A 133,650-nucleotide genomic window follows, 5' to 3' on the forward strand; every position below is an offset into this window, starting at 1 on the left:
CACGTGAAAGGCGCCGGCCGGAAGGCAACGGAAGAACTGGGGGAGGCGCGTCCTCAGAGAACGGCTGGAATTCGCAGGGCAGTGACATCATCTGTCAACTGGAGGAGGGTGGGGTCTCGCCTGTCAGTCAGGTCGAAGCTTGATGACCTCATTTGGAGGGGATTAATTGCTCCCCAGAGGCCAGCCCCACCCTCGCTCTGCTGGTCTCCCTGCGAGGCATTCCTGCTGACAAGCCACATGGAACGACGCCGATGGGGACCCACGCCAGCGCTGAGAGGCTTCCACCGCCACTGGATCCACGAGACTTCCCACCCACTGGCCTGTGATCTTCCTGCATTCTGCCTCATTGCCTGTGTTGTGTGAGGCTGATGAGGACTTTTCAGACTAGTATCAGACATATGGGCTAATATCGGACTTATGGACTTGATCTTGGCTGGGATGCTTTCTTAATCTACAATTGCTCTTTATCAAAAGTTCTTTCTTACACACATATGAGTGTCTATGAATTTGTTTCTCTAGTCTACTTGGACTAACACAATAACCAAGATAAAAAATAGTGACACCACCAAGTGTTGGTGAAAATACAGAATACCTTAAACTCTAATCATAAGTCAAAGCAGGAAATAACCCCAAAGTCTATGAGATAGTTAAAGTTTATTGTGCCAACCTGGCCGATAAACACCTGTGGGGTTAATTGAAGGGCGGAGGGATAAATGGCTGTGAACCTCACCTTTCTAGTTCTCGGGTCTCTTGCTTTCTGATGGTCGGACCAGGGTGCAGCTATCTTAGCCAGTTCCCTGCTTCAGCTGGCAAGGCTCACTTCCTGCAAGACATCCCTGAGGAGAAGCCGCATGGACCTACCCCGATGCAGCCCTGGGTGCTGGAGCAGCCCTGTGGAGACCCCTGCCAGTGCTGAGATACTTACACGTTCACTGACTCGGCTTTCCTCCTGCAGTCAGCATCATTGCGTGTGTTCTGTGAGATGGAGGAGGACTTTATGGAGGGCTGTCGGACAGATGGGCTGATGTTGGACTTGTGGGCTTGGGCAGCACTGGGTTGGACTGTTTTCTTGATGCACACTTACCTTTTATATAAAGCTCTCTCATACATATGAGCTTCTGTGGATGTTTCTCTAATGTACCCAGACTGACAGTCTATCCACAGGTCGCCAGACCCAGGATTGGTGGTATATGTGTATGTGGCTCAGTACTAATATTTATATGTGGCCCGGTGCTGTTGAGCTGACTCTGACTCCGAGTGGCATTCCCCGCAACAAAACACAACGCCGACCCAGTCCTGTACCATTCTCACAAGAGTTGCTATATCTGAGCCAGTGGTTGCAGCTACCGTGTCATGTGGATCAATCTCATTAGCAATCTTCCTCTCGTTCACCCTCTCTGCTTTACCAAGCAAGGTGGGCAGTAATGCATCTCTGTTCAACGTTTAAGCGGGATGAAGTCTTACCATCTTCGCATCTAAGAAGCAGTCTTCTTCCGAGACAGATCTATTTGTAGCTCTGGCCGTCTATGGTGTATTCAATATTCTTAGTCAAAACCATAATTCAGATGTGCCCCTTCTTAGTAGACCCACATAACAGACACACAAACCCCAAACTCCCTGCCGCTGAGTAAATGCTGACTTACAGCAATGTGCCTCTGTGGTTTTCCACGGCTGGGAGAACTGAGGGGAGCAGAAAGCCTCGTCTTTCCCCCGGGGAGTGGCGAATGGCTTGGACCGCTGACCTCAGTCATTGGTTAGCAGAGTCCCACACACAGTGCCCTTGACCACCAGGGCTCGCCAAAGGCCTGAAGGGAATAAACGGGATAAACTGCTGATATATAATGCAGATGCTATCTGAGCTTCGTGCCAAATGAAGGAAGGCAGATAGAAAATAGTGTCCGCAGGATGCGTCCATCCATATAAAAGTCCACAGCTGACAAAAGTCATCTGTAGTCAGGTCAGTCACAAATTGACTGGTTAGGGTAAGAGAGGTATTTCACTGGAAACAGCACAAAGGAAGGAAGGATGGGAGGGACGGACAGACAGAAAGGCAGAGGGAGGGACATATTAGGCCTTGTGTTGAGTGTGGTTACCAAGGAACATAGAAGTGTAAAGCCTCATCACACTGGATGGACCGCTTTAGTAAAACAATCAAGAGTTTGCTCGTGGGGCTCTGACAGAGACGCAGACTTGAGTTACAGCACAATGTCTACCTGTCTAGGTGCGTGTCTCTGTGAATGAGTTATGGGGGAGAGGCCGGGGGCACTGGCCCATCTGCCCCCCTCAGGGGCTCCGGCACAGCCAGTCAATCACAGTCCTGCTCTCCCCGCCCGGCTCACTCCGAGTCTTCCACGTGGGCCCTGCTGCGTGCTCAGAGCTGACTGTGGGCCCCACTCTGCCATCCTTGGTTCCGACAAGAACCTCCTGGGGGGATAGGCGATGGGGGGCAGGGGACATCGACAGAGAGGCCTGGAGACACAGAGGTGACAGCAGACCTGGTCATTCCTTTATTGGAAGAGGTATGCGTTGTGTCACTCGGTAAGCCTGAGACCCCAACGAGATTTCCAGTTGCAGATTCAGAAGGTTCGCCTTGAGCTCATAGTGGCCCTGGATGAAGCCGCGCGTGTGGCAGTTGCGCCAGCGCCAGTAGACCTGGATGATGCGGACGGCGTTGAGCAGGCGGCAGTAACGGTTTCGGATGCGCCACATGCGGAACCAGGCCTGCACTCGGACAGCCGCCCATTCTTGCCGGGCGTAGTGCTCCAGCACCATCTGCCGCCTCTTGGTCAGCAACCGCAGCTGCACCTGTCGCCACCAGCACTGGATGGTCCAGACGCAGAGCGCCACGTGCAGCAGGGTCCTGCGTACCAGGGTACCGCGCCACCAGGCCTGGATGGACACGGCTGCGTCCTCTCTGGTCATGGTGTTCTTTTTGGGGTCTTGCAAGGGAAAACAGGACACTCAGGACACACGGACATGCCGGCTCAGCCCTGGGTGAGCTCAGAAGGGCCCGTGACCTGCAGTCAACAATCATGCCTTTCCCAAACTTCAGGGGCCACGGGCATGACCGTGACTGCAGCCCCAAGTCCAAGACCACCTCTCCCATTCGCTAGTTACTTGTCTTGGCCACGCTGCCTTGCTCCTGTGCCTCGATGTCTTCCTCTGTAAAACGGGAAAGCTCTGCCACCTCACCCTGCTCTACGTCCAATGGGTAAGAACCTCAGAATCGACGGCTCAAAGCAGTCACGTTCCACCTGGGATGGGTCACCTACCTGGGGTCCGCATCCGTCTCCTTCACATCCCACCCACCTGTTGGGGAAACAGCAACCCCAGTTCCTCCTGCTCTCTTCCCTCTGACTTCCGCTCAGACCCACAGCCTGCTTCCCGGGTCGCACCAACACTCAAAGATGTGTCACTCCGTGCTTTGTGAATGGGCTTAAACTTCAGCCAGCACGGCACAGACACACAGACAAACGCACTCTGGGCCTTTTGTGGCGTCCCCCAAACATGGTCCCCACCTTACACCCCTCCACCCAGTGGGGCCTGGGGTCGCACTCCCTGCCTCGCTCCGTCCCACCACCCCTCCTCTGTATCCACCCTGCCCGAGCTCTCTCTAAGACGGGGATGGGGGAGAGGACAGCCAAGGAGGGGCCAATTGCTGCTGCGTCAAGCTCTGTGTCCAGGGACCTCCGCTCACACCTGCTGTCCTCAGGGAGAACGGCATGTGGCCCCTGCACACACCGGACAAGAAGCTACCTGGTCACCGACCTCTGGGTGCCAGAGCCATCGCAGGTCAGGACTCTCCCCAACACTGCAGAGCCTGGCCCCAGCCGCCTGCGGAGAGCTACGGAGGGCAGTGGCAGTGCGTGGATGGAGGTATCGGGGATGAAGTCACCCCCGCTCTGCCCCACCACCCAGCCATTGTTCCTTCAAGCTCTTCTCAACCAGTGCAACTCCATCATCGCCTCTGGCACGTTGTCCCCTGTGATCAGAGTGTGGTGTGGGGGAACAGGGGTTCTCCTGGCTGGCGCCACGTCAACCATTAGCTCCTCCTCCTGGGACCACAGACCGAGGGGGAGGGGAGGGGGAGTGTTCCCAAGCTGTCCTAGCTGGGAATATTGGGGTGGGGTGGGGGTGGGGGGTCGAATCCCCTCCTGTCTGCCCGCTATCAGTTACCCATAGTTAGGAGGTAGATAGGTCCATGTCAGGTCTGCGCTCCTTCTGCCGCGGCTGCAGCAGGGAGAGTGGGGGAGAGATCGGGGGTGCTGATGTCATAATAGCATCTGTGACTCAGGCACCAGCCAGGCTCCCAGTGTCCTCCCTCTCCTGCGAGAGTCTGGTGGGGTGGGGGGACAAAATACCCCAATTTCTGACCCATTGACCCTTAAAGATGTGTAAGAATATTCATCAGAGCCTGGAGAGTCCTAGCCAATGAGTCCCAGTTCCTTTCCATGAGGCCGTGTCACCTAGAGGAGGCCTGGGGAGTGGGGGGGGGGGGTTTGCTGGGCGGCACTGACTGACAACCTTAAGGCAGCACCTCGAGAGAAAGACGGGCTCTCTGCTCCCGTCAAGAGTTGTGGAAACACGGGGACCGCAGGTGGCTGTGAGTTTGGTTTGAGTTTCAAACCAAATCATGAGCCTCCCTGTGGGTGAAGGGGGCTGTGAGCAGACTGCTAAGCCTCCAGGTCGGCAGTTTGAAACCACAGCTGCTCCTCATGAGGAAGGTGGGGCGCTCTGCTCCCCTGGTCCAGACACTCAGCCTTAGGAGCCCCGGGGCAGGTCCACCGTGTCCCATAGGGTGGAGTGGAACCAGCTCTGGGGCGGTGAGTTCGTTTGGTTGGTGCAGCAACGGTAGGAAAAGGATGGGGTCTTCTGCCCCTGCAGAGACCCACAGTCTGGAGCCCGAGGGAGCCGTGCCACCCTGTCTGCTAGGGTCACCATGGGTCAGAGCCAACTTGGCAGCAGGAGACGGCAGGTCACGATTTAGAAAAAGGAGTTTGGTCCTGCGTCAGGCTTCCGGCCGCCATGTTGCCCTGTCTGCGGTGATAGCGGTGGGGTGACCTTAGTCCCACTCCACAGGAGAGGAAAGCGAGACTGGGGGACCCCTCATCTTACAGCTCAGCAGCCCCAGGGCCAAGTGTCCCAGGTCTCCCCGCTCAGAGACTCCGTGCGGAGCCGCAATGGATCCCCACCAAGAGGAGGAGGGCCCTCTCCATGCCGGGAGGTTCTAGAGGCGGCTCTCGGAGACTTCTCCAGATGGTCCCCTGCTCCGGACAGCGTCGTATTTGTTCCATTCGTAGATCTGACGAACGGAGCCCTGTAATTCGTATCACTCTCAGACAAGCGACAGACCTGAGGCCCGGAAGAAAAGGCGGCTGCAGTCGCCCACGACCCCGCTGCAGCTCTGCTGGGCTCCACCCTGGTGAGCTCATTGGTCCACGCCCCAACCTGAACCCCCAGACCCTCCACCCATCCCCCCCAGAGGCTCCTCGTGCCTGGTGAAGCGGAGAGGCGCTCTCACCGCACAGCGGCGGCTGCGTCCTCAGGCTCAGGCATGCGAGCCGTGATGAGGACGCATGGAACCTGCGGTGTTTGGTTCTGTGGCACGTGGTTTGCTGTGGTCGGAGCTACCCAATGACATTGACATTTGCTAACTTGAGTCAGAAAGCATTACCGTGAAATAAATGCATGGCCAGCAGCCCAAAGCCAAACCTCCTGCCACCCAGACGCGTAGTGACCCTCCACACCCAGGATGTCCACCCAGACGCGTAGTGACCCTCCACACCCAGGATGTCCACCCAGACGCGTAGTGACCCTCCACATCCAGGATGTCCGGCTGTAAACCTTGAAGGTCACTGCCCCCACTTCCTCCCACAGGGTGACTGGTGGCTTTGAAGCACCAACCTTGCAGTGAAGCCGTCCTATGGGGGGCCTGGCAGAGCCACCAGGACGCCTTCCAGTTGACAGCAGCAGCTACACACACGTGGAGCCCGGAGCGCGTGCTCCAAAGGGGAGGGGGCTGGGGCTGTCCGACCTGGAGAATGTAAGCGGCGTCCCGGAGGTGTGCAGGCGCACGCTGTGACAATAAAGACGTATAAAGAAGTTCACGGACATAGAAGACGAAGGAGCCCTGGCAGCAGGGTGGGGTTAGCGTTCGTCTGTCCACCAAACAGGGGTTCAGCGTTCGACGGTTCCGCTGTTTGAACTCCAGGTCAGACCCACCAGGGAGTGCAGGGGAGGCGGCTGTGGACTCTGCTCCCGTGGGGCCTCGGCACCCTGTGGGCTGGCTCTGCACTAACAGAGCCACGTGAATTTTAAGCCAGACCCACCCCCCACCAAGATAACGGGATCCTCGCTGTGCATCACCACCACGGCTTCTGCCTGCAGCACTGGGGTCCAGCCTCGGCTGTGTATCCCCGGCACCAGGAGCGTTTTAGCATCTCCTGATGAAACTCCCAAGGCCAAGTTTGTACCTTCTAAGCCAGTGGTTCTCAACCTGTGGGTCAAGACCCCGTTGGGGGTCAAACGACCCTTTCACAGCAGTCGCCCGATCCATAACAGTAGCAAAATGACAGTGATGAAGTAGCAACAGAATAATGTTATGATTGGGGGTCAGCACTACATGAGGACCTGTACGAAAGGGTCGCGGCCTGAGGCAGGTTGAGAACCACTGCTCTAAGCAGAACTCAGAACAGAGGGGAGAAAAGTCCCGCCATTTAGGGGAAGCTTTCCTGACGTGTGTGCATGTGGCTGGTCACGCCTGGGACCCCCCCCCCCCCCAGCCCGGAGGGCTCTCCTCCCAGATCTTTGCGTGGCAACTCCTGCCCAGGGGCCAGCTCTCCGACAGGCCTTCCCTTGTGGCCCTCACTAATGTGGCTTCCTCCATTCAGTGCCTGCTCTAGCTTTGAATTCCCTGTCCTTTTCTGTCTGCAAAGACGTACAGCCAGAACGATCCTTAAGGGTGACGGGCTGAGACAAAATCTCACAGACACTGGACATGTTGTCAGGAGAGCCCAGTCCTGGAGCAGGGCGTCATGCTTGGCTGTTATAACTGGTTCTCGGGGCAAACCTGCAGGAGGGGGATGGGTAACCAGATACCCCACAGGGCTCCCAAACCCTGCACTCAGAGAAAGAAGCACCCTGCCCACGGCCAGCCCAGTGCGTGGTAGAGCCGGGATCTGCCCGAAGGTCGGCCTGGTTCCAAAGGGTCCGCTCTTTTCCCTGGGCACTCTTGTAAGATGACCACACACACACACACACAGCTGTCGCAACAGCAGGGCACCGAGCAGCAGAGCCAGGAATCGCACCCTAGAGCCCCAGGAAAGATATCCGGCAGCCTTGCAGAACCAGGGCCCGCCTCCTAGCCCTGGTGGTGGTGTGTCCCAGGACAGGACAGACCACCAGGCCCAGCTCCGTGTGAGCCAGTCTTACTGAGAGTGGGGCTGGCATCTGCCTGGGGCGTGGGGCCAACAACCCAACACCTTTTAACAACATATTATCCGTTTACTTGGGAGCTCTCACAGATGTCTTAACATTCCATAATTCAAGCAGTTGGAGGCAAACACCTCTTTCCCCACCCCAGGGTTGGAAAAGCCACGTAAGCAGGCCAGCTCTGAGGTAGGAGGGCCAGGGGAGTTGAGGCGGGAAGCAGGCCAGGCTCTGTGCTCCCTGACAGCATGGGTTCGGGTCTCTGGCTGACTGGGAGGCCTGGCCAGGAGCATATTTCCAGGGCAGCAGCACAGTACGGCCGGTGGGTGGCACTTCTCAAACGTCGGTGGGGAGTGGGCAGCCAAACTCTGACCGAGATCCCTTGCCTGCCATCACCACGGCCACCAGCCTGAGCTGCTGTCTCACCAGCCACAGGGTGGGCTGAGGGTGGGGCAGCATTCACCCAACCAAGAGCTCGCTGATATGAAGGAGACTTGCACAAGCGATTGTAGAACATTGTTCTTCTTTTGTGCCAAACCCAAAGTCGGCTCTGACGCCTGCTGAGCCCCCAGAACGCAGTGGGGCAGCCCCTGGATTCCCAAGGCCCCAAGCCTAACTCTGTCTGGAGGCCGCAGGCCACATCCTCTGACCACTCAGCCCAGTCGCTCATCCCTGATGGTCCCTGCCAGGCCTGGAGCACGGGGCTCCCAAACCCCCTGCAGATTGCTCTGAAGGGCCACCCCCGCCGCCAAGGGCAGCCCCGCCCTCACAGGGACAGAGGCTGGAGCGACAGCTTCATTCCTTTATTGGGAGCAGAAGGTGCTGGGTGACGATGCGAGGCCCGGGGGCCTGCAGGAACTCCAGCTCCACGTGCACTCCGTGGGCGAGCACCCGGTAGTGGCCCCGGATGAGGCCCCGGGAAGCGCAGGCATGGCCGCGCCAGCGGGCCTGGATGGTGCAGGCGGCGGCCCGCACCTGGGCGTAGCGCCGGCGCGCGAGCCACATGCGGAGCCAGGCCTGCAGCTGGACGGCCGCCCACTCCCGCCGCGAGAAGAGGTCCAGCGCGGCCCGCCGCTCTCCCTCCAGCCGCCGGGCCAGCACCAGCCGCCACCAGCACTGAATGACCCAGGCCCGCAGCGCCGCGTGCAGCAGCGTCCGCCGCACCAGCGTCCCGCGCCACCAGGCCTGGATCTTGATGGCTTTCAGATGTTCCAGGGAGGTGGTCTTCTTCTCGGAGGGCTTGTAAGAGCACACAGGGGTAGGGGGACTCAGGGCCCGCTCCCCACTCACCGCTGCACCAGGGAGCACCCGGAGTGGGAGGATGCCTGGCAGTCAGACCGTCCTGGCACCTTGCCCTCCCCCACCACCATCCTCATGTGTAAAGATGGCAGGACGTCAGCACACCAGCTGCCCAGTTCACACGGATGGGTGTGGCCGGCCTAAGGCAGGACCAACCAACATGACCTGTGGGTCAGTGGGTGACCACAGTCCGTCCTCCTGGGAAAAGCCTTCGAAGTTCCCCTCCCTCAGAACACTTGACCTCCAATCTTTCCTCAGCTTCCTGACTGGACCTTCACCCGTTGGAGTCTTCGATCACAAGCAAACACGCCCTCCAGACAGCTCTGACCGCGCCCAGTGTCGCGTGCCTGGGACATTCCTGTGCAGACCCGCAGCCCCCACCACCCACCCCTAACCCGGGTGCTCTGGGGTGCATACATTTTTGGGGTGCTTCTCCATCCACGTGGACTCCTCCTCTTTCATCTGAAAAGGAAATGGGGGCAGTGATTTCCCTTGATCCATAGCTGAGGGGTGGGAGAAAACGGGTGATACCAGATCAAAATAAGCCTGATCTCAATGGTGAAAGCCTTGTCAGTTGCTCTCCCTTCCTGTCTGTGTGTCCCTTTTGGAGTTTATCTCAGATGTGTGATGTCATTGGGATCACCCTCCTGAATTTTGGTTGTAATGTTTTTCAGGATTGATGAACCTATAGGGACAGCAAGTAGGATAAGGGGCTCCAGGGGGTACGGCGGGGGTAAAAGGGAGCTGATGTCAAGGAGTTCTGGAAGGGAAAGGGTGCTTTGAAATGGATGGCGGTAAGCAATTGTGCACTCCTGCTTGGTGTGGCTGAGTGGTGGAATGCTAGATCTTTCTCCCAAGAAAATGGTTTGGGGGTTGGGGGGGATAGGAAATGGAGAAGAGGCTAGCTAGACAAGAGAGAGTGGAGCCTCACTGTTAACTCTGGACCCTGCAAAAGGTGCTGGACACAGGTGCATCCAAGTTGGAGCTCAGCCTACCTTCGGCGATCTCTTGGTAGTCTCTGGTGGTGACAACAGAAGAGATGCCGCCGTCTCGGCCTGCTGAGATACAGTGCCGTTGCTGGGTTGATCCATTTTCCAGACCCTGCAGTCATCATGAGAGAGACACCCGCCCACCGCACCCCCACCCTACTTTGCTTAGCTTCCGGGTTTCTCCTGTCTCCGGATGTTAACGGGGGTCCCCTCATCCTGAGCAACATGGCTACACCCTGCACACACCTGCTGTGTGCAGCTGGCTCACACTCACCGCTGGTCACACATGGGTCGTGTGCAGATGGTTCCGGTCCCCTGAGGTCTGTGTCCGCCTCGGCATGGCCCAGGCAGGCTGAGCAGAGAGGGAAGCTGGTGATGTCACAAGGGCGGCTATGACTCGGGCGTCAGGTGGACGGCCCAACACAGTGGGTCTCCCACCAGGGAAAGATGAAAGCACTCCCACTCTTTTCTGCTGGAAATGGACAAAGCCCTGGCCACAGAGGTAAAACCCCAGAAGTACTGACCTCCTCAACGCAAAGGTGTAGCAAGAGAGACAGTCTCTGGAAAAAGCACAGCATGACCCAGACATAAGCGTCCAGCCATGCAGAGTGAGTGAGATGGTTCCAGTCAATTCCTGCCCCAGGACACTGCCTGTGCGAGGCCGGTAGACTAGAGAAACATCCAGAGAGACTCACATGTGTGGAAGAGAGAGCTTTATATCCAAGAGTAATTGTAAATTGTGGTAGGTAGGTTTACTGTGCCAGCCTGGCCAATAGGAGCATGTGGGATTAATAACGTTGCAGTTTGATGGGAGGGCAAAGAGATAAATGGCTCAGCAAGCCCCGCCTGTTTCTCTCTTAATCTCTGGCGATCAGACCAGCCTGGGGCTGCTTTAGCTAGTTCTCTGCCTCAATTTGTGAACTACACTACCTCTGGGACTGCCAACCTGTGGATCGTGTCGCTTTGAGCAAAGTTCCTTCAAGACCCAATTCACCACGCTGCTGGTGTGTACATCGCTGAGCTGGGGACTGCCGGACCCTGTCATCTGGCTGACTGTTGGTGACCTGCCCTGCTGTTTGCTGCCTGTGGCCAGACTGCGTGCATTGCTCTACAGAAGACTCAACTGTCTGCTTCCTTGACCTTGGACCCAGCAGCCCTTGTAAGGTGAAGGACTGCCAGTGTATTAACTGTTTCATGGATGTGAGTTGAACTGAGCCCTCTGTCCTGCTGTGAAGACTAATTAGTTGTTATATTCCTTCATTATATATATACTTATGAATATATATATATATACATACACTTATTAGTGTCCTGGTTTTGTTTCAAACCCTGTCTAACACATGGATTAAGAAAAAATCCCATCCCAGTCCAGATCAACTCCCTTAGTTCGATATTAGCCCATAGGTCCAATATGAGCCCGTATGTCCAATACTAGTCCATGAATTCTTCTCCAGACTCATGCAGCACCTGCAACGATGCAGAACGCTGGAAGATCACAGGCCGTGGGTGGGAAGCCCTGGCACAGCTCAGTATTGGCACGGCTCTCCACGTGGCCCCTCCAGCTCCTCTGGCTGCCATCAGCATGGTTTCATGTGGCTTGTCAACAGGAATGTAGAAGGTCTGGGCTCCAGTGAGCTATTTATCTCCATTGCGCCTCCAAATGAGGTCATCTAGCTTCGACCTGATTGGCAGGCAGGCAAAACTCCACGCCTTCACTTTTTACCCTCAAGTTGGCAGGTGATGTAACTACCACACTGCCTAACTGTCCAAAAGAATGAGTGATCTACAGGTATTGATAAGGACTCATCGCCAAGATGTCTTTACAGGTTATAAATGTGAAGATAACTGAGTTATGTAAACAAATTGATCTAGGTATAGGATTCTTATAAATGCATATAAAAATAGAGCAGAAAAGAGTTTCCACCTAAACAATTGACAATGATTACCTTTGGAAAGAAGGTTTCAACTGCTGGCCTACTCCTGGCCCAGGGAGCCCCATAAGACCTCCAAAACTGGCCTGGGCCCCTCTCGCCTGCATTCTTCTGCCTAGAGGGCTGCAAGGCCAGAGTCGGGATGGGAGGGGAGTGGCCGTAGCAGAGCAGGGTCCTACCTGGATGTGGGCTGGCCTCAGAGACTCTCCTGGAGCCACAGGGTCCAAGGGTCATCGCAAGGCTCAGGCCCCTCTGAGTCACAGCCCCAAGGGGGTCACTGAGAAGTGCATTGGGAATATCTATGAGGGGGTACCCCCCCAATAAAACAGAAAAGCTCTGCTGGGCGGAGCTTTCATGGCACGCATTTTTCCCACTAGGCGAGCATCCAGCAACTTGCCGCTCTGAGTCAATACATCCAGAGGTGTCACCTGGCAAGGTTCTCTGGTCACAGCGAATATTTTCATCAAAGCAGTTTCACTCGAACCTCGTTTTTTGTGATGGCCGATTTCAGAGAACCACATGCGGCTGTGACATTTTGTTGTCTGCTGGGGAAAATGCCGCAGAAACTGTTAAAATGTTGCACACAGCTTACAAGGACAGCACTATGGGCAGAATTCTCATTTCCAAAAAGGTGAAATGTCGATTGATGACACACCTCCTTCTGGATGTCCATCAACTTCCCAAACAGACGAAATTGTGGACAAAATCCGAGCACGTGTGCTGGAAGACCGACGAGGGGCCATTGAGGAGACGGGAAGTTATCTGGACTCGGCTCAGCGAATGTTTACGGAAGATGTGGGGATGAGAGAAAGGTTGCTGCGAAATGTGTGCCTTGGGGGGAAATGCCTGACTGGAAGCATGGCGTGTTTTGAAAGCACAGCTCCAAAGTGACCGGGACTTTTCCCCCAAGGTCATTACTGGTGGAGGGACCCGGTGCTAATCCTCCAACCCCAAAAGCAAACAGCATACAAGCCACTGGAAGACGCCATCATCATCTCGCCCAAAAAAGGCTCGGCAAGTGATATCAAAGATCAAGATGATGCTCATTTGTTTTGCTATGAAAGGGATACTGTATTTGGAGCTCGGTCCACCAGGTCAAACTGTTCATCAAGCTTTCTATTTAGAGGTTCTGAAAAGATTTTATAACAGTGTATGACAAAAAAGGCCTGATTTGTGGCAGATGGGAGACTGGATTTGCCACCAGGACAACGCACCTGCTCCCACAGCCATCTCAGTGCAACAGTTTTTGGCCAAAAAAAACAGCGTGCCTCTCATTCCACGCATCTGACTCACCTGACCTCACTCCATGCAACTTCCTTTTGCTTCTGTGAATGAAGGGGGACATGAAAGGACAGGGATTTGATGACGTGGAAGAGGTGAAGAAAAAAACAAGGGAGGTGCTGCCAGCCATCCAAACAGATGATTTTGAAAAACGTTTCCAAGAATGGAATCACAGGGTTGACAAAGGTATTGAGTGTAATGGAGAGTACCTTGAAGGCAATAAGGTTGTTTTGTAAAATTAAATGCATATCTTTGAAAAAACTGGGGGGAAATACACTTGTGTGACAGTTACATCACCTGTCAACTTGTGAAGAGGTGGAGTCTAGCCTGTCAACCAGGTCACAGTCAATGAGGCCTCTGTGTGGGCATGTCCTTCACCTGAGGATTCTGGGAACTCCAGTCTTCCTCCCTGGAGGCGGGACAGACACTGTCTCTGATACACATTCCTGCTGACAAGTCACATGGAGCTACGCTGATGGCAGTCAGGGCCCTGGAGCGGGAGGAGCCTTATGGAGACCCCTGTCTGCACGGAGATGGTTCCACCGCCACTGGATCCACCAGACTTTCCACCCACTGGCCTGTGATCTTCATGCATTTGGCATCATTGCATGTGTTTTGGGAGTCTGAAGAGGAATGTATAGCCTGGTATCAGACATATGAGCTAATATTGGACTGATGGACTTGAACTGGACTGGGCTGGGATGTTTTCTTAATATACAAGTACTCTGACATGAAGTTATTTCTTATGCACATACAATAGTCAACCCGAACTCACACACCTCATGTATGGTGAGTGTAAGGAGCCCTCATGGAGCAGCAGTTCAGTGCTCAGCTGCTGATCCCACGGTTGGCTGTGTGAGCCGACTCTGGAGGAGGAAGACCTAGGGGGATGATGGCCCAGGAAACACGGGATGGCTATAAGTTAGAATCAGCCAGAAAGCGCCCGATAATATGGTACAAATGGGGACGGTGCGGGGATGGCTGGTTGGGACTCGGGAGCATCTGAGGCTGGACAATGTCGGTGGGAAGCTGCTGAGTGAAGGGACTGAGAAAGTCCGGGAGATCCTTCAGTCATAGGGAGAGGGAGAGGCTGTGATAAAACTGTCAGACTGGTCTGTCCTTCTGACGTCCAGGGGACTTCCCATACTTCGCGCCCCCACCACAGTTGGGGTACATGTGCAGCCCTAGACAAGGCCCTGGCTGGTGTCCCGGGGCACCCTAGTCCTCGAAGTGGCATCCTTGCCCCCCAGCAGGTTAGAGGGGTCTGTACAGTAGATCGGCCCCAGGCCAAACCGCATGTGCGTAGTTAACAGGGAAGGTACTCCGTTGGCCAGGCTGAGAGTGACGGTGCTGTACAAGACTGCTGGGATCCCCTCCGTCGTTTGCCCCACACCCACGGTCCTAGACGGCTTGTTCTTGCCTTCTTCCCAGCCTCCTGGTCGACATCTCTTTATGGAGGTCAAAGGAAACAGAACCAAATCTGAAATTACTGATCAGAATGTGTGGGAGTTGGTCCCATTTGTGAGAAGTCCTGATAATGGAAGGAGGAAACAGCTAATATGACAGGCAGCTCAAGGTCAGGAAGGCAGTGCTTCCCTGGGGGAGCGGGGGCGGAGTGTGTGGGGGACACAAGAGAGAAGAAAGAGATGCAGTTTGATGAGAAGCAGAGGCCGCAAAGGTGGATGATCCCCACACGCACAGTTATCCTTCCCTAACAATAGTAAAAGGCTACTGGGGTCCCCAAGTCCTGTTTTTCTTTAAATTTACCAAAGAACTGTGGCTATAAAGAAGTCTGAATAAGCCAAATGTCCAGGCTGGGCCTGTCCTTTTCTGGCTGTGCAGAAATGAGCAGCTTCCTGGGGCTGTTGTGTCCGCAGATGTTGATAAATCTCTGGATGTGGGACCACAAGGAGGGCCCCACATGCAGAGGGCTGCTTTGGGGAGGAGGAGCCAGCTGAACTCTCAGTGGTGACCGGCACGTGAGCGGCTGGGCTGGCTGGAGCCTAGAAACCCACACGGTGCACCCCGAGTGAGGCCCCGCTGACAGGCTGCCTGCCGGCCAGGAGCAAGACAGAAAGCCAGTGCTGAGCTGGGCAGCAGACAGGGGACGGTGCTGAGAATCCACAGAGCTGGTCAGGCAGGACTCTGATCCTGCCCTCACGCCATTTAGAACCAAGGTGAACGAGACCAGTGACAGCAGAATCTCCTGAGCGTCACCTGCCTCCGTCCTTCCTCTCCTCCCCACAGGCTTGGCTGGCAAGTTTTAAGAAAGAATGATGAGCCCACAGAGACATCAAGTAGAAGGAGGGCCCCTGGGGGTGGGCAGTAAAGGGGGGCTGGTAGCAAGGAGCCCAAGAAGGACGAGAATGGAAACTGATAGTGGCAGCAATTGTACCACACTGCTTGATGTGACTGGACTGTGGAATGACGTGGTGCCTGGATCAGCTTGCAAGAACATGGAAAAAGAGGGGGAGAAAGAAGAGGCAAGAAACAGTGACGTAAGAGAAACGGATCGCGATGAGTGACACATCACCACAAACACCCCCTTGCCGGGGGGACAACAGAAACCGGAGGGAAGGGAGGCAGCAGCCCGTGTGAGAGATGAAAATAATAATGTACAATCTATCAACTTGTCACAAGAGTTTGGAGGGAGGGAAAAAAGAGCTGATACCAAGGGCTCAAGTAGAAAGAAAATGTTTTGAGAATGATGAGGGCAACAAATGTACAAGTGTGCTTGACACGATGGATGGATGGATGGACTGTGATAAGAGCTGTGAGAGCCGCCAATAAAATGATTTTCAAAAAGGATGTTTGAAGCTAATGCCAGGCCAGAAATTACACAACAAAAGCAAAGAAAATCAAATGCATACATGACGCAGTAGGACTGCTGCCACCCAGAGACCGAGAGAAGATCTTTTAAAAGTAAGCCAGAGACAGCAGTGGTGCGACATGTCGCGAAGGAAAATGTGCAAACCGACTTCTCATCAGAAAGTGAAACGGTGCCTGTGAAGTTCTGAAAGGGGAAAACAGGTCCATGGAGAATCCCACTTCCAAACATAACCAGGCTCTGCAGACCCAGAGTAAAAACAAAGAGGGGACCTGAACGCAAAGAAGCAACTAGTCCAAGGACTAACAACCTTCACGAGCCCCAGCCTCTCGACCCGGAAGCCCAACGCACTAGGAGTCCTGCTTCATACCACTCCGGGTCCGTGGGTTGGGTTTGGGTCTAAGGCAGAGTAGCATTGCCCGTGATGGGTGCTGCTACCTTCACAGATGCAGACTGCTGTCTCTTTGTCCCCGAGGGGCTGCTGTGGGCTTGAACCGCCAACCTTGCAGTTAGCAGCCTGATGTTTAACCCCAGCACCAGCAAGGCTCTGCTCTGCCTGTAGGATCCTCGCCCTAAGGGATAAGCAGCCCGGCATTCCTCGGGGACCGCTCTGACAAAGCGTCACCCAATGAGGAGCTGGCCAGCACAGGCCCTGCTGCACCCAGAGGCACAGACAACACTGGTCTGGCTCAACACGACGGCCCTTCCCTTGGGTTGACTCTACTCCGACGGAGCGACTGTCAGCAATCCCCACTCTGAGAAACTTCTCTCTCCACTAGTTCCAAACGAGGGGGACGCCAGGGACGATGGGCACAGCACAGGCCACACAGTTTGGCACACTGCTTTGGGGAGCCCTGACTGGGGCCTTCAGCTGCAGGACACCTGCTGGACTCTCCCTGCCCAGAGGAAAGAGGAGGGACGGAAGTCAAGACAGAGAGAAGGCGCTGAGTCCGGAGGACACCAGTCCCCGCGACCCTGGGCTCAGAAGGACTAGAGGGTGCCCGCTTCCTCTTCGGACGGCTCTGGAAGGGAGCCCATCAGAAGGTCCTGACAGAGTGGCAGAGTTTGTGGAACAAACTCGAGACGGGCTTTGGGTCAAATGAGACTGGTGCGGCCTCAGTACCCCTCAGGTCTGGACTTAGAACCACCAACCGCTTCGGATCCTAAGGGCAGCACTGACCCACGCACAAAGGGCAGAGGCTCAGGGAGGGAGGGAAGGACGGGGACGGGAGACCGTGAGGTCCACACTGGGACGTGAGGGGTTGCAGCTGCCGGGATGAGTCAGAATAACGTCCGGAGCGAAGAATGTGGAAATATGATCCCCTCTGTCCACCTTCACCTAATCCACAATAAAAAGTTGTCGCTCTTTAAGGAGAGAGACAGGACAGACCAGGTTTACTGCTGGTTGGAGAGAGACTAACGGAGCCATCGAGAGCCGAGTCAACCCTCAGATGGGGATCTGAACTCTCCCGGTGTTAGAAGAACCAGCCAGTGCAGATCAAAGGGGCAGCATTGACCCAAGGACCGGTCCAGAGGGTGGAAGGGATGAAGCGGGGAGCACAGGGGGCGGGGGGGCCCTGAGAAGATGGCAGAGGGTGAGCGGGAAGGGAGGATGTGTGGATTGTTGGAAGTGAAACTGCTGGTCCCACCGGTAAACTCTCACGAAATCCATACTATTTTGGTTTTAAGTAGTTCCAAAGAAAAGCCCCCCAAATGGGAGTCCACTACGATGAACTGGGTGCTCGTGTGTCCACCTTCAGGCAGTCACCGAGGCTGTGCACGATTGGCATGCCCTAACCAGCCAGGACAGGGTCCCATACCCACCCCTGGGGGTTAGTCACCCCCTGGAGCTGCATGGCCACAGACGAGCTAAACATCACATAGAAAGCCCCGAGCTGTGGGCTCACTACACCCCCGGAAAGAGTTACTGTCTCAGAAACCCCCGGGGGCTGGGGGGCAGCTCGCAATGAACTCAGGATGACAGGACTACTCTGGAAATGAGCAACATTAACTTGTTCCTGAGAGCTACCGGCGTGGACTTCCGCGCAGCCAGCTCTGAGCAGCGAAGACAAGAACTTTAAAGTGATGGAGGAGGTGAGAGGGATGGGTGACGGAGGGATAGATGGGACGTGAGAGTTTTCCTGGGGAAATGGGAGTTCTTCCTAGGAAGAGAAGCGGGTGGGGTGGGCAAGAGTGCGGAACCAGGAGAGGTTATTTCTCATCTTCCCCCAGGAGGTGGACCCCCACCCCCACCCCACCCCCCTGCCACCAAAGGAAAGATGGCGTCCAGAGCACAGCCTCCATGCTGGAGACGGGCTGTGGACCCCACTGCGTCCCTGCACACCTGTCCCTTTTGGAGTTAGGTCACTGGGGACGTCCACCAGAGTGATTCGTGAGCAAGTGACCGCGGACACAAGGGGTTCAGCCCTTGCTCCCAGGCCCCTTCCCAAGCGCAAGCGCACATGCATATGTGTGTGTGAGAGAGAGACAGACAGACAGATGCCCACCTGATGTGCCACCTTCCTAAGAGTGTCCAGCAAGCTGTTCTCTGACCACTCCATCCCTGCCTTCTCCTGGGTCTCCGGTTGGCTCCTGCCCTCCAGCAAAGGCCTCTGACCGCTCAGGCGGGTGCTCCGGCAGGAGGGAGGCATGATGTCATGGGTCGGGTAGCTGCTGCCAATGCCCCAGTTTTTTCCCCCTTTGCAGTTCCTCCCCTCAAGCTGGAGTCTCTTCCCCTGGGACCTCGGCCTGCCTGGGCCAATAATTCGAGTTCTGCCCATTTCCCTTGCTCCCCCGATGTCTGTCCACACACGTGTCAGCACGTTGAGGCTAGAAACACACAGGAATCTGGGAAAACACAAGGAGAACCCAGCTGCCCCAGCCGCTATGCAGGCCGGGCCAATCAAGACAGCTGACTGCGGAGGCGGAGTGAGCTTGGCTGGGCGCAGAGTAAGTGCTCAGTGGGCCTGGTGGGGTCAGGAGCACTCCTGGGTTTCAGCCTGCATTTGGGTGGTGCCACGGCCACAGCCCACCCTGCAGAGGCTTGGAGACCACAACACTCCCTGCAACCGGAGCAGGCTCCGTTCCTCCTGGGACAGGGCTGCTACGGGCACGTCCTGCATCCTGGGAGCCTGGGTGCTTGTTGGTGTGTCATCCTTGAGCTCAGTGGGCACTCTCTAGGGACCCGCAGAACACCGTGGTGGGGCACAGGGTGGATTCTAGCACATATGATCCAAGTCAAGGTTTTCAGGGACTTGGCTCTCAGGACGAATGCTGGGGTTTGTCTGGGGGAGGCGTTCAGAGCAGGGGCTTCTCCCCCTGAGCACAAGTTCTACTGAAGATCCAATGGGTGGGGCACACACACTGAGGACTGAGGAGGTGGGGCAGATCCACACCTCCTCCTTCCTCTGCTCCCACTTCAGGGTGCCTCCCTAAAGCCAGAAACACCTGGACACCCCCACCCGGCCCCCCAGGGTCACTGGGACAAATCTAGGCTCTCAACTGTGGCCCTTGCCCCCAAGCAGTACCATCAGGTGTCTGACCTTCACCACCAGCCCCTGAGGGAGTTTGCAGGGACCAGACCAAAGACCAGGTGAGAGCCTGACCGGGCATGAGCCCTCAAGCCAGAGCTGAGGTGGGTCCAGTCCTGTCCCCCACGGGGATTTCCCACCCTAAGCCCCAAAGCTACAGGAGGGGGTCTCCCAGCCTGAATATGCTCAAATATTCCTCCACTGTGCCAAGGAATTTCTTCTCTAGCTTTTAAAATCTTTTTTCCCTCACTTTTATTTTTATAGTTTTCTTGTTGTTATTCTGTTGAGTTTCCCAGTTCAGGACACACAGGCGTGTACGCAGAGAGGTAACATGGCTGATGTGAGGGAGGTCAGAGGGGAAGGGGGCTGGGGAGCATCAGGGGGTACAGGATGGGGCATCAGAGGTGAGTGTGGTGATGTCGTGTAACTCTTCAGAAGCGGTGTCACGGTGGAAGTGTACGATACGTGAGTACACTATCAAGAAAACGACTGAAAAAGAAAGGAACCAAACTGGAGGAAGGGAGAGCTGGTGCTCAGGGCACGCAGGCCATTTTCACGGCGGGCAGTTTCCAGAGAGACCAGCAGTGGTGCAGTATCGTCGACAGCACCGAGCTATGCACGTACAAGTTGTTCAACTGGTAAACCTCTTGTTGTATTTTTGCCAACATGTTAAAAAAAAAACCCTACATGAGTCACAGTGAGTCCTAAAGTTGATGGTGGTAAAGGTGGTACAACGCTTCTTGATCCGGTTGAACTTCTGACTTGTGTGGTGTGTGTACGAAGTACCGAGCCTATTTTTAAGAACACACACACACACGCACGCACACCCCAGGTCCCAAAGGGGTAGGTTTTTAATAGGAAGTGGGTTGGGTGGGGCCTGGGGGAATTAAATAACAGGGAGTCAGGAGCCGGCGGCGGGGGATGTGGGCACTCTGCGCAGAGGGATGATGCAGACGGAGTTCCGAGCCTCTTTGACCCGCCACCACCGGCCGAGTCTGCGGGAAGAGAGGTACCGCTAAGGTAAGGTGACCAGACGTCCCGCTTTTGGCAGTACAGTCCCGAGTTTTAACAATTTGTCCCGCATCCTGCAGCGTTTTTAAAAAGTCCGGATTTTTTTAAAGAATGCACGACAAGCTAGGGTGTACGGTTTTCGGCTGCCATGTGGCTATTTCGCCAGGATATGAGTCTTATCAATGGTGTCCCGCTTTACCAATGTTAAAATCTGGTCACCTTACACTAAGGCCAAGCCAGGCCCCCTGCCCGCTCAGCGGGGCCACCCACTCTCTCCCCTCAAGGGATCACCCACCTGTGCTCCTGCCCAACCCCAGCCACCAGGAAGTCCCCAGTGCTGGAGAACTTGAGGCTGTTAATGAAGCCCACCTGAGGGAGGAACACAAGGAGAAGGGTGAGAGGGAGCCCACCCTGCTTGTCTCCCACCCCCGGGATGAAGGTGAGACAGTGAGTCTGCGAGGAGCACTGGGCTAAAGGGTGCCCACTGTGCCCGGGACCTCTGACCCACACCCTGCACTCTGAGCAAGGCCCTCCCGCAGGGTGCAGCCAGCCCAGCCCAGCCTGCTCTGATCTGGTCGTGTTGAACTGATTACAGGCCACCCCAGACCCCTGGGCCTTTGCTCCGGCAGTGCCTGGCACCTGGGCGCTTAGCACAGGAGTGAGCGTGTGCCAGGAGTTGGGCACACAGAGGTCACAGCCGGCTCTGCGCTGGCGGCACAAACAGTACAGTAAACCCAGAGTCCAGAGCCAGGGCGGCCATGGGAGTGTGGCAGGAGGACTGAGCACTTGGCCCACTCACCAGGGGGATGTCGCAGAGCGGGGTCAGGCGCCGGAAGCCCTCCCCACACTGCCAGAGCCGCACACAGGAACTGTGGGAGCCTGAGAACAGGGGACAGTGAGGACAGCACAGGCCCGCCCGGCCCCCAGCTGCCCACCACCCACTGTGCCGGGCACCCACCTGTGGCCACGAGGTCTGTGTTGGGCAGCGCTGCCACCGCAGACACCCAGAAGGGCTGCTCCAGGCCCGGCTCCCCGCGCAGCCCGTGGGCCTCGCGCTGCAGGGCGAGCGGCCGCTTCTTAGAGAGGCCCCACACGGCCACGGAGCTGTAGGCAGAGCACAGGGTGAGGGCCCAAAGCTGGGCTGAAAGGCCAGCCATAGGCTGCACACAAGGTGCCCAGCTCCCAGGGCCTCTTCTTTTCGCAAAGTGCCGGGCCCCAGGCGGGTCAGGGCTGGACGGCAGCAGCAGCTCTTACCCATCGTCTGCGCCTGACACCATGTGCTCCTCGTTGATGAGCTGGAGACAGTCGATGGAGCCCCTGGAGGCAAGCGAGTGAGGGTCTGCCCTGCCCCAGACCCTGCCCGAGCCCCGCCTCCCCACACGCAGGCCCCGCCCCTGCCCGAGCCCCGCCTCCCCACACGCAGGCCCCGCCCCTGCCCGAGCCCCGCCTCCCCACACGCAGGCCCCGCCCCTGCCCGAGCCCCACCTCCCCACATGCAGGCCCCGCCCCAGCCTGAGCCCCACCTCCCCACACAGGCCCCGCCCCAGACCCTGCTCAAGCCCCGCCTCCACACACAGGCCCCGCCCCACCCCTGCCCAAGTCCCGCCTCCCCACATCCAGGCCCCGCCCCAGACCCTGTCGGAGCCCTGCCCTCCCCACGCGCAGGGGGCATACTGGTGGCCGTAGAAGACCAGCTGGGACTCCTCAGGGATCTTCCACACGCGCACGGTCCCGTCCCTGCCGCCAGCCGTCACGCAGCACTCCCGGCTCAGGGCATCCAGCGCAGCCACCGCATCCTGGTGGCCGAAGCTGAGGACCAGACAGGGCAGGACAAGACAAGGAGGTGGGCTGTGTCCCCCTTACACAGCCCCCACTGGGGCATGGCCTCTCCCTGCACATGCAAACACTCACAGTGTCTCCACGTAAGCATTCTCAGCCACGTTCCACACCTTCACGGAGCGGTCGTGGGAGGTGCTGAAGAGCTGGTGGGTGCCCCTGCGGAACGCCAGCCCCTGGGGTGCATAGAGAGAGGGATCAGGGCAAAGGGGGAGGCGGAAGTCAGACCTACAGGGGCTTCCTGCCCAGCGAGTCGAGTGCACCCCTGTCCCCGAGCTCTGTGGGCCACGTCTGTGCAGCCAAGTCTGTTCACCTGCCCTCAGCAGGCAGTCCCTCCAGCTGCAGCTTCCCCAACAGGCCCCCTGACAGACCCCTGCAGGCTGGGTTCTACCCTTCCCCTCCACTGACCCCCTCCACAGCGTCCCCCTGCTCCTGACTCCAGCCCCACCATGGCCCCCTGTGGTGCTGGCTCACCGACACGGAGTCCCGGTGTCCCGTGAAGGTATACAGGTGTTGACAGCTCTCAGGCTCCCAAATGAGGATGAGCTTGCTGCGGTCGCCTGAAGCCTGTGAACACAGAGGGGGTGACCCAGGCACCCTGCACCCCGCCGTGCCGCCCACACACCCCCACCCCGGCTGACCCTGCCTTACGAGGTACTTGCCGTCAGAGGAGATGGCCATGCAGAGGACGTGGCTGCTGTGGCTGCAGGGCTTCCCCTCTGTGCCCTTCTTGGCTCGCGGGATTACATGCAGCTTCCGTCCACTCTCGATGCTCCCTGACACCATGGGAGGGGAAAGGGGGAGAAAGCTGGCTGACAGCCCCCTTCAAGGGCTGCGGGGGGCCACAGGAAAGCCCTTGCAGAGAGTGCCCCGAGGAGCCTCCCGTGGGCCCCAGCAGGTGAGCGTTCTGGGGCGACAGTGGAGTTCTTCCCCATGACCATTGCAGTGGGTGAGGGGGCTATCGGCGGCCAGGGTTGTCAGCAGCCAGAGGCTGCCAGGAAGAGGGCCAGGGTCTCAGCTCACAACTGCACTCAAGAAAACCACACTCACGGCCCCCGAGTGGACGCCGGCTCATGGGGGCCCTACAGGGCAAGGTGTAACCGCCCTGTGGGTTTCGGAGTCTGTGGCTCTTTACGGGAGTGAAAAGCCTCATCTTGCTCCCCAGGCCTCATCTTGCTCCCAAGGAGCAGCTGGTAGATTCGAACTGCTGACCTTGCAGTTAGCACTATACCACCAGGGCTCCTCCTTCAGAACTGTAGAGCCCCAATTGGCCTCAGTTCACCTGCAACGTCAACGCCCACCAAGCCATCCCTGCCGAGAACCCCCGCTGCCTCCCTGGGAGCATCCCTTCTCTGGGCTCTCTGCCTCCTCTGAAAGCCCTTGGGGGCACACCCCCCCAAGGCACTGACTCACACTTCATGATGGTGCAGTCCTTAGCAGCGGAGAAGATGGCCGAGTCATCGGGGGTGATGACCAAACAAGTGATGGAGAGCTGGTGGCCCCGCAGGATGCGGATATCGGCCTGGGCTGGGGCCTGGATCTGGGCGGGGCGGGGGCATGAGGGCACCATCCACCCCACCCAACCCAGTCAGGAGGAAAACAGGACCCCCAGTTGGCCCTGACTGCCCATGTGCCACGGTGTACCAGAGCCCAGACCCCCTGAGCCTCCAACCAGCCCTCCGACCGGGGCTGAGCCCCCACCTCCCTCAGGCTAACCCCAGTCTCCTACCCGCTCACCTCCTTTGCCACCGACTTCTGCAGCCGCCCTCTCTGCTCGAGCTGCCGGGAGGAGAGAGGCATAAGACCTGGGAAACAGAAGCAGCCTCCCAAGATCTCCTGGCGTACATGTGCACGCACGCACACTCACCACATCCTCCTTCAGACGCCCAGCCACCTGGTCCTCTTCAAAGTCTCGGGCCTCAGCCTTTTCCTCCTCTGTCCGGGACACAGCAGACCAAGTAAGAAGCCGAGGCCCAACCCCCGGGTTCCCCTTCCGTCCCCGAGCCACAAACCCCTGGCCTGAGCTCCACAGTCTTGCTGCTTCCGGCAGAGGGGAAGGAAGGTGGAATGGTCTCCCTGCTCTCCCACCTTGGCTATCAGACCAATCTGAAACACTTACCCATCCCTCCCCGGCCCCACCTGCCAAGAGGCCCCTTGCTGCTCCCACAGCTCTACCAGCCCTGACAGCCCACTGATACCTTCACCCAGCACCCAGCAGTGACTGAGGCTGTAGCAGCAGGCCCCGCCCCTCACCTGCCCCTGTGGGCTCACCTTGCTGCTTGAGCTGCTCAAGGTAGAGCTTGGCCAGGCGGAGCTTCTTCTCTTGCACAGTCTCTTCCAGCTCCTCCTCTTCCTCCTCCCCCTCCGCCTTCCGTGGACGCAGGCTGTCAACAGGAGGCAGCTAGGTGTGTGTGGGGGAGGGCTCAACCCACCCCTCCGGCAGTGTCTCCTTGAGGTTTTCCCAGCCACTTGGGGTCCTCCAGGCCCGTGATCACATATGCAAAAGCAAAAGCCTGAGGGGTGCGGGTGACCAAAGCAAACAGACCCGGTTCCCCAAGAGTTCACAGGGGAAAGTCGCTCTGGAAACGTAGGTCCTGGACCAAAGATAAGAAGCAACGTGCCTCCAGACATCGCAACAACGTGCGTGACAGGGGAGCCACACTGGGAGGAAAAGTGCCAGAAGGCTGTGCCCAATTACACACCAAGGGCCAAAGATACTGTCAGATGGACCAAGAACCAGAGAATTAATTGGCCCCTACCCCCTCCTTTCAAGAGACACGCTCGCCACATGAGAGAGTAAATAAGGAGGGCAGGCTCAGGGCACAGGAGATCCAACATGCAGAACAGATCAGGCAGATCTCAGGACTACAGGGCGCCAGGCGAGGGTGGCCGGCAGATGCACGGGGGTGCAGTCACCTCCATCCCAGTGCCCTGGAATTCAAGGTGAGTCTGTGCTGGCCGGGGCTCGGCCTGACCCTGTGGCTCCTGCTTTCCCTGCCATGCCCGCTCCCTGGGCCAGCTGAGGGCACTCCCCCACTCCAGCCTAACCCCGCTGGAACCTGCACCCAGGAGCTAGAGGAGGGTCAGAGGAGCTCAGCAACGTCCAACTGCCTAAGAGACACAGCGAGCACCGGTTTGCTCATGCACACTCACGGATCTACAGAGAACAATGACACCTTTCCACACATCAAAGACTGTGCTTCACGACCCGACTGGCATCTCTCTCTCCTGACCCCAGAGCACCTTCCTTCGGAAGCAAAGCCTCTCTTCAAAGAGACAGTCCTCACAGGGAAGGAGATCCCAGCTGGCCAGGTAAGCACAGGGTTACCTGTGCCTAATCCGTAATGAACAGTTTTATGTTTTTCACATGCTTGTTGCAGACCATTTAGTAAGCACAATTAGGCTCGTACTTACCCTGCTTACTGGGTCGCGCAACCCTGGAGCTCAGAAGCAAAAAATGCAGGCCACCTGTCCCTCTGCCCACATCACTTCGGTGTACCTAGTCCCAATCAGGTGCACAGGTCGGCCTGCCAGGGTTCCCTCACAATCTTGCCAAGGACCTCCTCACAGGGGCCTTGAAAATTCAAGGACCGAGGCCAAATGAGGCCCCAGGGACCACTGGGCAGCATGTCCAGCAAGCTTTCCACTCTGTCCTGAAGCTGCCAGTGTGGGGACTTCTCTGTGCAGCCAAACCCATCAATCTCTTGTTTAGAGATTCTTACGCTAAGGAAAAGCAACAAAGTATACTGTGGGATTCCCAAAGGTGGCTGCCATTGTACAAAAGGCAAAACTGGAAGGCCAGTGGCTGACCAGGATTTCTGGAAGTGAAAGATCCACTTGCTATCTTCACCGTGCTGATGATATTCACCTGTGCACCTGCCAAGACTTGCCAAGCAAACGCTGAAACAGGTGACTATGACTGTATGGACATCAGACCTTAAAGAGGAAGAAACTTTCCTAGTGACCAGCTCTGGTCCCAGTGGGCTGTCGGGGTTTCCCAGGGGTTTGAAGAGTGCTCAGCACGGGGTCTGTCACGCACCCATGTTCACTAAGACACTCTTAAGTCTTTCTCATGAGCAGGGTGCAACACACACACACACACACACACACACACACACACCACCCCCCACCAGCTACAGACCAGAGCTCTCCATAGCTCTCTGCCCGGGGGGCCTTCATCCCACAGCATCCAACAGCTGGCCCATTCCCAGAGCAAGCCTGCACCATGCAGCACCCCCCTCGGCCTGCAGAATGAAGGGCCCTTCCAAGACCTCCACATGGCGATGCACGCTGGGTCTTCTCCCACCCTCCATTCTTGGACCCTGGACTTTTCTCGGACCCCTGTAGCGTTCTTTCTCCACCCCTCCCAGTTTTATGTGAACACCCTCACTGTGTTAGCTGCCGGCCCCAGGGATCTCCAGCAGTGGCCATGGGGCCAGCCCCCGGCACACTTCACATTCCGTGGGGGCAGCCAGATCACTGTGAACAAGTGAGGAAATTAAGTGACACCTCTTTCTCTTCTCCCCAGTTCAGCCCTGAGCTCAGCTCCCTACTGCCAAGTCTGGGAGGTCTCAGGGCCCTGCCACCCTTGGGCTCAGGGGTTCTCCTCAGAGACCCCAGAGAGGCAGGAAACGAGACTGTTTGGGGCAAGGCATTGAAGGGACGCCCCAAGCTGAGCCATGAACCGGACTCCAGGGTCCTAGACCCAGCTTCTGTTCCACGTGAGTATGTCCATCCACCATGGGCCTCAGTTTCCCTTCCATGAGAGGAAAGAAAACGGCTCACCTCTCGCTCTCAGAATCGCTGGAGATCTCCTCATTCATCTTGCCTCCACCTTTGGCTTTGCCCTTGGCCCCGGCAGAATCGGTCTGGAAATGAAATTATAGTGGTTTCGTGGGGGGGGAGGGGGAGGTGTCGAGAGTCCCAAGCACCCTGACACTAATCAAGGGCCCATTGCGATCCTTGGAATGCCCCAGGACCGGGAGAGGCCGTAACTCCAAGCTCAAGCGTAAGGGTTTTCTGGCCTTCGTCCGTGGGGTGATGAGGGGTGATGAGCAAGGCGGATTCCAGCAGGTCCTGGGAGAGAGCTAGCTGGAGGGCCCAGGCCCCGGTCCCCCACAAGGGGAAGGGGTGGCCCCAGCAGCAGATCTGACACCAACCGCGGAAATGCCAGGCTCACCTTCCGTCGCCGCTTGCTGGCCACTGCTCCAGCCCCGGCCCCCGAGGTGGGCTTTCCCCGCTTGCGAGCCACTGCGGTGGACGACATGCTGCCTACAGTATCCCTAGCAGTCGCAGAAGCTGAACTCACGTGGCGACGAAACCCCGGCGGTCTCGCAAGATTCCGCACCCGGACTGGTTCCCACAGCCCGCAAGGCCCCGCCTCCCACAGCTTCATTGGGCTCTTCGTCGACTCTGGCACGCCCCCAAGCACCCATAGGGCAGACGCCTGTGGCTCCGCCTTCCAGGCTTCCGATAGGCTCCCGCGGCATTTCGAGTCGGAAACCAGCCTGTAGCTTCCGGCCCAGGGCGGTGGCGCGTGCGCCCTGTGCCGATTGACGACTTGGCGGGGTGGGTGGTACGCCTGGCAGGATCAGACCCGAGAGGCTGCGTTTGCGCCCTCTGGCCGCTGGGGGCGACATTGCTGCGAGGTGGCGGGTTTCCGAGCACGACTCCTCCCAGTCCAGGGTGCGGCCCGCCCGCGACGGTATACCAGCCTGGCACTGAATGGAGGGTGAACCTAGGCACCCCAGGGAGAGAAGGGCAATGCCCAGACCCAAGGTCACTGGCAACCAGCAGGCACGTGCCGCTTGCCCCAGGCCAGATGAGCAGCGCGCTGGGCAATCTCGGCCCTGGGGCCTTGTGCTTGTCCGGATCCGGTGCCTACTTACCCGTGGGGCAGGTCAGACCGCCCCGCCCCTACCAGTCACGGCCTCTCTGACTCAGCCCCACTGGTGGCCAAGTAACTGGAATCCAGTCCTCTGCTCAACTCTTGCTGGCCTCGGCCGGAATGTCCCTCCCTGAGTCCCGCCTGAGGCTCACATAGGGGAGCTAGAGACTCAGCCCCAGACCCGAGAAGGCGCCTGACGTTCCCCTGACGTCCTGGTACCAGGCTTGGTGACGGCCACCTCTCCCTGGTCTCTGCTCCTCTTAGGTGAGTGCCCTCTGACCCTGCCCCACCGCCTTACTCCAGGGCAAGGTGGGTGGGGCTGGAGCCTGACTCCTGACAGACAGGGCTGGCACCCCAGAACTATTGGGTTTGGGTTAGGCTTCTACATCACTTTGTCCCAGGTTCAGGGGTGGGGCGGGTGGGGTGAGGGGGAGAAACATAGCCTAAAGAGCACGACCCTCCTGACCCTGCCCCCTTCCAACCTCACCTCCCACACCCCACACACCAGCTTTGGTGACTCAGTAAGCAACATGGATGGGAGGAGTCAGAAGTGGTGGAGGGCCTCTCCTTTCACTTTCTCCAGGAGCCAGCACTCCTGGGAGGGGCGGAGGCAGCAGGCTTCCTCAACCTAAGTGGGTACAGGGAGTGTCCAGGCATGGAATATGACCGGGAGGGGGCGGTTTTTGGGGGGGTGTGAATGGATGTCTGGGGTGCAGAGAGCAGCTGGGAAATGCAGGGCGGGGGTATAGGGGTGTGGGGAGTAGGGAAAGGTGATCTAAGAGGCCCGCCATAAGCAAGCCAAGCCAGGCAAGCAGAGGCTCTGCTGTGGGCAGGGCTGTGCAGGCCCCGAAGTCTGAGTGCCCTCTCTTGACCCCTGGAAAGCATGGCTCCTAAGCGCAAGGCCTCGGTGCAGAGCGAGGGTCCCCAGAAGAAGGGGAAGCAGGGGACAAAGGAGGACAGCTACCGCTCCGCTGCCGAGGCCCTGAGGGCTGCACCTGCAGAGGCGCGCAGAGTCCGCGTGGACCCTCTGTGCCCACTCAGCCACCAGCAGGAGACCAAGGTGAGCCTGCAGCCTCCGAGCAGACCTGCGGGGAGAGCCCACGACCTGCCCTGCCCGCTCACAGAGTACCACGCCACGCCTGCCCCCTTACTCCTTGGGACCCTGCTCTCTCTAGCCAAAGTAGCTCAAGGCTTGAAAGCAAACTGCGAGAAGACTCCAAACAGACCTTTGGCGTGAAGGCTGTCCCTCTTGGATCCCAGAGCAGGCCCCTGAGTGTCCCAGGTCTCCCCACCACCACTCTAAAACTGGGGCTCTGCCTCTCAGTCTCTCAGCCCTGGCTCACCCAGGTCCCTTCAAGCCGACTCCCTCTCAGATTCCTCCAAAGGCAGGTTCACATACCCCTAGTCAGAGCGAGGCCCTCTGATAGCCTCCTGCAACGAGGACGTGGCCCTGAGTTTTCCAAGTCCCCTCAAAACCCTGACCCACTCAAGTCCTATCAGAGAGCCTCTTTCAACCCCTCCCATGCAGTCCAACATCTGTCCCCACCAGCCCCCTCTCGGGGTGTCTGGGAGGCCTGCCATCCGGCATGCACACACACCCCAGCCTCACCCCAGGTGCACGAGGACTATGACTGCACCCTGAACCAGACCAACATCGGGAGCAACAACAACAAGTTCTACATCATCCAGCTGCTGCAAGAGGGCAGCCGCTTCGCCTGCTGGAACCGCTGGGGCCGCGTGGTGAGTGCCACCGGCCCTGTACCCTTGGGGTCCGCAGCTGCAGTTTGCCCCCCTGTCCCCCTACCCCCCCACCACCATCTCCCAGACACAAGGCCTGGCCTATCCAGGCTAGCAGATTCGTGGGTGTGGGGGCAGGGCTCTGCAGGAGCGCGTCCTGAAGGCTCTCCCTTGCAGGGAGAGGTGGGTCAGTCGAAGCTCAGCCAGTTCCCGTCCCTGGAGGCAGCCAAGAAGGACTTCGAGAAGAAGTTCCGGGACAAGACCAAGAACAGCTGGGCAGAGCGAGACCACTTCGTGGCCCATCCCGGCAAGTACACCCTGATCGAAGTGCAGGGAGAGGACGAGGCCCAGGAGGCTGTGGTGAAGGTAGAGCGGCCACGGAAGGTGGGCGGCCTGGGCCAAGGGAGGGGGGCTGTGGGAGACCCCGCCTGTTGTGCAGCCCGCTCTGGCTGCGGGCCCTGCCTGGCTCTCCCAGACTCGCACCTTCTGCCCTAGGTGGATGGAGGCCCTGTGGCGACGAAGGTGGTCCAGCGCGTGCGGCCCTGCTCCCTGGACCCGGCCACACAGAAGCTCATCAACAACATCTTCAGCAAGGACATGTTCAAGGACGCGATGGCCCACATGAACTTGGGTGAGTGGCCTGCAGAGTGGCAGGGGCTTGCAAGGGCAGGGCTGACCGGCATCGAGCAGCTGGGCTGAGGCGCCCACCCCCCCCTCTCCTGGCACCCTCCCCAGACGTGAAGAAGATGCCCCTGGGGAAGCTGAGTAAGCAGCAGATTGCTCGGGGTTTTGAGGCCCTGGAGGCCCTGGAGGAGGCCCTGAAGGGCCCTGCGCGGGGCGGCCCCAGCCTGGAGGAGCTGTCCTCCAACTTCTACACTGTCATCCCCCACAACTTCGGCCGTGCCCGGCCGCCACCCATTAACTCGCCCGAGCTGCTGCAGGCCAAGAAGGACATGCTGCTGGTAAGGGCGGCAGGCAATGGGCAGCGGGCAATGGGTGGTGAGCAGTAGGCTGGGTCTAGAGCTGGGGGGGCCAAAGCCCAGCAGGCTCGGGTGGGTGGACGACAGTGGGCAGGACAAAGGGAGGTGGTTGACAGGCAGACAGAGGTAGGGTGGCAGAGCGCCAGCCAGGGGATGGATGGGACAAGCGCCTACCCAACCCCCACTCCCCATGCCCACCCTCTCAGGTGCTAGCAGACATCGAGCTGGCCCAGACCCTGCAGGCCATGCCCGAGGAGGAGCAAGAGGTGAAGGAGGTGCCACACCCGCTGGACCGAAACTACCAGCTGCTCAAATGCCAACTGCAGCTACTGGATGGCGGGGCCCCTGAGTACAAGGTGGGCAGGGCTCGCTGCTGCTGGGGTGCCCAGAGGAGCCCTGTCCTTGGCCTTCTCCGCTCATGGCCCTGGGGGAGTGGGGGGACCGGCCAGAGACAGTCCACAGGCCCCGGCCCTGGGTGCCCAGCCGCTACTGTCCCCACAGGTGATCCAGACCTACTTAGACCAGACCTGCTGCAGGTACCAGCCCCCGGTTCTCCAGCACGTGTGGAAAGTGAACCGAGAAGGCGAAGTAAGCACAGCCCCTAGCCCCCTCCACCCTGGCCTTGGGGGGTGGGGGGGCTCCTCGCTGCTGTGGGCCTTACCCAGCCACTGGGCGGGCAGGTGGGCAGGCAGCTCTGCACAGGAGATGTGGATCGATCCCTCACGTGCATGTGAGAGTGTGTGTGCACGTGTGTCTGTGAGTAGGAGTGTGTGTGTGTGTGTGTGTGTGTGTGTGTGAGAGAGAGAGAGAGAGAGAGAGAGAGAGAGACAGAGACAGAGACAGAGACAGAGACAGAGAGAGCACAGAGGTACTCCGAGCAGCAGAGGAGGCAGTGAGAAGCCCAGTCCCTTATATGGGGTGACTCCCCACCCCCCACTCCCCAGGGAGACAGGTTCCAGGCCCACTCCGAGCTGGAGAACCGGCGTCTGCTGTGGCATGGCACCAACGTGGCCGTGGTAGCCGCCATCCTGACCAGCGGGCTCCGCATCATGCCACACTCCGGGGGCCGTGTTGGCAAGGGCATCTACTTTGCTTCAGAGAACAGCAAGTCGGCTGGCTATGGTAAGCCACCCTCTGGGCCGGCCCAGACAGGCACCGGGCATCGGGCCCTCTGGCCAGTGTCCATCATGTCTGTCTGGGCTCCTGGTGCCCATGTGCAGGCTGGACCTGCCCCCAGGACCTAGTTCTAGGCTGGACCTTTGGAGGAGATCTCCGGGCCTGGGTTTGAACAGCCAAACTTGTGATTCAGAGTCGAGTTAGGCTGTTTGCCCCACCCTGGGACACCTGTCTCTCAGAGAGAGCCCCTTAAACAAGCGTACTGCTCAGTGGGCATCCTGGAGTTCGGGGTGGGGGGCAGAGGGGAGGGCTCTGATGAGGTGCCTGGCAGTTCAGGGATGGCTTCCTGGAGGCGGTGGTGTGGAGGGTGAGCTCCAAGCAGGCCTAGGAAGGGGACACAGCCGGGCACACCCCAACCAGGCTGGAGGTCAGGGCCCAGCATACTGCCTGATGCTGCAGTCTGGAGGGAATGCCTGGCACGTCCGGGAGTGCAGCTGGGTACGTGGGCAGCAGGCTCCTGGTGGCTGACAGCGGTTGTGGGGCGGTGGGTAGAGGGCACCAGAGAGCCCAGAAGGCCTGGAGGCCCAGGTGGGAGGCCAAGACCCTGACAGCAGGACTCGGGAGCCCTGAGAGGGCATGTGGAAAATCAGCTGCCCACAGATGTCTGTAGTGAGCCGCCAGTTTCAGATATCCTGGCTGAGGTGACTCCCCTAGACCGCCTTCTCAGCCCAAGCCAACCCCATCTCTGGAAATCCCTGCTGCCCGCCCACCCCAGGGACAGGGACTCGGCCAAGCTCAGAGGTGTCCACAGTTGCCCACAGCCAGGGAGGTCCACCCTCAGGTGGAAGAGGAAGAGTGGCGAGTGGCAGGGAGTCTCAGGAGAGTGAATGTGGGGGCGGGGGCAGGGGGTGGGGAGCGAGGCTCCCTGCGAGGCTCCCTGCCTGGTGACACCATGACAGCAGCCCTAGGGGCTGGGAGCTGGCTGCAGAGAGTGGCAGAGAGAGAGAGAGAGAGAGAGAGAGAGAGAGAGAGAGAGAGAGAGAGAGAGAGATGGGAACACGGCCCCTTAAGGGGGTGGGCTGGAGGCCAAGGCAGTGCTTTCTGGGAGACTCCGCAGGGTCCGTCGGGGGTGCCCCATGCCCACCTCTGGGCTGTTCTCTTTCCCCCAGTGACTGGCATGTCCTGTGGGACCCAACGCATTGGCTACATGTTCCTGGGCGAGGTAGCACTGGGCCAAGAGTACCACATCACCTGCGACGACCCCAGCCTGAAGCAGCCTCCCTCGGGCTTCCACAGCGTCATTGCCCGGGGCTACACGGAGCCTGGTGAGGGGGCGGGGAGCTGAGGCCAGGGACCCGTGGTCCTCAGAGGGCAGGGAGCAGGCTTTCCTGAGGGGTTCTGGGGCTATCCAGGAGGGTTTCATGGAGGAGGTGTCTTGCCTGGGCGTCGAAGGGCGAGGTGGAGTGTCCCAGGCTGCACAAAGGCCAGCAGGTGGAGGGGTTGGAGCGGGCGGGCAAGTGTCCCCTGTGGTGGGCCTGGAGAAGAGAGTGGGTGGCCCTGCCCCAGGGCCGCCCCCTCCTCCCTCCGCCCCACCCCACCTCCCTGCCCCTGATAAGGCCAAGGACCAGTGACTGGAGGCTGCTCAGGGGCCCTGCTGTGTCCTGCAGATCCAAGCCAGGATACAGAGCTGGAGCTGGATGGGCAGCGAGTGATGGTGCCACAGGGCCAGCCAGTGCCCTGCCCCAAGTTCAGCAACTCCAGATTCTCCCAGAGCGAGTACCTGGTCTACCAGGAGAGCCAGTGCCGCCTGCGCTACCTGCTGGAGATCCGCCTCTGAGCCCCGGGCACCCCCCTCCTCTCCTGCCTCCCTGCCCACCCCTTCCTGCAGGACCTGCCCGCCTCCCAGCTGGGAACCACCCACCCTCCCTCCCATCCCTCTCGCTCTAGGCATGGCAGCCCCCCCACGAACCCCCTCCTCCACCAATGGGAGTGGCGGGGGGTGGCTGGAGGCCTAAGAGGTGGCCCACGGCCATTGGCCATCCAGTGACACGTTGGACCCCCAGTTGCTCCTTGGGAGAACGCAGAGGCAGTCTGCTCCGGGGAAGATGGGCGACCCAAAAAGCCGGGGGGCTGGGGGCAGTTCTGTCGGGTCCTGCAGGGTGGCTAGGAGTCAGGTGCCACTGGGCACCAGCGGGCTGGGTGCAGCTGCCTAGGAGGGAGGTGACCGAAAATTTGAGAGTGAGGACTTGGGCCCAATGGACGCCGCCTGATCAAGGCTGCACGTGTACGTGGTAGAGGAGCCCCCAGCCCAAGGGGAGGCCAGCCCCCAATCCACACCCTGCACCTGAGAATGAGGCTGAGCGTTGGCGTGCATGGCCAGGTGTATTAAACTCCATGTTCACACCCTCTGGCCTCTGTCTACCTGTCGCTCTGCAGGGGGCACCTCACACACAGGGGCTGCCACCCCACCACAGGAAGCAGGACCTACCCTGGTGGTCTGTGCCCATCATCAAAGCAGCCCCCAGGAAGTGAGCTTGTCGAGGGACCCTCACCATCCACTCCAAACTGTCATTTGGGAACTGCCCGTCCCCCGCCCCGTGATGACTCTGAGGGACCAGGCAGCCCTCATGTCGGTCCACACCTCTGTTTTCTTGCGTCCGAATGCCTAAGCAGAAGCGTGCACTCTGAGCCACATGAACTGCAAGCAGAGGCAGCCAGGCCCAGGCCCCGCATCTGCAGCCGTGGGAGGAGGCCATGCACAGTGGGTGGGCGTCGGAGGCCAGCAGGGCGGCCAGTTATCCGTCCAGGCTCCTGTGCACAGAAACAGTTGGGGGCTGATATGTGGGTGTCATTGCCATGGCTCCCAGTCTTCTGCAAGGCCAAGTGGCCAAAAGCCTTTCCCCTTTCTCTTCCCTCGCTCGTCACTGAGTGTTGACCCCTGAAGGCCACAGGCCAGGCGCTCTGTAGGACAGCTCTCCGCATGGCGTGGTCCACTGTCTGCCCATCATGGCATTGCCACGGGGCAAGAACACCACCTCAGGGATGTGTCTGGGAGGACGGTGCCGTTCCTGGTGATAAGGATGAGCTCCCACCGTGCCGTCAGGGCGATGTTCACCAGGTCCCTCCCGTTGCGATTCAGCCGTAACCAATAGGGAGATACTTAAAGAGTGTCAGCGCCCCCTCACTCCTCCTCCTCCACCCATCGATGGTCGCGGTGAGTCGGATCGGCTTTACCTGAAATCAATGACTGTAGTCCATTTTCGGGACTGCAGCTGTAACTCGTGGGGACTGCAGCTGTAACTCGTGGTTCTCGAACTTCATCAGTCCCTTTAGGCATTTCCCTTCTGGGTGGATGGTCAGCCTGGCTGCCTGGGTTCTTGTCCATCATTGTCATCATTTACCTTGCTCTTCAAATCGCCCTGGCTTGTGCCAGCGGGAGCTCCTTCGAGCCGGCTCCTGGGTCCCCATCACCTCTGGCACAAGATGCCCAGGCTCAGTGAGCATAAACTTGCAACCAGCCGTTTCTCCGAAGGGTGCGGCCCCTGGAAGCAGGAAACAGCACCAGAATCCAAGATCCACGATCCAAGACTGGGTGTGCGCTGTGCTCCTGGACAGTACTCTGGCTTTGAAGTCCTTTTAGCAAAGAGAGCTCAGAACGCGGATGTGACAACACACACACACACACACACACACACACACACTCCTGTCTCTCTCCATTTCTAGGCCTGCAGCAGTGCTCTTCCAGCCCCACCCCACCCCCCACCCTCGCCCGAAGCTGTACTTCTTCCTTGCTTGTCCAGCATAAGAACTTTCCTTTCCACCAGCACCCACCCAGTGAGCATTTGCCTGCCCTGCACAAAGACAGCTTCCTAAGCGTGACACCCACGCCTTGTAAGCTGGGTCCTGGCCTCCCTGGACTCTGTCTCCAGTCCCTGCTGGGCGGCAGTAGTGGTGGGTGGACGGCTTATTTTCACTTCTAAGGAACGTTGCCCACCTCCATCGATTTCCTGGTTTCCTTTGACGCGTACCATGTTCCAAGCCTGGCAGAACGTCCAAACTCTACAGACGGGCACGCTCACGCTCAGCAGTCAACCCTCCACCCCACACCCCGGTCTGGTCACACTCTTCCCTGTTGCACATTAGAACAGAGGATGCTGGGGAACGTTCTCATGTTGGACTTATCTGTGGTTGACCAGCAATTGGTGATTCCTAAATTACCAAGCCATCCCTCCCGATTCCGTTCACCAGCCTAGCTTCCTCATGGGTCAGCTCGTGTGTGTGTGTGCACGCGCGTATGTGTGTGCGCCAGAAAGACAGGCTTGCTGCTCCCATGAGGACTGACAGCCCCCGAGACCCATGGGGCATTCCTGCCCTGTCCTGCAGGGTCACGGTGAGTCGGATCCCACTTGATGGCAGTGAGTGTGGGTAGGAAGTTCTTCGCTCTCTTTGCTAAAAGAGACCCTGAGCAAGGAGCCCACCACTCGATTGATCGATCAATCTTGGATCCTAATCTCAAAGTCATTTCTTGCTGCAAGGCCTGGCTGGGCAGTGGGAGAGGAAGGCCAGAGGGTCAGCCCTCCTCTCTCCTCTGACCCAAATTTCACAAAATCCAGCTCCTCCTCCGAGAGACAATTGCCCACCTGCAAGCTGTGGCTCCACCCACAGGGGGCGGGGCTCTGTCGCTGGGCGGAGCTCCAGGAAGCAGAGATTCAAGTCCCTGGTGGTGCAGTGGTTAAAATGCTTGGCAAAAGATGACCCGCAAGGTCAGAGGGCTGCGCCCACCAGCCACTCCCAGGACAGAGAGCTGGCCGACCCCGTCCTGGAGGGCCACTGTGTGTAGGAACTGGCCCGACAGCAATGGGTTTGGTTTGGTATGAGTCTCGGAAGCAGACTCCCTGTGTAATCTGCTCAACATGCCTTCTCTAGACCCATTCTCCTCGTCTGAATGATGGAGATTTGGACCAAGTCCATTCTGACCCCAACTCCAGACGAGTCAAGCCTGAAGGTCTGTCCAGATACGTCTGTGTGCCCGAGGGGATGTGGGGCACAGGCAGAAGCAAGAGACCAAGGCCCTGATGGGGTAGGGCTCACCTTCCAGTAACAGGGGCTTTGAACATAGCACACAAACATGAAGGGTCATGTCAGGCACGGAGAGCGCAGACACACCCTCCCGGGCAGAAGTGATAGACGGTAGAATAGCTCTAGAAGAGAAGCTTCTGGAAGGCCCCTCTTGAGTAGAGGCCCGTGTTTAATGACCTGAGGGGGAGGGGTGTCGCTGTGGCAAGAGGAACCACCAGTGCAGAGAGCCCCAAGGGGCAGCTGGGTTTGGCATATGGGCAGCACTGTGACTGCTGAGTCTGGAAGGGAAGGGGGAGGAGCTGAGGTCAGAGGGTGGGGCAAGGACAGGTGGTGGCAGAGGCCCCCACACAGCCCAGAAGAGCCCAGATTGGGCTCCCAGACTGGGGAATGCTCTTGGAGGGTTGAGAGCAACATCATGATCTGATTTCAGAGGGATGCACTTCAAGGGCTGCTGCATGGAGGGTGGGCAGTAGCGTGTGCTGTCCGTCAGTCAGGGTCCAGCCAGTCCTCTAGAGGGGAGGAGTTTGAAGGAGGGGATGGTGTCAGGCCATCCCGAGGCCTGGGTGCAGAAGTCAGAACCACGTGGAGAGAGGCTGTTTCCACCAACCCCAGGCCCTCGCCGCTCCCTCTGTCCCACCCTCCAGTCTTCTGCTGGTAAGCGCCCCTGGTTGCACACCACACTGGCTGAGGAGCTTGGGGCGCACAGCCTCCTGTAAGACCTCATGGCACTGGGGGAGAGTGCTGCCAGCAGGCTGAGGTGCGGCAACAGGGAGGGGTCTGGCGGAGGCGAGGAGGGTGTGGACGGGGTCAGGCTGGGTTCTGAACCCACTGGTGGGTTTGATGAGGACTTGGAGGAAGGAAGGAACCACGAAATGCTCCTGAGAGGAAGTGTATTCTTAGAAGCCAGCAGGTGCGCCCCAAAGTCTCTGTGTACTATCCTGAAACCCCTACTCTGCACCTCCTGTGTGTCTTCTCTCACCTGTCCCCGCCTCCCCTCTCTCGGGATCAGCCCTGCTAGGGGCCAGGGTGTACTGAGGGGTCTTCTCCCTCCAGCTTGGTGTCACCAGCACTTCCATTTGGGCTCCGGACAGAGGCTGACTGATCTAGCGGCCTGGGCTGACTGGGATGCAGGAGACAGCCAGCAGGGACCCCTTTCTGCCACCAGGACAGGCAGCACAGGCTCAGGCTGGCACCACTCCCACACCCACTCTAACTCCCCCCCCCCCAGTGGAGCCTCCAGGCTATGTCTGCTCCAGGGCCCTCCCAGGGCACTTCCACATAGGAGTCTCTGGCCTCCAGCTGGCAGCTGCTAGGACCCAGGGGGTCAGTGCCGGCCCTGCCCCTCCCTCCAACTGGCTCTGGGTGCATCCGAGTGACAGCCAGTACCATCGTCAAGGGGGCCCTGTGGCGCATGCTGGTTCGGCTGCGCAGGGAGAGAGCCGGCAGGTCCAGTCCTGCATCTCTCCATGGGTCCAGCCAGGCGCAGCGGAGGTCAGCGACCTGGGCAACGGAGCTAGTGCCTGGGAAGCCTGTGAGGTGAGGAGCCAGGAAAGCCAGGGAGATGACTGGGATCTCGGACAGGGTGAGGTCGAGTGTGGTGGGGTGTGGAGTGTGTTGGGGGGTAGGGGGGCAGGGGAGGAGTCTCCGTTTCACCCTTTCACCCTGTGCATCCCAGCCTGGGCGGAAGCCTGAACGCGTGAATGGCCAACACTACGAGGCTGGGCAGCCCCGAAGTCGTCGAAGCCTCTGTTGGGCTGGTCCTGGCGGGCTTTGTGGAGGCGGCCACCTTGCTGGGCAACAGCGCCCTGCTGGTCGCCGTGCTCCGCACGCCAGACCTGTGCGACGCGCCCTACCTGGCGCACCTGTGCGTCGTGGACCTGCTGGCGGCCGCCTCTATCATGCCGCTGGGCCTGCTGGCCGCGCCGCCGCCGGGGCTGGGCCGCGCGCGCCTGGACCCCGCGTCGTGCCGCGCCGCGCGCTTCCTCTCGGCGGCGCTGCTGCCCGCGGGCACGCTCGGCGTGGCCGCGCTCGGCCTGGCGCGCTACCGCCACATCGCGCACCCGCTCCGGCCCTGCGCGCGCCCGCCGCCCGCGCTCGTGCTCGTGGCGCTGTGGGCCGCGGCCGCGCTGCTAGGCGCGCTTGGCTTGCTCGGGCCGCCGCCCGCGCCGCCCCCCGCGCCCGCGCGCTGCTCCGTGCTGGCCGGGGGCCTCGGGCCCTTTCGGCCCCTCTGGGCTCTGCTGGCCTTCGTGCTGCCCGCCCTCCTGCTGCTCGGCGCCCACGGCGGCATCTTCCTGGTGGCCCGCCGCGCTGCCCTGCGCCCCCCGCGGCCCGCGCGGGGGCCCCGACTGCGCTCCGACTCCCTGGACAGCCGCCTCTCCATCCTGCCGCCCCTCCGGCCGCGTCTGCCAGGGGGCAAGGCGGCCCTGGCCCCAGCGCTGGCCGTGGGCCAGTTCGCAGCTTGCTGGCTGCCCTACGGCTGCGCGTGCCTGGCGCCTGCCGCGCGAGCCGCAACGGCGGAGGCGGCCGTCACCTGGGTGGCCTATTCGGCCTTCGCGGCGCACCCCTTCCTTTACGGGCTGCTGCAGCGCCCCTTGCGCCGAGCCCTGGGCCGCCTGGGTCGCCGTGTGCTGCGGGTGCTACCCCGGCCCCCGTGGGCCTGTGCTCTGCAGGCCTGGCACCCGCAGGTGCTGCAGCAGCCGCTCCAAACCCAGGGATGCCCCGAGGGCGCTGCCTGGGGTCTATCAGAGGTCTCCGTGCAGGTCCCAGAGGTGGAGGGTGAGGGTGGCCTGGGTGTGCCAGGGGCTACGGGAGAGTTCTTTCACCCAAGCGGAGCGGGAAGTAGATAAAGGGACCACGGAGCCCTGCAGCGGTGACGACTATAGTATATGGTAGGGATGGGGGTGAGGGCCAGGGACTTCTGGGAACCATGAATTTTGGGTTCTAGAGCCAACCAAACTCTGCACGGCCTTGTGCACGAACTTGCCCATCTGCACCCTGGACCGCCTCACTGGGTTTAGGTGAGCACAGAAGTTTTCCGGGCCAAGGGAATCCAGGATCTAAGGGCTCACACCCAAAGGCTGGGCCGGACAGGGCAGTGCCTGGGTTACAGCTGCAGCTGGAGGAGCCCAGGGAGAGAGGCTCCAAGGACCTGCCTGACATCTGCAGTGGGGCGGCCAGAGGAAGTGATGGAAACACCTCCATCAGCATCTGACAGACTCAGGAAGCAACCAGATCGATGAGGTACCAGAGCCAAGAACCGGAACAATATGGACTCCAAGGACCCTGACGGATGGCCTGAACTGGAGTGTGGGAGAGGCTGAGGCCCAGCCAGTGGGGCGAATTCACAGACAAGAGTTCCCTGAGGCCTCTGCTGTACCCGGTCCCTCTGTCAGCCCCCCAAATCCTACCCCACATTCTTTTACAGCTTCCTGGTCGCTGAGAATATTTATTCAAAAACGGGGATTGAAAAAAACTGTACAGAGTGTCGGCTGCTGAGAACCCGGCCCCGGCCCCACACCACTCCCCACCACACACCCCAGCTACCGGCAATGCCTGTCCCCTGGACTCTCCCTGCTGAGCCCAGCCGTCCATTCCAGTCAAGGGTGTCTGTGGAAGCTGCAGGGCTCTGAGGGGACAGGGAGAAGCATGGACCCCCACTCCCAGATCTCCAGCTTGATCCCCACAGCGGGGCAGAGGCTGGGAAAGCCCTCGGGGGTGGGGATACAGGAGTGAACCACCCCCCCAGGTGGGAGCAGGACTGGAAGCCCCTAGCTGCTCCCTACATCCAGAGCTGAAGGGGTGGGGCCTCTTGCCCAGGGGGGGCGGGCTGCAGAAGCTCCCAGAACCATAGGCCAGACACTGCCCCCCCTCAAAGACAAAGCACCCCTGCAGGGTGGGGGCAGGGTAGAGGTGCATCCATGCGTCTGGCCTTTAGCTGCAGTGGCGGCCGGTGGCATCAGGGACCTCAGGTGGAGTCTCCTTGGACAGGTAGGGTGCGGAGGTCCTGCCTGCCCCCTGCCTGTGCCCCAGCCAGCCTCAGTAGGGGGAGAACTTCTGCCGCTCAGACTTCTTGCTCCCATTGGCCGCTGCCATCTTGGCAGTGTAGGCCGCCAGCCCCGGCGGTGGCCCTGGGGAGGCAGGTGGCAGAGCCAAGAAGGGCACTGGCTTGAGGCCGATGAAGTTGGAGAGGGAGATGGCATAGGGTGTGCCCAGCAGGCCTGGGGGAGCTGTGGGCAGGGCCGTCAGGGGTGGTGAGAAGGGGGCGGGCAGGTCTGCGGGGGCCGAGCCGGGCGTCCCCCCAGAGGTAGACTTGGCCGTCTCTAGACTGGAGAGAGGGAAAGAGGGGCGAGATGGAGCGGAGGGTGGGGTCAGAGGCAGAGAGGAGGGGGTGCAGAAGGAGAACAGGGCAGACAAATTGGGGAGAACAGTGACATAGTGGGTATGTCTGAGGGGCCAGGGGGAGGGAGGAGAGAGTGGGTGGGAAAGAAGCAGGGGCAAATGGGGTGAGGGTAGAGATGGGGGGCAGGGAGTACCCCGAGCAGAGGCTGAGAGAGGACATGAGGGACACGTGCAGAGGGGAAGTAACCAGAGCACGGTGGCAAGGGTCACCTTCCTCCGCCTCCCAGCCCTCCTGACCCAGGCCAGCCCGTGGCCCAAGCTCACCAGGCAGTGATGAGGTACTGGGCCAGGGCAATGGAGACTGGGGAGCCCGTGATGGTCACGTGCCGCTCCCCAGCACCCTCTGCTTGGTTCCCAATCTTGATATGGGCCCCCGACATCTGGCGGATCTCGCTGATCTTACTCCCCTGCCGTCCGATCACACAGCCAATCAGCTGGGGGGAGGTGGGGCAGGTTAGGGGGTTGGGATTCAAGCTGGGTGAGACCCAGACCCCCAGGCTCCCTCCTGCCCCTCACACCTGTCCCACTTCCCCTGCTTACATCATTGGGAACCAGGAATTCCTGCGAGCTGGTCTGGGAGCTGGGGTCCAGTCCTGTGCAGGGGATGGGGATGGAGAGAGGCTAAGCATAGCATTCCAGGGGCCTGCCTTGTACTCCCCACTCCCCCCACGGTGACCCTGCCCAGCCCTGACCCTGTGCTCACCTGGAACCACAGTGGGTGAGGCGAAGGGGACTGTGTGTCCTGAGAGCTGCTGGAGCTTGGTGACCTGTGCCAAAGAAGAGCAGTCAGAGGTTAGAGGGGCCTTGGCTCCAGGAGGGGGCTATGGTCTGAGGTCACTCACCTCTGCTGGGGTCACAGCCCCATACTGGCCTTGGACAGAAAAGCCCTGGGAGACAAAGTGGACAAGGGATTGCTGTGATGAGTCTAGCAGCTCAGCCAGCCATTCCTCCATCCTCCCTCCCCATCAGTCCTTTCTTCTACCCCCCCACCCACAGCAGGCCTCCTCCCTCCAGCAGTTCTCCTGCTCCTCCCCATCTTCCTGCCTCACTGCATGCAAGCAGGCACACCTGGTTAGCAGAGAGAAGCACAGGGCCCAGGGAGAGGCTTGGATGATAGGGGATCGTGGCTCCTTTGGGTGGGGACTGGGAGAGACAAACGAAGAGGCTCTATCAGCCCCCACCCCTGGCCCCACACAAACACTCAACACCCTGGGGCTGACAGCCACCCATGGTCCCAGCTGGGCCTTCCCTGCCCCAACCCAAGGTGGACCCCTGCCCAGGGTTCGGGTACCTGGTCCAGGGCCCAGCCCCTGCCCTCTCTCTCCCCGCCCTGGGCAGCACCTCGAGAATAACAGCACAGATCTGGCGCACACACAGGATGATGGCATCAGGCACCCCAGACACAGTGACGGCACGCTCTGTGGAGTTGGGGAGCAGGTCTCCAGCCACCTGCACCTGGGCTCCCGTGGTCTGAGGGCAGAGCACAGGGGTCACTCGGGACAAGGGCTAGCCGAGCCAAGCCCACGCCTGGGGCCAGTCCATTTTAACCCATCCCAACCACCCAACTGGAGGAAAAGGAACTGCCCTGCGGGTTTCCAAGGCTTAAGTTGTGGGAAGCAGAGAACGGGGAGGGAGTGTGTACGGATGAATCCTTTAGTCTCAAGTATTAAGAAGCCTGGCGGGCTGGACTTCGGGGTGGAGGGAGGCCTTCACCCTGTGAGGTGAGTTGGAGGTGAGTCCCAATCACCTTCTCATCACTAATATCCTCCCATCACAGGCTGCTTAAGATGCCTTCTTACGAGCTCATGGTCTATGCTGCAGAGCTCAACTAGAGGCAGACCCTGCTGCTGCCCCTTACCTGTCCCCGCACTGGTGTTAGGTTACTCCTCCGCTGTACGCAGGGCCTGCAGAGTTAGGGTACAGCCCACTTTTTAATGCACTTGGTTCCTGTAATTAGGGGGCCTGCACGCCCCGTGAGTGTAGATAAGCCTTGGTTGGAAGTACACTCTCTCTCTCTCTCAGCATGGACCTGGCTCCTGAAGTCCTGATGGTCCCAGAGGCGAGACCCTGCATGCCTTACCTTGTCTGATGTCTCTTTAATACTTTATCTCTTAATGACACACCCACCCCTTGGACCCATTCCATTGTGGGGGCTAGTACAGCCCCCCCACATCTTTACAGTTGGTGGATTTGAACCGCTGGCTGGTCTTTTGGGCAGCACCAAGCACCTGGCTGCGGCACCAAGGTTCCCTCCTCGGGCACAGGGGGCAGGGGCCCATAGCCCAGTTCCCCTCTGCCTAGGGTAAATGGATGGTTCTGCGTGGCTTGGGCACAGCCCTCACCTCCCGGATCTCTTTGATCTTGGTGCCCGCCTTCCCGATCAGCGAGCCGCACTGGCTGGCAGGGATGACGAGGCGCAGGGTCACCGGAGGCCTGGAGACGTTCCCTCCGTTTGTGGGAGCCCCACAAAGGTCCTGGAGGCAGGGCAACCGTGGGCAGGCTGCGTGCATGGGCAGAGCTCGCCCCTGCCCATGGGGCACCTTCCCGTAAGAGATTCTGAGAGGAGGGCCGCGCCTCCCCTGCCATCCCAGAGCCACCTCAGAGAGCTGAGGTCTGCTCAGAGAGCTGTTCCCTGGGAACACACCCTACCCGGGCCCGCTGCGAACCTCGTCCAGCTTGAAGGCGATCATGGAAACTGCGTGGAAGACGGCCGCTGTGGAGCCCGTGATGGTGGTGATGCGCTCCGGGCAGGAGCCCTCGGAGATGGTGATCCGGGCGCTGCTCTGGAGGGGCACAGGGTGGGCACCGGGCAGCGAGGGAACCCCTTTCATGCACACGGCGTGCGTGATCACTGCCTCCCCAGCAGTTGGGCGAAGGCAGAAGGGCTTAGGAGGAGGGCCAGGAGCCCCCATGCACCCCTCTGGCCCGGGGTTCCTTCCCCAAAGCCTGTCCTCACCTGTTCCCGGATTCGCTTGACAGTCTCTCCCTTCTGTGGGTGACAGAGAGAGGGGGGACCTTAGCCTGAGTGCTCAGCTGTCGGCGCCTTCCTGCCCGGGGAAGAGGGGCACAAAGGGTAGGCTGGCACTTACCTTCCCGATGATGCTGCCCACTTCCTGCAGACAAGATGAGAGTGAAGTCAGAGGAGACCGATGGCCCAGGCCCTGACCTCCCTGATACATAGGCAGTGGGGCTCCACAGCTCAGGCTGGCCCGGTGCCCGCCCCCACCCTGCCCCCTCACCTTCCCATGCATCAGCATCCGCAGAGTGAGAGTGATGCTGAGCTCCGGCTCCTCCTCCAGCCCCGCATCCGAGCTGCTCATCCTGTTAGGCGGGGCTGGGGCCGCAGAGGTCTGGGGGTGCGTCCACTCTGGGAGCTGGCCCTCTCTGTGGGAAGAGGGGAGGGGAAGATGTGTTACAGAGGTCCCTGCAGCCCTCACGAGGGTCCCAGACCCCAGGCCAAACTTCCAGAGAAGAGCGAGCCTGGGCCCAGGGGCTTCAAACCTAACCCCCCCAGGGATTGGGTGTGCTGGCGTGCGACCCGCCAGCCATGTATACCTGGTGACCCTACCCATTCTGAGCTGCTGTTGCCCTGCCGGCCCACAGGGCTCCTTCACACTAGTGCTATCAGACCCAAAGCATGATGGGAATCAGATGAGGCAGGCATTACAGTGGCAGGACCTGGCTTCTGTGAGCATGTCTCCTCCCTCACATGTGAGAATTAACTAAGAGGACTGTGGGGGCTCCCTGAGCACTTGGGGCAGGGGAGTCCTGCGGATTGAGGCCTTGAAGGTGAGTGAAGGTTCTTCCAAACTAGAGGAACCAGGGGCCAGGTCCGGCCCTCACTGACTCCAGTGTAGGGACTGAGGGAGCCACGGAGCCCCTAAAGCAGCAGGTCTCAACCTGTGGGTCACAACTCCGTCGGAGTCAAACAACCCTTTCACAGGCAAAATGACTGTGAGGAAGTAGCAACCAAAATGATTTTATGGCTGGGGAGTCACCACCACATGAGAAACTGATTAAGGGGTCATGGCATGAGGAAGGTTGAGAACCACTGGCCTAAAGAGAAGGTGGCAGTGAAGGTGGTAAAGTTGAAAGAGGTATCCTCTCAGTCTGGGCTGGAAGGGCTTGGCCCCCCTCTAGAAATTACTTCTGTCCAGGTGAGCAGAAGCCCCGGCACAGAGTTTGGGCAGGTGCAGGTTCATGAGCGCTGAGGGGGTGGGGTGTCTGGGGACCGGCAGCCTGCACAGTGAATTTCCAGGCCCGCTTGCCCGTGGGGAGAAGGGCCCAGAACAGGAGGTGAGGGCAGTCCGGGCTGGCTGCTTTCCCGGCCCGAAGCACTTACTGCTACGCCAGGAACAAGTCACTTGGGCTCCCCGAGTCGCCATCTCCTCACCCCTCAGATGGACGGGTACCTGCCCCTGGTTACTGGGCCTTGCTGGCACCATGGCTAAAGTGCTCGGCTGCCTCCAACATGCCCTCGGTCAGAGTCTACTGGAGAACAAGGAGGCTGTTCGAGCCCATGAACCTTTCCAGCATTGGGGACACTGCGGGGCAGTTCTTCCCTGGCCTGGAGGGTCGCAAGGAGCTGGACTCAAGTGGACGGCAGTGGACTTGGCCCTGAGAGAGGGAGGAGTGAGGGACAAGAAAGGGATGCGGGGGCTGCAGGAATGTCCAGGCTGTTCAGTGGGTGGAGGAAGGCAAAGCCAGAGATTAGCCATCGGGATTAGCCCAGCCGCCAGCCCTCCCTACCCGACCCCCTTTCACGCCCCAATTTAATCCTGAATCTTAATCCTGCTTGGAAAGTCCTCCTCCACCCCTACCCCCGCCAAGGCTCAGCCCGGTGGATCAGCTCTTGCGGGGGACCAGAACTTGAAGAGAACAAGAGAGGGACCAAGGGGTGCCAAGCCAAGCCCCACATATTCCTTCTGCCCAGGAGGGCAGGGGCCATCTGGGTTTGGGGCATTCCAGAGGGCTCCCCCCCAATGTGGACCTCACAGTTGAGCACATGGAGCTCTGTCCACACTCTCCTCGGGACCCCCCCTTGCTCGCCTGACTGGGATAGGTGGTGGAAAGGGGGACTCCCGGTCTTGCTCTCACCCAGAAAGCCCAAGCAAGCCACAACAGGGCACCAGGGCTGCTGTTTCCCGATCGTTACATGGAGGGCGACATCCCAGGACCCCCCTTGACTGACCAGGCACCTGATCCTCTTTCCATTCAAGACCTGGTCCCCGGCGCTCCAGAGGTCAGAGGTTGGCAATGGGTGCAAGGACTATTCTCTCCGAGCATCCTGGCCGGCCTCACGCTGGCTGCCCTTGCGGAATAGTCCCCCAGCTGTCTGCACTTCCCCCATCCAAGCATGACGTCTTTGGCTTCCGTCTCTCTGGCGGCCAAGCCCGGGAGCTCCTTAATGCAGGAGCCAAGGCTGCCACCTTCTTGAGTCCCCCGGGCTCAGCCCAGTCAGGTCAGAGAAGGTGCTTGGAACAGAATGTCTATCCTGGCGCGGAGGGTCTGGGGCCTCAAGAGTGTCTACACTCTGTACAAAGTCCCAGAGAGGTGGGGCATGGTAGCCAAGGGTCCTAAAGTAAGGGGTCTGCCACACACCCATGGGCTACCTTCTCGGGCTGCTGCTGTGTGAGCCGGTCCCCTTCCCAGACAGTGGACTCTTGCCCAGCTGAGGCCATGCTTGGAAAGGACCGACAATGTGTCTGAAGCCGGAGGTCTTACACTTCAGAGTTCTCAGGGGCTCAGGGTCCCCCGGGCCCTAACTAGCTGGTGGGAGATCCCACACCACCTCTGGTGGGCGTTAGGCCCCGGGGGAAGCAGGACAGGCAGGCTGGGATGTGACCAGTGGCTGGTGGGCTCCTGCCTGAAAGAACACCTAGGTCCACGGCAGAGCCCACTTCCCCAGACCCAGTGGGTGCCCTTGACCGGCCCTTCACTGGCCCAGCCTCAGTTTACCCTCCTGTATCAGGTCAGGGGTCAGGAGGACTGCGGCTCCTTTTGTGTCCTTCCTGGTTTGAAGGCCCCTGCTGCTCTTCCCCATCTTTTGGAGAAAATAAAGGATCGTGACTCGTGTCGCCCAAAGGATTCTCTCAGGGGTCCCAGGGAGCAGCACCCCATTAGGCATTCATGCCACATCCCACCCACATCAGGGCTCTAGGCGTTACTGGCTGTGTCGGCCTGGTGGGTCCTGGGTCCCTGAGAGGCTACCCACGTGGGAGCTACGTAGCATGTCACGCTGACCTCCAACTAACCTCTGGGGGTGCCCAGCCCCCTCTGGTCAGCAGGGCTCCCTGGCAGGACACACGAGGGTCAGGTCGTCTCTGAGCTGGTGCACCCCCTCCCCAGACTCAGTGCCCACCCCTCCTGTGCCTGGCCTCCTGCCACTCGGGCTAGAGGAGGGGGTGGGGGTGACAGCTGTACAAGCGATGGCGGCTGCCCCCTCCCTGTCCCTCCCCCCAGCTGTCTCTCTCCCATGACAGCTGCCCAATCAAAGGACTAGGGGCTTAGCCAAACCCCCCACCCTACCCCGGGGATCAAGTGTCCACCCTGGCTTTGTTCTGGAGCGAGAACAATCCGGGGGAGGGGAGGGCTCGTGGGGCCAGGCCACTCCAGTGCACTGGCCCGCCCCTTGGGGGATTCCCTCTTTGCTGCTGGCCAGAGCGCCTGGGACAGCCAGGGCCTGCGTACCCACCTGGACTGGGGAGAAAGAGAAAGAGAAGAGGGTCCAGTCTCCAGCTTCACCCACCCCACCCCCACCTCGCAGCACCACCTCCTTCAGCACCCACAGCTCTCTGGACCAGTCTCCTATTCCCACGCCACAAGCAGTCACGCGGGCCACACCCAGCAAGGCTGGGGAGTGGCTCAGGGCATCAGGCGAGGCAGGGCGTGGCAAGAAGTGGACACCAGGCCTGGGAGTGGGGGTGTGGTGGCATCATGGAAGATCCCCCACTTCCCTGCCAGCCCCTTAATCTGGTGATGCTCGCACACATAGGGGAGCAGGGTCTCTGCAAACCCTGCCCCAGTCTCCAGGCCCCCAGGGTGGTGGTCATACCCAGTCCCGGGAGGTCAGGGAGAAGGGCACCACCAGGGAGTGGCCGGGCTTCAAGGGCTCCAGCCTCTGGTTTCTGGTCGTAGCCTCAGTGCGGAGCAAGGAGGAGCCTTGGCAAGCTGATGGGTGCCCGCAACGTCCCAGCTTCCTTGGGCTCTGTTGGCTAACTCCCAACGGCCCCGGGAAACCGAGGCAGGGCCAAACTCAGGCTAGGTGCTGGGCAAAAGGCCCCATCTACTGGTCTCCATCCCGTCCCACCCAAGGCAAGGAGGGTCTCTGGCTCCCATTCTCTGTGCCAGAGACTGGGCCGTGCCACTCTCCGTGGTCATCCATGGCTCTCCCAGGGGCCCAAGGGGCAAAGCCTGGCCCTTCACAGAGGGGTACTCAAGGACCTTTATGACCTGGCTCCTGCCAACTTCTCTTATCTCGTCTCTAGGCCATCTCCCACCCACACCAGGCTACAGAACACACCTTGAACCACCAAGCCTCTGTCCCTAGCTCTAGGTGCCCATCTGCCCAGATCAGCCTGTCAAACCCTTCTCCAGTGCCATCTCCTCCAACCTGAGAGCCCTGCCCTCCTGTGCAGCCCTCCCCAGTCTCCCCAGTCATGCACCACCACCCGGGCCTCTGTGCCCCGACAAGATGCCTGCAGCTAACTCCAGAGGAGTTGCAGTGGGGCGTTTCTGAGCCTGACTTTCTAAAGTGAGAACCCCAGAAGACAAGAATTTGGAGACAGAACCAGGCTCAGGGAGGGGGTGGGCTGTATGAGAGAGATCATAGGGCCTCAGGGCATTAGGGACCAAAGATGGGACTGGGGGTCCCAAGGGATCTCTGAAGACGGGTGAGAGAGACACAGCTTGACACCAGCTACACGGGCACAGCCAGGACCTGCCTGGACAGAATCCTGGTTTCTGCTCAGCATCCCAGTCCCTGTTCCTGCTCTTTCTCAGAATCTCCAGGCTCCCAGGGCTTGTTGGTGTGGGTGATTTAGGGGAGCTGAGACTCGTGGGGTCCAGGGGAGGTCTCCTTCGAAAGAAGGGGCGGCTACAAGAGCTGGAGGAACAGCCCGGACCTCACAGAGCCAGGCTCAGCCCGGGCAGGTGGAGGGGTTTCCCCATTCAGGAGGAGAAACTGAGGGAAAGGGGCATTCGTGTCAGGCCACATGGGGGGCCACTGGCAGAGCTGGGGAAACCCAAGGCCCACCTGTCCCTCTCAGTACTTTTCTTAGGCCAGCGGGGATGGAGGCTGGGATGGGGGTCAGTGATGTGAGTGAAAGAGGGTGGACAGAGCCTGTCTTGGCCTTCCAGTGGCCTGGGCCGGCCAGGGTGTGTGGGCCGCCTGCTCCCAGCCCCCCACCCCAGCATGCCAGGAGAACAATCCCCCTGTGTTTGGGCCGCCAGAGCCTGCATGCTGATGAAGGCTGGGAGGTGGGGGCTGGGAAAGGGGTGCGGAGGATGAAAGGGTTTGGGGGCCTGCAGATGTGGAAAAGCATCGGCTCACAGGCATTGTCCGAAAGCAGTACGGACGACCTTAGGGAAGAGTGTGGGGCCCAAGTGAGGTTTAATCTCCTTGGGGAGTGGGCCTTGGGACCCAAAAGCTCTGGGGGCAAGAGGCTCTGGAGACACACATCCTGTTCGTTCAGCACGAAGTTGGCCGTCCTGGGAGTCCAAAGACAAATTCTGGAAAGAGGGGGTGCACCCCTGGCCCTGGATACATCCCTTGAGGCATGCTTCCCAGGGTCCTGGGGGGCTGGGTGGGGCACTGGGTGCCACAGGTCTCAAGATGGCGGGCCTAGGCTAGGAGGTGAGGAGGTGGGCATTTCCCTCTCCTGGCCAGTGAGGCTCTAGGGCCAAGCTGTCTTGAGTAGCAGAATCCCCCCACCCCGAGTCAAAGAGATAGGTCAGAGCTGAAGAGCTGCGGAGCCACAGGAAGGGGGTAGGCAGGATGGTGGGCTATGGTGAGCCTGAAAATGCCATCTCCATACACCCCTGGCCCAGAGATGGTGGCCTGGAGCCCTGAAAACTGCAAAGAATGGGAAGGGGTGTGAGCTAAGTCAGGGGGCTGCAAGAGAACAGCAGTTGAGAGCAAAAGACAGGGTGGACCAGAACCCAGGATGGGAGGTCGAGGGAGGGAGGAGTAGGCCCAAAGGATTAGAGCAGCCGGTGGAAGGGTGGACTAGGGGCCTGCAGCCTGGGGTCTCAAGATCCAGGCAGCCTCTCCTGGGTGGATGCTGCCCCCCCCCACCGTGGATCAAGCCCCCCCCCCACCTGCGCAGCACTCGACCCTGACCCTGTGTGGCATAGAACATGTTCCTTGCAGTATCCAGATCCCCCAAACGCAGGGCTCAGGGCCGTGGTCCGGGGAGCAGGTTCCCCGCCTCCTGGCCGAACCCCCAAACTTCGCGGCCCCGCCGCGCCCCGCCCGGCCCGCGCCCTACCTCTCTGGGGCTGTCCTGCGGCGGCGGCGGCGGCGCGGCGGCTGGGCCGCTCAGTCCCACATTGTCCCCGGGAGAGGCGGCCGCTCACAACTGCGAGTGACATCAGCGGCGAACAATGAGGGGTTTGACAGGCGCCGAGCCCGGCCGGCCCGGAGCTCGGCTCCGCGCCCCCCTCCCCCAGCCCCCGGCCCGGCCCCGCCCCCTCCCGGATCCGATTACAGCGCGCGACCCCGCCCCGCCGCCCAGTGCCGCAGCCGCCCGCCCCGCCCCGCGGCCCCGCCCCGCCCCAGCCGCCGCCGCTTCCGGGAGGGCGCCGCGACCCTCCCCAGCCGCCCGCCGGCCCCGCCGCCCCCGGCCGGACGCGCCCCCTGCAGCCCCCATCCCGGCCTCGCCCGGGCCCTCGGAGCTCGGACCTCCACCCTCCGCCCCGCTCGGCGCCCTCCGCTTCTGCGCCCTACCCCGCGCGGGGCTCGCCCACCCAGATCGGCCTCCCTCTGCCCCCCACAGCCTCTGCCAGGCCCGGGCCTTGTGGGCCAGGACCGGTCACCAAGCCGGTTGGAGGAGGGACCCTGAGACCAATGCGACCCTGTGCACCTTGTCCTTGCTCCAAGGCACCCGCACCGCTAGCTACCCCCCAGATTTCTTTATGGGCCACGGCCGCTAGGAACCGGGGTGGGGCAGTTAAACCCTCTACTAGGGAAAGGTGAAAATGGGGGTGGGGCGCTGACTGATCGTGGGACACCTCCCACCCCACTCCACCCCTAATCGGCTCAGCCTGGCCCCACTGACCTCCACCTTCCCCCACGGCTGAATCTTGGCACCTGGGTTTGTGTGGGTGGGGATGGGAATCCAATCTCCCTTCCCCTCCATCTGGCCAGGAGGACAAAGGGCAGGGGGACCATCTGGTCCCGCCAGAGGGGGAGGGCCCACCGTGGAGGTCCCAAGGGGCGGGGGGAGGGGCGGTGCTCTGGAGACAGCGAGAGCCTGCGGGGTCTAGTTGCATCTCTTTATTTCTTTAGCGCTTCATTTCACCGGCCTGCACTCCGTCTCCCCGCCCCTCAAACCGCGGAGCCGGAAACCCGCCTGGCTTCTGGGGTCGGGGCGGGTACCACGAAGGAAGGGGGAAAGCAGGGAGGGCCTCTTCTTTTGAGGAGTAATTTGGGGCTGGTCACCCACCCCCCACTCCCCCAAGCCTGACAGCGGGTCTCCAAGGCTCCTGCACAGTGCTTGTGTGCAGGCCCAGGTGCCTGTGTGTACGTCTGCAAGCAAGAACCACGGGCAGGTGTGTACCGCTACCCTAACTGTGGAGCTTGGGGGGAGGGGCTGGTCTGTGGGGGTAGTGGGAGGAGTCTGCAGTTGGAGGCTGGCCAGAGCAGAGGATGGCGGGAAAGCTTGTAGGATCAACTCATCTAATTGATTACCCTCCACCAGACTACGTGATTCCCTGGATTTCTGAGCTCATCTCTCGGCATCTCCTCCTCAGACTGTCACTGCAAGAGAAAGAGGGAAGAGAAGGACACACACACTCCAACAGAGAAGAACCCAGGTGGACCGACAAACACACACACACACACCTGTTGGCATGAGCATGAGTCGGGGTCATGGAGGAGAGAGAGAGAGACAGACAGACAGACAGACAGACAGACCCAGGGCAGGTGGTCCGCCCCTGAGCTGGCCTAGGCCTCACGCCAGGCCCTGCAGGAAGTCCAGCAGGCCGGAGTGCCACTCCTCAGGCTTGTCCAGGTAGCAGGGGTGCCCCGCGCCCCCCATGACAAGCACACGATGGTTGGGCAGCTGTTTCAGGTGCTGGAAGCTAGTGTGGCCCATGGGGTCCTGGTCTCCATAGACAATCAGAGCTGGGGTCTGAAAGAAAGGGAGATGGGTTAAGTCAATAGGGGCTTTCGCCACCAACCCCCCACCTCCAGGAGGTCTGCTCCAGCCACCCCCCACCTCTTGAGTCTCCCCCATAGTCACCCCAAGCCCTAAATGAGAACAGACAAGGGCAACTGCCAAGGGGCAAGGTGGTGGATCTGTGTCATCCAAGGCACAGAACATGGGACTGGCTGCTAACTGAACCCAAAGGGTAGACTTTGGGGTCCAGTTCCTCCAAGAGCACCCCCTCCTTGGTTAGCCAGCCCTCAACCCAAGAAAGGTTCCCAGGAGGGACCCTCCCCTGCTCCTGGCAGGTGAGTCTCTACCTCCAAACAGGTACCTTCACACGGGCATAGTCGGCAGCTTGGATTTTGTCCGTGCAGATGGGGGCCACAGGCACATAGCCCCGGAGCTGGGAGGCGGGGGCTGTGAGGAAGGGCAGGGAGTACATGCCACTCAGCGAGGGACTGATCACAACTGGAGGGCCCAGCTGCAGGGCATCTACCACGGCCACCAGGAAGCTGTCAGGGGCGAGCTCCCCAATAGGAGCAGGGGCTGCTGCTTCTTTAGAGTGCCCCAGGCCTGCAGGGGTGGAAAGGGGTGGGTGGGGTGGAGAGAGACAAGGGCAGTGAGCCACAAACAGTGGGATTGGGGCAGAAGGTCCCCTTGTCCCTAAGGCCCTCCTTGGTCAATCCCTCCAGGGCCAGATCCTGCCACGCTCAGAACCACTAAGGGTGCTCCTCCATGACCCAGATCTGTCCTGTCTGTGATGCCTGTAAAGCAGTCCCTGCACGTCTGGGCCCCGCCTCCCGGAGCAGGACAGTGTTCTGGGAAGAACCAGGTGCTGCAATCAAAAAGGACTGGGTCCAAATTCAGTTCTCCGTTTCCTTTGTGACCTTCAGATCCGATCTCTCCCTCGCTCGCTTCCTCCCTCAGTGTCCCCCTCTGTTCAAAGGCCTGCCATTTAAGATTGGGGTGGAAATTAAGCAAGTGGTGGTAACAGAAGCTACGTGTTTGGCTGCTAATACAAGGTTGGCAGTTCAGGCCCACCAGCCGCTCTGCAGGAGAGGATTGCTCTCAGAGAGGGTTAATCTTAGAAACTCTGTAGTGCTACTCTGATGCTGAATGGACCTGATAGCACTTTGGGTGGTTTGGGGAAGTGGGAGTTGGTGTTGGATTGGCTTGGGCAGAGGAGCTGACTATGCACCCACACCTCCCTCTCTAGTCATTCAGTCCCGCCTTTCCCAGTGGGATTAGCTCAAGACCATCACCCCGAGGTTCAGTCCAGCCCTTTGTGTAGGCCAATCAGTCCTGGCTGGAGACCTGCCATTGGGCCCAGAGGCGATGAGATAAACTAGGAGCCCATTCTACATGTAGCCCCATGGGCTAGGGCCTGACTGGGACCCTCAGTCTGGAGGCTGCCCCTGTCTTCCCAGAGCTCAGGGGTTTTGTGAGAGGAATCATGGCCACACAGCAGGGTGACAGCAAGGCAGTGTCCCAGCTATGCTGGACCAATGCTGCAGGGGTCAAAGAGCTCTTGCGGGGTCCTTTGCCTGGGAGTGTCCCTGAAAGCAAGACGGGTCGCCAGCAGGTTCACTGGCGCCACTTTTACCCGGGCCACTCTCCTCAAACCCGCAGGTGATCGGGAACCACACATGCCCTGCATGCCTGTCAGTAAGTCAAGGGCATTGACGTCAACCAACTACAGTGAGCGATATCTGCCAGACGACCTAAGACATGGACCCAACCCCAGAAGCCAGGCCAACTAGTTATACATAAAAATCAAAATTGCAAATATGATGGGAAAAAAGCCGCATTCTGCCAAGGGCCCAGCCCACCCCAGAGGGGTCTTCCAAGTCAAGCTCCTGGCCACCACACACAGTGATCTGGACCCCAGATGAGGCCCCCCACAAGCCCTGTCCAGAATCCCACTCAAGAAAGTACCTGGCAGGTCAATGGCCACTGCACGGTAGCCGGCCTGGGCCAGCTTGTCCAGTGTGCCCAGGTTCTGCCAGGTCTCCGAGGAGAAGCGGATGCCGTGCAGCAGAAGCACAGAGAAGCGGGGGGCCCGCCCGTCCCCTGGTAGCACCTCCCTGAAGAAGAGGCTTTGACCCTGCGCCTGGATCCTGCCTTCACGCCGCTGCACGTCCGCCATGCCTGCAGCCATCTGCTGGTGACTGCCCCTGTGGTGGTTCAAGGCCAGGCTGGTGAGGGGCGGGCTCTACACAGGGCCACAAACGTCCAACTGGGCGGAGTGGGGTGGCCGCTCCTGAGAGGGCAGAGCAGGGCGTGAATCCAGCAGGAAGCAGTAAGTAAGGTGGCTTCTGGGAGATGTCCCAGCACTCTGGACTTTGGGATCAGTACATGCGATGTTGGTGCTACTCCTGCCTCAGCTGTGCAGTTGTGAACACCTGACCTCGGTTTCCTTATCCAATAATTGGGGACAACAAAGCTTACCTAGAGGATTAACAAGTGAGGGTGTCTGCCGCTATAGGAACTCAATACCTGGGGCTCCTCTTACGATTGTTCTATCAGTATAATACAAGAGGGCGTAGCCCGAAGAGGCGGACAGGATCAAACGAGGCTTCGCATTGAAACACTAGCCACCCGTGCAGCAGCTTAAAACTCACATCGAGCCCATCCTGGCTCTCAGCGAGCGACCCTAGGCACCCGGGCCTAGCTGGCACTTAGTAAAGGCTCGTTCCACTGCAGGGAACTGACTAGTTTGCTGGTCAACCTCATCCCCCACGCCACCTCCGCCTGCAGCGAGGCCCAGCTGGGGTGAGGCGCCCATTGTACAATTGCGGAAGTCAAGGGAGCCAAGCGGGGTGGGGGAGGCTTTAGAGTTCCCGCCTACAATGGACACGCGACTCCGCGCGCGCGCTGACAGCGGCGCGGTCGCGTACAGTCACCATCAGCTCCGTCCCCGCCGCGGACCACGGTGCTGGGCCTGGGTAGGGTTCGGGGTCCGGGGACGTGAGGTGTCTCCACTCCGGGGGCTGGGCAGCCAGGATGGGGAGGGGTGAGATGTGAGGTAAGAGGGGTGGGGAAGACCGGAGAGAGAGTCTAATGAGGGTGCAGGTCCGGTACCTGGGGAGCTGCGTGGACTCTCGCACACCGGAGGAGGCCGAGAGTGGGACCCAGCTGGGTCGCGCCCCGGGCGGAGCAGCAGAAGGGGCGGGGCTGGAGGCGGGGCGGGGCCGCGCTGGAGCAGAAGGCGGGGCGGGGCGGGGCCGCGCTCCGGGGCTCCCCCTGGTGGCCATGAACCGCCGCGGGGCCCGGGGCCCTTGTCTTTCCCAATTCTGGCCGAGGCCGCGGTTTCCCCAAGCCCCTCTGCCCCGCGGGTCCCAAGCTCCGTCCTGCGCCCCTCGGCGAGCTGCACAGGCGCGGCTGATTCCGCCGCTCCTGGCCCCTAGCTAAAGCGACCCAGCCGGAGTTGTCACTGGGCACGCCCGACAGGTGCGAGCGCCAGGCCCCGCCGGTGTCCAGCTGGTTGTCCTAGCTGCGCAGCCAGCGACGCGGACCTGGATGTGCCGCCAGCAAAGGCTGCTGCGTTCCACACTAACAGTGATATCTGCCGGTTGTGCAGTGACACGGTGCCAGGTGCTACCCAGGGACCTGACCTTACGACACCCCTATCCAGTGAGTCGTACCCTGAACCCCACTGTAACCACCCGAGAACCGAGAGTGAAGTCTGGGAGTGTAGTGGGGGGTAGCGCGCTCAAGGGCCAAAAACCACCAAAAAAAACCCTAAACCTGCGCGGGGACGGGCCTCGGTACTTAAGGGGCACCGCCCCGGGTTTGCTCCCCGCCGCCGTTCCTGGGGCACTGGACTCGAGGGCGGGGGCGGGGGCGGGGCAGCCGACTGCGCAGGCGCGTCCCCGAGACCCGGGCCCGGCGGCGGCCGAGGCGGCGCTGTGGTGGTTGGTTCCCGTGGGCGGGGCCCGCTCCGCGTAGTTGGCCAGGTCACCCCGGTCGGTCCGGTGAGTGCCCGGGGGCGCGGCGGCAGGGTGCCCGGGACGGGCCCTCCTGGCCCCGCCCCTTGCCCGGCGCGCCGGCAGTCCCGCGGGAGCGCGCGCGGTAGTGCTCTCGTGCGACTAAGGGGGGGCGCGCCTGCGCGTGCGTGAGCCCGCAGGGGTGCGCGCGCATTTCAGTGTGCGTGTCGTGTCTGTGAAGGCGTGCTTGTGTATCTCAGAGGGTCTGCCTGCCGTGCCTGCATGCGTGATTGAAAGTGGTGTGTCCGTCGGTGTCTGAGTATTTCTAAGGATCTGCGGATGATTTTAGAGACTGTGAACCGACTTCTGCCCGCCATTAGGATGTCTGACAGTGTGTGTGTGTGTTCGCACGCGTGTATGAGTTTGAGAAGGGACAAGGGACCCATTGCACACGGGTCTGCGCATGGAGTAAGTACGTGTAGGGAATAGTGTGTGCAAGAGAGGCTGGGTTGAGTGCAGATTCTATGCCTGTGTGTGCATGTGTGTGATCGCCTGTGTGCCTGGCATCTGAGACCCAGCCTGGGCACCACTCTAGTGCCGACCAGCTCTGCCTGCTGCGTGGGAAGAGGTTAGCGGGGGACGCTATTGTCTAGTGTGGCCACTGCCCGAGTTGCCCAGGTAACGGTCAAGAGCCTGGGAATGGCCCAGACTGGGAGAGGTATGGAATGCATGCTCACCCTGGTGGACACTTGGGTTAGTGCTATTGTAAGTATTCGTCCAAGGCTATTCCCAGGACTGGAGTGTTCTCTTCCTTCTGGGAGCTCTTAGATCGCCATCAGCCTCAGAAGGGGCTACTACTGCCCACACAGTGACCCACTCAAGGAGCCTGAGGATGGGGGCGCGCAAACATCCCCGCCAGCTCCTGAGAAGTGGATGGGGCGTGAGATGGGGATGCCCCAGTCCACAGCTGCAGTTCACAGGGACTGGTCTCCAGTGGCTCTTCCATCAAGATGGCCTTATTGGACTCCAGGACCAAGGCAGGAGTGGTCCTCCTACACCAAGGACTGATGCCTGGGACAGCTCTGAGGTCAAGTTCACTGCCTTACTGAGACCTCACAGAAGGCTGAGTGAGCAGCTGTGGGGTTACCTCTGCCCCTCGGTACCCGCAAAATGAGGACACTTGGTGAAGGGTAGCAGAACCTGGGCTTCCTGCAGTGGCTGGTTCCTGAGGTCTGTCCCCCTAGCCTGGCAAAGGACCCAGGACTGGAGAGCTCTGTGAAGCCGGACCATTAGGGGCTCATGGCTCCACTGTGCTGCTGCTGCTTCCATCTCTCTTTGTACCAGGGCCCTTCCTGGTTCCACGCCCCCTCATGCGGCAGTGAATTCCCCCAGCCCACGTTCTCCCGCTCCACTGAGCATCTAGGGGAAAGCATTACAAGTTTCCATCCGTGACGAAACACTGACTTGAGCCACATGGTAATAAACCGGCCCGCAGGGGGACATCCCTTTGTGCGTGGTCTCTGCTTTGAAGATGCTCACTGCTCTGCCCTCCAGCAGGGCTCCCGTTTGCCCAGCACTCTGCACCCCCTGATACCCTCCTCCGCCAACAGAGCCCCCAGTGAGGGTGAGAGAATTTTCCTCTTTGGGGCTGTGTCTCCTCATTGCGAGCCTGTGCATGAACATACCTGCTGGTTCCCACGCTCCTCTCGGGTTGTGAGCAGGCGTGAGTCCTGTCTGTGAAGGACCATGCCGGAGGCCTGGCTGGAGTCGCGGGATGAGAGGGAGTGGTTTTAGCTGCCACAGTGAGGATGGCAGCCTGGACGCACACTGGCCTGGTCAAGCACCTCAGATGCCCCTTCTCCCTGCGGGGCAGCCAAGCCTTCCCGGGCATGTAGACACAGGCCCAGAGAGGAGGAAGGGCCAAGGCCTGAAGCCCCGCCTCTGCCGGGTGCTCTGAGATGGGGCTTTGGGGTGAGACCCAGGGGCCTTTCATGGGCCCAGCCCCAGCCTCTTCTCCCCCTCGTCTCTTCCTCCAGACTTGTACAGGCCTCTATGAGCCGCTCCCAAGTGGCCCTGCTGGGCCTGGGCCTGTTGTTCATGCTGCTGCTCTATGTGGGGCTGCCAGGCCCCCCTGAGCAGACCGCCTGGCCCTGGGGGGATCCCAATGTCACCATCCTGGCTGGTCTCACCCCTGGGAACGCCCCGATCTTTTACCGCGAGGTGCTTCCGCTCCACCGGGCACGCAGGTGGGTGCTGACCCCAGGGTGCGGTGGAGAGGGGCTGGTGTTTGTGGGGCAGTCAGGGCTGGGGAGCGGAGGGGGAGACGGCTCTGGAGAAGGAAGGGCAGTCCACCTGAGGACACCTGTCGCCCCGTCTGCCCACAGGGTGGAGGTGGTGCTGCTCCACGGAAAGGCCTTTAGCTCCCACACGTGGGTGCAGCTGGGAACACTGCAGCTGCTGTCCCAGCACGGCTACCGGGCCGTGGCCCTGGACCTCCCAGGTGAGAGCCCCCGCGCTTGGGCCCAGGGAGGCAGGGTGAGGCAGGACCTAGGGGACAGCTTCCTGGATGGGGAAACTAGAGGGATAGGAAAGCCCTAAAGTATGGGGGAGAGAGGTGGCCTCGTCCTGGGATCCCAGTGTCTCTGTCAGCAGTGGCCGGTCACTGTACAAGATGACACTACAAAAGGTCTGTGTTGGGAGATTGTTTTTTGTTTTTTTTAAATTTCTTTTTCTAATTGTAAAAAATATGCACAACAAAACATCACTGGACTCAAATATCAACCCAAATAATTCAGAGGCACCAATTCCCTCCTCCGAGGTAGGTGACCTTTCTCCACCCCATTTTCCAAATCGCCCCACTCCCATGAACGTAACTCCCCACCCATCGGCAGGGACTCCTGCTCGGCCCCCAGGAAGCCACACATGGGATCGGGCTCTGCTTCTCTAGAGGACCGCTTACTTCATTCGGTGAAGCTCACTGGCTCCGCTTGCTTTGAGGGGCTGATTTCACTCTGCCCGTGTTCCCACGTGCTTGTTGTGGGCATGTTGGGCTGCCTTTCCCCTCCAGGCTGAGTCGGACTCCGTTTGTGTGTGTCCACCCCTCCGTGGGACCACACGAGTTGTGTGCGCTGTTGGTGATGGTGGAAAGTGCTTCCGGGAATGCCGGTGGACAGGGTGCTCTGCTTCACGTATGCCTAGGCAGGAACTGTGGGGCACATGGGCGTTCTGTGTTCAACGTGGGGGGACCACCCAGCCTTTTCCCACTGCAGCTATACCTTTTGACACCCCTGCTGGCATTGGGCGAGGCTCTCCAGTTTCTCCAGCCCCGTCTTAATGGGGTCTAGGCCATCTATCATAGTGGTTGGCTCTTCCTTAACGGCTAATGACATGGAACCCGGACGCAGTGGTGAAGAGAGTTAGGCATAAGGCTGCTGACTGTGTGTGGTTGGCAGTTCAAATCTACCTGCCATCCCATAGGGGGAATAATGAGGCTTTGGAGACCCACAGGAGCCATGCTCCTCTGTCCTGTAGGCTACTTGTGGGTTGGACTCCTAGACAGCGAATTTGGTTTTGAGTTTAATGACTGTGTTAGACAGGGTTCTCTAGAGACACAAAACCAGGACACTTATGATTTTATATAAATAGATAGAACACAAATAAATAAACAGCTAATTAGTCCTCAGAGCAGTACAATGGGCTCAGTTCAACTCACATCTATGAGATTGTTAATATACTGGCAGTCCTTCACCTCACAAGGGCTGCTGGATCCAAGGTCAAGGAAACAGACAGCTGAGTCTTCTGTAGAGCAATACAGGCCACAGGGCAGCAAACAGCAGGGCAAGTCACCAACAGTCAGCCAGATGACAGGGTCCGGCAAGTCCAGCTCAGCGATGTACACACCAACAGTATGGCGAAGCACGTCTTGAAGGAACCTCAAACTACAGCAACACAGTCCATAGGTTGGGTGTCCCACAGGCAGTGTAGCTCGCCATTTGAGGCAGAGAACCAGCCAAGGCAGCCGCACACTGGTCCGATCATCAGAGACAGAAAGGGGGGGGGGTCGTCGAGCCATTTATCTCTTTGCCCTTCAATTAAACTGCAACCTTATTAACCCCACATGTGTTTATTGGCCAACTTGGCACAATGCAACTACCTATCCCAATGGCTAATGATGTTGGACATCTTCTCGTGTGTGTGTGTGTGTGTGTGTGTGTGTGTGTGTGTGTGTGTCCATTGAAATATCCTCTTTGGTAAGAGTGTTTGGGCCTTTGGCCCTGTTTTTTGATCAGTGGTTTTCTTGTTAAAGTTGAAGATTTCTGAAACTATGTATTCATTCTTGGGCCCATAGCCAGCTCCCCCACATCTTCCCCCACCTGCAGGCTGTCTTTTCCCATCATTGACAAAGTCAGTGGAGGAGCTACAGTGTTTCACCATCTCTGAGACCCGGGTGGTCCTGTCTTTCACACTGCTTGTGCGTGTTTATTGGCAGGAAGCAGCCGGTGGTTTTTATCGTGGTTTTTATCACTGCCTGGAGAGGTGCCCCATGGAAGCTTCCCTCTCACGGAGCAGAGAGGAGCCTGGTGCCCTCCCCAGAGATGGCGTGGGTGGTGACCAGTCTCGGGGCTTTTTCTTCTGTTGATTACACAACGCTTGCTGCTAACGTCGTGAAACTGCTAACCACTGCATAGACGTCATTCACACGTCACACAGGTCAATCATTTAACCCCATTGGGCACGTTGGGCACTGCTCACCACCATCAGGGTTAGGACTTCTTCCTCGCTCTCATCACTGTTAGCTCCCCTGCTGTACCCCAAGAAACCACTAATCCAGCTACTGCCTCCCTAGATTTATCTTCCCCGATTTCACACACACAACACACAAATACAAGGCAAAGCCAAACAACGCCTCAGTTGAAAAGATAACAAAGTAATAGAAACCAGAACAAGGGGTTACATTTTAACCTGACCACACCTGCCTTCTTTCCTTTCCAGTGCACTCTCTGATAGCACGGCTGTCAGTCCGCCCTTGCCAAAGGTGAGGGGATTCACCTGCGGCCTCCTCCACGTGGGGGCTCTGAAAACAGATTTGGGGCTTTCCCTGTCATCTGTAGCACACTGGGTGCTCAGAATTTAAGCTCGAACACCGTTCCCTCCTCTGGTCCCGGGCATTATTGTCGATAGTCCTGGGATCGCAGGCTGCTGGCCTTCTTCCGTGTGGCCTTGGATGGCTGCTTGTTTTCAGATACATGCTAGCTCCCTTATCTTTGAGAAACAGTATGCCACTTAAGAATCCAACCACTTCACAGCCCACAGAGCCCCACTCCCTCTTGCCTCCCTCAGCAGTTTGGAAGACAGGCAGTTCTATGCACCCGATACAGACAAGATGTAGGCACAACACCATGGGGTGGGGTGTAAGTGTGGTGGGGGTCCCACTAAGCAGACCCGCCCGCTACGAGTTGTCTGGTGATCATGTCAGGCCTCCACAGCTCCCTCTCCTTCACAGACTCTGCCCTGTGCCCACGAGGAGGGAGGCCGCACGGTCTCTGGCCATCCTTCGACTGGCAGCTGTGTGTAGGTGGAACATACAGGGTTAATCGAAATGGCCAAGTGGCAAACAAGAAGCACCTTTGGACGGGCGTCTTGGAGTGTGGGGGCAAGATGTTCCCAACGTGAGATGATAATTAAACCTGAAGCCCCAAACACCACCTCCCTCCCAACCCGGCTATGTAATTAGTAAGGAATGTGTGCCGTGAGGACGGTGTGCCCTTTCACGAATTGTCCGTGGGTGCAGATGGACCACTGCAGCTCCAAAGGCTCATGTTAACGATAAACACGACAAGACCAGGGAAGAGAAAAAACACCGGGGCCTTCTCTAGTACAGCCACAAAGTATAACTGATGCTTCAAAGGACACCCACTTTTTCCATTAAGTAAAAGACTGGTGAGATAGGCCTGAAAGTGTGTGATTCAGTGACATAATTGGATTCCTAGAGGTGTGCACTCAGCACCCCTACCAAAGGGCTTCCAAAGAAGAAGTTCCTGGAAAATTCTTAGTATGTCTTTCAATTCCATTTTTCCATGAGCTTTTTGAAGCCCCTTTCTACTTATTTCCAATTTCTTTTCACTTCCCCCACCCACCACCCAGAAACTCATTGAGCAAGGATGTCTCTCTCTCTCTCTCTCTCTCTCTCTCTCTCTCTCTCTCTCTCTCTCTCTCTCTCTCTCTCTCTTTCTTTCTCTCTCCCGACCCCCCGGGCCCCTTGGAACCACTAACCCACTTGCTGCTCTCTGCATCCTGCCTGCTCTAGTCATTTCGCACGCGTGGGAGCCTGTCATGTTTGCAGCATACTCATTCTCAAATGTTGACAAGCAGCACCTGACCCTGTGAAAGACATCCGCCCGTGCTGCGTCGTCCCCGGCACTGGGCATTCTCAGTCTTGTTAATTTGGCCAACAGTGGTGTACGACAGGTAACAGTTGTCTGGCAGGTCTGTCCCGTGTCAGAAACGAGCCTCTGGAAAGTCCACAGCAGCGCGTGCCGTGTGCCACTGCCCACACCCCATCCCCAGCCTCCCTCAGCAGGTGCTTGCTGCCATTCCCAGGTTTCGGGAACTCGGCACCTTCGAAGGAGACCCGGACGGAGGCAGGGCGGGCAGAGCTGCTCCAGCGGGTGCTGTGGGACCTGCAGGTGCACAATGCCGTGCTGGTGAGCCCCTCGCTAAGTGGCCACTATGCCCTGCCCTTCCTAATGCGAGACCACCATCAGTTGCGAGGATTTGTGCCCATTGCACCCACCTTTACCCAGAACTACACCCAGGAGCAGTTCCGGGCAATCAAGGTACAGGGAGGGAGGTCCCCAAAGGCCCTGGGTCCCTGTACCTGGTGGGGGCCCAACAGTGGGGGGAGGGGAGGGGGGTGGGAGGAGGCAGGCATGACTCCAATCTTATTTGGAGGAGACGTGGCTTCCTGGCTGATCTTGGATGAGCGCGGAAGGCATTTGGAGAAAGTGTGGGGGTGTCCCAAGGAGGCGGCCTGGGTGTCAGGTCCTCCTCAAACCCCTTGTTTCTTCCCGCAGACCCCAACCCTCATCCTGTATGGGGAGTTGGATCGCATCCTGGCCCGGGAGTCCCTGCGGCAGCTCCACCACCTGCCCCATCATTCCGTGGTGAAGCTGCGTGACGCGGGCCACGCCTGCTACCTCCACAAGCCACAGGACTTCCACCTCGCCCTCCTGGCCTTCCTGGAACATCTGCCGTGAGCCCACCAGCTGCCACAGTCCCAGCAGTGCCTGACTCCCAGGATCTGGACTGGCTCCACCAAAGAGCACCCTGCCCCCCTGAAATTTCGGGCAGAGCCCAGAGTGCCAGGCCCCACCGGGATGTCTCCTCTCCTCCCACAGGGACGATAAAACACATGTCTTTCTTGCTTGGGGAGTAGTGGGTTCCTTTCCTGTCATGCCTCTCACGGGGTAGGCTAGGAGGGCTGGAAAGGGTGCTCTTGGAGATGAAGGTCCCGGCCCCCTCTTAGTGTGTCCTCCCCACTCCATGCCACGATCTCCTCATCTGTGCAATGGGCATGGCAGTGTACGCCTAGCTCAGCCAAATGGGTCAGTACCAACTCTCAGGGCTCCTGTGGGTTTCCGAGACTGTAACTGTTGACGGGAGAGTCCGGTCTTGCTCCCCAACCCCTAGCTCGAGCATGGCTATGATTGGGTGAGACTGGTAAGGGGAGCTCGAGGCCATCAGGGCTGGGCGTTGCGGTGGCGGTTGTTGATGCTGCCTGACCACAGGGAGACAGGGCGTGGTGGCTGGAGCTGTGGCTGAAGTGAACCAGGTATGCATAAGGGGGGTGTTGAGGAACATGGCTTAAGAATTAACGTCACTGTCAATGAGCCAGTCAGCCTGCTTGTCCGCCCCGCCCCCCACACGAGTAGGATCCTTGAGTTGGACCCTTTTTTTATCCCTCCCCGCCTCCCCCTAAGGTTGAAGTCCTCCATCCCCACCCTTCTAGTTGGCTCAGTTTCTGGGTCAGAAGGCAGACTGGCTGGGGTACAACGGTCAGCCAGGTTCACAGGTGGACATACCAGTGTTCACCCCCACCCCCTCTGAAGAACCAGCAGCGGGGCACAGGGTCAACTCCGCGTGTCTCCCCTTCCCTCCCCCCCCCCAACACACACATCTCTCACAGTGCCGCAAGGCCTCCCAATGACATCTCACTGAGAGGCCTCTGCTGCGTGCAATTTCACTGCGACGACGCCCCCATCTCACGCCTTGTCGCTCACAGGGTCGTCGTACCCGCCGTGCGTGCTCCCGCCCACACCGTGGCACGTGCACACGACCACACACAGTCCAACGTGGGCCGTTAGTAAATGCAACACGTACGTTCCATTCCCTGTGCCAGGCTGGGCAGGAGACGCCTGTGAGTGCGCCCTTGGACCCGCCCCCTGGGGCGCGCGTCAATCAATAGCCTCCCCGCAAGGGGGTTGAGGGGCTCCTGGGGGTGGGCAGCCATGCGCAGGCAGCAGTCTGCAGCACTGGGCGCTCAGAAAGCCCGGGCCTCCGTCCGCGGGGCCGCCTTCCGCCTAAGGCCCACCCTCCTGTCCGCCTGGCCAATCGGAGGGCTGCAGGGGAGGAGTCTGCGGGGCGGGGGCGGGGCCCGCAGGCGCCCTCGGAGTGGGCCCCGCGCGGGCGCTGGAGCGGCTCCTGCGCTCGGGCCACGCCCCGTGGCCCGCGGCCCGGGTCCAGCCACGTGGGGGGCGGGCCGGGGCGGGTCTGAGCGCGCGACCTCGCCAGACCCGAGCGCCGGACTCAGTCCGGGGTGGGCGCTGGGGAGCAAGGGAGTGCGGCCTGGAGGCCGGGACGGAGCGAGGGCGATCCCGGAGAGAGGTAGCGGGCCTGGGGCGCTACGGCGGGAGAGCCGCCCTAATTGCTTGGGAGAGGTGCTTGGAGCGGGGAGGTGGGGGGCGGAAGCGAATGCCCAGCCAACCGAGGCCCAGAACGGGCTTAGCTGGTCCCTAGCCTCAGCCTTGCTGTAAAGTGAGGCAGGAACTTCATGAGATCTCTGGGGTGGGGTGGGGGCGGTGGGGGGGACGGGTTAAATGAGGAAATGTGTTGACAGCGGTGCCTGGAACAGGTTGGGTGCTCTGTAACTGGGGGAGACCCCGTCTCCTTTTCGGTGGGCCCACTCTGCGGGACACACGGAGAAACTTGAGGGTGCAGACGGGCTAAGCTTGCCCTGCTGGGAGGGGTCCCCAGCCTCTGGTCTTGCCCCCAGCCTTCCACCTGCAGTACCATGGCCGGCACGGGTCCCCAGGGCGAGCACCCATCTGTGACACTCTTCCGCCAGTACCTGCGCATCCGCACCGTGCAGCCAGAGCCTGACTACGGTGAGACCCCAGGGTTCGCCACAGGGCACTAAGGGGCGAGAACTGCAAGCTAAACCAGCCCACCCCCAGTCACCCAACCTAACCCCAGGAGTTTCCCCAACTGGCCCCGCCATGACCCTAGCCACTCCCTAGGACATCAATCAGCCTGGGGCAGCCCTCCAAGCTGCAGGCCAGGACTCTGCTGCTTCCAAAGTCACTCCTGGCGACTGCTTAAGGGTCGCGTCCACCTTACTCCCCACTGGGGAGACTGGGACAACTGGAGGAGGAGATCCTGCACCCCCCCCCCAAGGTGTAGATAAAAGCCACAGCGCCAGGGTGACTGGGGATTTTGTGGGTGGGCACAGCTCCCTGCTCCATGAGCTCGCTCCCAGCTGGCAGAAGTTAAATGGCTAATGGATCCCCATATGTCTGTGCCAGTGACCCATTTGCTGCCACCCAGTCTGCAAAGGTTGGGGCTGCAGAGTGGATGCCAACTCAAGGCAACCCCTGGTGGGCAGAGTCACACTGGTCCAAGGTAGTTTCCAAAGCTGTGGTCGCAAGGCTGGGTTTGAACTGCCAGCCTTTGGGTCAGGTGCTGATTAAGAGCCCTTGTATCACCCAGGCATCTGAAAGGTCACCAGCCAGCCACAAAGGCCACCAAGGGAACAGACATGCCGGTGGCTGCAAGCGTGCCGCTCTGTTCCCTTCTCTGAGCTGCACCTGGGCTGGGGGGGCTGGGGGAGGTGCACTCCAGCCCCTCCAAGACTCTGTTGCCCCCAGGGGCTGCCGTGGCCTTCCTTGAGGAGCAAGGCCGTCAGCTGGGCTTGGGCTGTCAGAAAGTGGAGGTGAGCCTGGGATCCTGAGCGAGGAGAGGTGGGGCTCGCATTCTACCTCACCCTGTGCTGACCAGCCCCGTCCTCACCCCCTCCAGGTGGCACCTGGCCGTGTAGTCACCGTGCTGACCTGGCCAGGCACCAACCCCAAGCTCTCCTCCATCTTGCTCAACTCCCACACAGATGTGGTGCCTGTCTTCAAGGTTTGTGTGCAGGGGTGGGGGGAGGAGGGGCGGCAGTAGGGAGGGCTGAGGAGCCCAACTTCAGGGAACTCTAGGCTGATGAACGACCCAAACATCTCGTGCTTGTGTACATTTGCCCACGCTTTGGAGCTCTGGTGCTATGTATAGTGGTTACCCATTGGGCTGCTGACCACCAGGTCGGCGGTTTGGAACCACCAGCCACTTCGAGGGAGAAAGATGAGGCTTCCTATTTCTGTAACTCCTAAAGACCCACCGAGGCAGTTCTATCCCTCTACCCTGCCCCGTGGAGACCCGTGAGTTGGAATTGACGCAGTGACATGGAGTTGGGTGTTTGGAGGGGCGACGAGCCAGCCTTGACTTACGGCAAACTCCCTGCATTCACCTGCAGCCTTTTAAAGTCCTTGGCAAGGCTCCAGCTCACAGGCCGGCGTAGAACTGCCCCAAGTTTGGAGGATTTCCATAGCTCTGAATTCTATGGAAGCAGACCACTGCAATGTCTTCCCAGGGAGTAGCTGGTGGGGTGAAAGGCCAGCCTCTTTGGCTAGCGTACACCACGACCGCCCCACCCCCTGTGTCACGGGGGCCTCCATCTTGCCTGGGAGACCCGCCACCTTCATACAGAGCCCTTAACAAACAGAAACACCTCCCTCACGGCCATGGAATCAATTCTGACCTGCTGCAGTCCCCCCCACCCCATCCCAGAACTGGCCCCCGTGGGTTTCTGAGACTGTCACTTGACGGGACTGCAAAGTCCAGTCTTTCTCCTGAGGAGCAGCTGGTGGGTGTGAACTGCTGACCCTGTGGTCGGCAGGCTGACAAGTCACTGGGACGCCGCGAGGACTTCTTCAAGCGGCTGTCACTACCCAGGACGGGTGGAAGAGGCAGAGATGGGGGTGTCCATCAGCTGCCCTCCTCTGTCCCCCACACCACCTCTCTTGTCACCCAACTTAATGACGTCCTCCCAGGGCAGGGTGCCCCTTGGCCCGAGGGGGTTAAGGACGAGACTTGAGTCTCTCTTCATGCCTGCAACAGGAGCACTGGAGCCATGACCCCTTCGGGGCCTTCAAGGACGCTGGGGGCTACATCTATGCCAGGGGTACACAGGACATGAAGTGTGTCAGCATCCAGTGAGTGACCTCTGTTCCCAGGTCCCCACAGTGGATGGACCCAAGGTCTGGGTATGGCTGGAGAACCCCAGCACCGAGTGGCCTCTGAGCCCTGTACTGTGGACAGGAGCTAGCAGCCCTGACCACTGCTTGACAGGGTGATGTGAAGTCCAGGCCCAGGGGCAGGCTGGGGCTCCCACAGTGCCCTACCAGGCTGTGACGGCTATGTCCAGGACCAGGGGTGGGGTGGGGGTGCTCCCACCTGCCAGGCATGCCTGCCCTGCCAGTTTCCCCTGCCCCTGGCTCCGTCCCTCTCACTGCCCACTCAGGTACCTGGAGGCCGTGCGGAGGCTGAAGGCTGAGGGCCACCGTTTCCCCAGAACTATCCACATGACATTCGTGCCAGGTAGGGGTGGCTCGGGTGGGGGCCCCTGTGGGGAGGGGTGTCCCTCGCCTCACGACCCTGCTCCTGTGGCAGATGAGGAGATCGGGGGTCACACGGGCATGGAGCTGTTTGTGCAGTGCCCTGAGTTTCAGGCCCTGAGGACTGGCTTTGCCTTGGATGAGGGTGAGCAGGGTGACAGCTGCCCAAGGGGAGGAGCGGGGGCCACCGTGGGGGGCTGGGCAACTCCACCCGAGTCCCCTTCCACACTTCAGGCCTGGCCAACCCCACGGACGCGTTCACTGTGTTTTACAGCGAGCGGAGCCCTTGGTGTGAGTATGGGCACCGAGGGTGGGGTGCCATCCCTGTACCCATGGGCAATTAGGCCAGAGAGGGTGAAGGCCTGCTGGGGGCCACACAGCGAGTGGGACATGAATAGACCCAGGACCCAGGGCCTCTTGTCTCCCAACCTCTTCTGTCGGGGTGTCTCCTTCCTGTTTCCTTAACCAAGGGCTTCCCTGAGGGCTGGCCCTGCCTGACTGGGGCAGAGACCAGCTCTCTGCCAGGGGCGGGAGGGGCAGTGCCCTTCCAGGAGAGCTTGGAAGGAGGAGGAGACCCAGGCCCCCACAGGGCCGCCCCTGCTGAAGACGCCCCTGCACCTCTCCAGGGGTGCGGGTCACAAGCACGGGGCAGCCTGGCCATGGCTCTCACTTCATCGAGAACACGGCCGCAGAGAAGCTGGTGCGTGGTGCGGTGGGGGTGGGGGGCATGGGGTAGCCGGGTGCTCAGCCCAGGGACTGCTCTTACCTCTCCTCATGTTCTCTCAGCACAAAGTTATGAGCTTAGTCATGGCATTCCGGGAGAAGGAGAGGCAGAGGTGAGGCGGCCTGGGGAAAGGGGGAGAGGGCTGCTGTGCAGGAGAGCGGGGGCTCCCCAATGTCTGCTGCTCCTTGCTGCCTCTCCCCTCAACTCCCCCCCCCCACCCCTCAGGCTGCAGTCAAACCCAAGGCTGACTCTGGGGGCCGTGACCTCCGTGAACCTGACTAAGCTGGAGGGCGGCGTGGCCTATAACGTGGTACCCGCCACCATGACCGCCAGCTTTGACTTCCGAGTGGCACCCGATGTGGACCTGAAGGTGCCACCCCACCCCACCCTGGGCTGGGCAGAGGGCGGGACCCCGTCGGAGCTCCTCAGAGGCTGTGTCAGCCAGCCTCTCCCCCGCCTTCTCATAGGCTTTTGAGGAGCAGCTGCAGGGCTGGTGCCGCGAGGCTGGCAAGGGGGTCACCTTGGAGTTTGTTCAGGTATGGGTTTAGGACCTGAGGTCACCTGGGAGCTGACTGGTGCCGTGGGGGTGTGGGCTTGGCATGCTTGCTGGCATCTGGTCATGCCTTCAGTTGTGAGACACACGCTTGAGTCTCCCAAGAAGCACTAGTGGGGTTGTTGGCTACCCCGGTGGACATAAAACTCAACTGGTTTCCTCCCCATGTGGTCCTTGTGAGCCAGTGTCGGGAAGGAGACATGGACACTTCAGGGACAGAGAGGACCTGTGTCCAGCTGTGGGTGGGGGTGGGGGCAAAGCCCACCCCATGAGGAACAGGCCTCGTGCCCCTGCCCTGATCCTGCCTCTGACTTCCCTCACCGCAGAAGTGGACTGAGCCCCGAGTGACCCCGACTGATGACTCGGACCCCTGGTGGGCAGTGTTCAGTGGGGTTTGCAAGGACATGTGAGTGCCGTGGACAGCCTGTCCCTATCCTGCAGGCTCTCCTGGTGTGCTCCGCGACACCCCCCCCCCTCACCAGGCTCTCCCTCCTGCAGGAATCTCACTCTGGAACCCCAGATCTTTCCTGCAGCCACAGACAGCCGCTACCTCCGTGCGGTGAGGGCCGGGCGCCACGGTGGGAGGGGAGGCAGCGTGGGGCGGGCCTGGCAGCAGTCTTCCATAGCGACTCTCCCTCCCGCTGCAGGTGGGGGTGCCCGCCCTGGGCTTCTCGCCCATGAACCGCACGCCCGTGCTGCTGCACGACCACGACGAGCGGCTGCACGAGGACGTGTTCCTTCGCGGCATCGACTTCTACGCGCGCCTGCTGCCTGCCCTGGCCAGTGTGCCGGCCCTGCCCACGGACCGCTGAGCCCCACCCCCAATAAAGTGGCCCACAGGCGCCTCTCAAGCACAGTGAGACATTTGCTTTCTCCCAGCGTGGATCCACCTCACTGCAGAGATGCAGCTGTGCCCCCACCTGGCACTGATCAGCCCTGCATGCCCATCCACCAGGACCCCCGTTCCTGTTCTCAGGGGTGTCACCCCACATCCCACCTGTGCGGCACCAGCTCACAGCCAGATTCCTGACTTTGGGCAATCTTGAGGGAGGGGCGGAAGCCACGTGTGGGACAGCTAGTACTTGCTGGTCAAGCCTACAGGCTGACAGGCATGTGTGACCTGCTCAGCCATCGACAGCAGGGGGGCAGACATAGGAACCCACAGCCAACAAGTCGGTGTGGACTCGAACATCTTGTACAGCAGGGTACAACTGCCCCAGAGTTCCCAAGAGCAACTCCTTCCCGGAGCAGAAAGCCCTTTCCCCAGCCCTGGTAGGACAAGCCAGTTCACCAGCGTCCCTGGTACTGTGGTCAGGAGGCACAGATGTGTGCAGAGGCCCCGGGTGGCCAGATAGATGAGCCTGGCCCTGGTTAGCCTGGGCAGCAGGACCAGCTTGTGAAGCTGGAGGGGAAGTGGAGGAGCTGCACATGGCCTGGTTTGTTCCTAGCAAGACTAATAGTGACCCCCTCCCCTGCCCTCCTGGAGAATGCAGGTGGACACCATGGGGAGCTCCACCACTTTAACCATCACCCAGTTCCCTGCTTTGCACAGGGCTGGCTCACTGCCTTTGTTTGAGCCCGACTTTGGGGTCCCGAGCCTCCTCAAAAGGAGCATTCCTCTTTCCAGGGGGTGCTGACTGGATCTGAGGCCCAGCACCAGCTTTCAAGGTTCTACCCCCCAGGGCAGTCAGCATCCCAGGGGCACCACCAGCAGCACCCCCCCTACTCATTTGAGCATTAGGGATCCTGTAGATATACCAGCTAACCCAGGAATCAAGAGGAGACCCTACTCCTACCCTACATATCACAGGGGTTCCTAGGATTCTGGCCATTCCTGTCAGAAAGGCAGTCCCTAAGACCAGACTTCCATGGCTGTAGTCAGAGCAGCCTGTCTGGACGGCCTTAGGCCAGAGTTCCAGGCAGCAACTCCCCACAGGCACCAACAAGGGCTCTTCCTTTACCAGCTGCCTGCCCAGTGGCCAGCAAGCTCTCTGCCCCACAGAAGGCTGAGCACTTCTCCCCAAAAGCAAACGCACCACTGCAGCCCCCAACACAAGCAGACCGAAAACAGCGCCACGTGGGTTTATTTGTACAACAAACAGCACAAGAAGACACCAGCGCCATGCAGGCAGCAGCGCAGTGCTCACACCAGTCCCTCTCGCCCTCACAAAGAACTCTACTTTGTGGGAGCCTGGGGGCCTTTGGGAGCTTGAGCTGGGGCGCCTTTGGGAGCTTTTGCTGGAGTCGTGGCCTTGGCTGGAGCATCAGCCTTGCTTTGTGCCTTGGCCTTGGGCCGGCAGAGCCTCAGACCCTTGGCAATACGTGCCCGAGCCCGCTTGCCAAGCTTGGGGTGGGCAATGTAGGCCAGTCGGCTGAGCTTGCGGTTGACGCCCATTGGGATCTTGGCCTTGACCTCTGTGGGCTTCACAAGATCCTTGATGGCCTCAGCACGAGCAGCCGCAGCCTTGGCGTTGTTGGCCTGCATTTTCTTCAGGCCCTTCTTGTTGTGCTTCTTGGCGAAGCGCATATTCCTCAGGAACTTGGGGTCCACCTGGAAGGCAGGAAAGGCGTTAGCGCACTGTGAGGTGCTCCACCCCACGGAGGTGGGGAAGACTGTGAGCCCCGGCAAAGGGGCCTGCTGGCAACTAAGCAGTAGATGCTACAGCATCTCAACCCTCAGAACCGATTCCTGGAGAACCGTTCAGAGCACCCCTTGAAGCTGAAACTCGAGTCTGCTGGTGGGCACGCAGAGCCATTGCTGCCGCCCCACTTGCAGACACCAGAGAAGTTATCAGTCAGGTGCAACATGGCTGCCCTCTCTGCCAGGGAGGAGTCAAAGACCAAGCCTGTTCGTTACACCACCGCAGCACAGGGGAAGCCGAGGCAGAAAGGTGTGGTGGCCCACCCCAGAGGTTTCATCGAGTGCTGGGGACAAGCTCAATTCTACTCACCGAGGACCACCCCCTCCTTCCCCAGCTAATCCCGAGAATCCCTAATACAGGCGACAGAGCTGCCCCACAAGCAGAATCCGGTCAGGCTGAGGCAGGGTTTGCGGGTCTCGCTGGGGCTGGCAGGGAAGATACTCACCCCCTTAAGAGATTCGTATCGTTGTGACCGGGGTTTTTTGATGCCGTTTCTGTGCCATTTCCGGGCTGTGGGGGAAAGGAATTAAGCCCTAAGGAGATGTACTCACTGGAAGCCACCAGTTAACCACAGCTGGCAGGCTTGGGAGACCCCTGTCTCGAAGGGCAAGCACTGGAGGTACCGGGAATGAGCGAGAGCAACACCAGTCCCAGGCTCCCGGTGGAAACGCGCCCCCATCCTCCCCACCCCCATTGCTGGCCGGGCCTGGGCCCCGACGGGAGACGGGGCCTGAGAAACTTACATTGGTTGTGCGTGGTGTGGTTCTTGGATTTGGCCATGTTTGCACCTGGAGGAAGGTGGGAATCAGTGGGGCTGCCTCTAAAACCCAAGTAATGTCCCCCCGCCAAAAAAAAATCCCTCCCCAAACTGCGCCCCTAGAAACTTTAAAATCTAAGCTCTACCGCTTCCCCTTTCCATCCGTCCCTCAAGGCCCAAAGAGCACTACCGCCCGCCCCGGCCTCAGTTCCCACAGCCACACGGTCAGCCCCTGCCCTCCCTCGGGCACGCGGCCCTCTGCTCCTCCTGGGCCGAGGATGGAGCTCGATACCGAGCGGCTAGAACTCACCGACGCCTGCAGCTCCCGGAACGCAGGGACCGGAAGAGAGAGAGAAAGTCGCGGTGCAGCACGGGAAATAGGGTCGACAAAGCCGGAAGTTTCCGCTGGAAAAGCTTCCCCCGGCGCCGGGAAGAAAGGTTCCTAGGCTCGAGTGACCGAGAACCAAGCGGAGAGGCCCCGCCCCCGGGCCTTCGTGGCTCGGGGTCCCGTGAGCGGTCTCGAAGTTCTCGCGAGATGTTCAGCGGGAAGGTCCGGTCCGTGGGTGTGAAAGGACTCGGGCTGTGGGGCTCCGAGGCCGCCGGCGGTAAGGCTGCAGCGAAGTGGGCGAGGAAAGGGCGCAGGCCGCACCTGGGGTACAGGGGAGAGGGCCCAGCTCCTCCTCAGTTCTGGACTTGAACTTCCGGGTAGCGCTGCTGAATGGGATGGGCCGTGCCGCGAGTTGTGTGATCCTAAAGGGGTTGTTGTCTGTTGTCAGGCGTGTTCTGGGAGACGACTCTTGGACATCCACATTGAGTAGGCGGTGCTTCCTAGTACTTCTCTGGTCCTCTTGCGATTCCTTCGCCTCGCTCAGGGGAACCTGCGGACGCTCTAAAGTACAAACCAGATGCTGCCTTTTAAAGACTCGAGGTCACAGATTGCCGCGATAAGTTACTGCCCTCTGTGTCCCGTCCCCCCCACCCCCAGGCCTCCCTGGACGGCCCTCTGGAAAAGAGCGACCAGGAAGGGGGTGGGGCGGATCAAACAGACCCTCTGCGGAGGGCCTGCAGGGTGGGGGTGCTGGTGCGGGGTAAGGGTTCTCAATTGTGATCACGTTGGTTAGGAATCCTCAGGGTAGTTTGGGGACAAGTGGGTTCTGACCCACAGGAACCCGTCACGACAGCGACCCCCTCACCACTGTTCCTCATCTTGAGCGCCTCCATCTCATCGAGGGCCTTCTTTGTCGCTGCCCCACACGTCACCAAACAGGATGTCCTCCAGGGACTGGCCTCTCCTGACAACAGGTCCATCGTGCGTGAGTCCAAGTCCAACCTTCGCGCCTCTAAGGGTGTTCCGTTGTGTTCGTGGCAGAGGCAGATTGCTGTTCGCTCTCACCCAGCGCTGCTGCTGGGTGGGCGGGTTCACACCTTCAGCCTTTTGGCTAGAAGCTCCGCCTCCCTCTTGTGTCTCACACTTGTCCTTCCAGGGCTCCTTAAGTGCTTGGCCACTAAGAGGAAAAGTTGGTGACTCGACCCCCCCACGCAGATACCTTGACAGGAAGTCCTCGGATGTGCCTCTGAAAGCCCCAGCCTTGGGAGCCCAGGGGGATTTAGTGCCCCCTCCCAGGCTCTCTGTGTCCTCTGGCCTCATTGGCTCCCCTCGCGGCACTGTGCCGGACTCTCATGACGTTGCTTCTCTGCTCAGGGTTGTCTTCCTCATCACAAATGTCACCAGCTTGAGACTGGTCCGGCTGCTCCTGTTTTTGCCTGGCCTGGGGCAATGCCTGGTGTGGAGCAGGGGTTTCATGAGCCACCTGCCGGGTTTAAGTTGCTTGGCAAGGTGGATTCATAGAGCGATTGCTGAGGGAGAAAGGCAGAGGACAGGGGTGGTGTGGAGGCCTTCTTCCTGAAGCCTTCCTGAGAAGGGGGAACGGGCAGAAGGAAGAGAAGGCTCCGGTGCTGACCACAGGTGACACGGTACCAAGGAAGTGACAGTGGAGGCCAGAAAGGAATGTGTCCCTGGGCACATGGAGGAGCTGATGGGCAGAGGCAGGGGCTGTAGAAGATACAGGCTGGCACGGTCTTCGGCTGGGTTCTCTGTGGGAGAAGAAGCAGAGAGGCATGCTTATGGAAATATATCAACGGAAACCCAAGCCCACTGCTCTCCAATTGCACCTGGAGGGCGGAGCAGGCCCGCCTGCCGGTGGTCCCATCTTTATGGAAGCCCACTGCCTCCTCTCTCTCCTGGCCGCTGGGTGTGAGCCGCCCATCTTTCTGCTGGCAACCATCGTGCGAGGGGGCCTCCTTTAGAGATGCATAGATGGAAGGGATTCAGAGATTTGTGGAGGCTGCCAAGTTCTGACTTTGTGGGTTAGCCTTCAGGTTTTAGGGGCTGAGGGACCCTACTGGGGCAGGTCAGATGCCTCACAGGCTGCTTGTCTGCAGGCAGCAGGAGCTAGTGACCCTCCCACTTCAGCAGTGCAGGCTGCAGACTGCTGGCTCACACTCCAAGACTGGAGGGCAGAGGAAGCAGGGTTGAGAGAGAGCAAGCTCTGCCAAGAAGGGCATTTGAGTCTATTAGATGCAGGCCTCTACCCTGGGCAAGCTGCCCTCTCACCTGATTGGCTGCTCACATCAGATCACAAAGCAGAGAATATTACTATGTAATATCCACCAAACCACCGGGGACCCTGGCCTGACCAGGGTGACACTCGCCACTGTCCACCCTTGTCAGCCCAGTGCTGTGCACACCTCCCGACCCACTCATGCTCTCTAAGCTAGTCTAGTCCAGCCAGCGTAGGCGTTGTGGAGTGTAGCTGTCATCCGCCGTAAATGCACCTGATTCACGATAAAAAGTTTGAAAGCAAAACAGACTGCAAAGTCGTACTTGTGCCTGACATGAGACCTCTAGCACTTGTACAACCAAGATTTCCCTAGCCTTTTCACATCTTATACTTTGTAATAAGAACTGGAATATAAATTTTCCATTTATAAAAGGAATAGTGAGAGAACAAAACAAAGATGCTGTCTGTCTGTGTGTGGGTGTATGTATATCTACACACCCACACATACACACCCACACATACATATACGTACCCACACATACACACCCACACATACATATACATACCCTCACATACACACACATACCCACACATACATTTACATACCCACACATACCCACATATACATACACGCACACACACACCCATATACATACCCACACACATATATACACCCACACATACATATACGTACCCACACATGCACAGTAGGGGCAACACTGTCCACTAGCTTTCAATTCCACGTCTCCACAAACTTTCCGAGGTTTCTTTGTGTGAACAAGAAGGGCATGACTTCATGTCATGTACTTTGGACCTGTTAATCAGGAGGGCCAGGCCTTGGGAGGACGTCGTGCTTGATGAAGGAGAGGGTGGGTGAGAAGGAGTCACCTCTTCAGCGAGGTAGAGGGGCGCAGTGGCTGCGGCACCCAGCTCAAGCGTAGCCCTGATTGCGAGGATGGCGCAGGACCAGGAAGGTATTGTTCTGTAGTAGATGGAGATATATAGTGTGTACATTGTAACTATATATGTATATACATGCATGTGTGTATAGGTACATATGTACTTACATACGCATAGATATGGCTTTTAAAAGCTCATGGAAAAATCCCATTATCTTTTCATTCCATTTTCCTACGAACTTTCTGAAGACCCTTTATATAAATCCATGTAAACAAGGAAGAAATCAGTTATCACCCTTGGCCTCTCTGCTCATAACTGGTCCTGTGGCAGTGACTGGCATTCCCAGCTCCCTTCTCCCACCGCCCATTCGGTACCCCTTTGTCCTCAGCACCATCTCAGGTGGCAGTGGCCTTTTGGTGGGCTGACCCAAACTTCATTCCCTGGGTGGGTGGGTGTCCATCGACTTTCATCCCAGGGCGTAGGGGGCCCAACATTGGCCCTATGGGATCACTGACTACAGTCGTGCACGTCCTGCCTCCGTGACATCACAGCAGCCCCATCTGCCCCTCGTGACCAGGACCGCACACCAGCGGCCAGGTGGTGTCCTGACCTGCCGAGTCAGCAGACGTTGGCTCCGTGCTAGAGGGTGTTTGACAAAGAGAAAGATATTTTCGTGGCTTATGAGGGAGGTGCCACAGCCCCACAGGACAACCCTGCTGACCCTGCTCACCATCACGATCGATTGTCCCTGTGCTGGGGGCGGGAGACGCCAGCTCTGGAGGAGGGTGTCCTCTTGGTCAACTCCGAGGAGGAAGGCCCTTGTCTTTTTGAGTCCTTGCCCCTGGGCCATCCTCACGGGCTCAGGATCTCTCCTCCGTCATCGCTCCATACCGGATCTACTTATGCTGTGTAAGCCATCCCAAACAGAACAGACAGCTCATCCCACCCCAGGCACACCGACAGACACGGTGCGTGCGCAAATGAGGACTCACAAAGGCAGCTCGACCTGCAGTCCTGAAGGTGGGGTTAGAGGAGGGAGCAGGGCGATCTGACAGTGTGTGGTCCTGGAGAGATGGCAAGCAGACTGGCGGAGGAGACCTGGGTGACTTTAAGGAAAACTGGCTGCCCTCGGGGCAGTGGCTCCTTCAGCTCCTAGTGGGTCGTGGCCCCTGCTCAGGATTCGGGCTCGCTGGCTGAGCATGAGGGCAGAGCAAGCAGTGGGCCCACAGGGGACCACAGTGGGAGGGGGAGCAGACAGTGCACCCATCTGGGATCGGCCTGGGCCCACGCTGGGAACCTGGCTTCCAGGCGAGAATGAGTAGGTCTGACTGTGACCTCAGGGGGTGCCACAGGAAACCCTGCCTTGGGTCACAGGAAGAGATGGCGCAGCCGCCACCCTTGTGGGGAAGGTGCTCTTCTCCCTCCCTGTAGGGATTGAATGCGTCCTCTCAAAATATGTGTCGGTCAAGGAAGGCACGAGTCGAGCAGGGCACAGATGGCACCGATGAAACACACCATACTCTTCTGGTTCCAGGAGGCTTCCTGACCCCCACGCTCATGAGCCCAGTCCTGCCGTTCACTGCAGGCTAGACCCGAGCATGTGCACAGGCGCAGAGAAGCACTGACAACACACAGAATCCAGGTCAGATAAACCTCTCGGGAACAGAAATGGGAGTAGCGATCCCAGGATGGTAGAGGGGAGGAGGGGAAGAAGGGGGAACTGGTCACAGTGATCAACACCTAACCATTACCCGCCCCGACCCCAGGGAGAAGCAACAAACCATGGGGGGAGGGAGACGGCACAAGATATGGACACAATGATCATTATCAAGGTCACGAGAATTGGATGGGGGAAGGAGGGGAAAAAAAGAGCTGATAACAAGGGCTCAAATAGAAAGTAAATGTTTAGAAAAGAATGATGGCAACATATGATATGAACAAATATGCTTGATGCAATTGATGTATGGATTGTTATAAGAGCTGTAAGAGCCCCCAATAAAATGATCTTTTAATAAAAACTGTGTTGGAGCCCTAACCTCTCTTCCTGTGGATTCAGTCTGTCGCACCTGAGGACCAAGGGCTCTCTTCAGCAGCTGAATGGAGGTGGAGGTGGCGTCAGGGTGGGGTGAGTCTCGAACCTACTCCCTTTTGAGAAGTAAGCAAAACAAAACAAAAGCCTGTTCATTAAAGCCTCCCCGTTTCTCCTAGCTTTTCTAAGAAGAGCAGGCTTCAGGGGCACCCACGTTTATCTTTTCCTCCTTCCCCACCTTCTTCATGACCTTTTGCTTTCTCCATGATTAATGTTCTTTTGACGTCAAATGAGAGAAATAATGAAGTCCAAGAACTGAACAGAAGTTTTCAAAGGGCAGCTCAAGAAGACAACGTCAAATATTATAACGAAATGCACAAAGACCTAGAGTTGGAAAACCAAAAAGGAAGAACACACTCAGCCTATCTTAAACTATCTTGAAGAAACTCAAGAAAAATTCAAGCCTAGAATTTCAATATTGAAGGATTTCATGGACAAACTTGAACGGGACGGGCAGCATCAAAAGAAGATGGACAGAATGCACGGACTAGAATCACAGCACCCGAGACCCGGCCAGCAGTCTAGCATTTCAGGAGGTAGCATGTGAGCAAGGATCGATGGTGCTGAGGAAGAAACCCAAGCTGCCCTGAAAGAACAAGCCAAGAACAAGCTCCTGGAAGGGATGGGATTCCAATGGAAACGTCCCAACCAGCTGATGAATCACTGCAACATGGAAGACAGCTACCTGGCCAGCTGACTAGAAGAGATCCGTATTCGTACCTGAGATAGTTCAGGTTTATTGGGCCAACCTGGCCGATAAGCACGTGGGATTAATTGAAGGGCGGAGAGAGAAATGGCTCAGTGAACCTCGTCTTTCTAGTTCTCTGATGGTTAGACCAGGGTGTGGCTCCCTTAGCCAGTTCTTGGAGACATCCCTGAGGAGAAGCCACATGGTCCTACCCCGATGCAGCCCTGGGTCCTGGAGCAGCCACCTGTAGAGCCCTGCTAGTGCTGAGATGCTTACACACGCACTGATTCAGCTTTCCTCCTGCAGTCGGCATCATAGTGTGTTTTGTGAGATGGAGGAGGACTTTGTGGATTGGTGTCGGACATATGGGCTAATGTTGGACTTGTGGGCTTGGGCAGCACTGAGTTGGGATGCTTTCTGAATGTACACGTACCCTTTATAGAAACTCTCCCTTACATATATACGAGTTTCAGTGGCTGTGTTTCTCTAGTCGACCCAGACAAAATCAGCAACCATTCCAAGAACGGTGACCTAACAACACTCAAACCATAGAGCAACGTATCGTTGGGTCACGTGCAAACACAGTTTGCTGACGATCATCCAACGATGGTGGCAGCAGTACCAGGAAAGGGAGCTGCCCGAGGTTCAGGTCGGACTCTGAAGAGGATGTGGAACAATGGATGTCGTTGCTGATATCAGGCGAATCTTGGTTGAAAGCAGAGAATTCCACGAAGGTGTTTACTTATGTTTTATTGACTGTTAAGGCATTCCCTGTGTGGGTCATAACAAACTACAGTGTAACCTTGAGAGCAACAGGAGTTCCAGAACACTCCATTGTGCTCCTGCAGCACTTGTGCCCGGACCGAGAGGCAGCTGCTGTGGGCGGAGAACAAGGGAGTACTTGATGGTTGTAAAGCAGGTAAAGGTGTCCGGCTACTGATCACATCATCAGAGGCGAGGTCACATTAAGAAGAGTGCGTTCTCAGGACTGGAGGGAGGCTTATTAACAACCCCTTCCATATTGCAGGGGACACACCCTGCTTGCGGGAAGTGAGGAGAACCCGAAGCCCTTGCAGATGGAGGGCAAGGACCAAGGACCGTTGTCCTCAGTCTGGACCAAGACTCAATGTCAGGAAGGTGGAAATCCGTACCACTGGACCAATAGGTCCCATCATGATCAACGGAGAAAAGAATGGTATGCTTGGATCTATAATCAACGCTTTTAGAAGCAGTGGCCAAGCAAGCGATCAAAAGATGTATTGCATTGGGTAAATCTGCTGCAGAAGGCTTCAGAGTATTGAAAAACAAGGATATTACTTTGAGGACTAAGGTGCACCTGACTCCAGCCATGCATGTTAGTCTGGGTTGACCAGAGAAATCCAGAGACACTCGTGTGTGTAAGAGAGAACTTTATCTCAAAGAGTAATTCTAAACTAAGAAAACATCCCAGCCCAATCCAGACCAAGTCCATTAGTCCAATAATAGCCTGTATGTCTGATACTAGTCTATAAATTCCTCTTCAGACTCACACACCACATGCAATGATGCTGAATGCAGGAAGATCACAGGCCTGTGGGTGGAGAACCTTGTGGATCCAGTGGTGGTGGACGCACCTCCAGGGCTCTGGCTGCCATCAGCATGACTCCATGTGGCTTGTCATCGGGAATGTGAAGCAGAGAGAGAGTGTGTCCCGCCTCCAGGTTAGGAAGAAGTTCCCAGAATCCTCATGAGAGGGACTCAATCAGGCTCTGACCTGATTGACAGGCTAGACTCCGCCCCTTCATTCTTTAATTAAGTCAGTATAACGTGTGACTGCCACCCACACAATAGCATTTTCAGCTGCCTCGTGTGCACCTGCAAGTTGGACATTAAACCAGGAAGGCGGAAGGAGAACGGACACATTTGAATTGCGCAGCTAGAAGACACAATTGAAAGGGTGGGCTGCTAAAAGGGCAAAGGGACCAGGCTTGGAGGAGTCACAGCCAGGATGCTCCTTAGAGCAGTGGTTCTCAACCTGTGGGTCAAGACGCCTTTGGGGATCAAACAACCCTTTCACAGGGGTCGCCTGATTCATCACAGTAGCAAAATGACAGCGATGAAGAAGCAACGAAAATCATGTGATGGTTGGGGGGTCACCACAGCATGAGGAACTGTGTGAAAGGGCCGCGGCCTGAGGAAGGTTGAGATCCACGGCCTTAGAGGCAAGGATGGCAAGACTTCAGCTCACATACTTTGGACACGGTGTCAGCAGAGACCAGTCCCTGGAATAGGACATCATGCTTGATAAAGAGAAGGGGCAGCCAGATGGAGGGCCAAACGCAGAGCAGAGCCTCCATTGAGTTGGCTCCAGAGCATGGCGACCCTACAGGGCGGAGGAGGTCCGTGTGGGTTTCCAAGGCTGTAAATCCTCCTGGGGGTACAGAGCCTCCTCTCTCCTGAGGAGCAGCTGGTGGCTCTGAATTGCTGACCTGGAGATTAGCACCTCCAGGGCTTCTGATGCATGAAGCAGCCTGCTCTCAGCTCGGCGGGGATAAGTCCGAGAGGAATGTCAGGTCCTGGGGACAGGACAAATCCTGGGCTGGGGGACCATCCTACTGAGCCATGTGGGCCTGGTCCAGGGTCTCAGCCCCATCCCCGGCTGAGTGGACCCCCCCAGATCCTGCTCAGTTAAGGAGGGGGGGGGGAGAGACACCGGGGTGGGGGAGGGTGTGTTTGCCATGCTGGGGTCCTGGCAGCGTCCTGGGTGAGGAGTTGGTTTGCTAACCTTTCAGGTCAGTGGTTTGAATCCTCCAGCCACCCCGCGGGACTGGGTTTCCCATACAGTGTCAGAAACCCACGGGACAGTTTCACCCTGTCATGTAGGGTCGCTGAGAGTCGGACTCGACTGGGTGACAGTGAGCTTAGAGTTCTGGACCACAAACCTGGGCTCCAGAGAGGACCTGACACATGTGTGGGGCAACTGAAGGTACCCCCTCCCACCCCAGGTAGGTGAGGAGCCAGAGGCTGGCCTGCCTGCAGGTCCGCTCTCCCACTAGGCCCAGGGCCCTGCTCGCTAAGCCTCTGCCCTCAGGAACAAGAGGGTCACCAAGCCATGGGCTCGCCTCAGGGGTCAGTGTGTTCATGTCCACAGGGAAGGGACAGCTCAGCAAAGGGGAGTCACCGAGGGTGGTTGCAGAAACAGTCGCATTTGTATATGGCTCGGTGTGTGCAGTCTCAAGAACACTGCCCATAAAGTAAACAGTAAACAAATGCATATTTACCTATTAATGCATGGGTATTAGTTTATCTTTAATAAACGTGCGTTGAATGCACTGGACGGGTTTTTATTCTTCCTCCAGTGAAGAAAGGGGGAGGCCCCCGACTTACTGCATTACAGGGGTAACGCAGGTGGAACTCAGTTTCTAGAGGAGGGGGGTGCTCATTGTCAGGCCAGCCATCCCCCTTTTCCACAAGACTTCGGGGGAGGGCAGGGCTTGGGCAGAGGTCAGGCAGGCTGGAAGCTGTGGGGACAGGGAGGCAGGGCAGGGAAGTGACAGGCCTGAGGGTGCTGGCTGCCCTGGGTCTCTGCTGGTCTGGAGGGCAGGGGCCACCAGTGTCCAAGTGAGAAGAACCGTGGGGGGACGGAGTGGCAGGGGCCCTGAGCCCCGCAGTGGGCAGTCCTGCTGGAAGAATCTCCTTGGACCTGGGGCTGCTTCCGGAGGTGGGGCGCTCCTGATGGGGGAGCTGTGGAAGCAGCGGGTGAGTGGCCGGGAGTGGAGGTTTAAATGTAGGACGGGGAGTGGGGTGAGGGGGGTGTTGGACAAAGTACCTGCAGGAGTCTGGAACTGAACATGCAATGCCTGTCTGAGAAGAGGGAGGAGGTGGCCCCCGTCCCCAGTGGTCTTCCCTGGTCAGGGGTGGGGGACAGGGATGGGGGCTGATTCCAGCTCCCGCTCAGAGAGGTTCTATGGCACATGGGGAATTGCCCCCCAGCAGCAGAGGGTGGGTGTAAACTCCCATCCTTTGAGATGTGGGCTGAGCTTTCTGTCCACGTGGGGGCAGTGTGGGACCACATACGGAGTCACTGTCTGTCCTCTGGGCCACCAGGCAGGATGCCTCTCCAGCCTCAGCCCCTGAGCCCAACTTCAGTCTTCCCCCCCCCCCCCCACCACCTGTCCTCACCTGAGAAAGCCCTTGACCCCTGGCTCCCCAGCTGGTCCCTTCCCAGCTGGTTCTCTGGGCCAGATGAAATCTTCCCAATCTAGGCTCCTGGTGGGAGTGGTAACTTCCTCCAGGGAGGGATCAAGCAGGGATGGCCCACCTTGGCTCCTCCAACCCGTGGCCTGGGCCCTCCTGGCCCACCTGGGAGTGAGGTCCCCGAGGGGTAAAGGGCAGGCTCACCAGATGAGGGACTTCACCTGGGTCACAGTCTCCCCTGGGGGAGTGGGGGGTGGGTGGAGAGAAGCAGTCAGGCTGAGTATCCAGAGGTCAGTGGGTTCACTCCTTTCACTGCACTGCAGGCCTGGGGGTGATGGATTCTCCACACCTACACCATCAATATCGACTGGGAGGGACCTTGGGCATGACGGTGACCCAGGTGTCTGCCCAGATCCCAGGGGAGCGTGGGGTGTTGCCAGTTCAGGGAAGCCAGCCCCTCTGCCCTGGCTTCTGCCTGCCTCTGCCCAGACCCGCCTTCTGAGGGAGGCAGTGTTGGTGCTGCTGGAGGTGGAGGTGGTGGTGGTGGAGGTAGAGGTGGAGGTGGTGGTAGAGATGGAGGTGGTGGAGGTAGTGGTGGAGGTGGAGGTGGTGGTGGTAGAGGTGGAGGTGGAGGTGGTGGTAGAGATGGAGGTGGTGGAGGTAGTGGTGGAGGTGGAAGTAGTAGAGGTGGAGGTGGTGGTGGAGGTGGTGAAGGTGAAGGGTGGAGGTGGTGGAGGTGGAGGTGGCTGTGATGGTGGTGGTGGAGGTGGTAGTGGTGGTAATGGTGGTGGTGGAGGTGTGGACGTGGTAATGATGGTGATGGAGGAGGTGGCAGGTGGTGGCAGCCACAGTCCCCTGAGAGCAGTGCAGGCTGCATGGCTCAGCTGAGTCTGCGGGCACTGACTCAGAGGAGCGGGGTGTCAGGAAGGGTGGGCTGGAGGCTGGGTGAGGTGCTGGGAGGGGCAGGGTCAAGGGCCCTGCTTCTACTTCTCAGCCGCTGAGGTGAGCGTGGAGAGCCCTTTAACCAAGAATGGCTGGCAGGGAAGAATGAAGCCAAGGGGTGGGAGGACACCCCTCTCTTTCCCCTCCCTGACAGCAGTGACATCACCATGGCAACCACAGCCCCTCTGCTCCCCCTTCTCCTAACCCTGTCCTGCCTGGATGTCCTGCCGGACAGAGGGTGCCCTGCTCCCCTGGGCCCTCCTGTAGCTGCCCTGGGGGCCGGCCACAGAGCAGATTGGGACACAGGCAGGCGGAAGAGGCTGTTGAGAGAGTCCCTCTGTAGGAACATGGGAGATTTCACGGCCCAGCAATCTCAAACCCTCCACTCTCCCAGGAGGCCCTGAGGGAGTTTCGAAAACCAGGCCTGGGCCAGCACGTGGGTGAGGACAACAAGCCCCACACAGGGAGCCACAGGGTCAGACTCCAGCGTGACCAGCAGGGCATGCAGCTGTGCTGCCCGTCTTCACCCTCCACTGGCCCCGAGTACAGCCCTCTCCCCTCGCGGCGGTCCGAGGTTCTGCTCAGGGGTTCAGAAGCAGACCCAGGCCCTGGGCACAGTGACAGGGCACAAGGGCAAGTTTGGTTAGGGAGGCATGGGGCTTCCAAAGAGCAGTGAGGGGCTGGCTGGGGCCAAGAGGGCTGGAGGCCCCAAAAGCCCAGTCAAGTGTCCCGAGTGAGAAACGGCCCCAGTGCTGCCCTTTCCTGGCTGTGTCCCCGGACAAGTGCATGAACTCCCAGGGGCTCAGCTGCCCCTCACCCTTGAAGACAGGGCCAGTCGCCCAAGCCGAGGGACATTCTCATGATTCCCCACGAAAGACGACCTGGGCCCTGTCCCACAGCTGCCAGTCCCCAAGCTTGAGCTCCCTGTGTGCCAGGCCTGGGCCACTACTGTGAGGGCGGGGTGGGGAACTCCTTCCAGGAAAAAGCCCATGTTTGGAAGACACCCCCACAGTCCCACACTCAAGGCAGGCTCCCCAAAGGCCTCCTCCCCCCCTGTGCCTGTGTGCTGCTGGCGGCCCAGGATTTGCAGAGCATCTGCGGTGTGTGGTGTGAAGCTGGGGTGAAGTCTTTGAGATGTGAAACAGAGAGGGGTCCCTCCAGACAGACCTGGGTGCCCCACAAAGCCTGGGGGGGCGGGCTGGGAGAGGGTATGTATGCTGAGGCTTGAAAGCAGGTCCTTCAAGCCGGGGAAGAAGTAGGGAGAGAAGAGGAGGCTGGAGGCTGCTAGTTGTTCCCCGTCATCCCGAGGCACCACCTCCAGCAGAGCGCGGTGTCTCCCTCACCCACCCAGCACACAGCCCGAGACCCAGGCTGGCCTCCTGCTGGAGGAGGGGCGAACTGGAGCTGTTTGAGGGGGCTGGGGGCGGGGGGACTCGGTCATGACTGAGGAAGATGAGTGTCAGGGATGGAGGCCTTGAACCCAGGGCTCCTGTGCTGAGATCATCCTGGACCAGGGAAGGCTGACCCCGAGATCCTCCTGGTCCAGGGAAGACTGACCCTTAGACACGTGGAGATCTCCCAGGAACACCAGCGCCATAGAGACATTGAAAAGGAACAAGGGCCTTCCTCCAGGGCCGACCAAGAGAACATATTGCTCTGAATTCAGAGCATGAGCCCAGAGCTTTGAGAGATAAGGTTCTGTTTGTGGTATTGCTGGTGCAGTCCCACTAAGCCTCCCTCCACTCCACAGGCTGCCCCATCCTCTGTGTCCACCTGCGCTTGTCCGTGGTCAGATGTCTAGGCCTGCTTTCTCGCTGTGTGTCCACAGGGGAAGGCTGGGTCAGCCCCCCAACACCCCCTGAGAAAAGGATCAGACACCCCTGTGATGAGCCTCTGGAGACATGTTCTGGTGACCTGGCCCTGGCCGCTGCTCAGCCCACTCAGTTCCTTATGGCCCAGCCGCTCCTGTCGCCGGGTTCCCACACTCCCAGGGGATGAAGCTGTCTCTGTCCCACCAGGCAGCCCAGCTAGAACGAGGCTTTCATTGGACAGAAAGAAGCCCCTTCCCCCCAGCATATACACAGGGGAACCTTCACCCCCAAATCTCCCCTCATCTGCCAACTAATGGTGCCTTGCCCCGCCTAGAGTGGAGATGGTGGCCTGGGGCTGGCCCTCCCCACTAGGGAAGCAAGGTCAGGTGAATTCCGGCAGAGGGGTGGGGCCTGGGTGGTGGCAGTGAGGGGCATTCGGGACCTCAGGACTCCTAGAGGTCTGGCACCAGAACCTGGGGTGGCGGGCGGGCGGCCCACTGCCCTGCTCTGCCCTTCTGGCAGCCCGCTGCCCGCCTGGCGGGCCCTCCCGGCGCTGGCTTTCCCGTTGTGTTCGCCAGCAGCTCCTGGAGGTGCGGGGGCGGCTTCCCGGAGGACCGGGCTCCGCTAAAAATAACTGGTGCGGAGGAGGGGCCAGGGCGGGAATGCTGCAGCCGCCAGGAGGGGCTTCCCCGAGGAGCCCCGGGGAGATGGGGCAACAGGAGCAGGCGCCTGAAGGGGACACCGCCTAGTTTCGAGGACGGTGCTGCTGGGACTTCACGCCAGCACGGGGCCTGTGGGAACAGGGCAAGGGGCCAAGCCGACCTTGTGGGGGCCAAGGCCGGTGCTGAGCCTGGATTCGTGCCACCCCAGTGTACACCACCCCATGTGCTGGCGGTGAGTGCGGTGCATCCGGCTGCGCAGCCGAAGCAGGGCCGGCCTGAGGTTAGACATGGGCTTGTGGGCCCACGCGCCCCTTTCCCGGAGGTCTGACGCTGAGTCCATCCGCCTTGGCCGGAGCCCGCGGGCAATGCCCAGCGGAACACCAGCCTCCCGAGCGGCCCCACCTGCCCATAGAGAGGCCCACCAGGCTCCCTGCCACTGCCCACCCTTGATGAGGGCTCTCCTGCGACCACCTTCGGAGCCAGGGCGGGGGCTGTGTCAGAGTTGGGTGGGGGCATGGATAGGACCTGGGGTCCTTGGGGACAAGGGGGCCGGTTCAGAGGCGGTGAGGGTCCAGGTGGAGGGGTGGTGTCAGGATCAGGGTCCACCGTTGTCTGGGAGCGCTGTGAGCGGCCGAGGAATCGTCAGGCCTGCAGGGTAGCAGCTGCAGATCCGGGCCGGTGTGCCCCCCACGCTCCGTGCCTCGGTTTCCCCATCGGCCTACAGCGCGCCCGGGCTGCATGGGGAAGAGCAGGAGCCGGGAACGGCAACAGTCACGTGGCGTCTGTTGGCTTCCGCTTCCACTTCCCTCCTTCCACGACGCGGGCCACGCCCACCGCACATGCTGGACACCCCCACCGCAGGACGCATGCTCAGACACTGACAAAGCAGAGCCCGGACAGACAGACGCCCTATAGCGGAGACAGCCTTGCCTTGCTATTCTGTTCCATCCTGTTCATGAGGGTGGACCTGGAGGGTACGCGTCCCTGCAACTGGCCTCCTACCCCGAGCTGCCCCCGCCCCGGGCCGGCTCAGGTCACAGGGAGGGTCCTGCGGCGCCTGAGAGAGCACGTGGGGGCAGGACAGGGGGCTTGTGGACCGTGCTGGACTGTAACGATCACACCCGCACACCACCCCCGGGTGCTGGAGCAGTTCTATTCCCAAGAGAAACCCTGGGTCCCCCAAATATCCGTGACAGGAGAAGAGAAACAAATGATGGAATGCAGAGTTCAAGGCCATGCCTCTAACCCAGCCTCGGAGTGAAGCGGGGAGTTAGGGCTTCCAAGCGTACAGCGAAACCTGTACTTGAGGGATAGCCTGATTTTTCCAGAGCCCGAGCATCGTCTGCAGACTACAGGGTGCAGTCTGACCCTGTTCTGTCACCCCTTCTAGTGGAAAACAGCTGAGTGTTCTGTCTCAAGCTGGTTTCTGCATTCACAGGGTCCGGATTTTCCTGGTTTCAAGGTCTACCATAGAACCGTCACAAGAAGGAAACCCCCAAAAGGAGAAGCCAAGATCCGTGTTTCCCTGGGGCATCAGGAGCTGGGTCTCAGAGGCCCCGCCGCAGGATGCAACCAGTAAGCGTGGTCTACTGCCCCTGGGCGAGTCGGGTGCCCGGGATACGCACAGCCTTAGGGTCCCACAGGGCCAGCCCGTGAGCCTGCGCTGGGCTTGAGTGGTGGGTTACAAGTGTCCAGTCTGTTAGTACCCGTGGTCACTTCCATGTAGTCGGGAATAAAATCTACATCCGGTAGATCAGGAATAAACAAAAATGCAGTGACCTCCATCCCACAAAACAAAAAGCATCCACCCCAGTGGTGAACTCTGATGTCCGAGCTTCACTCGCTTCGCCATACACAGACACCCCACCACGCTCACCGAGAGAAGTCCAGCACCACCTGCTGCCCAGGCTCCCTCCCAGATGCATGTCCCTCGTTGGTCAGCACACAGGCAGTGGGACACAGCCTAGCATGACAGCCTGCTAAGTGGGGTAGTGCACCCCATCTCTGGGAACCACGGAGGCAGTTAGGTTTGGATGAAGAGCCGGCAGAGGGGTTGATAAAGATCATGGGATGAAGTGAAATGCCCGGCGAAGATAGAAGATCCTGCCCTAGCCTGGAGCTCTCAGACTGGGGCAAGAGCTGTGGGAGGTGTGGCAGAGGATGGATGGCTGGAGGCTCAGTCAGCTACCCATCCACCCACCCATCCATCCATCCATCCACCATCTATCGTCTACCCATATATCCACTCATACATCATCCATCCTTCCATCTATCCACCACTCATACATCTATCTACTCAGCCATCTAACCATTCACCCACCCATCCACCATCCATCTACCCACCATCCATCCACCATCTATCCACCCACTTTCCACCCATCTATCCATCAACCCATCCACCATCCATCCATCCATCCATCCACGCATCCATCCATCCACCCACTTTCCACCCATCCATCCACCCATCCATCCATCCACCCACTTTCCACCCATCCACCCATCCATCCATCCACCCACCATCCATCCATCCACCCACCATCCATCCATCCATCCATCCACCCACCATCCATCCATCCACCTATCACCCATCCATACATCCAGATGTTCACATAGGGCCTCTTTTGTGGCAGTTGCCAAGCTGTGAACGAGAATAGCCGCCTCCCTCCCCAAACCCCCACCTCTGAGGGAGACAGACACAGGGCTTTAGTGTGGACCCTCATTCGTGTTGCAAGGTAGAGCTTGAAGTATTTGAGGAGGCTTGTGGGACACCTGTGGCTTGAAGATTTTGGTGGCAGGTCTGTGACAGGGAGTCCTGCAAGAAATCATGGCTATGCCGGACAATTGTGAGCCTCTCACAAATAGGGCAGCTCCAGGGAGCAGGGCAGGGGCCACAGCCAGCCAGGACAGTGGCCCTGCCCAGTGACCTCTCTCCTGCTTCAGCACAAGGCTCAGGCATGCCACACTGTCTGCACAGTGCTGCCCCTGTCCACCGCACTTGCCTTTCTCCAAGCCCCAGCCTGTAAGTCGGTAATAGCTGTGACTTGGCAGCATTGAGGGGCCTGGTTCCAGGCCTGGCATTTTAATATTCTTTGAAAGAAAGTGTGTGTTTTGGTGTGCGTGTGAACTGTGAATTGGGTGAAGGTTTATAGAGCTGACCGGTGTTGCCATCAACAGTTCATCCCCATTTTGTCCCCCCTCCCATCCCGCAGACTTCTGTGCCCCTTTCTGCCTTTGTCCTTGGGCACCAGCTGCCCTTTGCTCTCGAGTGGTTGATTATTCCAAGGAGTGCATACCTCCCCGTGTCGCTGTCACTGTCCACGGTGTAGACTCCGTTATTTAGCTGGAAATGACCAGGGGTGACGTGGGGCGGGGAGAGCTCATCTTCAGACCTGAAAGATGATCAGAAATCATAGTCATGGGCACACCACCAACCTGTATGCCTGGTCTTCTCCTTTTAGTGAGTCAATTTTGTTCCATATTTTTCTCCCACTCTAACTAGGATGTAGGGGCCTGGATGGTGTAGTGGCCTTGTGGTCAGCAGTTCGAAACCACCCGCTGCTCCGTGGGAGAAAGAGGAGGCTTCCTGCTCCCACAAAGAGCTATAGTTTCAGGAAGCCACAGGGACAGTTCTACCCTGTCTGTAGGGCTGCCATGCGGTCGCTATCAGTCAGAGCTTGTTCTGCCCTGCCCGTAGGGTCGCGCTGATTCAGAATGGACAGCTGGCAGGGTGTAAGCGGGCGCTCAGGTGATCGCTGTCAGAGTGATCAGTGGGGCAGCCAGGTTCCATCTCGTTGTTCTTCTGGTCTCCAGATGGGGGAGACAGGTGCTCACGTGGTCCATTCGTGCGGCGCTTCCACGCATGTGTCATTTTCCCCTCTGCCTCCCACCATGCAGGGAGAGGCCCAGCTTCCACTGAAGGCTGTGTGACCTCAGGCAGGGCTTCCCCCTCTTAAGTCCTCCCGCCCTCACCTCTAGAGTGAGGTTAAAGGCAGGTCCTGGGGGCACTGGGGGTGGGAGCAGTGGATTTGGGGAATTAAAAAATACATATTTGAAAAGTGAAAAATAATTGATTTGGAAAATGAAAAAAAATTGATTTGGTAAACCAGGAAGCCAGGTCCTGCTCCCAGGGTGGCAGGGAAGACCAGGAGTGTGAATGCCAAGGGCCCCGGCGCAGGTCCTGCCACACAAGGGCTCCACTGCGCTCCATGCCCCCCACCCCCCGCCACATGAGGTCATTTGTTCCCATTTGTCCACTGTAAAGTGAGGCGCACTTGGTCACCATGACGCTCGGAGCTGGACCTGTGTGACTGGGGCACTCAGCTCCTTCCCACAGGAGAGTGCCCCTGTCTGCCCAGGCATTGCCGGAGGAGCCAGCCGTGGGCACAGTCCCGTCAGGCCCAGCCCGAGTCCAGTCCAGCTCTCCCAGGAACATCCTGTCCCTCACCGGACTCTGAGAAGGAGCCAAGGAGTGTTGCTCACCAGACCCGGCCCTCCCCGCAGGCAGGACGTGTGTCTGGTCTCCTCCAGGAGATGCTTCAGGCCAAGAGTGCCGCCAGGATAGCTTCCCAGCGGCCCAGGCGGGGACAGAGAGGGCAGGGGCAGGCTCCACACCCTTCAAGGACCTGGCAGGAGGGCACAAGGTGGCATTTCTATCCCTGCTGCTGTCAGGACAGACTGGGACCAGGGGCTTACCAAGCTCCTGCCACGGTCGCCCCCTGCGAGGACCACCCAGCGGGCTGTTGGAGGCCCTGCTTTGCCAACCTGAGCCAGACGCCAGGGGCTCCCTGGACACATGCTACAGGGACCAAGAGTCCGTGTGGTCAGAAAGGCTTCACTGCTTGCCAGGGGCCTGGGTGCTAGCCCAGCTCTGTCATTGTCCCCAGAGGGGGGCCGTTCAAATGTCACCTCACTGTTCACCTGGCTCCCGGGGTGTCCCGAGTCAGTAGGCTGGAGCTGGGTATGGCTGAGTGGGGGACTGGGCACCCTGGGCTTTGGAGACTACGCTGCCATTTCCAAAAGACCTGCCCAGCCCTCCCACCTGGGCGAGGCTTCTTCAGGCAGAAGTTGGCTTCTGAGGGCCCCCTCTGAGGGTCCTGATGTCAGGGCCCCCTCACCGGGTCCTGGGGGTTGGAAATAAGGGTCCCTCCCCTTCCAGCCGAGTCCTCCACCCACTCTCCACCCTGAGAGGGCGGAATTCTCCTGACCTGCGAGGTTCTCTGGCAGAGTCCCCCCTCCTTCAGCCACAGACTACCCAGTGTGAGCAGGGCTGAGTGCACAGGTGGCAGTGCTTGCACTTCAGGTGCCCGTGTAGGCTGGCATGAGTGAGACGGGGCCCAGCTTCAAGTCCTACAGCAGTGACTGACTGGCTTTGGGACCTTGGACCAGTCCCTCATCTATCCACTTTCGACCAACTCCCCAACCTGCACGTATAGGGCACCCAGTGTGTGTCCGGCGCTGAGCCAGGCTCCAGGAGGGGATGGAGGTGAGCCAGGTGTGCTAGTTAGAATTTCTGTACCAACATGCAGCCCCACCGCACCATAAGAAGATATGGGTGGAGCCTGGCTTGTCAAGAGGTCACAGCCTGATGGGGTCTCCTTGTGGGCATGGCCTGCTCATAAGGAGGGTGCTGGGAACTCCCTCTCTCGCGCTCTCTCTTCCGGTTGGTGGCAAGGAACCACGCTGAGAACTGCAAGAGTCCTGGAGATGCGTCCTCCGCCATTGGATCCACAAGGCTTTGCACCCAACGGCCTGTATTCTGCATCCCGCTTTTGACTATGAGAGTCTGAAGAGGGTCTTAGTCTCGTATCAGACATGGACTTGAGTTGGCCTGGGCGGGGAAGTTTTCTCACCAGATATAACACTCTCTCGTATACACATGAGTGTCTCTGGATTCGTCCACCCGGCCCCACATGCCAGGCCTGCCCATCACCAGTGGCGGTCAGCAAGCCCAGACAAGGGGGAAGGCAGGGAGCAGGGGACCTCCGTCACTCAACCCCCCCAAGTGATGTTCCCCACTTCCGGCGTCTGCCTCAGGCCACCCTGAGGAAGGCCCCCGGTGAGAAAGGTGGTCAGAACCGTCCAGCTGCAAGATCGGTGCTCAGACACCAAGCTCCGAGGCAGGCGAGGCTGCAGGGGCGGGACCCCACAGTGAGCCCTGGGAGGAGGTGGGGACCGCAACTGTGTCACCAAACAGAATGTGGCTCAAACGTGGGCCAACAGGTGACTGGGAATCTGTGTGCTCTGCAGGCGCCATCCGGACCACAGCCAAACAGCCACACCTAAAAAGTCCCTCCTGGCTCACAAAATCCTCTGGGCTGCTTCTCGGTGGCTCTCCCTAGAGCCCCAAGGGACAGGCGAGGGGAAACCGAGGACCAGGCCCAGCACCGCTCAGGACACAAGTCTGGAAGGCCCACCGCTGGGTCCCCACTCAGGTTGTGTCTAGCCTTCCCTGGGCCTTCCCCCCACTTCCCGAGGCGCGGCAAATGGCCTTCCACAAGCTGCAAGGTGTGGGGCAGGGGAGTAGCCTGGCTCAGTCTGGAGACCTTGGGTGGAGACGTGGCGCTGCCTCCATCTCGCCGAGTAGAAACCCAACAACTAAACAAACACTCGCTGCCATTGAGTCTGCTCCGACTTAGGGTGGCCCCATGGCGGCCCAGGGGCTGGGCCGGAACTGACTCGTCTTCCTCCCGAGGAGTGGCTGGTGGTTTTGAACTGCTGACCAACGTGGGACCCGCTATGCCACCAGGGCTCCTACGCCGAGTGAAAGGCGGCAACAACTCCAGGGAATGCTCACAACCTAAAGCCCTGTGTGGCCTCCAGGCCAGGGCTGTGAGCCTGTGAGCCGGCAGCCGGGCCCCCGGTGCACAGTGAGCATGAAGTAGGGTGCTGGCAGGAGCCTCTGCTCCGTTCCCCAGAGGACTCGGGGAGTTGTGTGAAAGCAGGACAATGGTGGTCAGTCAATTCCGGAAGCATCGTGTGTCGCTGATGGTGTCAGGGTGCTTGACGTCTTCCTTCAGGACCATCGGTTCTTCGTCATATGCTGCCTCCTGACATAGTTGCAGGTAGACCAGTTCATGTGTGTGTGTGTTTGTGGGGGAGGGTGTTTACAGTGACTCCATGCATCCTTTCCGTGTTCTTTGGGCGCTTCCTGCACCATTCAGTACGTGGCCCGCAGGATCCTTCCGTGGAGCAACCCAAGGCGGGCATGTTCCTGTGGGATTTTAGCCTCGATGTGTCCAGTGAGCTCTTCACTTTGGGTTGCTCTCCCGCCAGGTCTTCGCACGTTTATTGACAACACCATGTTTTCATTTGTAATCATTTTATCGGGAGCTCTTGCAGATGCTGTAACGATTCGTAATTCAATTAGATCGCGCATGCTTATACAATTGCTGCCACCATCAGTTTAAAACATTTCCATTCTTCTTGAACTCCTTGGGATCAGCTCCCCTTTCCCCCCTCCTTCCCCACCCTACCCCCAGGGGCCCTTATTGGTATGTTATACATGTCATAGATTGCTATTGTTATTATTATCCGTGTCTTACACCCTCCCATGTATCCATTTACCTACAAGCCCGTCCCTCCCCACCCCCCGCCCTCAGGCATCATTCCTGTCACTGTTTCCCAAGGGTCCAAGCCTTTATTACGTCTCCTCAAGCTGCCTTTGGCCGCTCCTCTTCTTTCACTCCAGCCTGTTAGCCAGTCTCGGAGTCCTGTTATCCATCCACTTTGGCCTCTTGTTTCTTTCCTTCCTTCCTGTCTTTTCTCCTTAGGGATCTTTGCCTTTCTTCCTGTACGGTGCTCTTGTTGTCACCCACGACTCCCCGAGGCTTCAGTCATGGGTGCTCAACAGGTCACACCCGCTCTCGAGATGACTGCTGGATTCGCAGGGATCTGCTCCAGGACACAGTTTGGTCTCGTGGACTTGCCTGGGGTTCCTTCAGCTTCAGCGTGAACTTGCACATGAGCAATTGATAGTCTGTTTCACACTCGACCCTCGGCCTCGTTTAGGCCGATGATCCTGATCGTTCTTCATTGTCTCTTCTCACAGATGTAGTCACCTTGTTTCTGCGGATCTGTGTTGAGGTTCTGTGTCGTTGAAAACAGGCAGCTGTGATGAGAAGTCGCTGGCCTTGCAAAGGCCTGGCATGCAGCCTCCAGCTTCCACCCCATCGTCGGGCTGTGTTTTTCAGCGACCGCTTCTTCTCCTTTGTTGCCAAAGTTGACATTCTTGCCAGCAATTATCCACGCATCCCGATCGCATGTTCAACCAATTTCGGGCTAGAGACTGTAGCATTCTTCAACTGCTACCTCATGGGATGTAGTGGGTGGTGTGCAAAGTTGAATAATAGTTGTATCAACCCATTTTCCTCGTAGGCACCTAGATCTTATCCTCTCACAAGCAGCATGATACTTCAGGAGGGATCTTGGGATGTTCTTTTTGATGATGGATGTGAGGCCAGACCTACCTCTTGATCATTTTCAACGTAGCAAAACAGATCATCGGCTGACTCAGAATTACCCATGGCAGCCCCTTCCACTTCGCTATGTCTAGTCCATCAATCTTTGTGTTTTATTTCATTTTTGATGATTTCCTATTGTCCTAGATTTATACTTTATTTTTTATTTATACTTTATAAGCTCCACATTCCTTATCAGTGGATGTTAGCAAAGGAAGGTTCCGAGAGCTTTGCTCCTCCCCCGTCATTAACAAGGTCAGCCTACTTGGAGGAGGCTCCCCCACCTCATGTCTTGAGTATCTCACACACAGAAGGGCTCAGCTCTGACGGCGTTCCAGGGCTGGTCCCAGGGTCCCCGGGTGCCCTGGAGGCACCACAGCACACTGCCCATCGTGGGCGACGCTGTTGGCATTTGAAGGACCGCTGGCACAGCAGCATGCAGGCCGCCACAGTAGGACAGACTGACAGAGGAGCCGGGTCCAGAAGGCCCAGCTTGAAAACCCCTTGGAGCACAGGTCCGCTCCCCAAGGATCATCCCAAGTTAGGACGGACCCATTGGAAATGGCCTTGGTTTGGGTCAACAGGGGATCCTCGGGCCTTCTGAAACCGACAGCTGTCCCTGGGTCTTTCCAGAGGCCACTGTTCTCACCTCACGGCAGCTATGGGCCAAGGGCCACCAGATTTCGGTTGATCTTTGTGGGAGACCCTCAAGTTCAAGGTCTCGTTGGGACTTGGATCTTGCCATCCTCGTCTTGCCAGGGGTGGCTTTGAGGGTGCATCATCCAGAGCCCCCCTGCGGTTGGACCTGGGGGATGGGGTGGGGGGTGTTGGCCTGACTTTTGACAACCACGAATGAGCACCTGAATTCTGAGCCTCCTGGTGCAGTCCCGGCTCTCACCCACCGCTCCCTGACACTGCCTCGGTCTCAGGTCCGGCCCAACCCCACTTGGGCAGACCAGTGGATGCTTCTCTGAAGTCCCCTTCAGCCAGCCACCTGGGGAGCCCCCGCTTCCCTGCTTGAACTCTCGGGACCTGGAGGGCCCTCTGGGTAGTGGGCACCTTCAGGCTCCCCAGTCCCCTGGGGAAATGAAGAGTGGAATTTTCAACCCTGGCACAGAAGCCAGGGGAGGACATCGGTCAGGGAGGGGATGGCCCTGGTCCCTCTTCCAAGCTGGTCTAGTGCCTCCAGGGACCTGAGAGAGGGGGTGAGAGGGGCCCCAAGTGTCAGCTCAGACTTCCTCTTGCAGACTCTGCCTGTGAGGGGGCAGCTCCCCGGGCATTCAGGGAGACAGGCAGCAGACTGCCTCCTCTCTACCTCACTCAGAGACCTCTGTGTGCAGCCTGCTCCTGCATGTCCCCCTGGGGCAGGGTATGCCCAGTCGCCCGGTGTGTGGTGGTCGCGCTCAGTGTCTGCTTTCCTCTGGGAAGGCCCGACTTCCAGAGACTCCTGCTCCCTGCTCCTCTGCTTGGAACTGAGTACCCTGCCTGATGCAGCCCAGCTGGCACTGCCTCTGGGAAGCCCGCCAGGACCACCCCAGCCCGGCTGGGGCCCCATCTCTGCACCGCCCCCCACACCATAGGCTGCTCAGTGATGGATGCCTCCAGGGTGGCCGGGGTCCTCTGCTAACCTGGTGCTCATTTCCCAGAAGACCCAGACCGAGGGGCAGGTCTGTCCCTTCACACACCCCCACCCCACCCCGCCCCATGACCTCTTGGACCCCGGCTGTGCCATTGCCCCTCCCCCCTCAGCTTGAGGCCCCCCAGGTTTCAGACACCCCTCTCTGCAGGTGGGAAGAGGGGTCCTGGGTGGAGGAACCAGAGCTGATCCTGAGAGACGCCTCTATGCTGTGCCCGCAGCCTGTGTCTGGGCAGTGGCGGTGTCTGGTCCTTGGTCCAAATCCAGGTCACTCTGGGCCTGTTCCGCAGCCGCTCGGTAATTAGGGGCCAGCAGGAGGCCTAATTGTCTGACTTTCCAGGTAATTAACGGGCTGCTGTCTGGTCTGTCCCCAGGAGACTGCACATCCGGCACCTCTTCCCCTGAGCGGTGTCGCTGTCTAATGAGGCCAGTTACGGAGTAGTGCCGGGCCTCATTAGCCACCGGAGAGGGTGTGTGGGAACCGGGGAACCACGCCAAGGTTCAGGCTCAGCCAGTGTTGGGGAGGTGGGGCCCCCGGGACACAGGGTGCCCAGTGGACAGCCACAGGTCTCTCTGCTGCTGTGGAGGCCCCCCCTTGATACCTGGGCCCCTGCTTGCCTCTCTTCTCAGGCCACAGGCTTTAGGACAAATCCTCCCCTGCCCCTCCTTAGCCAGGTGGCTCTGGGTTTGTCACCCCCCACAGGCCCTCAGCTTCTGGACCGAAACACCTGGCACCCTGCTGGCTCCCGGCACAAGGGTGCTCACTCATCTGCCCGAGGTGCCAGTACCTCCCTTTCACACTGAGGGAAAGCTGTCAGGCCCTGACCTCACCTCTGCGTGGAGTCCTTCCTGCTGGGCCCCCAGAGACTGAAGGGCAGCAGAGAGGTCCCCTGGGGTCAACCCATCCCAAGGGAGCCCCAGCTGGGTGAGCGTCCTCAGGGGGAACAGCTAGGCCTGCTGGCCCAGAGGGGAGTCCCCTAGGGCTGGTCTTCTGGGCCCCTGAGCTGGGGTGGGCTGGGAAAAACAGGGATCCCCAAGAACAGGGGCCTCACAGTTGTGGCAGAGTCTGGGGGTTCCTTCCCTGTACACCCGGACACGTGGGGAATCTCACTCAGCCGCTGCCCAAGGCAGTGCTCACCCTTCTTGGTTGGCTCACCCACCCTTGGTGCTGGGAACCAGAGGCATGTCGTGCTGCAATGCTGAGTGCTAGGGGCTTCGGGGCTCCCCCGTTTTGAGAACTCCATGACCTACTTTCAGGCTGCTGAATCCTGTAGGCTGCTGACACTCTTGGTCCTGCCGTCGACCTAGAATCTTGGTCAAGGGTTTCCGAGCTGTGTCCCCCGGGGGCCGTTGGTCGGGTGGGGGCAGAGGGAGAGGCTCCCAACCCCCACTTCAGCCTCGGGTACGATGGTGAGCCAAGTTCTGGGGGCTTTCACTGTGCCCCAGGCCTGCCCAGGGCTCTGCTGCCACATCTCCTCCTCCTCAACCCTGAGCTGCGACACCATTGCTGGGATGGGGTATGGAGGCTCCCCGAGGCCGAGGCTGAGTGAGCGTGGCCTGGGCTTGTCAGAGACAGCGCAGGGTCAGGTCCTCGCTCCCAGCTGAGTCCTGGGAGCAGGAGATCCACCGCTAGAAAGAAATCGAGCTTGGAGAGGTATGTGTCCATGAGTGTGAGTGTGTGTGAGTATGATTGTGTGTGCACGTGGGTGGGTATGTGTCTCTCTATGTGTGCACGTGTGTATGAACGTGAGTATGATTGTGTGTCTCTGTGTGTGCACGTGTGTATGAACGTGAGTGTGATTGTGTGTGTCTGTGTGTGTGCACGTGTGTATGAACGTGAGTGTGATTGTGTGTCTGTGTGTGTGCACGTGTGTATGAACGTGAGTGTGATTGTGTGTCTCTGTGTGTGTACATGTGTGTATGCGTGTATTTATGTAAGCACGTGTGGTCCCTTTCATCATCAATTGTTTCCTCTAGACCAGGGCGTGTGGGGACACCTGCCTCTCTGCCAAGGGCAGCCTGGTATCCGTGTCCGTCTGCCTGTCTTTACCTTCCTTCTGCCACAAGCTCTGCCTCCTCCTCGCCCCAAACCAACAAGATCCAGCCCAGAAACAGTGTGTTCCAGTCTCGGCGTGTCTAACTCACACATGCACCAAGTGCCCTGTCCCTGGGCCAGCGGGCTTGGCAACAAGGGGGCGGGCTGAGTGAGTGTGCGGGAGAGCCAAGGGGAGCCTAGGACCCAGCCTGGGCCTGGAGGATGAGACTCCCAGTGGAGCTGAGGTCAGGCCCTGGAGCCTAGACTAATGGTCAGAGGTCAGAGTTCAGAGGGTGGGGGGTCACAGGTCGGAACTCTATGGTGAAGATCCAAGATCAGGACCCCGGCTAGTGTAGGGTCAGAGGTCAGAGTCAGCCTGGGTGCAAAGGCCTGAAGTTCAGAAAGTCTTCCTACTGCCCAGAGCTGGCTCCAAGCAGGGCCGCTTTAGGTGGGACACAACCAGGAGGAAGGTGCATGGCTTTGATGAGGGCTGGAGCTGGCCCTGAGGTCCCTGCTGCTACAGCCAGGCAGGGTTTGGCTTCTAGTCCCGGCTCCAAGCACCCTCCTTGGAGCAGGGGTCCAAAGGTGGGTGATCACATCAGCTGCCTCCCTGCTCACTGTGCCGGGTAGTGCGGCTGGCTCTCTGCCCTCCGCGGGGAGAGCAGGCCCTGGAGTGGGGGTTGTGGGGGGGGGGGGACATGGGTAGGAGCAGTGTAGTCCACTTTTGATTCCAGCCCACACAAGGTGATCTTCTGGGCTGCAGTCTACAGAAGTGGATAGCCAGGCCCTTTCTCCCTTGGGTGACTTTGAACCTCCAGCCCTCTGGTCAGTGGTGGAGACACAGTGGGCTCCTGACACAGTGAGGGTTCATGCCCTTTCCCTGCTCCAGTGGAATGGGGGGACCTCAGGGACAGAGCCGGGCCGAAGCTCTGGTCCCCAGTCACAACCTGGGTCCTGGCTGGCCCTGAGAGGTGGCCCCCATTGGCCAGCCCTCAGCTGTCCCACCCAGGCAGTGGGCACCATGTAGGCCCCTCCTCCTGGCCTCTATTACAGCTACAGCGTGAACAGATATTTGGAGACACCCCCTACCCCTCCACCCCCAGTGGCCATTGCAGGGACCAGAGGTGGGTGAGCAGCAGGAATGAGAGGCCAGCGGGCAGATCCATCACAGGCCTCTCTGTTCTCCTCTGGCTCCCACGGGCCCTCCACAGACTGGCCTCAGGCCACCACCCACCACCAGGGCTGGGACCCAAGAGCTTCGCCCTGCCCCAGGCCACCCCAGGAGGGGACTGGGCCTGTGTGAGGGGTGGGGGTCAGAGGGTGGGCACCCCGAGGGACAGAAATGGCAGCCCGCAGGGAGCCAAGGGCCACCGAGGCTGCCCTGCCTTGCTCAGGACGCTGGTTTGGCTGTGTCAGTCCCAGCCAGCTCCCCGGCTGAGTTATTAATGCCCTGGACCGGGTCCACGCACCCGGTGGGAGGGCACCGTGTTCCTCTGAAACCAGGCTCGGGCAGCCCCCCCGCACCCTCCGCTTGTTGGAGGAGCCGGCACCGAAGGCCAGGCTGCCTTGGAAGAGGACCTAGACCAGGGTGGGGGTGGGGCAGGGGTCCAGGGCTCAGTCAGCAGGATGCCCTGCTCTAAGGGGGAGAGGGCGTGCCCACAGTCCTCCTCGAGAGAGGACCACCACTCACATCCGGGGGCTTTCCCCCTCAGACCTCAGCTTCCACGGGGTCAGGGCTGTCTGTTTCCTCTCCTCTGCCTGGAGGGGCTGGAGAAGGGGAGAGGAGACCAGGAGAAGTTTGCAGGCTCCGTGGGGTGGGCCGGCGAGCCCTGGTGGTGCAGTGGTTACGTGCTTGGCTGCGATCCTCACGGCCGGCAGTTAGAAATCCCCAGCAGCTCCTTGGGAGAAGGATGGGGCATTCTTCTCCAGTGCACAGAGCAGCGGTTCTCAACCTGTGGGTCGCTGCCCCTTTGGGGGTCGGACAACCCTTTCACAGGAGTCACCCGATTCATCACAGTAGCAAAATGACAGTGATGAAGTAGCAACGGAAATGGTTGGGGGGGAGTCAAAACCACATGAGGGACTGTATTAAAGGGTCGTGGCATTAGGAAGGTTGAGAACCGCTGAGTTACAGTCTTGTAAACCCCTGGGCAGGTGGTGGGTGGGGTGCTGTGGGTCAGCACTGATTTGGTAGGGATGAGATTTAGGTTTTTTTGTAGGGGGAAAGGGTAGGCTGGACGGGGCCACCTAAAGCAGACCTGGTCACGTGGTCATGCTTCTGTTTCAAGGGTGGACCTTACTTACCTTGCTGTCTGAGGGGGAACTGCTGCCAGCCCCGTTGTAGAGATGGTCACCCCTGGAGTCCCGGGCTGTCACACTCTGGCCTGGGCCAGCTGTCCCAGGGGTCTCCTGCCTGGGGTGGTGTTTCCAATGAAATACCTAGTCATCAGTGTCCCGGGCCCACCAGGGTGCCACACCAGGATGGAGGAGCCCAGGGGTGACGTCCAAACCTCCTCCTGGGGACCCGCAGCCATACCGCCCCCTTCCTGGGGCTCAAACCCCCAGGAAATCTGGGGCCACCTGCTCCCAGCTGCACTCATCCAGACTCAGACCCTAGAGGAGCGCAGAGGCGGCTGGGACATTCCCGGTGAAAAAGCAGCTGAGAGAGGTGTCAGCCCCAGAGGCCCCTGGGCCGGAAATCCCGACAGCTGACGGGCTGATGGGCCTGGGCACCGGGCCCTGACCCGGGGCAGGCAGCAGCCATGTCAGGTGTCCAGAAAGGCTGGGGGAGGCCATGGCGGGAGGCAGGGGTCATCTGCCTGTGGTTAGTGAGGCTGTCAACACCTCGCAGCTGCCAAGGCAGAGCAGGGGCCCGGAGGCTGGGGGATGGGTGCTGCCCTGGCCTGGAGCAGCTAAGCAGGGAGCAGCCCTGTCCAGAGGACGCTGGGGAAGGAAGGGAGCCCTTCTTCTGGCTAACAGGGAGACGTGGCCTCGTCTGAGGGCGCCGAGGAGGAGGACGGGGCCTGGCCTTGGGGGCTGATAGAGGGGTTACAGTTCTGTCTCAGGATGACAGGAAAGGTTTCTCAGGAACCCAGACTGGATTGGGTGCAGCTCTGGGCCTATCCCTGTCCCTGTTCCCACTTAGCTTGGAAGTAGGTGGCTTGGCAGGACAGGTGGGCATCCGCTGGCCCCAGACAGGACTTCACGAGGGATCTTCATGGTTCTGTAAGGGCCGGTCCAGCGTAGTCAGAACTGGGACAATGTGAGTGAACCAGAGCACTATGCAAAGTGTGGAACATGCAGGTTGGCACCCTGCTAAAAATTCAGTCTCCCTCTGAGAAAATAAGGGCAGTGTGCACGCTGTCTAGCAATCGTCTTTTGCAAGCTGCCTAGCAACCGCTCTGCTCATGCTGCCTAGCAACCGCTCTGCTCACGCTGCCTAGCAACCAGCTCTCTTGATTGGCAGAGTCAGGAACGACAGTGTCCAGCTCTGAAGGAGGTGGTAACTGGCCACACCCTCCATCGTCCGGATAAGGATCCCATTTCCCACAGCGGGCTCCTGAAAGGGCCCCCCTGGGCGTCTCCCAAGTCTCCCACCAGGGCTCCCACCTACAAGTCTCTTGGCCCACTTATCACTCCATCTCATTTTCTTTTGTTTCATTTCGCATCACTGGCCATGACGGTGCCTGCTGGAACCTGTTGGACGAAGCCTTTCCCCGAGTGACCACACATACGTCTGGGGCCTCACTGCTCCACCCAGGGTGGCAGAGAAGGCCTAGTGGATGCCTGGACTGTCTCAGACCCTGGGGAGATGCCCCTGTGCCCGGGGAGAAGGAGCTGGCTGGCCTTGGGATGCACTTCCAACGGATTCTTCCTGGGATGGGGCTGCAGCAGCTGTTGCCCGCCCGCTTGCACTCACCCCATCCAGGCTCAGCACTCAGGCAGGCTTCCTGAATGGAGAAGGCGGGAGCACCAGGCCCCCACCTCCCAAATCAGACCGGAAGAACACCCACCACCACCACCACAGAGCCTGACGGTAAAGGTTCGGGCTTCCACGGCTCTCCTATGTCCTCTCCGTTCTCACAGGACTCTCTGGTCCCTCCTCTCCTCATCTCGGCCAGCAACTCCTGCAGCTCCAACTGGGACCCGACTGCCCCTCTCTGCTCAGTTCCCTACCTGTCTCTGCCTCCTCCGGCCTTTGCCGCTGGGTCTGTGTGTCCCCATCTCTGCCTCCTCCTGTCTCTGTACTCTCCCCAGGCCTGCCTCCATCTCTGCCTCCTGTCTCTGTAGTCTCCCCAGGCCTGCCTCCATCTCTGCCTCCTGTCTCTTGTAGTCTCCCCCAGGCCTGTCCATGCTCAATCTAGCTCTGGTCCAGTCTCTGAGCAAGGCAGCTTTGCTGTCCATTTCTCCAAAGGCTACCTCAGCCGGCAGCGTCCTCCCCACTTCTTGGTGGATGTCAGCAGGACATCAGCCCCACGTCTGCCCCCGGGCCCCTTGGGAGCTTGGGTGACACTTTCTGTCTCAATCTGGCCCAGCTCCCGGGGAGCTGTTGTGATCCTCAGAGGGCAGGTGAGTGAGAGACAGGGCAGAGGGCCACGTGCCGGCCTATCCCTCAGAGGGACTAATGGCCGAGGGCCAGGCACTACCCAGGCCGCTGTCCACAGCCTAGGCCCCTAGCTTCTCACCGCCCACCTGCTCCACATCTCAGCGGACCTCCTGGGTCGGTACCAGGTCTGAGCCTCTGTTCCTCCTCAGCAGACAGGACCGGCCTCTCGGCCTGCTGCAGCACATGTCTGAGGATGCTGTGTCCACATATGCGCGGGCACCTAGACCATGCCGGGCCATCACGGTGCTCACAGAGCCCCCATTACTGTTGGGTGCCCCCTACAGTCCTGAGTCTCTGGAGCCATGGTGGATGGGGCAGGACTGGCCCTGCTACTGGACTGGCCTTCCTCCTGCCTGCCCCTCTGTTGGGCCGTAGACATTCCCACAGACCAGGGACCGTCCTGTCCTCTCATCGGAGTCACCCACCATGGCACTCACAAGGAATGACCTCTGGACCGGGGACAGGTGTTTTCAGGCAGGCCTATTTCCAGGGGCAGCTCGCAGGGGGACCACCATCTCAGTGACTGACACGCCTCCAGGGAGCAGCGTGGTCATGTGGGTGAGGGGTGATACCGAGCTGGGCACGAAGTGTTAGTCCCAGACAGATGGGGACCCTCACCTCTCTCTCTGGAGAGAGTCTCGATGTCCCCCCACCAGCGGAATGGAGATGGTCGCCCAGTACAGCCCCTGAGTCCCAGTCTCCTGGCTCCCTGCAGCTCCCGACCACCCTGACTATCTCTGGGGCTTTGGCACCTCAGCCATGCCAAGACCAAGACCAGGTCTCGCTGGTGGACAGCTGGGAGAGCTTGAGCTGTCCGGTGTTGGGAGACTGTCCAGCCCAATTTGCTTTCTCTCTCCTTCTTTCCTTCTTTCTCCATCTCCCCCACCCCCACCCGCACCCCCACCCCCACCCCACCCCCACCCTGAACACACACCCCTTTCTCCCTCGCTCTTTCTTTTGAACAGATCAGACATGTCTGGGTGACCCGAGGCCACAGCTGGGAGCACAGCGGGCCCCCCTCACTGCCTCTGAGCCCCTCGTGGCCAGCTCTGCCGAGCTTGGGGGTCTGAGGTGACCACAGCCTGCTGGGGACAGCAGCCTCTCCCCGGGGTGACTGGCATTTCTCCCGCATCGCATACAATGCAATAGTCCAACCATAGCAAGAAGAGCTGCACAGCTCGGGACACAATCAACCTGCATTTTCTTCTTCCTCGTACTCACCACTACTGGTATAACGATCGGCTCTGTCTTCCTCGTGGTAAAAATACACACAACAAAACACTCTCAAGTCCAGCCACTTCTCCGTGTAGAACCCGGGACGGTGGACGATGCTCCTGGTGTGTGCAGCCAGTCAGCTCCGGTGCTTCCTGTCCCTCCTGCAGTCACGGCTTGCTCCTGGTCCCCGATCAACCACTGTCTCAGTGACTGTCTCTGGGCGCCCACTCCTCCTGAGTTTCATCAACTGGGAAACCAAACAGAAACAAGTGAAACAGAAAGAAGAAATAACAGTAATAATACAAAGAGGGAAATAAAGGCTTTAAGAAGCCAGAAGAGACATTTCTGCCACGGGACAAGGGGGGTATTGACGTCTGAAGCAAACCCAGTTTGGGTCAAGAGGGAGGTCAACCGACCAGGTGTCTCAGGACACCATAGTTCCAGTCCCCATAATCAAGCGTGTACTAATCTCTGATAGCAAAGCTGTTTGAGACCCTAGCCTGTGGCCACAGTGGATCTACCTGCGGCTGGATCTGACGATACACCTGCAGATGGGTTTGGGGCCCCCACTGTCCTCTGTAGCCTGCTACCAACTGGGAGTTCACATGTGAGCTCTGATACTCTTTCCTTCGTCTTATTTGGATTTTGTACTTGTCATGGCTGGATCACACAGGCTGGTGTGCTTCTTGCGTGTGGACTTAGTTGACTCCTTGCTTAGAGGGCTCCTTGTTTGAATACAAGCCTTGAAGACCCCTGACACTGCTCCGATGGATAGCTGGGCACCGTCTGCTCTCTTCACTACACTTTGCTGTAGCGCCCTGATCCTCTGTGATCATTTCCTGAAGGTGAGTAAGGAGCAGGGTCATGTGATCAGAACTCACTGTTCTTGGACCGGGGCTCGCGGTCAGGGGGGGGGCCAGACTCTGTCTGCTTGTCCGCTGGTGATGCACGACTCTGGTTGACTTTGGCGGTCGTATTATAACAAAAACAACAAGAACAACAACAAAAACAACCCCAAAAGCAAAACAAACAGAAAAGAAACACTATCTCAGAGGGTTGATGTCATCGGCAGAGGGTCACCCTCCTGAAGCTGTGCTATATGTTTTTCTGTCTTTCGGCATGTGAAACCCCGTTTTGATGAACCTACAGGGACAGAGTTTCGGGGGCCAGGGGGCACAGTGGTAATGGGAGGTGGGAGTTGTTTCAAAGGGAGACGATGCCAAGGAGTCCAGGAAGAAAAAGGATGTTTGGAGACCGATTGTGGTAGCGCTTGTCCAATTGGGCTTGATGTGGTTGAACTGTGGAATGTTATCAACTCACACTGAATAACAGTGAAAGAGAAAACACTGCCATGTGGGGGCCACTTCTTGATAGAACCCCTTGTATCTGTGCACACACACACACTCACACACAAGTGCCACGGCTCGGAGAGCCCCGCTCACAGCAGCTCTTCCCTTGCAGGAGGAGCAGGGAGTCTGTTCCGGAAGGAAAGAGCCTGCAAAGCCCAGGGGTGTGTGTTGGGATTGGAGCAGAGCGTGAGCGGTGACGTTGGTCCGGATCGTGGGGACTTAGAGTGTCAAGGAAGAGGAAGGTTGGGCAGGAGAAGTGGGGTGGTGGTGGAACTGGTTGGCACAGAGGGCTCCTGGCAAGTGAAAGACCAGGGGCTAGCCAGGGCAAGGGGTCTCTGGGAGGGACCTCCCACTGGGGCCTCCTGCAGACCCCTCCCGATGGCCTCAGGCCTTGGGCAAGGTGACCCTGGTTATGGGGAGGCAGACTCCAGACGGAGTGGAGTCCACTTGCTTGTATTTGGCCTGTGTGTCCTGAAATGGGGGCGGGGCTCTCCGCATGGTTTTTGCTCACTGGTTTGGGACATTTTGCGTTTTGTTTCAGGAGAACGAATAGACACAATGACTGGTGCTGAGCTGGAAAGGAAACAGCTCCCGGGCTCCCCTGTCCGCCCGCCAATGCAGTGTGACAGATAGGAGGCAAGGGAGGGGGTGTCCCTGGCCCCCAGGAGCAGGAGGGGCTGTGGGGTGGCAGGGAGGGCAGGGGCCTGATAGCTCCCTCACTATTTCCCCAGCCGCTGCTCCGGGCATCCTGCCTGACCCATGCTGCTCCCCTCACCAAGCCTTCCTGCACCTGGATCCCTGCCCTGCCCAAGGTGAACCTGGGGCCAGGACCAAGGGGTTGGGAGGCCTGGATTTCTGCAGGCTACGTGCACCGATATGTCCCGAGCAGGCTTGCAATGCCGGCACCCGAGGCCGGGTGGTATTCAGGTCGCAGCCTCCCCTCCCGGGTGTGAGGGAGGCATGCAGACTGCTTTCTGGATGCCCCGCTACAGACTGTTCCTCTCTGGTCACTGCTGCCCCCACCTCCCCCACTCACACCCCTCGGCTAGAGCTCGAGTTTGGTCCAAAGCCCCTGAGCCTAGAGCTGGTGAATGCAGAGACCACAGAGCGGCTGCCCGTGCACAGGCAAGCCCACGCCCACCAGGCTGGCGATGCCAACAGCACGTGCCTACACCCACCCACCAAGGCCCGAAAAATAATCAAACCAAACCCACCACCCTCCAGTCTATGGCTAGCGGCTCACAGTGAGCCTACAGGAGAGGGCAGAGCTGCCCCAAGGGGTTTCCGGAACCCTTCACAGGAATAGACAACCTCACCTTTCTCACACGGAGCGGCTGCTGGTTTCAAACTGCTGGCCTCCGCGGTTAGCAGCCTAGCACATGACCATGTCACCACCAGCAGCAGTTACACTAATCACGCTGGAGCCAGGCCCGATGCCACGGGCTGTGGCTGGTGTGGGGGCACCGGCCAGGGCGTTCCCGGAAGCAGGGCCGCACCAGACGTGTGAGGCAGATTCATTTTCTTTTAGACAGTGGAGCTTCATGATCAGACAGACGACTCCAGCTTGCGAAAGCATGTGGGGCCACGTACCACTCGGATGATCCACACCAAGAACTAGCTGTGGACAAATACCTGATCTTTGCCCTGTGCCCCTGATGCCCAGCACCCTCAGAACTGAGGGGCGGGGGCGGGGAGTCTCTGAGAACAAGGCCTGGCCTCCCCCTCAGGCTCCCCAAGGCAGACTCAAGTCCCCCTCAGAACCTCAGCTCCCCCTTCAGACCAGTGTCCCCAAGGACCTTGACCAGGGACATGGCCATTGGGAAGACTGTCAGTCTCCTTGAAGGCTAGAGTCCTGCACACACCAGTCTCCCATGAGGTGCCCAGCCAGTGCCCGGGTGGGAGGGCTTTGGAGGACACAGCAGCCGCTTCCTCTGTCAGACGGGCGGGCCATTTATGAGGGAGATAAGCAGTGGCCAGAGGACAGGGCTGGCAGAAGGAGCTGTCTGGGGGTGATAGCCTGGGGTCACTCTGAGGGCATGGACAGGCCCTTGTCCTCATATGTCCTAGCCACGGCCACTACCTGGCTGTCCCACCTCATGGGAGTGCTTCACCAGGAGCTGCCGGGGGCGTCGGGTGTCATGGGCATACACATCCCTCTCCAGATTCCATGTCCTGGTGGGGCCTCTAGGACTTTGCCCACCAGTCACAGAGGGGAAACTGAGGCCTCAGGGGAACTCAGGGCTGCTCTTGTCCGAGCAAGAGTGCACACAGGACCTGAGCCTGCCCCCAGGCCCTGGGTAAGGATGTCTCCCGGGCAGGGCAGCTCTCCTCCTTTCCTGTGTCCCCAGGCCTGTCTGTCCCCACCCAGTGTGCGTTCTTCTTTGTCCCCAGATCCCCATTGCCTCACTGTCCATCATCACCCTCAGCCCCAGGGGTGGGGGAGTCTGGCAGGGAGAGGCAGCAAAGAAGCATGACCACCCACCCCAGGGTGGCGAGGGGAGACTGCTGTGGGACCCACCTGGCCCTGTCAGTACCCCATGGGACTCTTGCCTGACTCCATCTGGGGGTCTGTGTCCAAGGTTGGCCTCGCTGGGGCCTTGGGAAATGGGAGGTTTTGTGTCCGGAGACCGGCTGAGTCACCTCCTGGGAGCCCCAGCAGAGAGCAGGCAGTCTGTCCTCAGAGATAAGCTCCCCTGACTGAGCAGGCGGCACAGCCGGTCCCAAGCAGCCTTCCCCAGAAAAGCCCCCTCCCTGAGGAAGCAGGCCCCATGGGGCTGGAGAACACAGCATGCCCACTGGTCCAACCCTCGGGGAAGAGGTTGGCGTGTGACAGTCACACGGACAGGAAGAGACCCGGGCATGCAGCGCAGCAGTACTGGAGTCAGCCCAAGGATGTTTTCCATTTGCCTCCTGCTCATGGTGCTGGGGGTTCTGCACAAACGGGACCCCTGCTCTGCGGCGGGGGTGCCCCAAAGCACCAAGGACCCAGGCCGCACACGCACCCCTCAGGGGGACCTGCGCATTCCAGACCTGCGCGGGGCCGCTCCCGGCCAGGGGTCCGTGACAGCAGAGCCCTCAGGGACAGGCTGCTGGGAGCCCCGTGGAGCCGCTCGGGGGCAGAAGCCAGGGGCACCCAGCCTGGGTCTGTCCCACTGCCACGCGTCCCAGAAGCACGGCCCGCGGGGCACAGGGCCAGCCGGGGCCTCGTGACGGCACACACCCCAGGGAGCTGGGGGCACGCAGGAGCACCACTACTCCCGCACCCCTGCTCTTCCTGCCCCCTCCTGCCCGCTTCTCTCTCTCCGTCTCTCCCAACTGGCATGAGGGGGCTCCGGGCTGGCCCGAGAGCGGGGTCCTGGTGCCTTGGCTGTGTTGCTCGGGACCCGCTCCTCGCCCCGCCGCACTCCCCCGCTCCTCCGTGCCCCATTGGTTCCCACGTCCGGCGCCCCGCCCCCACCCCCTCCTCCGTGTCCCATTGGCTCCCACGTCCAGCTCCTCGCCCCCACCCATCCCCGCTCCTCCGTTCCCCATTGGCTTCCACGTCCGGCGCCCCGCCCCCACCCCGCTCCTCCGTGTCTCATTGGCTCCCACGTCCAGCTCCTCCAGGAGACCTCCTCCGAGGCTTCGGCCTCACGTGCGCTACGTGTCGCTGCCCCAGTCGAACGACACCGGGCCTCCCCCGTCCCCACCCCGAGTCTCACTGCCTCTGGACCTCCGTCTGGGCTCAGGCTGGCCCGTGGGATGGGGGCTGCAGCCTCCTTCCCTGCTGGCAGCATGCCTGTGTCAGGTCTGGCCAGACAGAGCTGAGCTCTGAGCAGTGGGGAGCTGGATCCCCAAGGAGTCCCCACAGCAGGAGCAGGGGGCTGAGGAGGATGGCTTCCTAGTGTAGACCAGGGCCTTTGCAGAGTGGGCAGGTTGTCCAGGACGTGCCCTCACGTTCCACCCCGTGCCCCACACACAGCGTCCACCCTAGCCGGGACTAACCCCCTCTTCCTGCTCCTACCATACCCCACCCTGCGGTCGGCTCTGCACCCCTCACCTAATCCCTGCCCCCAGCCTGCAGCTCCAACAGACTGCCTGTTAGGGCCTTGGAGAGTGACCACCTGACCCCATCACTCCTTCCTGACAACGGTGTGTCTCAGCCTAGCTGGTCCTCAGTTTTCCCACCTGTGTGGTGGGAAAATGCTACCTGCATGTGTGTGTGTGTGTGTGTGTGTGTGTGTACACAGATGCATAGACAAGGGACACATAAAGTGAATCCGTCTGGGCAGCGCAGGGCAGGCCCTCTCATCGGGGAGCAGAAGAGGGTCATTCCCATCATGCCAGCCCCACCCCTACCACCCTATCCATGACCCTTATAGGGCCTAGAACTAGGTTTCAGGTGGGTTAGTGACATGTCCAAGGTCACACAGAAATCGGAGGCAGAGCTCAGACTCCTACCCTGCTGTCTAGCCCCCGACCACTTGGACCACTGGCGATCCACTCAGCTGCACACGGAAGGCATCAACAGAGACGGGGCCAGGCGGGGCTCCTAGACATCTCAGTTTCAGGACAGGGCTCTGAGCCCGGGTGAGCTGGACAGCCTCTCTCCTGCCTGTGCAGTGGGCCCAGGCCCCCTGCAGAGCTGACCTTCCTGATCCTAGGACCCTCCTCCCAGGTTCTGGAACAGCAACTGCAGCCAGGGTTGCTCCCTTCAGGCTGGACAGGGCTCCGGATGGGAGTAAGGCTGTGGCAGCATGCACATGCTTGTGTGCGTGTGTGTCTGTGTATATGTGCATGTGTATATGTATGTGTGTGCGTGCATGTGTCTGTGTGTGCATGTATGTGTCTCTGTGTAGGTTGCGTGTGTGTTGGTGTGGGTATGCATGTTCATATGCATGTGTGTACATGTATAAGTGTGTCCCTGTGTGTATACGTGTGTATGCATACATGTGCGTAGGTGTGCATATGTGTGTGCGAGCACACTGAAAGGCACCGGGCCCTTGCCTGAGCCTGGCAGGCTCTGGGCAGACAACTGCAGCTCCTCTTTGAGATTCCAGGCACCCCCAGGCTATGGCAGAGGCTGCAGGGTAAAGCCAGGGCCTGGGCCTGAATGGTCCCAGAGACCCGAGAAGACATGCCCAGCACTGGCGGCAGGACCATGGAGAGTGACCTCACCAGGTCTAATGAGGACAGGCAGTAGGAGCCCCCAAGGAGCCTTCACCCAGGCAGCCCCCTCTCCTAGCTAGTCCCCTCCCCCACCCAGGGCTCCCCACTGCTGGCAGGGCCGCAGCTGAGTTCACCTGCTTGAAGTCTTAAGCATCCTGGGAATCTCAGTTCTGTTGTCTGGAAAATGGGGAGAATAATCCCCCTCAACCTCTGTGAGCAGGTCAGGCCCAGCCCACAGGAAGTCTCCCCTCCTCCAGACAGGCTCCCTAGGTGGGCACCCCGGGATGCTGAGTCCATCCTGAAACTTCCAGGATGGACGCATCCGCTGGACTGGGCCTCCCACTGGGGCACCATCGTTCTCTCCTGGACACACAAATCCCCCCCTCCCACCACCACATCCCCTCTGATGACACCGCAGGCTGGTCTAGAGCAGGGGGAGGGACACATGACCCCTCGGGATCTGGACAGTGAGGGGAGGAGCTGGGCATGCTGACCCATGCTGAGGCGGGGGATGGCCTGAGGGGGAACATATGGGTGACCCCGTAGGCAGGTTCCAGTGAGGCCTGTCCAGGCATCTGCTAGACCTGCCCCCCCAAGAAGGCCCACAGCCTCACAGGCACCGCAGAGAATCTTGGGATTAAGCAGGGAGTGGGGGGCCAGGAATAACTGCTCGATGGAATAGTGGCCCCAATCAGGACCCACAGGGGCGGGCCAGAGCCCACTCAGGAGCTCCCTCTGTGGGGACAGGGAGAGCCGGAGCCGACTCTCTGGAGGAGGGGGTTGGGTTGTGACTGCCTCCTGGGGGGAGAGAGGATGAGTTCCCGAAGGGAGGGGCGAGGGGGGAAAGGCCTGGACACAGTGGTCACAGTCCTGGCTTCCCTGTCGGGACACCGGTGGGGAACATGCCCTGCTCCTGTCCGTATGGACGCAGGAAACAGGAGGGCCTGTCAACGCCTGAGAGATCTTCCTTCCACCAGGTGAGGCTAGGCACCCGCCCTCAGGGCCAGAGACCTGGGCCCTGCCTCTAAGCACTGTGGCCAGATACCTGACACCTCCCACAGCACAAGAGCCACCGCCCTCACCCCCCTCCAGGCTGCTTTCTGGAAGAACAAATTTGTTCCCAACCTTTTAGGAGCTGCCCACCCCGCCCACCTGCAGCCCCAGAATCTCCTGAGCCCCCACCCTCGTGGGGTTTTAAACCTCACAGGCCAACCCAGCAGTGGGTATGTGGGGCGTCCTCCCCAGCACAGAGAGGGGTGCTCCACAGGTATGCGTGGTGGGGACCACGTAGGTAGACACAAGATGTAGGCGTCATGGGGGACAGACTCTGGGCTGGTCAGCCGGGTCACCTCAGGCGGGAGCTGAGACAGAGGAGGCTATGTGTCAGGACACCCAAGTCCTCAGATCAGCGAGCAAGTGAGGGGGTATAGCTTCACTTTTCTTGAGGGCAAAGTTTCCCTGGGGTGCACATGGTCCCAGGAAGGTCACCAGGTTGAAGGTTGTGCTTATTGTCACCCCTTTTGTCTCCTGAAAACATGTTCAGGCTGCTCACCTTTGATGAGTGAGGAGCCAGGCAGCTGGGAGAGAGCACCCAGGGGACAGGGAGGGAGGGCACCTGCCTCCATCCCAGCAGTTCACCCAGCTTCCTGCAGGACCTGTGCCGGCATCCAAGCCCACAGCCTTCCCTGGTGGCCCCTGCCGTGTCTCTGCAGGTCTGAGGGAGCCAGACAGGCCCTGACAACGCAACAAGGCGGGCAGGGCAGCCACACAGGGAAGGAATCTCCTCCCGGCACAGCCTCTTCCTAGGCGTCTGGGCAATGAATGAAGAGGGATGGGCAGCAGATGGAGCCTCAGCCTTGGTGGGGGGCGGGGGGGTCGGCTAGCAGCGTCAGGGGGTGTTGGAACTCCCCCAAACACAGCTGCCCCTGTCTTTATGGGAAGCAGAGAATGGGGAGGGAGTGTGTACGGATGAATCCTTTAGTCTCAAGTATTAAGAAGCCTGGCGGGCTGGACTTCGGGGTGGAGGGAGGCCTTCACCCTGTGAGGTGAGTTGGAGGTGAGTCCCAATCACCTTCTCATCACTAATATCCTCTCATCACAGGCTGCTTAAGATGCCCTCTTACGAGCGCATGGTCTATGCTGCAGAGCTCAACTAGAGGCAGACCCTGATGCTGCCCCTTACCTGTCCCCGCACTGGTGTTAGGTTACTCCTCCGCTGTACGCAGGGCCTGCAGAGTTAGGGTACAGCCCACTTTTTAATGCACTTGGTTCCTGTAATTAGGGGGCCTGCACGCCCCCTGAGTGTAGATAAGCCTTGGTTGGAAGTTCTCTCTCTCTCTCTCTCTCTCAGCATGGACCTGGCTCCTGAAGTCCTGATGGTCCCAGAGGCGAGACCCTGCATGCCTTACCTTGTCTGATGTCTCCTTAATGTGACACCTCAATGACACACCCGCCCCTTGGGCCCTCGGTGGTTGGAGGCTGTTTTCCTCTGACGTGTCATCTTCTCTTCCTGAGGAATGTCCTCTGCCTACAGCTTCTCCAATGCTGCTGCCGGGCCGTCTCCCTGAGGGGACAAGGACCCACCCAGGGTTACACAGGATTGAGGAACAACCCCTCAAGTTATCAGCAGTGTTAGGGGCCTTGTTCTTGGCTCCAGTGAGGATATGGGTGGTGGCCTAGTCCCAGGCAGAGAGAGAGAGAGAGAGAGAGAGAGAGAGAGAGAAGAGGAGAGGAGAGGAGAGGAGAGGAGAGGAGAGGAGAGGAGAGGAGAGGAGAGAGAGCCTCTGGTAGACCACGCTCCCTCTGGGCACCTGGCCCAGGCACGAGGCAGGCATAGAAGTGGGATGAGGGCGGAGTGGACTGGACACTTGCTCAGGCGGGACGCTGGGTGAGCCCATCTTCCCCGTGTCTGACCTGACCTTCCTAGGGCAGAGGGGAGAATCCAGGGGACATCGCAGATACTAGGGCCCCACTCTGCCGGGACCGCACCCCCTCTGCCCCGAGCACGTTTCCCCTGAGTTACTGGGAGCCACCACGGCCCCTGTGTGAGGGGACATGAGGTCAAGAGCTGGCCCAGGGCCAGACCCACAGCCTCTCTAAGCAGAGCCCCCCAGGGCCACTGGCCTCAGGAGACGGCCTCCCAGGAGGAAGACTGTGCAGACCCAAGGGCCAGGGCTCGGTGCTGCAGGTTCTGCCTTTCCACAGTGGGCAGCGGACGGCTTTCTCTGGGCCTCAGTTTCCCCACTCACATATGAGCAGAGGGGTGGGTTGGAGGCTGAGGGCACTGGGAAATGCACGGGTCTGAGATCCCACACTGGAAGCCCATGCGGGGTGCTTGCGAGATGACTGAGGCAGGTGGGAGCCCAGGACCCGAGGGGCCAGACACGACAGGTGAGGCACGGTCAAACCCTGTGCTCACAGCACAGTCCCGGGCTGAGCGCCAGCTCTCCCACCAGAGGGCACACGCACCGGGTCACTGCCAGGACAAAGGAACAGGCTGTACCCTCACCAAACACTCTGGCCTGACCGCAGACCAGGGGCTGGGGTCCTCAGGCCCTCGGGGCTGCTGTCTCCACCCATTCCTGGCTTTGCCTCTGGCCTATCTGGGCCTTCCTCCCCCTCCACGCTCCCTCACAGAGCAGTCACCCCAAATCACCCCAGCAAGAGCTCCCTGAGCCTCCACAGCTGGGTGGCCTGGGCATCTGGCCTACCTCCTTCTCAGGTGTGTGCAGACCTGAGCCCAAGCCTGAGGTTGGTGTCTGTGTGTGTGTGGTGTGTGCGTGTGTGTAACTCTGTGTGTATGTGTGTGTGTGGTGTGTGTGTGATGTATGTGGTGCATGGGTGTGTCTGTGTGTGCATGTGTGTATGGATGTGTGTGTGCTGTTATGTGGTGTGCATATATGTGCGTGTGTGTAGTGTCTGGTATGTATATGGATGTGTGTGGTGTATGCATGTGTGTATGTATGTTCGTGTGTATGTGTGTGTAGAATGAGGGAGGGGAGGCGCAGAGGGAAGCGGGTGGTTTGGTCGGACCCCTGGCACAGGGCTGCTACTTCATGTCCCCACATTTGTCCATCGAGATGAGACTCCATGTGTCTTAGGAGCCCTGGTAGCTCTGTCAGATAAGCACTGGCTGCTATCCTCAACGTCGGTGGTTCAAGCCCACCGGCCTTTCATAGGGAGAAAGATGAGTCTGTCTGCTCCTGCAAAGATGAACAGCCTCAGACACCCCATGTGGGGTCACTCCTGTCCTGTCACTGGTCTCGGTGGGCATTCTCTTCCTTGCAGACTGCCGGGGATCTGAAGCTCAGAGAGGCAGGGTTACCTAGCCAAAGTCACACAGTCAGCCGCTCACTCCACTTTTGCCATGCCCTGAGCGGGCCCCTTCTCCTGACATGGGCCCAGGCTGGGCAGACTCAGGGCACAGCCCCCACCATGGAGCCCGCCCCCATGGCTTTGGTTTTTGACCCTTTCCTCATGGGGTAAAGAGCTCAGGGAGCCAGCTGGCCCAGGCTGGAGTGGGCAGGGGCTTTGGTGTCTGATCCCTCTCCTCCCCTGCTCAGGACCCTCCCCTGTGTGGCCCAGCAGAGCTGCAGGGGAGGTGTCTTGTCACATGGCTTGTCCAAAGGTCAGGTGCTCAATCTTCCTGGCTTCGGTGGGGAGGGGTCCAGGCTGGAGGAGGGCAGGGAGCAAGGAGACCGGCCACCCTGAGGGTCGCTGGGACTGACATCCCTGGTTATCAAGCCTCTGTCCAAACCCTGAACCCTGATTCCCAGGGAGAGCCAGGCAGAACTGTGCTCGGGCAGTGGGGGCTTGGCCCTGCCTGCTCTCCAGGGGCCCAGGCTGGTCTCAGACAGAAGGTATGAGGGTGCTGAATGTAGAAGTCAGTCAGACTTGCAGCGAGGGCAGAAGGAGCTGCCAGCCAGATTTGGGTGGAGAACACACACACACATACACACACACACACATACACACACACACACACACACACACACACACACACACACCACACCACCCCACCCCACCCCTGGTCTACTTGCTATGGACCCAGGCTGAGCCCAGCACCCTCCAACCTCCAGGATGAAGGGTACCCAGTCGGCCAGCTCTGGAGGGCAAGACCAGCACTTCCTGCCCAAAAGTGCCAGACTTCACATGCTGAGGCAGGGCTCACGGGTCAGGCCTGGTGGGGCCGAGGGGGCAGGCGGGGCAGCTGACCATGGGAACGGAGAGCAAGCAGGGCCCCACAGGTCCCCCACCTAGCCTGCCCTCTGCAGGCCCCAGGCGGGCCACCCCTGAGACCAGGCCCCGGGCTCCTTGTCTTCTGCACCTCTGAGGGTCTCATGTGGGAATGGAGAGACGTGGGAGCCAGGTGGTCCGGCTTTCCTGCCCTGCCAGGATCCTGGGGAAGCAGCCCCCAGAGCGGAGTCTCCACCCTCCCTGAGCAGGTGGGACCCTCCCCAGGCTGGCCCTGAAGAGTGTGCTGATCCCTGAGTGGGTGGACCCCTCCTCACTTCCAGGCCTCCCTACCAGCCACCATCCTGGCCCCAGCCCCTGCTTCTGGGGGCCGGGCCAAGGCCATGGGCAGCGGTTTCTCAGACCTCTGCGTTGGTCCCCGGGCCGGAGTAACACGAAAGGGCTATCCTTGGGCAAATAAGGGCAGGTTGTGGGGTGGCAACAGTCCAGGCCCCCGACAGAAAGAAGCCGAGGGTGTGGATGGTCCGTGGGGAGGGAGGTCTGCCCTGGAGTGAATTCTGGGCTTCTGGGTCCCTGCACAGCCAGGTTCCCCCAGGAGGCTGCAGCCAGCCCACAAGGGAGCCCAGGTATCTCCGGTGAGCTCGCACCCTGCGAGGTCGCTGGGTGCAAGGCCGCTTTCTCCACCCACCTTGGGTGGGGTCTCCCCATCTCCCCCCACCTCCCCTTCCCTCTGGGCTGCGGGGGGAGCAGAGAGCACCAGGGGAAAGTCCTGCCTGGGTGGTCACCTTGAATGGCCTGTCACCTTGAATGGGGGGGGGGCAGGGGGTGCTGAGGGAGGGAAGGACCCGGGGCAGACTTTCTGTGTTCTCAGAGCAGGTCAGGGGTGAGTCAGAAAGGGAAGGGGAGGTCCTCTGGGTGGAGGTGGCTGGGCCTATGGGGAAAGGGCCTGGGCTGGTAGAGCCGCAGGGCTCCCACTCTGGGGTGGGGCAGGCGGCTGTTGATCAGTCCAACAATGAAGAAACGGCCCCTTTGTTCTGCAAGCGGTTGCTGAGACTGGAGGAAGTCGCAGTCCCCACGTGGGCAGCCCTCGGGGAGCTGGAGGACCGTCCAGAGTGGGCTGTGTGCCAGCTCTGTCGCCCTGTGGCTGGTTGGGTGACTGCTCACACGCCCCTAGGCCAGCCCAGCATAGGTAGCCCTCTCTCAGTTGTGCCCCCAACCTGGGCTGGGAAACTGACGCTGCGGGCCTGGCCCCACGGACGCACATGCAGGCTCGGGGACTGGGCAGCTCTTGCTGGACAGGGAGGCCCTGCCGGGTCGGCATCTTGCCAATGAGGGGAGGGGGGTCCAGAGCAGGAACCCCAGGACACGCAGCAGTAGGCAGTCTGAGGACCCACAGGCCAGCCCTTCCTGCCTGCCTGCCTCTAGAGCTGCCTCCAACCCACGTGCCCGAGCAATGGGGCAAACTCTGACCTGGGCAGGTTCCTCCCCTCCTTCAGAGGACTGGCCAGGGCCCCAGGCGCAGAGAAAGCCCCAGCTCTCTTGCTGGCCTTCAGGGAGGGCCTGGGGAGTGCAGCCCTTCTGAGGGTGTACAGGCCACAGTGAGAACAGCTGCACCTTCCTGTTCAGCCCCCCCAGCCCCCTGTCCTCTCAGCCCCTGTCTGTCCATCTGTATCAGGCCTTTGGTGGTGATCAGGATGAGCTGGTCCAGGTGGAAGCTGGAGCCCACCCCAGGTGGCCAGGCTGGAGCTAGTGCCCAGACGGCTTCTCCTCCTGGGGTCGGGGGCTCCCCACTGCCCCAAGCAGCCAGCACCAGGCCCAGCCTGACCCAGGCTCATGCACCCCTCCCCCAGCCCAGAGGAAGCCCTGGCTCCAACGCCAGACCTCCCCCCCCCACCCGCCTGGAGGGATGGAGCTAATTAACCGAGAGGGTTTAATTAATCAATTAGCGTGGCCTCCAGACCCCTCCACTTAGCTGTGGCCATGGCAGGGCAGGGATTTATAAACAGGAGCTGGCAGGCCCTTCTCTGGCGGGAACCCCAGCTGGGGGGGTGGTGGTAGAAGGGGGGATCACAGTGAGCACAGAGGCAGCAAGAACAGGGGCTGCCACGGTGGGACAGCCAGAGCCCCTGCCCAGCCCTGTCCCCTCGGCACCACCCAAGGCCTACACAGGTGCATCCTGAGCACTGCCTGGCTGTCGGGCACATGGCTGGCATGCTGTGGAAGGACACACAGCTGAGGCTCCCAGGTGAGGAGGGGATCAAGGAAGGCTTCCTGGAGGAGGAGTTGGAGCTCATCGCAGACATCACTGACAGAGGCAGCCATCGAAAGGGGTGGTGGGTCGTGGACAGTATTTGGGGTGAAGCAGCCAGGGGTTGGGGGCAGCAGCAGGTTTGGTCTCAGAGAAGGGAAGCCTCTGCTTTTCTGCGCGCCCCCCTCCCCATCCCCAGAGCGCAGCCCTGACTCCATTGTCCCTCCTAGCCTTCCCCCCTGCACCCACCTGCCCTGCACAACCCAGGTACCCCACAGTGCACCCCCGGCTCCGCCCCCTCCAGGAAAGCCTGTCCTCTGGGGTTGGACAGGCAGAGTCCAGGTGGGTCCAGGGTTGGAGGACAGAGGGCCAAAGCTGGGGCGACCCCTCAGCCCCCTGAGGGGCCCCTGTGACATGGCCGCCCTGCCCTGTCCAGGCTTCCTCGTTCTTTGGAATGGCCGAGCATCTCCTTAGTGCTGTGGGGAAGCTGATCGGGCTAGACCCCCCGGTTGGCCCAGAGGGAGGGAGGATGTGTGTCTCCAGCTTCTCTGCCGGCCCTTAGAGAGGAGCAGGCCTGTCTGTCAGTGGGTTGAGGCAGCTGCTGGCAGCGGGGCAGCCACAGCGGAGTCGGCCTGGGCCCAGGTACGTGCTCAACCCCAGAGAGGACTCAGTCCTCCCACCCCCCACCCTGAGCTCTGTGGGACCCACCATGGGCTGGGCACCACACTCACACGCACACACATCCTCTATCAGCACCAACAATAACCATCTTTCCTCGGGTGATAAGGTGTGCACCCTGACAATCCTGTTTCTAGACACGAGGCCTAGCAGAGCGTCTCACAGAATGTATGGCACTCAGAGCCCCCACCCAGAGGTGGGGACCTCGGGGAAGAAGTGGACCCCTGAGGTCCTCGGAGCAGGGGTGTGTCCCGAGTGGGGGCCTCTCCTGTAATGGGCTTACCAGGGAGGAGGAGCAGCATCTGGACCCACCTTCTTCCTCGAGCTGGGAGGGGCCCCATGCCACAGCTCCAGGGATCTGGGCCGAAGTGTGAGCTGGGGCTTCTTTCCCCTGCCCTCCTGAACACCCAGGAGCAGCACCCCAAGTCCTGAGGTTCTCTCTCAGGGAGAGAGGGGCAGTGGCAGCTCCGGGGAGAGCCCAGGTCTCCTCCGGGACGTGTGTGTATGTGTGTGTGTGTGTGTTAAGGTGGGGGTGCCTCCAGGCTTTCTTGGGTGCAGGTCTGAAGGTGAACAGCACATGGGGAGCAGTGGCCGGCGGTAGGGTCTTTGCACAGAGATGGAAATAGGCTGAGCAGAGGCATGGTGGTATGTGTGTGGGGGGGGGTCTGCCTGAGACAAAGGCCCTGGCTTGCAGCCCAGGCCGACTCCCAGGGCCGATGACTTCACGGGCCCCAGAATAGGCTGGGAAGGGTGTACGGGGTGGACCCAGGGGCCCCTCTCCCTCGATGGGACGTGTCCCCTTCACGCTGGTGCCCTCAGCCCCTCACCCCAGGCAGGGGCTGTGGTGCCTGATTCCAGCCCCCTCCCCTCAGGCTGGCACTGGCTGGTGGACCATTCTGGGGAGCTGGGACTGCCCAGGGAAGGAGTATGTCTGTCTTGGAGGAAGGAGAGCCTAGAGCTCCCCACAGTCGAGGACAGAGCAGCTGGGACTCTTCTAACGTGTCCTCAGGAGACCCCGGATCCCGAGGACAGCAAGCCTGTCCAGTAATGATGGTGGGGGGGGGGGCATGCTGCACAGCTGCGGGGCTGAGGGCACAGAGGTAGGAAGGGCTGAGAGGACAGAGCAGGACCGGGGACTTCCCAGTCTGCTGCACTGGGGGGAGGGGCCTGGGGGGTTGGGATAGAATCAATGGAGCCAAACAACAAGCTCTCCCCATGGGGGCCTGGCTCCCATCAGCTCAGGTGACTGTCCCAGATGCACATCAGCAACGAGAGAGGGCCTGGCAGTGACAGCCAGACCCCGCCACACCTGTGCCCCAAGCTCTTAGGGCTCCCCAGCCCTCTGCCCACCTCACCCTGGCCAAGGGACTGCACGACTCCTGCCCAGGAAGTGTGTGTGTGCCATGCTGGGAGGGGCTTCCTGCAGGGCTGGGGGCTCCGCCGACCTGTCTTATGCCTGGACAAGTTGCTAGTGCCTGCCTTTAATGGCCCTGCTGGGGAGGGGTGACTTCACCCCGATACGCCCAGATGAGCGATGGCTGACGTCGTCAGAGGCAGGTGGCTCCTCAGTAGTTAGGAGGCCTGCTTGGGCTTGCCCTTGGGTGTGAGGAATGAGGAGGCTGTGTGTGTGTGTGTGTGTGTGTGTCTGTGTGCACACAGGGCCAGAGGGGGAAGGCTCCCAGTCTGATGGGGGAGGCATAACCGAAGTAACAAACTGAGCTGCAGGGGGGGACAGAGGGCTCACTCCATACCAGCCTGGCTCTGGGCTTGGCTTTACCATTGACCCGGGGATGGGAATGGGCTGGTTCTCAGTCCTCCCACTGGGGCTCTCAGGTCTGCGGGGCCCAATCCCAGAGGCCTCTGGACAAAGCCCAGGGCAGGGTGTCCTGGCAGGGCCTGGGACATTCAGGGGGAAGCTGTCGGATGGTCAGACTTGGCCCATGTTCTGACTAGGGAGGGCAGAGTCGTGTGTCCTTTTTCAGGAGAAGACTGGCTCAACCTCAGACCCTGAGGGCTGGGTGTGGGTCCTGGCACCCCCAGACACACATCAACGGTGTCCTCAGCCAGCTGGGCTGTGGACAGCCCCGGGCAAGGGGGCAAGTTCTGGCGCAGGGTCTTGTGCCCCTGCCCTATGCAGGGGGTGACTGCTTGCCCTCCAGGGAGGGACCTGAAGGGGCTGTCAGTTAAACAGCCCCTCTACAGAGGGCTGCCTTCCCCTCCCTGAAGCCCAGGGCAGAACCATGCTGGGTCACTGTGGTCTCCTGTTAGGGCGACAGACCCAGAGCTCCTCAACCTTGCTGGGGACCAGCCTTGGTCAGTCCTGCTCTTGCCACCCACGTGGCACCATGTCTCCCCAGGGCACATTCCTCCTCCTGGGCAGCCCGGCAGCACAGCACCCTGGCCATGGCTGTGGCCTGAACTCGCCGTGAGTCGCCCCCACAAAAATGAGCGGTGGACATGGGGGTTCCTGGGGTCGAGGCAGAGAGGCAGGCAGAAGTAGGGACTGAGGAGAAGCTGGGGGCAGGTTAGGAGGAGGAGACAGGACAGGCTGGGAGGCAAAGCAGACAGCCCCAGAACCAGGGAGAGGGGCCACTGGCAGCTAGTCCCCAGACCAGCAATTACCTGGGCAGGACAGGCACCTCAGAGGCCGGTGCAGTAACAGCAGCAACTCCCAGCAGGCACCCTGAGGCCGGAGCCCGAGTCAGCCACCTGGACAGGATCTGGCCTATCCCTGCTGGAGGGTAGGAAGCCGACCTGCCACCGGGAGAGCCAGCCAGACCCAGTGTGGGCTGGGGCTCTGCAGCTGCTTACACCGAGGGCCAGAGAGGGTGCCGGGAGGGTCTAAGCATGCACAGGAGTCAGGTGGTGGAGTTGGCCCTCCTGGGGCACCTGCTCACCCACCCTCTACCCAGGGCCTGGGCACACTGGCACTGCCAGGCACTGACTCAGCCTGCGGAGGGCCCAGCCCACAGCCCGGCACGTTTCCCCAGCAAAGGAGAACAAAGGCCCAGTCTCTGCCCGCTGAGTCCCCCCACCCCCCACCCCTTGGCTGCCCCTGGCACAGGGGGACCAGGGCGGAGGGGTCCCAGAGCAAGAGAAGCAGCCTGCCCCTTGTGACATTGCAAGAAGCCCCTCCCCACTGGAGCGGGATGCTGGGCAGTGCCCCCCATCCCCAGCAGGGCCCTATCCAGAGCCATACACCTGGGCACTTGGTGGGGACTTGGTGCCTTGGGGCAGGGAGTCTAGACAGGGCCAGGGCTGAGTGTTCCTCTGCTTTCTGCCCACTGCGCAGCCCATGCCCAGCTCGATGCTGGCCACTGCCTGCTGAAGGACAGTCAGGGGAGGCAGAAACCAGGCTGCCCAAGGCCCTTAGAAGGGACTCCTCTCAGACCAGCAGTCCCTCTGTCATCTCTCATAGGGACTCTTCTGCCCCTGGGGCTTTCTGCCCGCCCCCAAGGCGGCAGGCAGTCCCTATTCCTCACCAGGCTCCCTTTCCCACTCCCTGCTCCGCCGGGGCCTCACCTTGACTCCCAGCACCTGAGAGGGGGCTTTGGTTTGGGGAGAGGGCCCAAGTGCTGGTTCTGAAGAGGCCTGTGTGATCAGCTCCACCCTGCAGGCCTGGGCTCAGCAGAGAAATGAGCTCTTGCCACGTCCACTGGAGACCCATTGGACGGGTGGATGCGGAGGCTCAGGGTCTACCCAAGGCCATCCAGCTCCCAAGGAGCAAACCAGGGCTGCCCGACTCACTGGGCAGGTTCCCAGGCCCACCTGGCACCCCAGAAACTACCCACTCCCACCCACACAGCAGGAGGAAGGGCTCAGAGACACAGGTCAGGGACCTGAAGCTCCTGGGCAACCTCTAAGGGGAAGGCCTAGAGCCATCCTGGGTACATTGGGGCTCAACCGTGACCTTGGTGCACAACCTCTCTGAACCTCAACTTCCTGTCAGTCTGCAGGAGCCCCCAAAGGCACCCCAGAAGTCCCCCGCCCCTGCCTGAGGGCTGAAGACATGCTGCATCCCAGTGGCCTGCAGGATACCCCGGCCCTTAAAGTGGGTGCTCAGCTGACTCCAAGCAGCAGGAGGGTCCAGAGACACGCTCCCTTACCACCCACCCCACCACCCTTCCACCTTGAACCGTCACACCAACTGCTTTTAAAGAAAAAATAATATTTATTTGCAATATAAACAAAGTCCCGTCGCTGGCTCGGGATATATATATATACATATATATATATATATATGTGTGTGTGTGTGTACGTATGTAAGTGTGTGTGTGTCACAAATTTTCCTTCATAAGCTCATCAAGCAAAACTGGCCACCCTCTCGGAACACACTGATTTACACAAATCTGATCCATCTTCCCGGGAGTTCCTTTTTAAAATGAGAGGGGGGGAGGGAGGGGAGAGAGGGAGGGGGAAAGAGAGAGGAGGGAGAAGAGGGAAGAGAGGGGAAGGGAGGGAAGGGAGGGGGAGAGGAGAGAAAGGGGGAGAGCCATGCCCTGCATGGGGACTTTCGTCTGCTCTCCCAGCTGTGGGAGACTTCACCCCGCTGCCTGAGGGGGTCCCTGAAAACCAGCCCGTGAGGTAAGCTGCCGTGAGGGCAGCACGTCCGTGGCCTCGCTGGAACTCAGAGGGCTGGTCCCCCCAGGCATGCCCCTCCCTGGCCCCCAGATGGCCCCCCACACCTGTTGGAACTGAGGCTGGAGAGGGACCCCAGTGTGGAGGGAGATAACGGAATCCGTGGCTTTGTTCTGTGGGTACTCAGGTCAGGGTGAGGTGTAGACAGAGCCTCATGAGCCCCCCACTCACCTGAGGCACCTCCCTGGATGCTCAGCCCACCTGCCCCTGCCTGGGTTGGGAGACACGAGTGTGAGCTGGCTGGTAGTCGAAGGCCCGGGCCATCGGAGGCTGCTGTAGGCGTCCGTGGGGACAAGAGGCTGAGTGGCAGTGGGGTCCGAGTGGTGGACGGGGGCAGGGGCACGGGCAGGACCTTGGAGGTAGAGCTGGGCCCCCATCTGCCTAAGCTCTCTCCAGCCATCCAGCCACAGGGCCTCCATCCCCAGATGTAAAATAGAGAGAGAAAGAGACAGAAGCCCTGGGTTCAGTATATAAAAGGCCTTGGGGCTGAGCCCAGGAACCAATGCTGCCGCCATAGCCCACCTGCAGCAGGGCCCCCTCGAAGAGCCCAATCACAGCGCGGCCCCCGTGGCAGGCACATGCAGCGCCTGGTGGGCTGGGTTGAGGGGGGCGGCAGGCAATCCTGGAGTCCGATGCCTAGGGAGCAGTGAGCGCCCCCTTCCAGAAGGGCCCGCTGCGGAAACGGGAGTTTCACACACGTGCAAAACGCATTTGGTCAAGACAAGATCAGCGCGTGGTTTTTGTCTTTTACATGAAAGACAAACACAGAAAACCACCAGGAATTACTCTTTAAAATAGAAAACAACAACATGAGAACGCCTCTCTCTCTTTCTCTCTCAGGATCGAGGGGTGAAATACTGGTTTATACAATCCACTGTTGGGTGTAGCCTGGAAATAACACTTCTTGTTAAAAAGACGAAGGGAGGTAAATCTGAAGGGCTCGAACACTCTGCTCCAGAGAGCTTGTTGGATTTACCTGCTGGGTGAAGAGTAAACTCGGGTCCGTGGGTGTCTTTTAAAATCGGCCAGGTGGGCCCGACAGGGACATCCGCAGAAAGGGGCGTCCATGGGAAGGACGAGGCCTGCCGGGACCCCCAGAGCCCTGTGTGTCCCGGAGAGTCCTGCGGGGGAGGCCTGGCCCGCGGGCTCTGCCCACCAGGCGCTAGATGGCGAGGAACACTCGCCCATGGCCGGCCTGTGCTGCCGACCACAGGAGACGTCCTGGGGGGACCCGGCCACAGGGAGCAGGCTGGGCTTCCCTCCCGGCCCGGGCGCCTCACGTGGACTCCAGCCTGTTGAGCGGGAAGAGGTGATGGCTAGTGGGCGTGGAGAAGTAGAGCTGCCCGCCGGGCGTGTGGCTGTCGCACGGGTCGCTCAGCGCCAGCGTCCGCTCAAAGTCCAGCAGCTGCCCCATGAAGTTGAAGTTCGGGGAGATGTTGGACTTCTTCCTCTTGACGAAGTCGTATGCGTCGTTCAGCGAGAGGTTCATCTTCTGCATCAGGTAGGCCACGGTCACCGTCACCGAGCGGCTGATGCCGGCCAGGCAGTGCACCAGGACCCCGCACTTCTTGGAGCGGGCCTCATCTGCAACACAGGGGTCTGCGTCAGGGGGCAGGGGAATAGAGGGGGTGGGGTGGGGTGGCGGCGTGGCTGTGGAGAGCGCTTGCATCAGTGAGCCTTGGGCGTGCCCTGCCTCAGCTTCCTCATCTGTGAGATGGGCTTCTTGCTTTCTTGTTCCTCTAGTGCTTGCCACCCCCAGGACTGTGGAGCCACCTACACCAGGGCTCTCCAAAGACGCACTGGCACCGAGTTGGTGCCCACTCCCAGGGAGCCCCCAGGACAGGTGGGCCTGCCCCTGTTGAAAGCCTCTTGCTTCCCGAGGAATGGCTGGTGGCTTTGAACTAGTGGCCTTGGGGACGCAGCCTATTGCACGACCTTTGCACCATCAGTGTGCCTCCGGCTGGTGAGCCGCTGTGACATAACGAGGAAACAGAAACCAGTAATAACCCGGACGAAATGGATACCAGTAATAACCCACACCACACGGGGTTCTGCCAGACTCAGCCCCTCTGCTGCCTGCCCATGCCCTGTAGGTGCCCCCTATGGCTCCTGGAGGCAATGAACCTGAAGGAGGCTGATCCCCAAGGGAGCGGTTGGGGGCGGGAAGGAAAGGGCTGAGGTCCCCAGGACCCTGGTGACCCACTGCTCGCAACAGCAGCTGCCGAGAAAGGTGCAGCCACCAATTAGCCTGGGTTGCTGGGTCCCCACCCCTGCTTGGCAGACCTTCCCCAGAGGGCAGAGGGCCAATGACATCTCCCACCACAGTTGGCCGGCCACCTTCTGCCACCCCTGCCTTCGGCCACCCGTCCTCCAAGCATGCTCCTTGGCCGTCTGGACTCAGCAGTGCCACCTCCTCTCCCGAGTCGGTGCTGTGCCAGGGGCATGGCCAGCAAGGGGCAGCACTGGGGCACGTGAGATCTCCTCTCCACCCCGTCTAATGGCTAGGCCACTGGGAGCCAGGCACCCAGCCAGCACCCGACCCATGGTCCTCATCTGGGGGCGGGGGGAGGTCACTGCTTCTGGTCTGGTAAGGGCTTCCCTTTCCCAAACCCCCACCAGCTGGGGGTCCCCTGGGCTACAGCCAATCAGCGAAGGCCTGGACTAAAGGGCTGGACAAGCCTTCAGTGGTACCACACTAGGATATGGGGAACACCCGGCCCTCAAACCCACTCCAACCATCCAGTGTGGCTGCTTCTGCTGGCTTTATTTTTAGCCCTCTGAGGGTGTGACGATGCAGTGGGGGGGGGGGGGGACGAGGGCGGCTGGCACTCAGTTCCCCCCCCCCCCCCCACAGCCCTCTGGGATGCTTGTGCCGGGGTTCCTTTTACCTCTCCCCCTCCCTGCACCCAGATGTGTAGGACAAAGGCACCCACAGACCAAGCCCAGCTCTGGAAAATCACTTCCCCACTCTGCATGGGGGGGCGGGGGGGCTCAAATGCTGAGACAGCACCTAGGCCCATGTCCTCGGGCAGGGCAGCCCTGGCCCTGGCCACAGCCCCTCCCCCAGCCTCCGCTTCCTTCCTTCCTTCCTTCCTCCCAGCCAGGCACCTAGTTTTGGTTCCCAGTAAGCGGATGAGGCGGGGAAGCCTCCCACTTCCTGTTATTAAAGCCGGCCGGCCCAGCCACCACCAAAAAGCCCTCCTCCTCCAGATCGGCAGCCAGAGAAGCCCGTCCAGCCCAGCCCAGCCCAGCCCAGCCCTGCCCTGCCCAGGGCTTCTCACTGCCTGAACCTGCCCCCTGTCCTCACACCCTGGGGTGGGGTGGGGGTGGGGGCAGAGCTGGCGTCCTGGGGAAGGTGACCTGAAAACGACAAGCCACTAGCTAGCCAAGGAGACCAAGAGAGGGAGGCCAGGGTGGAAGTGGCTTACAGAGCCCAGGCCAGGCCAGGCTGCCCGAGGGAGGGGCCAGGGCCTTGGACGGCTCTGAGCCGTCCAGCAGGGCCAGCACTCCGAGGAAGGCCTTCCTCAACCTTCCCCTGTGTGCCCACCCTGCTCCCCGCAGCAACACAGCTGCCCAGGAGACTCTGGGGCCCTGCCCAGGCCCTCCGCGGCCGCAATATGACAGCTGCCTCTTGGGGCCGGGCCTCTGGCTTCAGGCCAGCCATCGGTACTGCCCCAGGTCCACAGCGAGGCCCCAGGACAGGAGATGCTGTGACCGGCCTGCACTGCAGACACGTGTGCTGAAGCAAATGCCCAGCAGACAAGCACGAGCTGGACCACGGAGCCCAGAAGGGGCTAGCGCCTTGGCGGGGGGCGGGGGGGACAGCTCAAGGTTCCGACAGGCAGAGGAGCCCCCAGGGGCCATGGTGATTCACAGCAGACACGGGTACACCCATGAGCCCATGCTGGTACACACAGGCCCCAACAGGCCTAAAGGTGCCTAGTGGGGTACAGGTGACACTCCGAATCCTGTGCACACCTGGGCATGCCCGCCCGCCTGCCACTGAAGGGCACCTACCAATGAAGCTGATGGCCTCGGGGAAGAACTGGGAGAGGTTCTGGCTCCAGTGGTCGGAGATGGGAATCTGCTTGTAGGTGAACTCGCCGCCATGCTCGAAGGCGTTGGGCAGGTTGGGCGTGACGTTGAGTATGTACTTGATGCCGTACTTGCCCAGCACGTCCAGGTTGGTGGAGTCCTTGGCACAGCCGAGGTAGAGGTAGGGCAGGATCTGGACGGGGAAGGCCGGCTGGCTGGACGGCACGGGGCTGCCCTCCGACTCGGTGGCACTGCTGGGCAGCTCTCGGTCAGACTCGCCGTCGGAGCAGTCGGAGCTGATGCGTAAGCCGCCCAGGCCCAGCACCGAGGTGGGCGGGGAGCCGCTGGGCGAGGACGAGCTGTCCACGTTGGTCTCACAGTGCTCCGAGTACTCCGCCTGGAACTTGTTGAAGCCACCTGTGCCGGGCGCGGCAAGGACTGGTGAGGGGAGGCTGCCAGTGCCACCAGCCAGGGCATCCCCCCTCCCGTCAGGCACAGCAATGCTCATTGTGGAGGCCAGCAAGGGCCAGGCTTGTCCCCTCCACACTAGCCCCATGACCCACTTCGCAGATGATAAAACTGAGGCTCTGGAGGGGGGAGGTGCCTGAGACCCCGCAGACGGCGCACCCAAGGTGGGACCCCAGCAGCTGTTTCAACACCCCAAGGCCCTGGGCCCTAGCCAGGGGGGCACATGAGGGTGGGCCCTGGGCTCACCTGGCGCCAAGGTGCGTTGGGTGACAGCTAAGAGGTGAAGACTAGCAGACAGTCTCACCAGTGGGTCCACACTCCCCTCCCATGTTACCGCCCTGCCAGGGCTGCACTGGGGGCCTGGGTGTAGGGACTCCACGGGGTCCAGAGCTGCCCCCTCACTCCCACCCCACTCCCACCACAGGGGTGGGCAGGATGAAGGTACTGGCTGGGGCCCTCTCCTGCCCACCCCATCCCCTGCAAGGGCAAGGGGATAACAGAGAGCACAACTCCCTCTCTCTCCAGAGTCCCTCCTTAGAACACAAGAGGGGCAGGTCCGCTGGGCCCCGGTAGTTGGGAGCGCCTGAGAACCAGGCACGGGCCAGTGCCTGCGGGTGCCGCAGGCCACCCCTTCCCTCCTCCTCTGCCCACCCCGCTGCCAGCGAGAGGCCATTTTGGAATGTTAATTGGAAACACGGCTGTAGACACTCGCCCCCTGGCGCCACCCCCTTCTTCCGCAAGACCGTGCGGCCCCGATGGGCATCTGGAGTAGCGGGCTCGTCCAGGGGACCCTACCCACACCCCAAGCGCCTCCGGGACCCCGCGATCTCCGGTGGCGGGGGCCGCACGGGGCTACCCCAAGTGCTTCGACCTAACAGGCGTCCCTGCCCTGCGGGCAGGACAGTGCCGAAAAAGGGGCGGTCCTGACGCTGGTCCGCAGGAGCTCGACTTGGGGCCCCGAACCCCCCTGGGAATACCAGGGAGCGGCCCCTCCTCCTCCTCCTCCGGGGGGGGGGGGAGGGGGCTCGGCTAGCGTCAGGGAGCTACAGGGAAAACACAGAGAGCTCTGGCAGGGAAAAGTTTGTACCGCCCACTCGAATCGTGCTGCGAAGGGGGAGCGCACCGCGGGCCCCCGCGCCGGACTCCCTGGGAGGGGCGACGTGGCGCCCCGCTGGGCAGGTCGGGCGGGCGGGCGAGGGCGCTGGGGAGCCGCCCGGTGCCCGCTCACCTTGGAGGTAGTAGGCCTGGCAGCCGTCGTCGCGCAGCTTCTGCAGGAGGAGGCCGAGCACCGAGGACGGGGCGCCGGGCTCGGGCTGCCACTCGGCGGTGGCCTCGTCGTAGAGCAGCACGGTGGCCGCCTTGCAGCGCGTGGTGAAGCGCTCCTTGTCGGCGTGGTTGGGGATGATGGAGCGGATGGGCAGGTTGCCCTTGCGCAGGCGGCGCAGCATCAGGCCCGGGATGGCCAGGTTGATGGCCGTCTCGATGTGGGAGGACTCGAAGAGCTCGTGCGGCCGGCAGTCCAGCAGCAGCAGCGACGCGCCGCCGCGCGCCTCCAGTTCCTCCTGCAGCCACTCGGCGCTCTTGCAAGGCATGGCTCCCGCGCCCGCCCCGGGCCCGCAGCCCGCCGCCGGCTCGGACCCCGCCCCGGTGCCCCCCGCCGCCCCGGAGGCCGACATGTGCGTCCGCGCTGGGGGGCCGTGGACCTGGTTTTTCATGGGGAGCGCGGGCGGCCCGGGGCCGGGGCCGGGCAGCCCTGCCCTGGGACGGCGCCCCGGCCGCGCGGGCTCCAGCCGCGTCTCCGGGCGCCCGCCTCCCGCCGAGCTGCGCGCCCGCCGCCCCGGCCTCCCGGCCTCCGTCCCGCCCGCCCGCCGCGGCCTGACAGCCCCAATTAAACGGCGGCTCCGGCGGCCGCGCGCGAGGCGTCCTCGGGGGGCGGGGCCCCGGGGCCGGCGCCTGGGCTTAAAGGGGCCGCGCCGCCGCCGCCCCTCCCCGCCGAGTGCGCTGCGGCGCTCGCGGGCCCCGCGCCCGGAGACCTGCGCCGGGCCCTCGCCCCGCCTCCGCGCCGCCCCCGCCGCCGCGCCGGGCCGGAGTCGGCGCTGGCTCGCCTGGGAGACCCGGCCCAAGGGCCCTCCCGGGTCCTCTCCGCCCGCCCTCTCGGCTCTCGTGTCCCCACCACGACGGCTGCCGGGGGCAACTGCCCCCCTCCCCACATTCACAGAAGTTTCCCCGGCGGGGAGACTGGTGAGGGTCCCGCTGAGTTAACCGCTCTTCCTTCTGCCAGCCAGCCAGCCTCATTCATTCATTCTTTCACTCACTCATTCAGTCAGTCAGCGAGTTCATTCAATAAGCGGACGTCGAACTCCTACTAAGTGCCAGGCTCTGTCACAAACTCGGAGACCTGGAGAAAGGGCTCTCACCCCTCCAGGGGATCAGCACCTGAGCGACCGGTAGCGCCACTGCTGGCGCACCTTGGTGGAGGTGAAGTCTGGGAAGGGAGCGCGGGCTCTTTAAGGAAGCTTTACAAGCCAAGAGGTGACAGGCGCCGAGTGAAGTGCCACGTGACTTTTCCTCTGTGACGGATGGGAGAGGATGCGCTTATTTGTAATTGGTTTTCCTGCGCCTACCGACTTCTCAAACCACCAATCAACTCCTGCGGTGGGCGGGCGCACGCCGCGTGGATGGCTAATCGCGGCCCAGGAGGCCGTGGGTGGGGGGGCGGAGCCAGTCGCCGGCTCCACCCCGTGAGGGAAGTGGGCGTGGACTCTACGGGCCCCGAGTTTGGGCTCAAGCAGGCGGGGCCGAGGAGGTGAATGAAGCCGCAGGTAGCGCTGGAACAAAGCGCTGGTCACAGGCGGCGCGCGTGCGCAGGACCTTCTGCGCTTTCCCCACCAAGTGGGGGTAGATTTCCCGGCGAGTGGGGTGGGGGATCTCGTGGCTGGACCGTGAGGTCCACCTGGTCAGTTCGCTGCCTGCAGGGGTGTTACACGTCACTGGAGCTCACCCCGCCCCTGGCTCTGACCCATCAAGCACCGAGGCAGGGAGCATTGGGGGAGGTTCGGTCTGGAGGGGCAGAGAGAGCCTTAGCTTGTGACAAGATTCGCAAAAGGCCCCTGGAACTTGGAAGAGTTAAGGATTCCGCTAATAACCGCTTCCACCAAAGGGTTTTATCCCAAGCCATGAAACTGTGCCCCAAGGGAGCCGGCAGCTCTTTCCCCGAGACAGGCCCCAGCAGTCCAGCCAAATAAAGGTCCATGGTCTGCCCAGGGTCATCGCCCTGGGAGGTGTGAACAGAAATTCTTCCCTGGGCTCCCAGCGCCCATGGAGAGTTTCCCATTCCTGAGGCCCAGGTTCTGTTGTGCTGCTTGCTGACCCTGGGAGTCCTCAGGTGACAGAGAAGGTTAAGCCCGGGGCTATGAGATGAGAGTGGCTATTAGAACTCGCTCTCAGGCACCCCACTGTGCAGGCCTGGCCAGTCCCCAGCCTTGACCACTTGGAGCTTGTCCCTCTCCTGGTGACTAAGGCCAGCATTTGCTGACCTGTGTGCCCTGCGGGCCTCTGTTTCCCCACTGCAGCAGAGGGCTCATCTGGACCAAACCCAGCCCATCCATCACAGAAATCCACTCAGCTGGGAGGGCAGCTTCTCTGATGGCAGGCCCTTGGCCAGCAGCCCAGGAGCTGCTTGTAGGGACAGAGACAGCACTGGACACAGAGGCGGAGCAGCCCACCAGGGTAAAACTTGTCAGCCAGTGGACTGATCACTCAGGGGCCTGGCGGGAAGCCTGTGGGCCCCCAGGCAGTGTACTTGGATCCAGAATGCCCCTGTGGACATGCCAGCCTCTGTGTGGTGTCCCCAGCAGCCTTGCTGTGGCAGCAGGGTTGGTAAGGCTACCGTGGGGCTGGAGGAGGGGGGAACCCCAGGTCTCCCCAGACAGGCTTGAGCTCTGCTCCTATCTATGGCCACTGGTCGTGTCTCATGAGGAACACTGGAGAAGATGCTTGGTGGTTGGGTTACCGGTGCAGACAACCGGATCAGAGTCACCCTGATGCTCTGGGTGGGGCTGGAAAGGAAGGACCACTGCTTTCACTAGGGTACCCCGCACCCTGGGCCAGTCTCTCTGGGCCCAAGGAGGAGCCATCTGAGAGCACGGGAAGAGGCTCGACCACCCATGCATCAGCTTCCGTGGCTCTGGGTCCATGTCAGGGACACGCACTGTGGGTGGGAGACCTGTGGTGAGAGTGGAAGAGAAACCCGGGAGAGGGCAAGCCAGTGGGCAGGGTGTGGCTGGCAGTGGGAGCCAAGAGAGTGGCTGGAGAGTTGGCCTGTGAGGTGCCAGCCAGAGGGCCCAGGCCACTTCAGCCGGTCTGAAGGAGAAGCCCACGACTTCCGTCCTCCTGTGGAAGGCCCTCCTCTGGTCTTGAACAGCTGGACTTCATGAGGCCACCCAGCCAGCACAGTGGCTCACAGCTGGGCTGCCCTGGTGAGGCAGGGCTGGGTGTAGAAGCCTCAGACGTACAGGCCCAGAGTCAGGCAAGAAGCTGCCGACCTGGCCCTGTACAGACCTGCCTGCACCAGGATCCAGGAGAGGGGGTGACTTAGCAACGGGTATCCCAGGCAGAACCAGAATGGGGAGTGGGAGCTCAGGGTCAAAGGCATTCCTCCTCAGCAAGAATGCGGCCCTTCCCTCACCTGCACCCACCTGGCAGGCACCCAGGTTCCCCACAGGTAGGGTGATGGGAAGGGAGTCCCCAGGACAGATCTGAGCAAATCCACCAGTGCCCAAGACTGAGGAAGAGCTGGTCTCAGGTAGAGTGGAGCGTGAGTGCACTTCTCTAGGGATACACCTCTCTCTCCTAACCTGCCAGGATTAATACCCCTCCAGCCCCCCCCC

At 60.0% G+C, this 133,650-nt stretch overlaps 11 protein-coding genes across 21 annotated transcripts; 4 read left to right on the forward strand and 7 right to left on the reverse strand.

Moving 5' to 3' along the window:
* Nucleotides 1-2,499: 2,499 nt before the first annotated feature.
* Nucleotides 2,500-2,931, reverse strand: LOC142447305 (IQ domain-containing protein F5-like). Its single transcript, XM_075549003.1, has one exon. The coding sequence runs from the start codon at nt 2,920-2,922 to the stop codon at nt 2,500-2,502; it is 423 nt and encodes a 140-aa protein (XP_075405118.1). The 5' UTR covers nt 2,923-2,931.
* Nucleotides 2,932-8,223: 5,292 nt separating this feature from the next.
* On the reverse strand, nt 8,224-9,818 carry LOC142446181 (IQ domain-containing protein F6-like). Its single transcript, XM_075547921.1, has 2 exons — nt 9,723-9,818; nt 8,224-8,667 (listed from the first exon to the last, which is right to left on the reverse strand). The coding sequence occupies exons 1-2, from the start codon at nt 9,816-9,818 to the stop codon at nt 8,224-8,226; spliced, it is 540 nt and encodes a 179-aa protein (XP_075404036.1).
* A 10,294-nt stretch (nt 9,819-20,112) lies between these two features.
* On the reverse strand, nt 20,113-27,503 carry RRP9 (ribosomal RNA processing 9, U3 small nucleolar RNA binding protein). Its single transcript, XM_075547447.1, has 15 exons — nt 27,312-27,503; nt 26,918-27,000; nt 24,404-24,516; nt 24,000-24,067; nt 23,870-23,911; nt 23,546-23,672; nt 22,784-22,908; nt 22,607-22,699; nt 22,208-22,308; nt 21,971-22,105; nt 21,551-21,613; nt 21,255-21,400; nt 21,096-21,175; nt 20,592-20,665; nt 20,113-20,280 (listed from the first exon to the last, which is right to left on the reverse strand). The coding sequence occupies exons 1-15, from the start codon at nt 27,396-27,398 to the stop codon at nt 20,187-20,189; spliced, it is 1,431 nt and encodes a 476-aa protein (XP_075403562.1). The 5' UTR covers nt 27,399-27,503; the 3' UTR covers nt 20,113-20,186.
* Nucleotides 27,504-27,900: 397 nt separating this feature from the next.
* On the forward strand, nt 27,901-34,258 carry PARP3 (poly(ADP-ribose) polymerase family member 3). 2 transcript variants are annotated; one of them, XM_075547445.1, is made up of 11 exons: nt 27,901-28,283; nt 28,902-29,079; nt 29,634-29,759; nt 29,934-30,140; nt 30,252-30,387; nt 30,492-30,718; nt 30,943-31,092; nt 31,238-31,324; nt 31,681-31,858; nt 33,022-33,177; nt 33,520-34,258. In XM_075547445.1, exons 2-11 carry the CDS (start codon nt 28,903-28,905, stop codon nt 33,687-33,689), a joined length of 1,614 nt encoding a protein of 537 aa, XP_075403560.1. In that variant the 5' UTR covers nt 27,901-28,283; nt 28,902; the 3' UTR covers nt 33,690-34,258. The 2 variants fall into 2 exon arrangements, with proteins under 2 accessions (XP_075403560.1, XP_075403561.1); XM_075547446.1 differs by having other exon boundaries at nt 27,906-28,283; nt 29,934-30,122.
* A 4,373-nt stretch (nt 34,259-38,631) lies between these two features.
* Nucleotides 38,632-39,777, forward strand: GPR62 (G protein-coupled receptor 62). The gene has a single exon (XM_075547923.1). The coding sequence runs from the start codon at nt 38,632-38,634 to the stop codon at nt 39,775-39,777; it is 1,146 nt and encodes a 381-aa protein (XP_075404038.1).
* A 607-nt stretch (nt 39,778-40,384) lies between these two features.
* PCBP4 (poly(rC) binding protein 4) lies at nt 40,385-51,692 on the reverse strand. Of its 3 annotated transcripts, none has more exons than XM_075547450.1 (13): nt 51,607-51,692; nt 44,569-44,713; nt 44,419-44,442; nt 44,286-44,318; nt 43,996-44,112; nt 43,672-43,803; nt 42,671-42,799; nt 42,398-42,472; nt 42,172-42,216; nt 42,033-42,096; nt 41,870-41,922; nt 41,594-41,763; nt 40,385-41,058 (listed from the first exon to the last, which is right to left on the reverse strand). In XM_075547450.1, the coding sequence occupies exons 2-13, from the start codon at nt 44,647-44,649 to the stop codon at nt 40,992-40,994; spliced, it is 990 nt and encodes a 329-aa protein (XP_075403565.1). In that variant the 5' UTR covers nt 44,650-44,713; nt 51,607-51,692; the 3' UTR covers nt 40,385-40,991. The 3 variants fall into 3 exon arrangements, with proteins under 3 accessions (XP_075403565.1, XP_075403563.1, XP_075403564.1); XM_075547448.1 differs by having other exon boundaries at nt 40,388-41,255; nt 51,607-51,687; XM_075547449.1 differs by lacking the exon at nt 51,607-51,692 and adding an exon at nt 50,818-50,989 and having other exon boundaries at nt 40,389-41,255.
* A 117-nt stretch (nt 51,693-51,809) lies between these two features.
* ABHD14B (abhydrolase domain containing 14B) lies at nt 51,810-58,514 on the reverse strand. 4 transcript variants are annotated; one of them, XM_075547454.1, is made up of 4 exons: nt 58,310-58,514; nt 54,634-54,872; nt 53,030-53,271; nt 51,810-52,680 (listed from the first exon to the last, which is right to left on the reverse strand). In XM_075547454.1, exons 2-4 carry the CDS (start codon nt 54,854-54,856, stop codon nt 52,501-52,503), a joined length of 645 nt encoding a protein of 214 aa, XP_075403569.1. In that variant the 5' UTR covers nt 54,857-54,872; nt 58,310-58,514; the 3' UTR covers nt 51,810-52,500. The 4 variants fall into 4 exon arrangements, with proteins under 4 accessions (XP_075403569.1, XP_075403572.1, XP_075403570.1 ...); XM_075547457.1 differs by having other exon boundaries at nt 54,634-54,958; XM_075547455.1 differs by lacking the exon at nt 58,310-58,514 and adding an exon at nt 55,780-55,967.
* On the forward strand, nt 55,546-64,050 carry ABHD14A (abhydrolase domain containing 14A). Of its 4 annotated transcripts, none has more exons than XM_075547461.1 (5): nt 55,546-55,643; nt 58,661-58,870; nt 59,009-59,124; nt 63,225-63,460; nt 63,698-64,050. In XM_075547461.1, exons 2-5 carry the CDS (start codon nt 58,677-58,679, stop codon nt 63,878-63,880), a joined length of 729 nt encoding a protein of 242 aa, XP_075403576.1. In that variant the 5' UTR covers nt 55,546-55,643; nt 58,661-58,676; the 3' UTR covers nt 63,881-64,050. The 4 variants fall into 4 exon arrangements, with proteins under 4 accessions (XP_075403576.1, XP_075403574.1, XP_075403573.1 ...); XM_075547459.1 differs by lacking the exon at nt 55,546-55,643 and adding an exon at nt 56,014-56,331; XM_075547458.1 differs by lacking the exon at nt 55,546-55,643 and adding an exon at nt 56,542-56,672.
* Nucleotides 64,051-65,371: 1,321 nt separating this feature from the next.
* Nucleotides 65,372-70,684, forward strand: ACY1 (aminoacylase 1). 2 transcript variants are annotated; one of them, XM_075547452.1, is made up of 15 exons: nt 65,372-65,507; nt 65,896-66,007; nt 66,767-66,831; nt 66,918-67,022; nt 68,055-68,149; nt 68,458-68,534; nt 68,607-68,696; nt 68,786-68,842; nt 69,178-69,251; nt 69,338-69,387; nt 69,501-69,645; nt 69,743-69,811; nt 70,155-70,234; nt 70,327-70,387; nt 70,476-70,684. In XM_075547452.1, the coding sequence occupies exons 2-15, from the start codon at nt 65,914-65,916 to the stop codon at nt 70,638-70,640; spliced, it is 1,227 nt and encodes a 408-aa protein (XP_075403567.1). In that variant the 5' UTR covers nt 65,372-65,507; nt 65,896-65,913; the 3' UTR covers nt 70,641-70,684. The 2 variants fall into 2 exon arrangements, with proteins under 2 accessions (XP_075403567.1, XP_075403568.1); XM_075547453.1 differs by having other exon boundaries at nt 65,389-65,507; nt 65,877-66,007.
* A 1,211-nt stretch (nt 70,685-71,895) lies between these two features.
* Nucleotides 71,896-73,648, reverse strand: RPL29 (ribosomal protein L29). The gene is made up of 4 exons (XM_075547462.1): nt 73,538-73,648; nt 73,214-73,258; nt 72,916-72,980; nt 71,896-72,379 (listed from the first exon to the last, which is right to left on the reverse strand). Exons 2-4 carry the CDS (start codon nt 73,248-73,250, stop codon nt 72,005-72,007), a joined length of 477 nt encoding a protein of 158 aa, XP_075403577.1. The 5' UTR covers nt 73,251-73,258; nt 73,538-73,648; the 3' UTR covers nt 71,896-72,004.
* Nucleotides 73,649-125,031: 51,383 nt separating this feature from the next.
* Nucleotides 125,032-130,615, reverse strand: DUSP7 (dual specificity phosphatase 7). The gene is made up of 3 exons (XM_075547463.1): nt 129,990-130,615; nt 128,276-128,710; nt 125,032-125,842 (listed from the first exon to the last, which is right to left on the reverse strand). Exons 1-3 carry the CDS (start codon nt 130,474-130,476, stop codon nt 125,535-125,537), a joined length of 1,230 nt encoding a protein of 409 aa, XP_075403578.1. The 5' UTR covers nt 130,477-130,615; the 3' UTR covers nt 125,032-125,534.
* Between the last annotated feature and the right edge of the window lie 3,035 nt (nt 130,616-133,650).

This window comes from Tenrec ecaudatus, chromosome 4, assembly GCF_050624435.1.
Source record: "Tenrec ecaudatus isolate mTenEca1 chromosome 4, mTenEca1.hap1, whole genome shotgun sequence".
Taxonomy (NCBI): Eukaryota; Metazoa; Chordata; class Mammalia; order Afrosoricida; family Tenrecidae; genus Tenrec; species Tenrec ecaudatus.

Bases quoted from the DNA above. Each gene is read 5' to 3' on its own strand.
- ACY1 (XM_075547452.1), top strand. From the start codon at position 65,914: ATGGCCGGCACGGGTCCCCAGGGCGAGCACCCATCTGTGACACTCTTC. The intron at 69,252-69,337 runs GTGCGTGGTGCG...ATGTTCTCTCAG, and splicing joins ACACGGCCGCAGAGAAGCTG to CACAAAGTTATGAGCTTAGT. The intron at 70,388-70,475 runs GTGAGGGCCGGG...CTCCCGCTGCAG, and splicing joins ACAGCCGCTACCTCCGTGCG to GTGGGGGTGCCCGCCCTGGG.
- GPR62 (XM_075547923.1), top strand. From the start codon at position 38,632: ATGGCCAACACTACGAGGCTGGGCAGCCCCGAAGTCGTCGAAGCCTCT.
- PARP3 (XM_075547445.1), top strand. From the start codon at position 28,903: ATGGCTCCTAAGCGCAAGGCCTCGGTGCAGAGCGAGGGTCCCCAGAAG. The intron at 30,719-30,942 runs GTAAGGGCGGCA...CCACCCTCTCAG, and splicing joins CCAAGAAGGACATGCTGCTG to GTGCTAGCAGACATCGAGCT. The intron at 33,178-33,519 runs GTGAGGGGGCGG...TGTGTCCTGCAG, and splicing joins CCGGGGCTACACGGAGCCTG to ATCCAAGCCAGGATACAGAG.
- ABHD14A (XM_075547461.1), top strand. From the start codon at position 58,677: ATGAGCCGCTCCCAAGTGGCCCTGCTGGGCCTGGGCCTGTTGTTCATG. The intron at 59,125-63,224 runs GTGAGAGCCCCC...TGCCATTCCCAG, and splicing joins CGTGGCCCTGGACCTCCCAG to GTTTCGGGAACTCGGCACCT. The intron at 63,461-63,697 runs GTACAGGGAGGG...TTCTTCCCGCAG, and splicing joins AGCAGTTCCGGGCAATCAAG to ACCCCAACCCTCATCCTGTA.
- PCBP4 (XM_075547448.1), bottom strand. From the start codon at position 44,649: ATGAGCAGCTCGGATGCGGGGCTGGAGGAGGAGCCGGAGCTCAGCATC. The intron at 41,923-42,032 runs GTGAGCACAGGG...TCCCCTGCACAG, and splicing joins CTCACCCACTGTGGTTCCAG to GACTGGACCCCAGCTCCCAG. The intron at 41,256-41,593 runs GTGAGCTTGGGC...CCCTCTCTCCAG, and splicing joins CAGTACCTCATCACTGCCTG to TCTAGAGACGGCCAAGTCTA.
- RPL29 (XM_075547462.1), bottom strand. From the start codon at position 73,250: ATGGCCAAATCCAAGAACCACACCACGCACAACCAAT. The intron at 72,981-73,213 runs GTAAGTTTCTCA...TTTCCCCCACAG, and splicing joins CCACACCACGCACAACCAAT to CCCGGAAATGGCACAGAAAC. The intron at 72,380-72,915 runs GTGAGTATCTTC...CCTGCCTTCCAG, and splicing joins GATACGAATCTCTTAAGGGG to GTGGACCCCAAGTTCCTGAG.
- LOC142447305 (XM_075549003.1), bottom strand. From the start codon at position 2,922: ATGACCAGAGAGGACGCAGCCGTGTCCATCCAGGCCTGGTGGCGCGGT.
- DUSP7 (XM_075547463.1), bottom strand. From the start codon at position 130,476: ATGAAAAACCAGGTCCACGGCCCCCCAGCGCGGACGCACATGTCGGCC. The intron at 128,711-129,989 runs GTGAGCGGGCAC...CGCCCGGCACAG, and splicing joins CCAGGCCTACTACCTCCAAG to GTGGCTTCAACAAGTTCCAG. The intron at 125,843-128,275 runs GTAGGTGCCCTT...CCTGTGTTGCAG, and splicing joins CGAGGCCATCAGCTTCATTG to ATGAGGCCCGCTCCAAGAAG.
- LOC142446181 (XM_075547921.1), bottom strand. From the start codon at position 9,818: ATGGATCAACCCAGCAACGGCACTGTATCTCAGCAGGCCGAGACGGCG. The intron at 8,668-9,722 runs GTAGGCTGAGCT...TGCTCTTACAAG, and splicing joins CTACCAAGAGATCGCCGAAG to CCCTCCGAGAAGAAGACCAC.
- ABHD14B (XM_075547455.1), bottom strand. From the start codon at position 55,952: ATGGCCACCAGGGGGAGCCCCGGAGCGCGGCCCCGCCCCGCCCCGCCT. The intron at 54,873-55,779 runs GTACCGGACCTG...GAACCACCACAG, and splicing joins GAGTCCACGCAGCTCCCCAG to GGGCAGTCACCAGCAGATGG. The intron at 52,681-53,029 runs GTACCTGTTTGG...CCTTTCTTTCAG, and splicing joins CCGACTATGCCCGTGTGAAG to ACCCCAGCTCTGATTGTCTA.
- RRP9 (XM_075547447.1), bottom strand. From the start codon at position 27,398: ATGTCGTCCACCGCAGTGGCTCGCAAGCGGGGAAAGCCCACCTCGGGG. The intron at 23,912-23,999 runs GTGAGTGTGCGT...TCCTCCCGGCAG, and splicing joins GGCGTCTGAAGGAGGATGTG to CTCGAGCAGAGAGGGCGGCT. The intron at 20,281-20,591 runs GTGGGTGATCCC...CTCTTCCCGCAG, and splicing joins GGGGTTGGGCAGGAGCACAG to ACTCGGCCGGTGGTGGCGGG.